The 119175-nt window shown below is 37.8% G+C and overlaps 6 protein-coding genes and 2 pseudogenes across 6 annotated transcripts; 2 read left to right on the plus strand and 6 right to left on the minus strand.

Annotated features, from left to right (window-relative positions):
• The first annotated feature begins 27420 nt into the window (after positions 1 to 27420).
• Positions 27421 to 29597, plus strand: LOC121795457 (CASP-like protein 5A2). Its single transcript, XM_042193996.1, has 3 exons — positions 27421 to 27858; positions 28430 to 28562; positions 29090 to 29597. Exons 1-3 carry the CDS (start codon positions 27656 to 27658, stop codon positions 29279 to 29281), a joined length of 528 nt encoding a protein of 175 aa, XP_042049930.1. The 5' UTR covers positions 27421 to 27655; the 3' UTR covers positions 29282 to 29597.
• Positions 29598 to 29606: 9 nt separating this feature from the next.
• On the minus strand, positions 29607 to 30974 carry LOC121795459. The gene is made up of 4 exons (XM_042193998.1): positions 30556 to 30974; positions 30326 to 30437; positions 29913 to 29975; positions 29607 to 29836 (listed from the first exon to the last, which is right to left on the minus strand). Exons 1-4 carry the CDS (start codon positions 30681 to 30683, stop codon positions 29750 to 29752), a joined length of 390 nt encoding a protein of 129 aa, XP_042049932.1. The 5' UTR covers positions 30684 to 30974; the 3' UTR covers positions 29607 to 29749.
• Positions 30975 to 49764: 18790 nt separating this feature from the next.
• LOC121795461 lies at positions 49765 to 55757 on the minus strand (annotated as a pseudogene).
• LOC121795460 lies at positions 55326 to 59243 on the minus strand (annotated as a pseudogene).
• A 14292-nt stretch (positions 59244 to 73535) lies between these two features.
• LOC121797249 (RNA polymerase sigma factor sigF, chloroplastic-like) lies at positions 73536 to 76862 on the minus strand. The gene is made up of 9 exons (XM_042196004.1): positions 76620 to 76862; positions 75980 to 76098; positions 75624 to 75748; positions 75302 to 75505; positions 74945 to 75197; positions 74612 to 74842; positions 74339 to 74479; positions 74049 to 74249; positions 73536 to 73947 (listed from the first exon to the last, which is right to left on the minus strand). The coding sequence occupies exons 1-9, from the start codon at positions 76702 to 76704 to the stop codon at positions 73660 to 73662; spliced, it is 1647 nt and encodes a 548-aa protein (XP_042051938.1). The 5' UTR covers positions 76705 to 76862; the 3' UTR covers positions 73536 to 73659.
• A 7765-nt stretch (positions 76863 to 84627) lies between these two features.
• LOC121796735 lies at positions 84628 to 89564 on the plus strand. Its single transcript, XM_042195524.1, has 4 exons — positions 84628 to 84743; positions 87260 to 87518; positions 87600 to 88013; positions 89499 to 89564. Exons 1-4 carry the CDS (start codon positions 84628 to 84630, stop codon positions 89562 to 89564), a joined length of 855 nt encoding a protein of 284 aa, XP_042051458.1.
• Positions 89565 to 105095: 15531 nt separating this feature from the next.
• LOC121797250 (OVARIAN TUMOR DOMAIN-containing deubiquitinating enzyme 12-like) lies at positions 105096 to 109139 on the minus strand. Its single transcript, XM_042196005.1, has 11 exons — positions 108931 to 109139; positions 107795 to 108106; positions 107543 to 107718; positions 107052 to 107125; positions 106431 to 106485; positions 106077 to 106151; positions 105917 to 105990; positions 105792 to 105840; positions 105607 to 105691; positions 105471 to 105527; positions 105096 to 105345 (listed from the first exon to the last, which is right to left on the minus strand). Exons 2-11 carry the CDS (start codon positions 108096 to 108098, stop codon positions 105284 to 105286), a joined length of 1011 nt encoding a protein of 336 aa, XP_042051939.1. The 5' UTR covers positions 108099 to 108106; positions 108931 to 109139; the 3' UTR covers positions 105096 to 105283.
• A 3008-nt stretch (positions 109140 to 112147) lies between these two features.
• LOC121795462 (serine/threonine-protein kinase PCRK1-like) lies at positions 112148 to 116044 on the minus strand. Its single transcript, XM_042193999.1, has 5 exons — positions 115805 to 116044; positions 114558 to 114956; positions 113663 to 113923; positions 113331 to 113453; positions 112148 to 113130 (listed from the first exon to the last, which is right to left on the minus strand). Exons 2-5 carry the CDS (start codon positions 114933 to 114935, stop codon positions 112615 to 112617), a joined length of 1278 nt encoding a protein of 425 aa, XP_042049933.1. The 5' UTR covers positions 114936 to 114956; positions 115805 to 116044; the 3' UTR covers positions 112148 to 112614.
• Positions 116045 to 119175: the final 3131 nt, after the last annotated feature.

Genomic DNA, 119175 nt, shown 5'->3' on the forward strand with positions numbered 1-119175 from the left:
TAGAGAGATATATGATCTAACGGAGACAGACGATGAGGAAGTAACTGCGTCTGATAACTGGAAAAGCAGAATGGAGAAAATGGTGGATATGTTGGTAATAGAGAATGTAGAGCAAAAAGCTATGCTGAAGGCTCAAAAGGAGCAATTGACCAAGCTGGTCGACATTGTTGACAGGATGATCTCCTGTATGGAAGGGAAAACCCAAGCCTCTCATCAACCCTTGCCGGCAAGGTCAGTTGCAAGTCAGAATAAACCTCAGCAGGATATCCCAGACACCAATCTTGCAGGAACATCGAGGAAAAGGAATCCAGCCACCACTACCAGCCAACCACCCTGTGCTGATCCTGCCCCACCTGCGGCAAAGAGGACCAAGCACTCTGGCTTCCACGAGGGCCAGAAAAGGAACTAAGCTAACCGAACCAAGTAAACTTTGTTTTTGGTTCAAATTTGACCTCTCTCAGTTTAAACATGTTGTTTCCTACCTGTGCATATATGATGGTTGTTGGATCTTGTGATAAATGGTAGCCTATGCTTCATAAGATAATTTCTGCTCATACTCCTACCAAACTGTTCGCATGCCTCTGATTGTTAATAGGTGTACTTCCCCCACTTAGCCCAGTGTCTGGTCTAAGTGTGAGAAGTTATCTAATTTCCTTGTTATCATGTTCGCTACTGTTGATTATATGTGTACTTCTCCCACTTAGAATATGTTTATGCATGTTTTGTGTTCTTCTCCTACTTAGCCCACTTTCTGGTCTAAGTGTGAGAAGTTTCTCTGTTGTTTTTGTTTTAGTTGTTCATGTTTAGAGTTTGATATGTCTTATCACCTCACACATAGCCCACTACTTGGTCTAAGTGTGAGAAGTTTGTTTCTTTGTTCTTTGACACCAACCACCCTGTTTTCCACTTCATCAAGCCACTTGAGGACAAGCTGTAATGAAGTGGGAGAGGGGAAACAGTTGGTGTAGTTAGTGTCAAAGTTGTGTTTTATTTATCCAGGAGTCTTTTCTTAGTTGTTTTTGCTTTATGTGTTTTCAAATAAGAACTGGTTTAAGAAAATAAAGGCAAGATTCTCTTAGTAAGAGTGATTGAAGAGATGATACATGTTGATTTGTGAGTTTCCCTTCTTTAATAAACCAAAATCTGCTTGGAAGATGTAAGGACAATGGAAGTAGCTTTAATCTAACCCTCTGTGAAGCCCTCTAAAATGTGAGTTATAAGCCGGAGTAGAACACTTTCTACCAAAAGAAAAAAAATCAGAGAGGCTGCCATTAATGCTTAGAAGGAAATGACATAGGCTAGCAAGGACTAAACGCAATAGGAATAACCAGTTGAGCCAAATTCTTTCGAACCAGGTGAACCTGCCTCATTGTAAAGGCACCCCCTAGTTACACCTTTTGAGCTTCAGCTATGATCATCCCTTCTTTGGAATCCCTTAGCATTCATGCCATATGAATAAGGGGATAGGCTAGGGTAACTCACCGTTTGGGGATAGGAAATAGATTGTAAAACAGGGGAGTATAAAACAGAAAGATAGAAAGAAAACGGACAGGAAACATTGTGACCTGACCTAGAAAAAAAAGAGTGAAAAAACAGAAAAGAGAAAAAAAAAATTAGAAAAAGGCAGGAAACATTGTAACATGACCCACAAAAAAAAGAAAGAGAAAATAGAAAACAAGAGGGCAGGAAATGATGTAATCTGACCCTATGAAAGAGTTAGAAAAATAAGGCCAAAATGGCCAGGGGTAGTTCCAAAGTTATAGATTGTACATAGGGAGGTTGTTCTAGTTGTGTCCCTAAGTTCGCATGTCCTTCACACTTTTACATACATTATGAACTTAGAACCCTTAGGACCTCACCTTTATACACTATAACCCCTGCCCCATTACAACCTGAATAAAGACCTTAAGGAGTTAGCTTCTGTCAATAGAACTCTAGCATCTTGGGGTCCCGATCTTCAGAGGAGCGAGGATGGCAGATCATCTTTTGCCCCTTAGGCAGAAGCTCATGTATAGAATCCACAGTTGGTCCCATCGGCATCTTGCTTTTGGGGGTCGGCTTGCTTTGATTAAGAGCACCCTCGCCGCCATCCCGCTTCACATCTTACAGGTCATGAACCCTCTACTTGGCTTTCTGGACGAGTTGAAGTAGATTCTGGCTAGATATTTTTGGGGTACAGTTGGAGAGAAGAGGAAGCTACACTGGATTTCTTGGAATTGCTTGCCTTTTGATGAGGGTGGCTTGGTGAGAAGTTGTAGAGAAGGGGAATTGAGTTAGCGTCTAGGTGTCAGTGTTGTCGGTCTCCTTCACTCGAGTCTCTTAGTCATGTCTTTTTTTCGAGTCAGACGGCGATTTCTGCATGGGAGTATTTCGATGCCTGGTTCCCTTCCTCGCACACACCGATTCACACGTGCACCGATATTGCTCTTAGACTAGGTCACTAGCGGAGGTCCTCTTTCAAGAGGGCTCCCGCTTTACATATTAGTTTTCTTATTCCCTGTTTGATTGCTTGGTTTCTTTGGACGGAGAGGAACGACTGCAAGCATGGTTGTCGTCCTTTTCGTCACTCTCATGTTATTTGGCAGGTCACTCACCACTTGCACGTGCTTATTTTGGCCGGTAAGATCACCCCGACCCATTGGAGGGGATGTTCGCCGTCGGTTGATTTCATGCCTTTCTCCCCCATATAGCGTGTTCTGCGGTCACTCATGGTCCTATGGCATCCCCCTGATGCCCCTTGGGTGAAGCTGAACACTGACGGTGCCTTCTCTACATCGACACTGAAGGTGGGGGAGGGAGGATTCTGATGGAGGACTTCTGCGTGCCTTCTGTGCTCCGATAGCCGCATCATCGAGCTTTGAGGTGGAGCTGTTGGCTCTGATTCAGGGTTTCGAGATGGCTATGGAGCTTTCAACACACATTTGGATAGAGCTCGACTCAGCGGCTCTGGTTACCTTGTTGTCATCTGGACAGCTTGGCGCTGCGGATTTTAGACATCACATGGCTTTGATCCGGAGTATGACTTCTCAGCAGCATGTTCGGTTCTCACACATCTATAGAGAAAGAAACCGGGCTGCCGATTTTCTTGCAGGTAGGGGGCTCAGACCACTGCACTTATTTACTATGATCCAATCTCTGCGCCTCGGTATCTGAAGGCGCTGGTTAGGATGGACCAGCTGGGATATCCTAACTTCCGTTTCCGACGTAGAGATGTGGTTTGACCCAGTTTCTTTGGTGGTTGGTTTTGATAGCTTTTCTTTTCTTCATCTTATATATTTAGTCAGTTTTTTCCACTTGATAGCACGGAGGATCTCGACTTGTGGGACCTCTATTTTGCATCTTCATGTTCTTGTTTAGATCTTAGTCACTTTTAGGTTAAGATCATGTTTTTGGAACATTACATTTTGATCTTATTTATGGGTTGGAGGTCTGCCTAAACCTCTCGCCCACAAAGGGCGTTTTAAAAAAAATTGAATGAGAGAATGGTCCTAACAATTCTGGTGAGGATTGAGTTATCGAGTGAATCCAACAGTTGGAAAGATAGAAGCTATCTTGATAAACGGACAAGCATGAATAGGTAGAAAAGGGGAGGGAAATGAATCTGAGACTGTAGACGATTGGATTGACCTTAAGCTTGTGGGGACAATTACCAAACAACATAAACCAGTTCTTTCTTTTCTGTCTTTTCTCTTTACTTGTCAATGTGTTTAGTTTACTTCTGTGTTTTCCTTATCTAGGTCTTTAAAGAGCATCTCCAATGGCGGCTAGCGGACCGGCTAGCCGATTCCCGGTGCTAGCCGGTTCGCTCGTCGAACCATTGGAGTCGGCTAGCGCCAAATCGGTGAAAAAATCAGCGAGTGTGCGCCGATTCTCGGGCCCTGGTCGATCGGCTGGCCGCCATTGTAGGCGGGCGATCGGCGAGCGATTGGCCAGCACTTTTTTTTTTAATTTTCGAAACACTATATATACGCGATTTGCACATCATTTTCATTCGCATCGCTTGTTTTAACAATTTTTCTCTCTCACTTAATTTCTGTACAAGAGCAATAAAGCAAAATGGAGAACAACAACGAGGGGTTTCCAGTGACGAGCGGGCAGAGGGTACTGGGGATGCAACCCGGGATGCAGATGATGCCGGGGTGGCAGCCCGGGATGCATGGGACGCCGGGGGGACAATATCTATCGCCCTAGTTTTGATTTTTTGACTGCTTCTTCTTACACATCGACCCCATCGGAGACGCAGTTCACTGGGTGTGAGACTTTCTCCTTAGAGGAGTTGGGGATAGATCTCGAGGATGCGGACACTCCCGTTCAAACGGGAGGAGTAGGGCGGGGTCGGGGCGCACCAAAGAAGAAGAAGGGCAAGGGGAAGGGAAAAAGGGTGGTCGGCGAGTCGTCGCAGCCGGCTGATGACGACAGTCGGGCACGGAGAAAGTGGACGGATGCGGAGAACGTCGCGTTGTCCAAGGCTTGGGTGAATGTTTGCGATGATCCCCTCCATTTGAACAATTAGAGGATCGTCAACTTGTGAGCTAAAATATCAGCAGCCTACAAGCATTTTGCCCGGAGGGGAGGCCACACAGCGGGGAGGAGTGCCGGAAGGGGTGGGACCAAATCAGAGCTGCGGTCTCCCGATTTTCTGGCTTGTACACCAACGCCCTCCGCATGCAGACCAGTGGCCAAACTGGCGAGGACTGCAGGAGGATAGCGGAGAAAGCCTTCCCCGTGCCCGAGCTTTATAAGAAGTTCACCTACTGGAATCGCTATGAGGTCCTGATGGACTCGAGAAGTTTCGGGCAGGTGTCGATGTTGGCCGACCGAAGAAGCAGCGACTGAACTATGCCGGTGATTACAGCGGCAGCAGCGGCGGTTCCCACGACCTCCCCGAGGATGTTCAGAAGTTCTCGTCCCTTCCATCGTTTACTCACCCGGTTGGGCAAAGGTGGGCGCAACGGGTAGCGAGGGGGGTGCCCAGGGGTCCCAGGAGGTCCAGTCGGCATCCCCCTGTTGGCTCGTCGCCAATCGAGCTCGCCTTCTTCGCGCGTCAACAAACGCGGGATCAGATGCACAAGATCTTAGCTGAATGGAGGGCGGAAACTGACCCCGTGGAGAAGAGGTTTCTTCACTCAATGCTCGAGAGTATGCGGGTCGATTTGGATGCCGCCGCGGCACGGTTGGGGGGCTCAGATGCCGCAGGTGTGGGGGTCCCGGATAGCGGCGACAACGGCGGCGACGAAGGCGACAGCCACGAGGAGTGAGGCGCAGGCAGGGCTCGTGTGTGGAAGAGGGGTTTTTTTTAAATGAATGTAATTTTTTAATTTTACTATTATTATTGAATTTTCCCGTATCTTTGGCCAAGAGCGGTTGCCTATTGCTAGCCTATTGCTTGTCCAGTTGCTTGTCCTGATGATGTGGCAGGAGGAGTTTTTAGTGCTGATGATGTGGCAGGAGGAGTTGTGGCTAGCCTATGGCTAGCCTAAAACCATTGTCGATGAAGTGTTACTTTTGTTTTATGTTGCATTTAAATAAGAACCATGCATTGAAACTTGCCTCTTTTCTTTTTCTTTTCTTTCATACTCGAGGACAAGTATGGGTTAAGTGTGAGCAATTTGATGAGGCTCATTTCATGCATGTGTTCTATAGTAAAATTGCATAAAATTCTGTAAACTAACAGCCATTTTTTAGCATGGTGTATGTGAAATCCGCCATTTTCAGAATAAGGAATAAATCAATTAGGCGGAAGCACAAATCAAGAAAATGAGGAAAAAACTGCGGCATTGAGCGGATCAAGTCAACAATTAAACGGAGCCAGCAGGAGTTCTGCATTGGAAGATAGAGCGAGAGACCCCACCACAAAATCTGAAGGGCAGCAATGACATTTCAGAGAGGATGGTACCCTAGGGATGAGAGCCCTACGCCTCTCTATATAAAGGAAGCCCGACATAAGAAAAATGAGTCCCAGCCAGTAGTGTACGAAGTGGGTCTCACAAGCTTTCCTAGTTATGATATCTTTAGGAATTCAGCTCTCTTCTAGGGCTGAAAACGGAGCTCATTTCACTTCATCTTCTTTATTCCTTTGCACTCACACCCTTGGTCCTAGCTTAGTTTAGTTTAGTTGAAGTTTGGTGGTAGTCTCTGCATTTTCAAGCTTTCGGTTCTTTAATCCACTCCTCGAAGGGGTGATGAAACAATTTACTATTTTCCTTGTTTGTTTTCTGTTTACTTTTGATGTTATTGACGCTTTGATGTTTTTGATTAAATAAAGCTGAAGTTATGTTTCCATTTCCATCTTTTGCGTTCTGTTTCATGCATGATATTTCGGATCTGTTTTCGGCTTCCCTTTTATGTCGCGTATCTTAGCTCCAAAAGGTTTTGTTATGTTTCGATTTGGTCACATCTGATGTTATATGTTTAAAAGTGTTTAGGATGTTTAGATCTAGTAGTTTCTATTTCGTTGCTGCATGAGCATGGGTTAGTTTTGTGTTTTACGTAGTCGCAGCTTAAATCTTAGGAGTGGATTTAGTTTTATGAGTTGTTCTGGTGTTTCATCTTTCTTAGCTTTTCAGATCTGTTACTACTCTGTTTTCCATGTTGATTTTTTAAAGAAAATGAAGTTGTTAGAAAGTTTTTCTTTACAGTGCTTTTTGCAGGGGACTGGCAGTCCCCGTTTATTCTGTTTGTCAATTTATGGAAAGTTCAGTTAAGTTGATCAAGTAGACTTAGTTTTGTCCTGCAAGTTGATCAGTTTAGTTAATTTCTTATTTTCCAAAGTCTAATAGTTTAACTTAATACACCCCTAGAAGCGTGGCAGCAGCCATCTCCAATCTGTATCTCGCAAACAAATCTCAAAATGCCTCATCACTGTGGGATCGATCCTTACTTCCTTATACTAGTTAAATAATATTTGTGGGTTAAGGTTTTGAAAACAAACATCTTCTTAGTTCTTCCTTTCTTCTCACTCGAGTCGGAGTAAGTCGAGTTAATTAGCCTGAGCTTTTACTGGATACACTCATCTGCAGTTTATAGGTAGCAGGCATATATAGGCTGGCCGGATCAGTTTGACCATTTAACTTGAGCAAGCCACAACGATATACCAAAAGAATGAGAAGAACAGAGACTGAGAAGTCGCCTAAGCTTTCAGTACTATAGACAAGTACAAAGCCCGCTTAGTAGTCAAAGGCTTTAAACAGAAAGAAGGGCATGACTTCTTTGATACTTACTCACCTGTTACGAGAATAGCTTCCATTCAGGTGCTTCTTGCGATTGCTTTGTTGCACAGTCTTGAGATTCACCAATTGGATATGAAAACTGCGTTTCTGAATGGTAATTTGGAAGAAGAGATATACATGGAGTAACCTGAAGGGTTGATACGCTCGGATTTTGCACTATTTTAAGGCCATTTTTTGTTCCGTTTTGAGTGACAAAGTTGAATTACATGTCCATTATTTGCATATTTTATCTCTTTTGGTATTTTGAAGTATTTTGTGAGAAATGAGCAAAATAGAGGTGAAAAAGGGCATAAAAACGTCAAATCTGGAAGCTGGAACTGAAGCGCAACCCAGCGGCCCGCTTGACCCATGCCAGCGGTCGCTGCAACGAGTCCAAAGAGTTCTGGAGCTGTCCAGCGGCCTACTGTGCCCGGTCGCGCACGACAGCCTGTGTTCAGACTCAATTTTCCGGCGATCCTGAAGTCTGATAAGGGTGTTCTATATGTCATTCTCTTTGTCTTCGAAAGAGCTTCGCATCTCAATCAGAGTTCTGTGGAGAAAGTTATGGTTGTTCTACCAAAGTCGCGCAAAGCTGTCAAGTGCAGAATATTCGGCGGAAATTCAAAGAAGGAAAAAAGACATTACCTTGTGAAGCCAAATATTTTCCTTAACCTATGGGGCACGAAAATTCCTTATTTACTATTTCTTGGAGGAAACTTTGGGTTTCAACCTTTGGGTTTTATTTGCTTTAGCACTTATGTTCTTTTTGTTTTCCCTACACTCTATATTTTTAGCTTATTCTTGTTAGAAAATACAATGCGGAAAATAAAAGACTATTGCAAAAAGTAAAAGAAGGGGAGAACTTCAAAGACTACATTGTGAATGACTTGAATTGATTATCTCAATGGCTACACAACCTTTTATAGGCCCTAATTCTAGCTATACATGGAAAATATATTCTAATTATACTAATATCCTTTGTATTTGAATTTCCATAATCTTTAATTGTTTTCCTTTTTTATTCTTGCCATAGCTTCATCCATTGCCTTCTTGTTCTCCAATTAATTGATTTCCTTATTCCAACACTCCCCCTCAAGTTAAGTATCGAGTTTTTCGACACTTAACTTGCACGATCTTTAGTTTGATAAATAGTTTATACTCGTATTTAAGAGTTCTTCAATTTCCATTGACAGTTTATGCTCGTATCATAGAGCTTCTTCAATTCATCATTGATAATTTATACTCGTATCAAAGAGTTATTGAAAGTTTAGACTCGTTTCAAGGAGTTCTTCAATTTTCTGTTGACGGTTTTATCTCGTGTCAAGGAGCTCATTCGGATAGTTTTGACTCTTGTCAAGGAGCTAATTCGGACAGTTTTGACTCGTGTCGAGGGGCTAATTCGTACAGTTTTGACTCGTGTCGAGGAGCTAATTCGGACAGTTTTGACTCTTGTCGAGGAGCTAATTCAGACAGTTTTGACTCTTGTCGAGGAGTTAATCTAGACAGTTTTTGCTCATATCTAAGAGCCATCAGACAGTTTTGACTCATGTCAAGGAGCTAATCTAGACAGTTTTTGCTCGTATCTAGGAGCCAAATTTAGACCATTCTCGGCCCATTCCAGCTCAAACTATGTGTGACACCTCAACCCCTCTGATGTATGCACTTACTATAAATAAATTTCTTATCATAAAAGCAATCGATACACGTGTCTAATTCATAGAACACACATATTATATAACTCTAAAATTCAACATTCATCCAGCACATATTTCAAAACATCCTGTAAAGTAGTGGAACCCTCTCACAACTCTATATACTATACATTTATCTACATGCGAAACTGATGAGGAGGAGAAAGTTGTCAATATGCGTCAGCCGCCAAACCTGATAACACTTTAATCTCACATGATACAATATCAAGCATACTCTTTTATCAAAACATATAATCAGAAACAATACATATCATACTTTAAAAACAAACCATTTCATATTCATATGCATATGCCTCTCTGATCAATTTATTATTCTGTGACAGTCAAGCCTGGTATCTGCCCGGGATTTCCAATATAATTGACCCGTAGGTCCCATTATGATTTGACCCGAAGGTCCCACTGTAATATGACCCGAAGGTCCCAATATGTTTGACCCGAAGGTCCCAATATGATTGACCCGAAGGTCCCAATATGTTTGACCCGAAGGTCCCAATATGATTGACCCGAAGGTCCCACTACGATTTGACCCGAAGGTCCCAATATGTTGACCCGAAGGTCCCAATATATCCACTGTAATTTCAGATCCAGGGCAAAACCGTCACAGATCCTTTTCAATCCAATGATTCACATCATAAGTATCATAAACATATCATTTGCACCAATAACATATTCATACCATATTCCATCAAATTATCCAATATATCTAAACAAACATGTCCATTTCAGCAATCAAATATTCATATCATATTCGACCATCAATATCAAATAATTCATAATCATTTCAACTTCACACCATATAATCACATAATTCACTCAAATTCAACATATAACAATCAACCACATAACACATGTAAAACTAAAAGTGTGATTTATACACAACTGATTAGGATAGATAACCTGGTCGAACACTAGCTCTTGATTCCCGATCTACGTTCCTTGATCCTCTCAAAAATTCACAAGTGTAGAATTTCTCTCTCTTTTTCCCCCTTCTTCCCTTTTTTTAACCTCTTTCAACTCCTTTATATATATGACGAAGCTTACTTCAGAAGCTAAACCGAAGCTTACCTTAGAAGCTAAATACGAAGCTTACCTCAGAAGCTAAATACGAAGCTTACCTCAGAAGCTAAACTAATACAAAGAGTTACTTTCTTTTCTTTCCATATTCTCACTACATATTACTATAAATCCCATGCACACATTTTCCATGCACAAGACACTTAGTATTAAGCACACATACACATTTGCATAACTAATATATAATAAAAATATGTAATTATGCCATATGATGAATGATTTGGGTCACGAATGTCACACTATGAGCCCATTCATTTCTTTTCTTTCTTGAGCCTAATAACTACTAGGCCCAAATTTACTTTTCCAATTTGGAAACATAACAATGAAGCAGACATATCACAACGTCTCCTTCCTCTTCTTATCTCGGAGAACAACTTGTTCTCCGGCGGCAATGCACTTGCCAACATCTTCTCAGGATTCTGTCAACCATTTTTGTTGGTTCCTCCATCAATGTCTCCATTCTCAGTGGTGATAATTCTATGGTCGAGTAGCCCGAGCTCTTTTCCTCCGGTCACTGCTTTCTTCTCAGGCCATAGACAATCCCCACCGTTGTTGGTCCCCTTCTCAGTGACCGCTTCCACAACCTTAGCTTTCCAGAGACAACCTATGACGACTTCCACTTTAGAAGCTGACACGAGTTGTCTCTGGGAGACTTCTCTGGTCATTTTGTCGGTTGTGCTTTCTTTCATGGCAAGCTTTACTACAGCTAGCTTATTATAGTAGCATGTTGCTTTCTCTGAGGTGCTTTCATCATGGCTTTCTCTGAGCTTCTCCTCATTGTTTAGGAGAAAGCTGTCTCTGGGAGAATGCTGCAGAGTGCTGTTACTGATGTGGAGAGATGTTTAATAATGGACCTTTCATCTTGTATTATTGAAGATTGTGACACAGATCTAGTTAATATACTATTTTCTCTTATTAAGCTTTCTCTTGGGGCAATTCTTCCATTGATCCTTTTGTGTCACATTCTTGACGCTCCATCGGCGTGTGGGCTGTACTTTAGCAGCATTCTCGCCCTCTTACCGGCGGTCATCTTTGGTCTTCATTTAGCAGCATTCTTGGTCATTCCTCCTCGGTGACTGCTTCCTTGGCTGCATCTGGGAGAATCGCCGGCCCTTAGCTCTCCTGCTTTCTCGAATGCATATACTCGGTCACCGCCTCGCCCTTCTCTGCAGCCCATATTCTACTGGCTGCTTTTGCTCCTTTCTTCTCAGCATTCTTCCCAGCGCCTTTACGCCTACCCCTCGCCTTCTCTGGAGGTAGGTGGAATCATCCGACAAGGGTAGTGCTCTACCTCTCTTTCGGATGATTCATTGAATATAAAGACTTTATTTTGGATCTAACGACCTCCAAATATAAGGTTTGGCTTGGCTTCTCCTTCTCCGGTCCTTCTTAGATGGCTGCTTTCTCGACTCCCTTTCTGGCAGCCTTGGCTTCTTCTTCTTTGGTCTAGCTCAGAATGCATCTCTGAGATTCATTCCAGGCATTGGGGTGTGGCTTCGTCATCTGCAGCTTTCTCACCCTCTCATCGGGGGTGTCTTTGGCCTTCTCTACCAACATAGATTCAAGAGGAATTGTTTGGTCAGATATTTCCTATCCCCCTCGGCCAAACAAACCTTGGACTCCTTTTTTCTCTTGACTGTGGTTGTTCTTCCATAGATGGTTATTTCCTCAGTTCGAAGAGGAATCCTTCGGCTGTGTGCTTTATCTCCCATCGGCTGGACAATTGACTAACTCCATCTTTGAAGCCATCATCTCTTGCTTGTTGCCTCCTCCAGATTGACGCTCCCCACCGGCGGCCAATCGATCCTTGCTTGCTAGTTCTCTGGGCTCCATTGCTGCTCGAACAGAACAGGTGGTCATATCGCTGTTTGTCAGGGTCTCCGTTGCTTGCGGTCTGCACCGTCGTCCGTACCTGCTGCTTGGTGTCCGGCGCTGCTGTCTGAGGAAACAAAGCTAAGCCCTCTCTCCTTGATGAAAGTTTGATTGAGGCTTCTTAACTAGATTTTTTGCAAAGTAGCTCCTTTCATTCTCTCCTTACTCTCTTGCTATCGGCTTTGAATGTGAAAAAGGGAGTATGTGGTAGTGTAAAATTGATTTCTTCACCAGCAGAATAGCATGATGATAATTGGTGCAACCTTTTTGGAGATTTTGGGGTTCAAGGATGAATACCAATGATAACTTCTTCTTTTTTTGTTTTTTTTGGTTTTGAACAAACTAGCGAAGGATTGTTAGCTGCTCTGATACCATGTTAGAAAATACAATGCGGAAAATAAAAGACTATTGCAAAAAGTAAAAGAAGGGGAGAACTTCAAAGACTACATTGTGAATGACTTGAATTGATTATCTCAATGGTTACACAACCTTTTATAGGCTCTAATTCTAGCTATACATGGAAAATATATTCTAATTATACTAATATCCTTTGTATTTGATTTTCCATAATCTTTAATTGTTTTCCTTCTTTATTCTTGCCATAGCTTCATCCATTGCCTTCTTGTTTTCCAATTAATTGATTTCCTTATTCCAACCATTCTATCATGTGTAACTAAACTCATAGGATTCTAGGGATGTGTTAGTAACGACTTTGGTTATACAATTCCGTTTTCTATTTAATATCCATTTTATTTTTACTTCGTTTCTTCCCTAAGTTGTTCTATAATACTTCACGTTTGAGTGACACATTCGGTGATGATCTAATATAACTTGCTACATAATCGTGAGGGGAGGTTGGCGAGTTAGATCAATTAGTAGACACTACAATTAGCTTCCCTTAAAACGACACTGTTAATTCAGAGTGAGGACGGATCTAGGATTGAGAACCCTAGTGTTAGTAATCTACACTTGTGCCGCATGGAAAAAACTTATGTGACTCGTTCTATCGAAGTAATAACTGTTCTAGGGTATTGTAGTAAAAATTTATATAACAATAACTGTGAACGCACATCCTTGGAATTCCCTTATCTCTCATACTTTATCTTTGTGATATAATTGCAATTAGTTGTTTACTTGTTTTATTTATTTATTTTATTTATTGTAAACCCAAAACTCTTGTTTCTCTAGATAGTATATGACGCTTAGTACATGATAGCCAGTTGCAATTATATTCCCCGTGTTCGATATCCCGGTACTGACCTTTAGCTATACTAGATCTACTATGTATACTTGCAGGTATTTATAGTGCTAATAAAAATTGCATCAAGTGTTTGTTGTACCCGGACAAGAGCGCAAGGTATGCAAATTGGTAAAGCCTCTTTATGGATTGAAGCAAATGTCGTTGCTATGGCACTTGAAGTTTGACAATGTGATGTTGACAAATGGATTCACTATCAATGAGTGTGATAAGTGTGTTTTCATTAAGAACACAGATAACGAGTTTGTTATTGTGTCTGTATGTTGATGATATGTTGATAATGGGCAGCAATAGTGCCATTATTAACGAGACAAAAAACATGTTGAATAGAAATTTTGATATGAAAGATATGGGTCTAGCTGATGTGATTCTCGGAATCAAAATATTGAGGACTAATGAGAGAATTGCCTTAACGCAATCTCAATATGTTGAGAAAAAGCTTAAGAAATTCAACTCGTTTGATTGTAAGCCAGCAAAGACTCCTTTGGAACTTTATGTCCATCTAAGCAAGAATATGGGTGAGCCTGCTGCTCAAGAAGAGTATGCAAAGGTTATAGAAAGTTTGATGTTTATCATGAACTGTACTCGACCAGATCTTGCTTGTACGGTGAACAAGTTGAGCCGATTTACGAGGAATGCAAGCAAGGAACATTGGAAAGCTTTGTGTATGGTTTTGAGATACTTAAAGTATACTATTGACTTTGGACTACACCCACAAGATTTCCCCAAGTACTTGAAGGGTATTGTGATGCAAATTAGATCTTTGAATCAAAAGACTCATTTTCGACGAGTGGGTATGTGTTCACTGTAGGGGGTGGTGCTGTTTCGTGGAAGTCAACGAAACAGACGTGTATTGCTTACTCCGCCATGGAATCCGAGTTTATCGCATTGGATAAAGCAGGGGAAGAAGCCGAGTGGCTTAGAAATTTCCTAGAATACATTCCATGTTGGAAGAAGCTAGTGCCCACAACAGTGATACACTGTGATAGCAAAGCAGCTATAGGTAGAGCACACAGTGGCTTCTATAATGGAAAGTCTCGACATATTCGTCGAAGATATAATACTGTAAGGCAGTTGATCACAAGTGGTATTATCGCAGTTGACTATGTTAAGTCAGTGGATAACCTAGCGGATCCGTTAACAAAAGGTTTAAACAATGATCAAATGCATAAATTTCTAAAAGGAATGGGACTGAAAACCACATCTTAAAAGATGAGTATAGTGGTAACCCAACCATACGATTGGAGATCCCAGGGGATTGGTTCAATGGAAAAACAAAGCTATACAAATCTAGCTGTAACACTCAGAAGATTTTAATCTTTGCGCATTCTTTAGAAAGCATTGAGTGTTGTAACCTGCACGTGGTAAGAGGTTAAGTCTTTTGACTTTTAATGATTCTTGAAATCTCAAGGAGATGCAGTATGGCAGGATACTCATGAAAGAATCACCTATACAAGTGAGAAGTGGGGCCGCTTCGTGAGTGTGAGTCACTTATGAATTCCAAAGAGGTGTTCCACAGTTGAAACGGACACAAACGTGACAACTGATGGAGTTGAGACAATATTGTGTTGACGCTATTGACTAGGAATACACCAAGGAAAAGTAGTTCAAGGCATCGCGTCCACTAGCCCGCCGGTATGTCTTATAGTGTTGACTATGGAAGGTTCAAAATCACAAGTTACATCACCAAATACTGTATCGTTTCTCGAGAACTGAGCAAATAGTCTATATTCTAAGGTAACCTCCAAACTAGTTATGAGGTGCCTTAATGCCAAGACCGCTCATGTGGCCACTCCTATCCTATAAATAGATGTGGATTTGAGAGATGGAAACACACCAATAATCCATTCTCTCTTCTCGCTAGCTCTCGAGCATTCTAGTTCGCACTTAGGAGCTTTTCCATGCTCGGTTCTCGCCTCCAATTCAAGTTTGCCGATGCCTACGAGTTAGAGGTGCTTCAACTCGGTAGGAGGAAAGTCGTTTCATCTTTGGGGACGTTGCGTCAATCCGTGAGCACTAGCCGAGGCGTATCTCGTCTTGCGGAGAGAGGGATACCTCGACTCGACTTGAAGAAAACTATAGTTGTCCTCTTGTTCCTTTTATTGTATTTACTTTGTTTTGTTTACCTTTTAGTTTTTTGTTCTTTTGTAATAGCAAGAGTTTGCTCGTGTAAAGACTACATTATTTCTAACAGGGAAGACCATCAACAACCATTAACACATCATTCTTGCTCAAATAAGGAATACCCTTCCACAAATCGACAAACTCTTGTCCAACACATAGCGTAGGCTCATGACAATTCATATCAAGCTTGCAAGAAGATATATCAATCAACAAACCAATTTTATCAAAAAGGATTTCACTCAATTGCCTAAACAATCTCAAAGCATGAGCACAAATATGAGAATGATACATTGTTATGCCTTTAATCACAACACAATCCACATAAGACACGTGAGTGGAAAAATCCTTCACAAAACGGCCATAGAACATTCCAATCCCGTTGAAGGGTTTAACCATTTTGCAAAGAAAACAAAGCAAACACCAAGTTCTAAATTCATCAACATTTTCACTCTTGTGGTTCTAATATTCTCATCCACATACTCATGAAGCACAAAATTACCAACAAACGAAAGCTTAGTCATCTTAGTATTGATACGCTCGGGTTTTACATTGTTTTAAGGTCTTTATTTGGTCCATTTTTAATGTCAAAATCATAATTCATGTCCATATTTTGAATGTTTTATCTATTTTGGTATTTTGATGTGTTTTGTGATAAATGTGCATATTTGAGCCTGAAAAGACAACAAAAAGTCGAAGTTGGAAATTTGGAGCTTTCGTGAAGCCCAGCGGTCCGCTGCAACACAGCCAGCGACCGCTGGGGCCCAACGACCGTTGGGTAGTGCGCAGCGATCGCTCCAAATGATCCAGAAGCTACGGGACAATTTCCAGCGATTGCTGGGATGAAGTGTAGCGACCGCTATCCGAGAGGCAGAGGCTACGGATCACCGTGCAGAGACCACTGGCCAAGGTACAGCGGCCCGCTGGGAAAACACGGCGCACAGAATTGACCTACTTTCTCACCTAGATTTACCAAACTTAGCCAATTTTTACCTTATTTGCTGATGCATGATTTTTCCCCTATAAAAACCCCCTCAAACCTCTTCATTAAGGATCATCTTTTTGCGATCTAATTCTAGAGCAGAAATTTGAGAGTTCTTCATTATGCAAGGGGTTGGAGAAGGAAGCAAGAGATCATCAAAGAGCTTCAAGGATTCAACCTTTGGGTTTTATTTGCTTTAGCACTTATGTTCTTTTTGTTTTCCCTACAATCTATGTTTTTAGCTTATTCAATCATGTGTAACTAAACTCATAGGATTCTAGGGATGTGTTGGTAACGACTTTGGTTATACAATTCCATTTTCTATTTAATATTCATTTTGTTTTTACTTCGTTTCTTCCCTAAGTTGTTGGATAATGCTTCACGTTTAAGTGACACATTCTGTGCTGATTTAATATAACTTGCTACATAATTGTGAGATGAGGTTGGCGAGTTAAGTCCACTTAGTAGACACTACAATTAGTTTCCCATAAAATTACACTGTTAATTGAGAGTGAGGACTTTATAAGGGTCTTAGGAGCTTTTGGGAGTTACAGATCTATGATTGACAACCCTAGTGTTAGTAATCTACGCTTGTGCCGCATGGGCAAAACTTATGTGACTCGTTCAATCGAAGTATAAATTGTGTTAGGGTATTGTAGTTGGAATTTGTATAAATATAACTGTGAACGCACATCCCTGGAATTGCCTTATCTTTCATATTTTATCTCTTTAATTACTTGCAATTAGTTATTTATTTGCTTTCAAACTGTTTTTATTTTAAAAAATTCCAAAACTTTTCGGTTTTCCAAATAGTGAAATAAGCTTAGTAGAGGATAGCCAATTTGTGATTGTTTTCCCCATGTTCGATATCTCGGTACTGACCTTTAGCTATACTAGATCTACCCTGTATACTTGCAGGTATTTTTAGAGCTAATAAAAAGTGCCTCAAGTTTTTGGCGCCGTTGCCGGGGAATACATTCACTACGTGATTGATATCTTCAAACGGATGAATTGGCGTTGTTTTTAAATATTTTTTAGTTTGTTTTTGTTTGTGTCTCTTTCAGGTTGTGTATGCGAACGTTTTCTGGGAAGAACATCTTGGAGTCGCTCGATCTCGAACTTGAAAGGACACGTAAGAAAATAAGAAGTGATCGAAACACAATGGAGGACGAGACTAGAGTTGAGTTAGACAAGCTGCAGATCTTAGTGAAGCAGTTGATAGATGAAAAGACTACCCGTGAGGAGCAAGAAAAGAAAAATAGAGAGATTTTACCTATTATGCATATGTTCAATCACAGGAATATGATTACAATTCCCGAAGGCCCTCGTGTCGATGTAATAATTTTGAACTGCGAATGCCCCTTATGCAAAGGGTTGAGCAACATCCTTTTGCGGGTAGGGCCACAGAAGATGCAAACCGCCACCTCTCGAAGTTCGTGGAGATTGCGATCACCTTGAAATTGCATGATTTCGACGACGACGCCATTAAGGTAAGACTCTTTCCTTTTTCGTTAATTAATTGTGCTAAAGAGTGGTTTGAGTGTCTACCCACAGAGCAAGTCTCCACGTGGAAGGATATAGTGGCAGCCTTCCACAACAAATATTACCCGCTAGGAACCATCTTGAAGTTGAAGAGTGAAATCTTCCAATTCATGCAAGGCCACGACGAGCCCCTCTACGAGGCTGTTGCACGCTTCAAAGGCCTCCTCCGCATATGCCCCAACCATGGTTTCACCGTGGACCACCAGGTAGCATTTGTGCTATGTTGGATTCATGGCCAACAGAGGATTCTTGCGGAAGAGTGGAGCGGATGCCATGGCGTTGATAGAGGAGTTTGCCACTAATAGCAGAGGGTGGTCAAAGGAAAGGCATAACTCACGAAGGGTAGCATCCATCAACGAGGCCGAAGAGAGCTCCTTTGCGAAGGAATTGAGGTGAAAGTGTGAAATTGAGGTGACTGAAGATGATGGTGCCGGGCCCCTTTTTGTGTGCACTTTCTCCACTATTTATAGAATGGCATTGGGCCCAAATCCCTAGGGTAAGCTCATCATGTCTTGACATTAATGCCCTTGAGATGGCATCTTTTCTTCTCTCTCCTATGACTTATCATCTCTTGTGGTGAACTCCACTTGATCAACTTGCTGGCTAGGCAGGCTCCATGCTTGTCCGCAACTGATCGACTTGTCTTCGGTTCTGACCATTTTTCGCTTGTTTTCTGAGTTGATCAAGTTGTTATTGCATTCTGCCGCTTCAGCACTTTTAAGCCCCTGTTCACTCAAATTCACAACTTTTTCACACATTATCAACCTTGTTAGTGTAATAAACCCCTATACAGCCATGCTTGTAACGAGCCCTATCAGATGTTATCCTTATTTTATAGATTTATATATATTTAATTATATCTATACAAATCCTAGATAAATTTGGATAATAATTAATTTAATTCTATGTGAATAAGTCCTAGATTGACTAATATAAAATTTAATTAAGTTTATCTGTATCTTGTAGATATTGATATATTTATATCTATCTAGAATATATATCTTAGTAGATTTGGATAATTCAAATCCATGTAATTGGAGTTGTGTACTGAGGTAATATTAATAATTTTGATCATTAATCACATAAAACTACGCAAACACAATCTTATATCAACTAGTATTATAACCGTGCGATGCACGGTACATTGTATTTTTTTTAAATGTGTATATAATATATTAAATTATCGTGAACAAAAAATAGAAACCGTGCGTGAAACACAATCATCAAAAAATAAAAATAATAATAAATAAAACTACGTACTCCCTCCGTCTCACTCAAGATGGCCACATTCTTGAGTGGCGCGGGATTTTAGGAATTGTTGTTAGGTGGAATAAAATAGAGAAGAAAAATATAGTTGAATATTTTAATGAGAAGAGAGGAGATTGTTTCCAAAATTGGAAAGTGGTCATCTTTATTGGGACAAACAAAAAAGGAAAGGTGTCATCTTCAATGGGACGGAGAGAGTATATTTATATTAATAGACAAAAAAAATCTTCACCTACAACAAATACATTAACTTGATAATCTAATGAATGGAGTGAATAGTGATGGAAATTTTGAGTTGAAAGAGTGTATTTATGGTTGCAAAACAATATTGATATTAATAGACCAAACAAAAAATCTTTAACCACAAAACCAAGTTTTTGTTAAAACAATTTTTTTGAAGAGACAGAAAAACACATAAAATTGAGACATAATTTTGTTGTAAACTGAATGAAACATTATATGTGAGTGAGTGGATTTATAGCATTTAAATGCAATAAATTTAAAGTCCAGACAAAGCTTCATGACCATCTTCACTTTTCACATCTCACAATTTTAAAATCTTTTCACTTCCCCTAATTACGACAAGAAATAAAAAAATCCACTTTACTTCTATTTAGTACCCTCTATCGACTTAACATGTCCATATTCTTGAGTGACACGAGATTCTAAGAGAAGTTGTTATCGACTTAACATGTCCACATTCTTGAGTGGCACGAGATTCTAAGAGAAGTTGTTATCGACTTAACATGTCCACATTCTTGAGTGGCACGAGATTCTAAGAGAAGTTGTTAGGTGGAGTAAATAAATTAAAAAGGTAATTGAATATTTTAATAAGGAGGGAGGAGAAATGAATTTATTTCTAAATGTCGAAAGTGGACGTTTTGAGTGGGACAAACTAAAAAGGAAGGATGAACATGTTGAGTGGGACGGGGGGAGTACTAAATCTTCACTGAAATAATAGTACGGAGTAATATATATGAAGATATATTTAATATCTTTTAAATATACTATATGTAGAATAACTACTATTATAATACTTGAATTTTAAATGATTTAACATTTATTTTGGAGTAATTCATTTTTCTATTAACTATAAAAGGGAATGTTATTTTTATAGTTATTTACATTATGCAAAGGGTGAAAGGGTTATTGGCATGTAAATATACAAACATTCAACATTTTAAAAGTTTTTTTTTCCAGAATTTTTATTTTTGAATGTAAATGCATGAAGTTTAAAAATTTTTGTGTTTTCCTCGACTTTCAATCTGGTTAAATTAAAGCAGATGTAGAGTACACTTGCAATATTAGCCTTCAAATACACGAACTTTCGACATTTTCTGATATTTCTCTTAAACATTCATTTTTCTTAATATAAATACATGAACTATGGGATTTTCTAATTTTCCCCCAATAATTTCAATCGAAATAAAATAATTTTGTGAATTGCTCTAATTTCACCCTTATCTAAAGTGTAATTTTTTAGACAATAACTTTTTTTTTTGAATTATATGGAATTATGTTTAATGTCTTGAAAAATTAATACGGAATAAATTTTAAAGATGTTATAAATTTTGATATTGTAATTTTTATGTTTGAAATAGCATTTGGTTAAAATAATAGTTTTTTTTATATGCTAATACTTTATTTTTGTGATTTACATTGTTTATATAAAAATTTGCATTTTTAATTTAATTAAAGAATTTTCTTTATTTAAATGATGTATGGTATAAAAAGTTAATGAATTAATATTAAAAAAGTGCTTCCTTCATAAATTTAAATAAATATAAATTAATGTAGTACATAAAAATTATTGGGCATTAAATTAAATAAATATTAGGTGAAAAGTTAAAAAATCCAAAAGTTTGGGGGAAATGATAAAAAACCTCAAAAGTTTGTGTATTTCAGAAAATAATGTCATTATCATCTATTCAAAACGACGTCATTTTAATACTTGTCATTTTTTTCCACATTGGAATTTCCGACAAATACATCAACTTCAATTTAAAGAAAAAGTGATTATTGAGGAAAAAATCAGATAAGCTCAAAGTTCATGTATTTAGATTCAAAAATTAAAATTAAGGTGAAAACCAATAAATGTTGAAAGTTCATACATTTACAAGCCAATAATATTTACAAGTAGATCTCACCCACCGGGTCAGTCCTACTCGAATTTTGGGCTTATAAGATGTTTTAAAAAATTACATACCCCCTATGTCTGTCATTAAATGTTTCATTTTTCATTTTCTGTTTGTTCACCAATAAATCTCTTATATTATTTTGGTGTGCGGACCTCAAATTTCACTAACTCATTTCATTCATATTTTATTTTATGATCAGTACTGAGTTATCTCCCCATTAAATGTCTCATATTCATTTATTTGGATGAATCCCAATAAATGTCTCATTTTACTTTTACTATTTTTACTAATTTGACTCCACTTACCACTAATTTAATCTACTCACAATTATTATAAAATTAACACTATATAAAATTATGGCCCACACTCCACTAAATTTTTCTATCTATTTCATTCACAGAGATAAACAATTTGTTAAAACTTGCGCTAGTCAAATATGGGACATTAATGAGGTCTAGAGGGAGTATATAAATATAGGACCTACACTATCATTTTCTGTTTACTTTCTTTCACATTATCAAACAATTTTATAAAACCCGAGCCAGTCCACTGTAAGATACTCCTTCTGTTCTAGGTTAATTGAGCCATTTTTCTATTTTGAGAAGTTCCAAGTTAATTGAGTCATTTATATTTTTGGCAAAAAGTGACCATCTCTCTTACTTTATTCTTTTTCACCTCTTTTATTTTATTCTCTCTTACTCTATTCATCATTCACTTAACACACTGTTCTTAATCTCTATAAAAAAAAGTGTCTCAATTAACAAGGAAAAGAAAGAGTATTTGTTTGTGGAAAAAAAGAACACTACAGAATATTGCGTTAATATATCTGTAAAATAATCCCCTCATCTCACTCTAAGTAGAGTATTTCTAATCTGACACAAGTTTTTATGCAGTTTTATTTTGTGAGTTGGGTTAAAAGAGAATACCATAAAAGAGAATAAAATAAAGATAACATGTACACCCCCCCTCCCCTATTAATTGTCCATTTGTGCTATTTTCGTCTGTCCTCCATTAATTGTCAACTTTCACTTTTTATCGTAAATGGTAGGTCTCACATTCCACTAACTCATTCTACTCACATTATATTACTCTCTTCGTCCCTAAAAAGTATGAATTATTTCCTTTTTAGTCCGTCCCAGAAAAATATGAATTTTTTAATTTTGGAAACTAATTTTCTTTAATGAGGTGAGGCTCATTCTCCATTAACAATATTTTAAAACCTTTTTTTCTTTCTATCTCTCTCTTACTTTTCCAATTAAGTATTAAAATCCATGTCGAACCAAATGTTCATACTCTTTGAGGTTGGAAGAGTATAAAACTAATATACAAAAGTGAGACTCATATTCCACTAACTTTTTCTGTTAACTTTGAGTGTGAATCTAGATGTGCGTGTGTTTGAGTGTGTGTTTTATCGAGAGATTGTAGAGAGAATTGAGAAGGAGAAGTTGTTATTAAACGTGAAATCAGCTAACATCTCAACAAACACAACAACTATTTAAAGCTAAAACAAAGAACTAACGGTCGAATCTAATCGACGGCCGAGATTCAAACTTATCTAACGAACGCGATCCAACGGCTGCTGAAGCGTTTCAGCTCGCTCGAAGCATTAACAACTCGATGCAGCTGATTCATCAATTACTTCCACAAACTCCACCTTGATGACTCAACTGCCAATCAACTAATTCTTTTAGGATTCACTAGATTCATGCACAACTCCAGCTTTGCCTTCGGTATAGGTTTAGTTAGCATATCCGCCGGATTCTCAGTTGTGTCAACCTTGAAGATCTTTATTTCTCCATCATCTATCCTTTCCCGGATGAAGTGCAACCGCACATCAATGTGCTTACTTCGTACATGGTATACTTGATGTTTTGCCAAACACAAGGCACTATTATTGTCACATCCTATGCTCACAGATTCTTGGAGCACACCAAAGTCTTTCAACATGCCTCTGAGCCACGAGCTCTCTTTTACTACTGAGGTTAATGCCATGAACTCAGCTTCAGTAGTAGACAATGCAACCACTGATTGAAGACTGCTCTTCCAGCTTATAACCGAACCATAAAGAGTGAATAGGTAGCCTGATTGAGACCTTCTTGTGTCTAAGTTTCCAGCAAAATCTGAATCACTCCATCCCACTAGGGCATCCCCCACATATTCACTACCACCATCAAACATAATCCCAAAATCAGTAGCTCCTTTTAGGTATCTCATTAGCCACTTTAATGCAGACCAATGTTCCCTTCCATAGCTAGTCATGTATCTGCTAGTTACTGATATGGCATGTGCTATATCTGGCCGCGTGCAGATCATGGCATACATCAGGTTACCAATAATATTCGCATAAGGTATACTCTGCATTTCCCTCATTTCAGTTTCACTCTTTGGCTTCTGCTCTGCTGTCAGTTTGTAGTGCTGAGCCATTGGTACATCCACTTTCTTAATGTCTTCCATCTTGAATTTCTTCAACAGCCTGGACACATAATCAGCTTGAGTGAGACATATTTGTTTGCTCTCCCTTCTTCTTACTATAGACATTCCCAGAATTCTTCTAGCTGGCCACAAATCCTTCATTTCAAAAGCATCACTGAGATCTCTTTTCACTTTCTGAACTTCATTTGAGTCAGCTCCAGTCAATAACATGTCATCTACATAAAATAGTAGATAAGGAACAACAGCTCCACCTACATTCTTAATGTAGACACATTCATCATAAGATGATCTCAGAAATCCACTTTTGATCATGTGTACATTGAACTTCATGTGCCACTGACGGCTAGCTTGCTTCAATCCATAGATGTTTTTCTTCAATAAGCAAACCTTGCCTTCATCCCCAGGTTTCACAAAGCCCTTTGGCTGAGCCATGTAGATAGTTTCTTTTAGCTCACCATGCAAGAATGTTGTCTTGACATCTAATTGCTCAAGTTCCCAGTTCTTTCTTGCTACTATGGCCAGTAGAATTCTTATTGAAGTATGCTTGACCACAGGGGAGAACACCTCATCATAATCAATCCCATGTTCGTGTCTGAAACCCCTAGCCACTAACCTGGCTTTGTACCTCAGTTTCTCACCATCAGCACCTTATATCTTTCTTTTTAATATCCATTTGCAGCTTATTATCCTTCTTCCATCTGGCCTCTCCACCAGCACCCATGTTCCGTTCTTTAGCAATGAATCAATCTCATCAATCATAGCTTGAATCCATTTCTCCCAGTCCTTACTGTCAGCTGCTTCCTCATAGGTGCTAGGCTCAGAATACTCCATTTCTTCTGCAGCTATCAGACAGAAAAATAGATATTCTACATCAGAATACTTGCTTTATGGTGTTACATTTCTTCTCACCTTATCCCGGGCTAACCTCCAACTCCCTTGATCATCAGGACTTGGTTGTTGGACCTGCTGAGGTGACTGTGGGCCATTGGCTATATCAGTCTCAACATCTTCCATATTCTCTTGACCCCCCAGGTGCTCCACCTCAATCTCAGTGATTTCAGGAGTCTTATCAGAGATGGCTGTATCTGATTTTCCTTTAAAAGGCATATCTTTTTCCCAGAAAACCACATCTCTTGAAATAACTATTTTTCCATTCCCACGTTCAATGCACTAGAGCCTGTAGCCTTTTACACCTGGTTAATAGCCCATCATTATGCATTTGATGGCCCTTGCTTTAAGCTTTCCCTGTCTAATATGTGCAAAAGCTTTGCAGCCAAATGTTCTTAAATTTTCATAGCTGCATTTCCTACCGAACCATCTGTTGTCTGGTATATCCCCATTTAGGCTTGATGTGGGACATTTATTTATCAACACAACTGCTGTGGAGGCTGCTTCTGCCCAGAAATGTTTCCCCAAACCAACAGCAATCAGCATGCACCTTGTTCTTTCCAAAATAGTGCGGTTTGCTCTTTCTGCCACACCATTTTGTTGTGGATTTAAAGGGACTGTCCTATGTCTTTTAATTCCCTTTGTCTTGCAAAACTCATCGAATTCCTTTGATAGGTACTCAAGACCATTGTCTATTCTTAAGCAACCCAGACTTGTGCTCTTCTCTGTCTCCACCTCAATACACCATTCTCTGAACCTTGTGAAAGCCTCTGACTTCTCCTTCAATATATATATATATACATATCTTCCTGGAGAAATCATCAATAATGCTCATGTAATATCTCCCACATCCAATGGACTTTACTTGAGCAGGCCCCCACAAATCACTGTGGGCATAATCAAGTGGGCTTGTAGATGTATGAATGGCCATTGGGTAGCTAATCTTCTTAGCCTTTCCCAGAACGCATTCTTCACATTGCACTGAGTCAACATCATTATCATCACAATGCACAAGTCCTTTCTTGACCAATTCTTTCACAGTTCCCATGGTTGGGTGACCAAGCCTAGAATGCCATGTTCTCAGATTTTCAGTGACAAGAACACAAGCTTCCTCGGTGCCTGCTTTCTGGACATTTGCTGCCATATAATACAAGCTTCTTCTTCTTTCTGCCTTCATCAACAATCTTCCTAACTTGCTGATGGTCATCACACCAGCCTCAGACACAAATTTGCAGCCTCTTCTCTCAAGGGAACCTAATGAAATCAAGTTTCTTTTTATCTCAGGAATGTACCTGACTGAGCTGAGCAAAATGTTTCAACCATTCTCAACCTCCAGTCTAATGGTGCCAATTCCTTTGATTAAGCAAATCTGATTGTTTCCCAGAATGACATATCCTGAGGTCTCCTTCAAATCATCAAACCAAGACAAGTTATGGCTCATATGGAAGCTACAACCCGAGTCCATTATCCAAGATCCCCTCTCCTTCTTGTCTGTAACATTTAAGGCCACTGGAAGCTCACATTCTTCAACTTCCTCGATTGAGTTCACAACCTTTCCCCCACCTTCTTGCTGCTTCTTCTTCCAAGCATAGCAATCCTTCTTTAGGTGGCCTGGTTTCTTGCACCAATGGCAAGAGCGCGTTTCCTTCTGCTCATTTGGAGTAAACTTGGGAGCATCATTGTATTTCTTGTATGGTTTCTTACCCTTGAACTTCTTCACATTCAAGCTTTCAGAGACTGGATTTCCTAACTTCATTTCAACATTCTGCAGCTCCTTTGATCTCAAGGCAGACTGCACCTCAAGATATGTTACAGTCCTCTTGCGCCCATACAATATAACATCACGAAGTTGATCATAATTTGATGGGAGCGCATTCAATAACAGAATCGCCTTATCCTCATCACCAATCGACACATCTATATTCTCCAGATCATCAACGGTCTTATTAAAATCTTCCAGCTGTTCTAACACTCCATTTCTCTCCAAGAACTTATATATGAGTATAATCGCTGCTTCATAATCAATCTATTCGCAAGCGATTTAGTAAGATACAAATCTTCCAGTTTAGCCATTATACCTGCAGCCGTCTTCTCTCTCGCGATCTCTCGAAGGACTTTATCTCCAAGGAAAAGAACGATCGTGCTATACGCCTTTGCTTCAATCTCCGCACGCTGTTGAACCACCTTCTCATCAAGATCCCCACCCTCTGCCTCATTTTCTTTGGCCGTTAGAGCAAATGCAAGACCTTGTTGAGTAAGCATTGCTCGCATCTTTATTTTCCAGAGTGCGAAATGATTCTTGCCCGTAAATTTCTCCACCTCAAACCTTGATGCCATTTTTTTCGCAGATTCGATTCCTCCTCGCAATGTTCACCTCGAGAAAGATTGGATTTCCCACCGGACGGCGCCAGTTGTTAACTTTGAGTGTGAATCTAGATGTGCGTGTGTTTGAGTGTGTGTTTGATCGAGAGATTTGTAGAGAGAATTAAGAAGGAGAAGTTGTTATTCAACGTTAAATCAGCTAACTACATCTCAACAAACACAACGACTATTTAAAGCTAAAACAAAGAACTAACGGTCGAATCTAATCGACGGCCGAGATTCAAACTTATCTAACGAACGCGATCCAACGGCTGCTGAAGCGTTTCAGCTCGCTCGAAGTATTAGCAACTCAGTGCAGCTGATTCATCAATTACTTCCACATTTTCAACCTATTTTACTTTATATTTATTAAAACTCGTGCGGGAGAGTGAATAATTAATGAGGGGCTGATAGAGTAAATTTTAGGAAATGTATTAGTCACACTTGAGAAATAACTACTCCTTAAAATTTGACGGAGGGATATGTTATTTTAGATATATATGCCTTTTATTTTAAAAATAAGAGCGTTAAAGTTGCTAACAACAAAACACGCTTCAAGCTAAACCACTTGAAGCAGCAGTAGTGGTGATTGCAAGATTACGTAGTTTGTCAGACACCTGAGCTTACTCACCCACTCCCCATCGTCACCACTCTGCGCGTCCGCCACAATCATTCTCATTTCTTTACCACTATAACAAAACCACAATCAATCCCATTTTGTTTTCTTCTCTTCCCATTTTATCGTCACGCTTTTTATTCCTAGTGTTGAATCGATGGGCGAATACTGAAGGAATAACCAAATGAGCGGCCCGGCGGTGCACCCGGTGGATGCTCCTCCGCCGACCACGGAGGCCGCGCCTCCCAGAATTAGGATGAAAGATGTTCAGGGAATGTCCGGGACCACCGGCGCTCTCTTCCTCCGCCTCTGCCAATTCGCCTTCGCTGCCATTTCTCTGTGCGTTATGGCCACCACCTCCGATTTCCCATCCGTCACCGCCTTCCGGTGAACATTTAACCCCCCTCATCTCTCGATAATTTGATATTTTGTCTGTAATTAGGGTTTAGGGTTTGGTAAAGTTTTTATAAGTATTGAATTGAATTTCAATTGGTGGCTGTGTGTTCTTAAAATCTCTGCCTTTTTATAGCTTGTGGTTATACATGGTGGAGATAACGATAACTATCTCAGGATTATGCAGTAGATGACTAAATGGGAGAGTCATTGTAGTATTTTTAAGTGTTGCAAGTTTAGAATATGCCCTTAATCACCGTGAGGAGACCTGAATTATGCTTCTTTTGTGAATATTTATGTTAAAGGAAAACTTATATTTAACTGTAGCTTCATCGAAGCTCAAATGAAGTTGATATATTAGACCTTTTATACTTTGGATGTATTGTTGGTTGGGGGCAAGACGGAATTAGCTCATATACTTGGCTGGGATGGTGCATTTAATGAAGTTGCGGTTTATCTCTTCTAACCTTTTTATCCTTCCATTTGTAGACCATGTTTCATCTTGGTGAGATGTGGTATTTTTGGAATAGATTATTAATAAAAAGAACTTTTTTTTGTGTGTTAGCTACCTTGTTGGTGCTGTTGGTTTGCAAAGTATATGGAGCCTGTCTCTGGCCCTCACTGATGTATATGCTCTCATGGTGAGGCGAAGTTTCAGAAATTCGGGAGTTGTCAGTTTATTTGCTATTGGTGATGGGGTAAGAAACTGGCTTGATTGGTAAAATAAATAGTCAGCGCCTACAAGTTTTTAAGTGAAGTGCCTTTTTTTATAAATGTTTCTTTGGTAGTTATGTGTTTGGCCTCAATCATTTTAACCTTGGCATGTCTAGACTCTCTTCTTGTAGTTGTAAAAAGCCACGCATGGTGCACTTATTATCAATTTTAGGTGTTGAGATAGTATGATACATTAGTATAGTTTTAGTGATACTCGTTGCTTTATTCCTTAGCATGTCTGTAATGTTTGCCAATCTAAAAATGGCTAAATTTCATTATTTAGCCATTTGAGTTATTTTCAACAAACTCTTATATGTTGTCAGATTCACTTACATTCTTCTATCTGTTATTTTCGTTCTTATCTAAACACCCTTGCAAAATTTTCAGTCAATTTTAAAGCTTATTTTTAATGCTTATGTTAGCTGAAGATTTTTGCTCTTTACCATTGTATTTCAGTCCAGTTTGATGCACATTTTCCTATTCTTCTAAATGCATATACTGTCTACTACAGATCACTTCCACTCTGACGTTCGCTGCAGCCTGTGCTTCAGCTGGTATCACCGTCCTCATCGGAAATGATCTTGATAAATGTAATCTCAACCACTGCACAAGATTCATGTCGGCTACAGCCATAGCTTTTCTGTGCTGGTTTGCTGTGTCTCCTTCATTTCTGCTGAATTTTTGGTCTCTGGCTTCTCGATAGCATGTTATACAAGCATTGCAAAATAAGGAGTATTGCGAGACTTGATGATTGATTGCATTTTGCTTTCTGCGCCCTTTTCTGACTCTGTTGGTCAAGCAAATAGATAGATCCCTATCACTGATTCGGTGGTTTTATAGAATTCGTGGAAAAGTTACTGTTTCCCTATCGAATGGTGATTGTCGAAAATAGGTGTGTTTAGATCTTGGTTCCAGTTTTGTTTTAAAATCTGGTCACAGTGTGAAACAGTGTTGTTTTGAACATACATTTAGTTTTTATTTGGAACGGAAGTTTGGATGAGAAATCATCTGCAGTAGAACCATATTCGTTTATACCGCTGGGCAAACATATTGTATTCATAAATATGTTCATAAATATGTTTAAATGCAAATATAAATTGGCATTGGCAACACAAAATAATGAGCAATTGGAGGATCCAAAATGTTTGAAAACGCCAAGCAAAATCGGACATCACATGTTACGCAGGCTGCATTTTAGTTTCTCCGATTCAAGCTCTTGCTTCAATGACTCTACTCGCTCGAGCAAATCCACATTTTCCTGGCAATGAGCATTTTCAGATGAAGTAGTAAGTATCTCATAAACCAAAATGAAGTTGAAAAGATGAGGGAGGCACCTTTTGCAACATTTCCATTTTCTTGTTGAGGACCTTTGTTTTTTCTCCAGTTGCCTTCTTAATCTATGCAAACGAGGAGGAGCTACATTTAGAGATGATGCTTTTCCCAAATGTAAAATACTACAAAAATACTGCATCCGTCTCACGAGAACATGCACTTTCTAATTTTGGAAAGTCTTTTCTCCCTAACAATGTGGACCACTAACAATATAATTCTTTTTTCTCTCTACCTCTCTCTTATGTTACTAATTTTACATTAAAACCCTTGCTCATCCAAAGGGCATATTCTTTGGGGACTGAGGGGAGTAACAAAACTAAACAAGTTTTCCAAATGTGCGTAGAAAATTGATTAATTTAGCAATTTCAATGAAACATATACTAATAAAATTCTGGGAAAAAGGAAGCACATATACTTGGTCGAGCTCCGTAGAGCACTTGGCAGCCTTGTCAAACTCCAAATCAAACCTTCTTCTCCATTCTGCAGATTCATCCATGGCTTCTCTGTTAGCAAGATCAAATTGTCGCCTACAACCAAGTAAGCGAACATACTAGTCAAATGTTTGATTTCACCCAACATCAATTCACCAACAAATTCTGATTAAAACACACAATCGAGTCAATTGAGCAGCAAAAATGAAGAAACCTCAAAAGCTGGGAATCGTTGGAAGAGATTCTCCGATGGATAGCCCAAAGGCGGAAGTGAATGGCGATTCCCAAAAGCAAAAGGAACCCTAGAGCTATGAATATATGCCGCCGTTGAGCCCTCCCCATTTTCTTCAACTTTTCAAACTATGCAATTGTGCCCTCCTATACATATGTATCCCTACATTTCACGCTCTCATTTCTTCTCCCACACAATTCATCAATCAACTCTTTTCAACCCAATCCTTCGAAAACAGACCTTATAGTTATAGCTTAAAACTGGTGTATAATTAATCTCTGAAAATCAATTTCTGTCAAACCTTAACTTTAACTAAAATCAGAGTGGCTCCAAACTCTAGATAACCAAAATAATATCGCCTTAATTTGAAGACGGTGGGTGGGGACTTCTCTAATTATACATTTTTCACACTTTAGATATGTTCTATTTATTTATATAGGCCATATACGCTAGGATTAATTAAATGGGCAATGGTTTAGATTTTGAGTTTAATAAGGATTATCCATGTTTAGATATATAATATACTCCTAAATAATAAAAGAATTTTAATAAATATTTATATCAAACTAGGGTTTCTCTTAAATCCTAGTTCTTGCCCTTCCGTCACAACCAATGACTATTGTGATCGATCCTTTCGGTGATCAATTCTCGCTTTACCATCTCTCGACTCTCTTGGCCAAGGGAGTCTTGACCGATATGAGTTTCTCTCGTATCAATGAGAGAATTAGAGAGCAAAAGCGGCTGGTGATATTTATTCATTTAGTTGTATGTGGTAGAGGTAGGCGTGCACAAACCGAACCCCGGCGATTAACCGCCGGTTCATAAACCGAAACCGGCAGTTTGAACCGGCCGGCGGGTTGCCGGTTCCAACGGGCCGATTCAGGGTCGAAGGATGCGTGAACCGTGAACCGGCGGTTTACCGGTTTGAACCGGCGGTTCAACGGTTCAAACCGCCGGTTTAGGGTCGGTGAAATCATGAACCGTGAACCGGCGGTTCGGCGGTTTGAACCGCCGGTTAAACCGAATTTTAAAAAAAATATATTTATAAAAATTGATTTTTATATTTAAAATCAATTTTTACAAACAAATGAATACAAGAAATTCGTAATAGCCCATATATTTGATGGACTTGCGAATTTATGAAACCATTCTTGGTTGTTTCTCTTTTATAGAGACATCCTTGAATGTTTTATGTTCCACTTTCGATGTGAGACAAACTCATTCTTGGTTGTTTCTCTTTTATAGAGACATCCTTGGTTGTTTCTCTTTTATAGAGACATCCTTGGGACAAAATATGTTGAAGTACTTTCTTTTATAACTACATGTTTAGAGCATTCATTCATCTTTTTCCAATGTGGGATACAAAACTTTCTTTTGTCTTCTACTTTTCTTCATGTTTTGTATGATATATATAAACAAAATTATTATTCAAATATATTCTTGATTTATAAAAATAAAGAATTATTGAGAAATATGATTTGTATATAGAAAATATTTATTTGTATAATAATTATTGTTAGGTTTATACAATTTGTATAAGAATTATTCTTTCAATGTGTATAATATTATTTATTAGTTAACATATACATAAATCTATAAACATAAGCAAATCATTAATGATAAATAAAATATTAAGTAGTGTTTATTAATTTTTGTAAATAAAATATATTCATTATAAGTTGAAATACACTCTCTATAATTCAATACACTATAATTCAATTAGTGTTTTCCCTATAATTGAATACACTCTCTTCCAATTTAAATGCTCAAGTCCAATATTAAGTATTGATATTTTAAAAATCAAAAGGTTTAACTTTAAGTAGTGTTTATTAATTTTTGTAAATAAAATATATTCATTATAAGTTGTAATTTTTAGTCTTATTCAAATTTATTATCAATAAAATTGTAATTTTCACCTTATTGTTTGAAATTTGTTTAAGCACATTTTATACATAATAAAGATTAAAAAGACAAAAAAAAAACTCCATACTTAAAGTTGGATTTGATTTTTAAAATGCCAATACTTGGATGAGAGTATATTGGATTTTAGTTAATTTAGAAGATAGTATATTGAATTATTCTCTTTTATAGTTACACATTTTGGATGTGTTACTCTTTATTTCAATGTGGGATAAAAGTCTTTATTTATAAGTATATATTATAGATCGTCCATCATTCTTCGTCTATATTAATACTCGATCTTCTATTATTATAATTTAACAACAAATATTATTACATAAACTATTATTCATTAGTTCTTTATCATTAATGATTTGCTTAGGTTTATAAATTTATGTATATGTTAACTAATAAATAATATTATACACATTGAAAGGATAATTCTTATACAAATTGTATAAACCTAACAATAATTAATATACAAATAAATATTTTCTATATACAAATCATATTTCACAATAATTCTTTATATTTATCAATCAAAAATATATTTGAATAATAATTTTGTTTATATATATTATACAAAACATGAAAAAAAAAGTAGAAGATAAAAGAAAGTTTTGTATCCCACATTGGAAAAAGATGAATGATGCTCTAAACATTTGTTATAAAAGAAAATACTTCAACATATTTTGTCCCACATCGAAAGTGAAACATAAAACATTCAAGGATGTCTCTATAAAAGAGAAACAACCAAGAATGATTTTGTCTCACATTGAAAGTGAAACATAAAACATTTTCTCTTTTATAGAGACATCCTTGAAACAACCAAGAATGGTTTCATAAATTCACAAGCTCATCAAATATCTATGGGCTATTATGAATTTCTTGTATTCATTTATTTGTAAAAATTGTTTTTAAGTATAAAAATCAATTTTTATAAATAAAAAGTATTTTTTTAAAAAAAATTTCGGTTGAACCGCCGGTTCATGCCAAAAACCGGCGGTTTTGAACCGCCTCGTGAACCGACGGTTTTTTTAACCGGAACCAGAACCGCCGGGACCCTTGGCGGGCCGGTTCCGGTTCATGCAAATGATGAACCGTGAACTGCCGGTTCATGAACCGGAACTGGCGGTTTGAAACCGTTGTGCATGCCTAGGTAGAGGCATCATGAATCATTAAAGTTTTTATTTTTCATTTGTTTCAAAGTAGATATCACACTTTTCTTTTTAGTTTATTCTATAAAAAAAATTATTTTTAAAAAAAATCACTCATATTAATATATAAAAATATTTTTTATCTCTACGCTTCACAAATAAAATAACATCTCCTAAAATCTCATATCATCGTGTGATATCTATTATAAAACGAAGGAAGCAATAATTTGTTGGGAATCTGTACTAGACCAACGTAATATATTAGTATCTATTTTATTCATATAAAAGAAAATTATACGGCGCCTTTACGTTTGAAACCCCTTCCGCCCGCCAAACTCCCCACAAAAGTTAAAAATTTTTCTTATTTTTTAGAAGATTTATAATTCTTGAATATGTTTCATTACTTACAAAGGCAGCCTATGTATGAAGTATCATCGAGCGTTTAAATATCAACCTAATAATTTGATATAAGAATAGAAAATCTTAATTGCAAGTTGCAGATTAATTGGCTGTTAGGAAAGACGCCCCTAGTTTTGTTTGGTACTAGGTTGTCTGCCATGACGAGGGAATGGCATAATTTTCGCGAGATGATGGATTAAAGCATCCGCAACGGTGGCAGCCGTCGCCACCGCCGTCCGCACCGCGGAACGGATGTGTCTCGTTGCCGCCGAGCCAGCGAGCAGCTGACGTGTCGCGCGGCGATTGGGCAACGACATAGTCGTTGCCTTTAAATGTTTTTTTTAATTTAAAATCAGTTTTTAATTAAAAAACCGATAAAAAATAAAAAAAATTTCACTTCCCAAAAAAATTATAACCGTTTATTACTGTTTTTTACACTTTTTTATTTTTTTTATTTTTTTTCCCCCAAAAATACACACTTTCATCTATAAATACCCTCACTTTCACACCAAAAAATTCACATCAAACTACATAATTCTCATCTTCATTCTCCAATATCCATTCTCATCTTCATTTTCTCATATCCATTTTCATCTTCATTCTCTCATACCCTAACAATGTCCGGCCAAGGCGATGACCCGCCCTCTCACGGTTGGAACCCCGAATGGTTTGATGCACAACCGTGTCCTAGTCCAGAAACGGAATATTCGGCCCCTCCTCTCACCCAAGATTCGGCCGTTCCGGGTGGCTACCGGCCATACCCAATAGACGACCAAGGTGCCTCCAAAGGGCGATACGGGTGGACACCGGAGCCTAGGCCGACCGCCCCCTCCCAAACTCTGTAGGCTCCTACTCGTAGCGGTGTCCGAACACCGTACACTCCGGCGGAGATGGATAAATTGTTCAAGGCGTACTTCGAAATCTCCGAAGATGCGGCGGTTGGCACGAACCAATCCGACGATCACTTTTGGTGGCGCGTCTCTCGCCGGTACAATGCAAACCGGCCGCCGGGAACGATCGAGCGCAACGAGAGTATGGTTCGCAACTGCATCGGCCGAGCCAACGAAGAAATTGGCAAGTTCAATGGCTATTTCCTCCAGGAGTCGCGAAATGCCGGGAGCGGCCGGAGCAAGGTCGACATCATCACTGCCGCGCTGAGCACCTACCAATCCTTGAACGGTAAGTCGTTCAAGTACCTCAACGTTTGGCAGGAAACGCGGTTCCACCCGAGGTATATGGGAGGCATAACATCCTCCTCGAGCGGCTCCTCCAAACGGTCAAGGTCGGTATCCATATCCAACTCCGGCTCCGAAGAAGTGGCTAGTCAACTCGCCGGAGCTAACTTGGGTAGCCCCGACGCCAGACCAAGCAGTTCCCAACGCCGACCGCAAGGAAGGAAGAAGACGGCGGCCGATCGCCGGTGCTCCGCGACTCCATCGGCCCCCGCCCCCGAACCCGCACCCTATGTTCCACCTCCACCCCCGAACAACTCGTTGTGGGCCCTTTTGGCTCAACTCAATATGGTCGATAGGTCAACTATGACCCCCCACGCAACTTCAAACGCACGAGGACATGATATTGGGTCTCAAAAAATAATTGGGGTTGGTGCCGCCGGATGCGTGGTCTTCCTCAGGTAATATTAGCCAATAATCATGTAATTTTTAATTTTTAGGAGTTTAATTATGTAATTTTTAATTTTTAGTATTTTAATTATGTAATTTTTAATTTTTAGGATTTTAATTATGTAATTTTTAATTTTTAGGATTTTAATTATGTCTTTTTTATTTTATTTGTAATTTGTAATATTTATTGTGGTTTTTTAATGAATTTTAGTATTATGGAAATGTTTTTGTGTAATTGAATTTTAAATTAATTGTGCTCGTCCTTGCGGAAGAGCACAGCTGTGGATGTTGTGCTCTTGGCAGAGAGCAGACAGAAAAAGTAGGGTCGGGCCCACAACCGTGCCGCTGGCAAGAGCACGGTTGTGGATGCTCTTAGATGCTTAAACTTGCAATTATTACAATTATTATATTATAAAGAGGGATAATCAACTAGTATTATTACTTTTGTCCATAGTAGACTCAATTTAATCTTATCAGCAGCATTTCAATTACGACTACATAGCTCATAGCATAGCTAACGAGTGTTAAAATAAAGATCAATTTGATCTCCTCTAATTTTCTATACTTAATATTTCGATCTTATATTTCATTGTATTATCTTTGGCTGAATTTCGAAGGAGGAACCGGAACCCTAAATATGCTAAGGAATATCAGTATTCCATCTGTCTCATTAGAAATGAAACGTTTTCCTTTTCGGTTTGTCCCATTAAAAATGAAACATTTCTAAAAATAGAAACAATATTCTCTCTACTTTTTCTTTTCCCTTACTTTACTCTCTCTTCATTAACTTACAAAACAACACTACATAAAATCTTGTGCCGAAAAGTAAATGTTGCATATTTAATGGGATGGAGGGAGTACTAATTAATACTCTCTCCGTCCTACAAGAATATGCACTATTTCCTTTTTAGTCCGTCCCACAAGAATATGCACTTTCTAATTTTAGAGAGTCATTTCTCTCTAATGAGGTGGGACTCATTCTCCACTAACAATACTTTAATTACTTTTTTCTCTCTACCTTTTCTCTTACTTTACCAATTTTACATTAAAACTCTTGTCAACCTCAAAGTGCATATTCTTTGGGGACGGAGTGAGTATTCTCAAGCAAGCCCCTATATTCTTTGTTTTTTTTTTGCTCACAACTTATTCTACTCACTACAAAAAACTTGTTTTTTAAGGACACAAAAATTGAAACGCAATTACTTGCATTGAAAAATATTACCCTCTCCGTCCCATTTTAGCAGTTCCAGTTACTTTTATGCACTCGTTTTGTAAAAATGATAATAAATAGTTAAAGTGGAGAAATATTAAAGTAAGAGGGAGAATAATATAAAGAAGACTTCTCTACAAAATTTAGGATGCAACCTTTAATTTTGTTGAGACACCAACAATAATGACGTTTTTTTGAAGCATTGGTGATATATTTAGAAACGTCCATCAGCATTCTTAATTACATTAAAAATGTTATTAACAGTTTTTTTAGTGACTCACTATAAATAATGTTGACAATACAATCAATACTACTACTATTATTGTTTATATGAAACATGACATTAAGTTAAAGGCATGATTGAGACGGGTGGTTGAAATATAATTGGCAAGTGGATTCAGTTATTAACAAAGAATTGCAATTATGAACAATTGATATTAGTATATAACCTATGAAATAATTATTCAATATACAACATATTTTAAAAGTTATTTTAATGTTATCTTAGAGGATATATTATATATACTCGACAGACTAGTTAAGAGGTAATAGCAATATTCTTAGATATTTTGTACTTATTTCATTTAAGATGAGTGCAATGTTTTCTACAAGTCGCTACATCATGTATGGGGAAAAGGTTTAAATACGAAACTAGTAGATTTAGGTAATTCGGAAAATTTATTTGGAAGAAATATAGAACTCAAGTCACTCAACCGTATTTATCATGGCCCCTCAAAGTTCAGTAGTTGGTGTCCATTTAGTACTTCTGTAATAATTTTACTTCATTTTTTTGTGAAATTATTTCGAAAAAATGCCCCCACATAGAGAAATACTAATAATGATGCTTACGCATTCCATCAATATAGTGACGAGAACCAATTACAAATTACAATGGAATCTGCATTTACTTGCTCTTTACTATTCCACATAATATTTCATCTCACTAACAATTGGACAAAAATTAAAACAGAATCGATTTTTCTCGAAACTAAAATAAAAATTACTAAAATAGAATCGAATTTTGATTTTTCTACTAATCTAAAATTTAGTGATAAAAATCATGAATTTTATTGTAATTATAATTTCTTACTTCTAGCGATTTTTACTGAAATTAATCCTAATGTGACTTGTCGGATAATCAAAAGGTGGCGTAAAATGACTTTGTTTTGGCAAGTTGGAATGCCTACTCTTAAAGATGGTAATCGAGAGAGGTAGAAAAAGATTGGATAGACATTTGAAAGGATAAAGTGTATAGAGAAATATTCCAATGTTTATTTTTTGTTGTTTTCTCCAAAGGTTCATTACCCTAGTATTTATAGGGTGAATGAGAAAGTTCTAGTACATCAATAAAAGGGATTGGAACTCTACAATACTTAGGAATTCTACACTGCTTAGGAACTCTCCATAATGAATGTGGGCGGCATATTAATGTGGTCTTCTTTTCCAACACTCCCCCTCAAGTTGAGTAACGGTATCTCCGATACTCAACTTGCCAAGGAATTCTTTGAATTTTGTAGGACTCAACGCCTTGGTGAGAATGTCTGCCAGTTGTTCCTCGGATCGGACAAATGGGAACTCGATAATCCCGCTTTCAAGTTTTTCTTTGATAAAGTGACGATCGACTTCAACATGTTTGGTCCTATCATGCTGTACCGGATTTTCTGAAATGCTAATTGCAGCTTTATTGTCACAGAAAAGCCGACTTCTCCTTGTCGGTGGAAATCCAATTTCTGTTAATAATCTTCGAAGCCAGAGTATCTCCATAAGACCGCTTCTGATCCCTCGGAATTCAGCTTCCGCACTTGACAAGGCAACCACTTTCTGCTTCTTGCTCCTCCAAGTGACTAAATTACCCCCAACAAAGGTAAAATATCCTCCAGTTGATTTTCTATCAACTGGATTGCTTGCCCAATCTGCATCGGTGTACCCATCAATTTCCAAATCTTCTCTTTTCTCTAGGAATATCCCATAACTGGAGGTTCCTTTTAAATATCTTACAATTCTCATGACAGCATCCATGTGATCTTCTTGAGGCTGATGCATGAATTGACTAACCACTCCAACGGCATATGCGATGTCGGGCCTCAAATGAGAAAGGTAGATAAGCTTTCCTACTAGTCGTTGGTATCTTTCACGATCAGTAGGTTTAGCTCCATCCACAATTTTCAACCCATGGTTGGGTATCATTGGAGTTTCAGCCGGCTTGCAGTCAAGCATGCCCGTCTCGGCGAGCATATCAAGTATATACTTCTTCTGCCTTAAAAAGATTCCGTGCTTGGATCTCAACACTTCAATCCCTAGGAAGTACTTCAAAGCTCCTAAGTCCTTCATTTCAAATTCTTTGAAAAGATTCTTCTTCAGATTTTGGATTTCTTCAACATCATCTCCTGTTATGATCATGTCATCAACATAAATAATCAAGCATGTCATTTTTCCATTCCTTTCTTTCAGAAATAGTGTGTGATCTGAATGGCTCTGTTTGAAGCCATGCTTGAACATTGTCTGACAGAATCTTCCAAACCATACTCTTGGTGATTGCTTTAACCCATAGAGGGTCTTCCTCAATCTGCATACTTGCCCTTTTCCAAATTCTTCGTCTAGGCCTGGTGGGACCTCCATATAGACTTCCTTGTTTTTCTCAAGTTCACCCTGAAGAAAGGCATTTGTAACATCCAACTGGTATAATGGCCACTCTTTACACGCAGCTACAGACAGAAGGGTTCTTACTGTATTTAGTTTGGCCACCGGGGAGAAAGTTTCCTCATAGTCAAGTCCATACACTTGAGTGTATCCCTTAGCAACCAATCTTGCCTTATATCTCTCGATTGAACCATCTGCTCGTCGTTTTATGGTGAAGATCCAACGACACGCTACTGGTTTCTTTCCCGGAGGTAGAGTACACTTCTCCCATGTTTCATTTTTTCTCAGGGCATCAATCTCCTTCTTCATGGCTTCCCTCCAGTGCTTGTGTTTTATTGCCATCTCGAATGATTGCGGAATCTCTTCTTCTTCATAAAGAGCAGCTTCGAATGCTCTAGCCATTTCAGTAAGGTGTCCCTGTGTGAAGTTTGCAACTGAGTACCTTGATTTCCGTCCTTTCCAGTCTGGAGAATATCGTCGAGGAGGAACACCCCTCGTACTCCTGTGGGGTAATTTGCCATGCCCAGTCTCTTGTTCTGTAGGTGGCTCTTCTGTATCACTTATATTTTCCCTGTCACTGTCAGCAGTTTCGGGTAGGATAGGAATATTGGAATCAAAAGTTTTTACCTCAGGAGTCAAAGACTGGTCAGATAGCTCGGCAGTGTCCTGAGGCGACATGTTCTGTTCCTGGGGAATTGGCGCTGTTTGACTCACACTTGTGATAGGATTTTGGTCGGTTTCCCTCAAATTTCTCTCCCCCTGAATGGTTTCCCTTAGATTTTGGTCGGTTTCCCTCAGATTTCTCTCCCCCTGAATGGTTTCTCCCCATAGAGGTAGCCAATTAAGTGCGTCACTATTCGCATTACCCGTCTCACTCTCCCTCTGACCACTAGATTGGCTATAGAAATATTCACTTTCAACAAAGTTACAGTTCATAGTGACATACATGCGATCTGTTGACGGGTCATAACATCTATACCCTTTCTGACCTTTCCCGTACCCCAAGAAAACACATTTGACTGCACATGGTGAGAATTTATCGCGATCATGTTTGGGTATGTGAGCAAAGACAGTGCAGCCAAAAACTTTGGGTTCAAGACTGAGAGAAGAGGGAATTGAGTGTTTTGAAGAGAATATTTCTAAAGGGGTTTTGAAGTTTAGGATTCCTGTGGGAAGACGATTTAGAAGGTAAACAGATGTGGCTATGGCTTCAGGCCAGAAAGATTTAGGGATGTGGGATTCTATTAGAAGTGCACGGGTGATCTCAAGGATATACCGGTTTTTTCGCTCAGCCACCCCGTTTTGTTCAGGTGTGTATGCACATGTCGTTTGGTGAAGGAGACCTTTTTCGGTGAAGAAGGTTTTCATTCTAGAGTTCACATATTCTCTCCCATTATCAGATCTAAGGACTTGGATTTTGGTGTTGTACTGGGTTTGGACAAGGCTATAGAACTCGGTGAATTTTTCAAAGACTTCTGATTTTGATTTTAAAAAATAAATCCAAGTCATACGAGAAAAATCATCAACAAATAGCAAAAAATACCGAAATCCTTGACCCCCGATAACCGGAGCAGGGCCCCAAACATCAGAGTGAACTAAAAGCAAACGGAGATTTTTCTCTAGTTTTGTTCAACTTGAAGGAATGTCTATGACTTTTAGCCAAAACACACGTTTCACAATTCAAAACAAGTGAAGAAGAAACTAATTTAGGAAAGAGTAGACGGAGATAACCTATAGATGGGTGCCCTAACCGACGGTGTAAGAGCCATATCTGTCTTTCATTCAGTCCATGAGTTAGCAGCGCATTACTGTGTTGGGCAATCTCATCTACGTAGTACAGACCATGTCGCTCAGTGCCACGCCCAACTATCGTTCCCGTCTTGATATCCTGCAACATGCAAAAACGAGGCTGCATTAGGAGTTTGCAATTAAGTTCTTTCGTGACGTGACTCACTGACAACAATTTGTGGGACAAAGAGGGAACATAAAGACAATTTGAGAGGCGAAGGGTTGGTGATATAGCTATAGTTCCCGCCCCTTCAACATGAGCTAATTCCCCACTGGCCGTTTGGACAAATGTTTTTGTGGATTGAGAAATATCGAGGAAGTCCGATGCATCAAAGGACATGGTATCGGTTGCCCCACAGTCAAAAATCCAATGATAGTCTTTAGGTCCTATGTTTGAGGAAGATGAGTATGCTAAAGCTTGGAATTTGTTTGTACACATAATGGAAGGCTGAAATTCAAAATGTCGGGGTGTATTTTCGAAAATTCGGACAAAAGGGGGTTTTTTCTGCAATTGTTTGGTCAACTGGGGGGGATTTGTTAATATCAGAATTGACTTGGGGGGATTTTGGTAGGGATTTTTATGGTGGGGTTTATTTTGGGATTTTCTCAAATTTGAGGGGCTTAATTGCAAAATGGTGGTGGAGACTTTAGAACACCCTATTTTCGGCCCCTCCTTCTCAGCCATTTCCCCTTTTCCAATTTCAGAATCTTCTCCTGCCGTCTCATCAGAGGCGGTTGTTCGGTCCTCACCGCCTGCCAAAATCCGGCACATCCCCTGTTTCTTTCTTCTTCTCCGCTGCAAAGCTTCCGCCGCTGATGCTGCTCCTTCAGCAGCCTCCCCCACCGATGCAGCTCCTTCAGCAGCCTCCGCCGCCGCTGCAGCTCCTTCAGCAGCCGTCGCTCCTTCAGCCGCCGCCGCCGCAGCTCCTTCAGCAGCCTCCGCTGCCGACGCAGCTCCTTCAGCAGCCGTCGCTCCTTCAGCCGCCGCCGCCGCTTCTGAATTTGACGGATGCAATTGTCGACCGGTGTTGCTGCTTCCGCCGTCAACAAGGGCATTGGCGTACGTCTTCTTCGGTTTAGGAAGTTTGTCCTTGTGGGCAGATTCGATATGGTTTCCGTTAGGAGGCAGGGATATGTTTCTACTTCGGTTGTTTGCCTGAGTCGATGTGGCTGCTGTGCGCTTGGACCCTACGCCGAGATTCTTCAACGGGTATGAATTTTGGCTTTGGTTTGTGTTGGATTTGTACAAATCAATTAGATTTGCGATTGTCTCGATCAATAATTTGAGAGTGTGTATTTGGCTGACCTCCATTGGAGGTTGTTTTTTAGTTTCCTGCTCTGATACCATCTTAAAGATGGTAATCGAGAGAGGTAGAAAAAGATTGGATAGACATTTGAAAGGATAAAGTGTATAGAGAAATATTCCAATGTTTATTTTTTGTTGTTTTCTCCAAAGGTTCATTACCCTAGTATTTATAGGGTGAATGAGAAAGTTCTAGTACATCAATAAAAGGGATTGGAACTCTACAATACTTAGGAATTCTACACTGCTTAGGAACTCTCCATTATTAATGTGGGCGGCATATTAATGTGGTCTTCTTTTACCAAAACGATGTCATTTTGATCCACCTCATCAATTTAATGAGTAATAATTTTTTGTTATTTTTTTTATGGTTAATACCCTCCTACTCTCATTCCCTAAACTCCCTCTCCATCTGTATCCATCTCACCCACCAACTTCCACCACCACCGGCTCCATCTCTCGGAGCACCCACAACCCACAACTGTGCTCTTGCCAGCGAGCACAGTTGTGGGCCCAACCCCACTTTTTCTGTCTGCTCTCTGGCAAGAGCACAACACCCATAGTTGTGCTCTTCCGCTGGGACGAGCACAATTCATTTTAAAATTCAATTAAACAAAAACATTTCCATAAAATTAAAATTCATTAAAAACCACAATAAATATTACAAATTACAAATAAAATAAAAAAAAGACATAATTAAAATCCTAAAAATTAAAAATTACATAATTAAAATACTAAAAATACCTAAAAATAAAAAATTACATAATTAGAGAGTGTAGATGAGAATTGTGTAGTGTGGGGTGAATTTTTGGGTGTGAAAGTGTGGTATTTATAGATGAAAATGTGTATTTTTGGGGAAAAAACTATAATTTTTTTTTAAAAAATGATGGAAAACGGTAAAAACGGATATATTTTTTTTGGAAAGTGGAAATTTTTTTTAATCGGTTTTTTTAAATTAAAAACCGATTTTTAATTAAAAATAATAATAATTCAAAGGCAACGGCTATGCCGTTGCCCAATCGCGTGCTGCCACGTCAGCTGCTCGCTGGCACGGACGTGCTCAATGCATCGAGCAGCGCCGTGCCAGCGGCACGAGTGCAGCGGCGGTGGAGCTCGTCCTTGCCAGCGGCACGGACGGACGGACGCCGTCCGTCCACCGTTGCAGATGCTCTCAGTCGCCAACACACACTACAAGTATTTTTGTTGAATATGGAGTTCGAAAGAAAGTAAATTGGTATATAATTTTTTTATTTTTGTGTATTTTAGGGCTAATATGTTTCCTAGCTATCCTAAATATGATTTGTTTCATTAGTAGTAATATTTTTATTTGATATGTTTCCTAATGTGATCGGAATTAAAGTTGTCTATATTGCCTATATATAGAGTTGTTCTTGCATTATAATTTGCATCTGAAAATTATATAGTGAAACTAGTGACTTGATATTGCCTCCTTAACATAGATAAACATCATATCGAATTGTGTAACAATTCATGTCTTCATTTCTTTTATATTTGTAATTACAAATCTTAAATAATTAGATATTCAGTCCATGCATGATCCATCATAACCTATTCTTATACATATTAATTCATTCAATAACTTAAGATTGATCTAACGTCATTCTTATCATAAGTCATACTGTATACACTATTAGTATTTAATTATGGTTGAGCTTAGCAAATATCCCAAAATTATCATAATTAAATATTCTATATCATATAAATATGACTAATTTTAATCATTATGCATTGGATTGAACCTGTGTTCATTATATTGCTAGTAGTGCGATTCGCCTGTTGGGCTCGCCCGAAATCCGAATATTTGGGGTTATGGTTGAAACTTATAACACGACAAAATTACAGCCTGAATAGGATTGACCTAAAACCTGTTGTCCCTAGTACTGAATATAAATAGATAGTAATATATGGAGTAGGGTTTTGATCTACCTAAAACCAGATCTTAATACAAAAAACGCAAAACAAAATAATACGGAAGGTATGTTTAGGTCATTATTAGTTTATTTTTAGGTCATTTTAATAAAAAATGACCTAAATGATCTAACAATGACATCACACTCATTTTAATTATTGACCATCAGATGATATAATCTTAAGGCCATGATTTGGCATGTATTTCTGTATAAAAAAGAGCAATTACCTGAATTGATAAATTTGAGAGGAATTAAAACGGAATACCAAACTTAGTGGAGTAGTATAAATAAAGCAAGATAGACCCGAACCAAAAACATCTGGTTGTCGAAATATGGTGGTTTGCTCCAATACAAATCCAACCTCTCTCTATAAATATCAAGTCCTGTCCTCCCTCCCTTCATGCTTCTTAATATCCTGCTATTATTGACTTGTCTGAATTAAACCCTCTCTTCTCTTTTTCAATCAGATCGATGATGATATACTAATTAGGCATTTTGTTCTGTGAATTTATATTTGCTTTGTGTTTGAAGTAGATCATGATTTAGCCCCAAATTCGTAGCTAGCTAGGGTTTCTGTGATTATTAATTAGATCTCTTTTATTTGTCTCTCTGGTTTCATAATCCGAGTCCGTCCGTGGATGTCAAGAAGAGATAAACAGTCGTCGTTTGCAAATGCAGCGTTATCAAGATTCACATTAATTCCGCTTTAAGCAATGAGAATCTTGATGATGCTGCATTAGCTATCACCGACTCGTATCATTCTATGCAGATTTGCAAGGACAAGGTATGCAGGCTTTTATGTCTTAATGAATAATCCACTTTGTAAGTTTTACTTTCTAATCAAATCTAAGCTGTTTGTGAAATTTGTATGCATATGCTATCCTAAAATTCAACACATTTATCATCCATCTGAAGTAGAAATTGACATTTTCTTGTCGATTTAGAACATCTGATCTGACAACATGAACAAAATTAAATAGTCAATCATTCATCATCATATTCTGTGACTTCTCATGAATTAAACTGAACTTTGATGATTGATATAGTATATCCATGTGCACAGCTAATTGCATTGTCATTAATTTATGAGAAGAAAATGGAATTATGGATGATCAACTAAGTTTCTCATTTGTCTGATACTAATGTACTTATTCAATTCTTGGCATAGAGTTTTGTGTGTGAGAAAGTTAATGCACCACATGCTACCTGGACTAACAAGTTGTAATTTATTTGACTTCCTTGTAAAACTGTGTGCTAATGTCAGCTGGTTTGTGTTTATTTTAATCATCTTCATTTCGGATTGTAGTTTGTAATTTTGTCTTGGTCGGTTTATTTACCTTAATTTATTAAGAACTAAAACCGCCAGTTTCAGAATTTCTTATTGTATAGTATTCCTGTGGCTGGGTATGTTATTTATATGTGGTACGGAATGGAATATACAAAAACATTAGCTCCAGACTGCTGATAGGTGCATGCGTTGTGGTGTTACCAAAGCTGATTGCACTTTTATTTTATTGAGTCAACTACATAAATTTAAATAGTCTCTAAATTATAAGTTTCTTTTTCAAGGGATATTTGCGTATTTCACTTTTTTTTATGAATGAACAAAATTGCCCTCTAGCTATAAAATTGCTTTGGAGGGTGTTTTTGCCCAAAAATCACCATGAATAATGAAAAAATATCTCCGACTTGATTATAGCAAAATTCAGGGATCATGGATGATAATTTTAAAATCTATAGACTGCTGATGAAATAACTCATAGTTCAAAAACCATTTGTTTAGTTCACTCTATTTTATTTTAATTCACATTGATATGAATCGTGAACTAGAAGTGAAAAATCGTTACAGGATTAGGTGGATGAAATAGACTAGCTAGTTGATGAAGTTTATTTGAGTTGGGAAATTTAATTTAATTTGGAAGTTTTGGTGGGGGATCATTATCTTCTGAATCTGATTGATAGAGATCCATGTATCATGCAGTAATTTAAAATCACGTTGTATGCAGATTCCTTGTACTATTATTAACTCCAACATAATTGTGCACACACACACATGTGTGTTCTTCAATTAATTAGTTATCTGGTTATTGCACAACGGTTTTAGTCTGCCTTAACGAGATACATCTACAAGTCAATAATATCAAAGTACAAGAAACTAACTGCCCTAGCATACACTAAATAACATATCCACGAGACCACGATCACTCTCACACCCAGTCTATAGATGCCCAAGGTTTAAGATTCGGACGATTAATCATGAAACCGTAATCGGCGGTTACGTTCCGAACCGGAACCGTGAGATTTAAATGGAACCGAAACCGTCACTTTTGGAACTATGGACCGGTTCAGGTTCCAAAATTCCGGAACCGAAACCGCAAAAAACCGTAAAACCTAACCGGACACCGCCGGTTTGAACCGGAACCGGAGAATTTGGAACCAGGACCGGAACCGTAACCGGAAAACACCCTCGCGGTTCGGTTTCGATTCGGTAATTTTCAAAACCAGAACCGCCGGTTTCAGAACTGTGCGCTCATCTCTAACCCAATCCCACTAAATATATATTCCCTCCTTTAAAAAAATACTCTCTTTTGCTATTTTGGATGTCCATAAAAAATAGTCTCATTTCTAAAAATGTAAATTTACATACTTTTTCTCTATATTTGTCTTACTCTATCTACTTTTTCTCATTCTCTCTTACTTTACTAATTTCTCATTAAAACATGTGACGTCCACAAATGAAACTAGTTTTTATATGGAACATGATTAATCATCAAAAACTAGGGTAAACGTTGATTGGCATATTAATTTACGAATTTAAGACCTGGGAGATCTCTATTTTAAGGTAAAAGAAATTAAGACAATATGTTAAGTTCAAATAACTAATAGTAATGCTTTTAACTAATGTATTTTTGGTCAGACCAAAGTATCTTTATTTTATATTTTTGAGTATAGTACTATTTTGGTCCTAAACATATGGCCGATTTATGATTTTGCTCTAAAATCACTTTTTGAAAATCGAGTCCAAAACATACGAAAACGCTCTCGAATAGGTCCTTTTTTTACCGTTTCTATCAACTTTGACGGTTAACCGTCATTTAGCCCAATTTTGACCCGATTAGACTTAATCTGAGATTATTAGTAGCTTAATATTATGTTAATTGTTTTGCTAAATAATTTAATTTTTAATATTTTAAATATGAAGAGTCAATCTTTCAAAACTCACCTAAAATATTAGTAAGTGTTCACAATGAACCGTCACTCTCTCTCTTTTCTATCTTCTCTCACGTCACTCTCCTAAGAACAAGAACCCTAGTTTAGGATTCCGACCAAGAACAGCCCGATTCCGAACGATTATTGTTGGTTTTCATGAGTTGGAATTCGCCCTACCCTAACTCCCGTTCCAGCGACGGTCTCGTCGACGTGAAAAAAACATATGCGGGGAAGAGGAAGTCCAAAGATAGACATCCGCCTGACACCGAAGATGGTCAGTCGGCTGATTCGTCGAAGCAAAACAAACAAAGCAACGAACAAGGGCCGTCGGCGGCGTCTGGATTTGTGGGTTCTAACCCTAGCTCTCACAACGAAGAAGAAGCAAGGCGGATGCAGTATGGTTTTTGGGTGTTTGATGGTGTTAAGGTTGATGCAGTGCCTTATGACAATATTTTTTTGTGGATGTAATTCGACACTAGTTGTGGTTGTTTTTGAGTTTTGTTGGTGTTTAAGATAGATGCAGTACCTTATGACAATGTCTTTTTGATCGTGTAAATGTTCAGGACCAATTCGAAATAGAAAATGAATATGAAGGACCACTTTGTATTGTATTTTGCTGTCCATTTATTGGTTCAATTTGATGTCAGTTTATTGACATAGTCGACGAAGAAACAATCACATACGAAGAAGCAATCACATAATGTATGAAACCAACATCAACTCCAAAAAAATTTTGCTTGTAAGTCTGCAATGGGTGTGGTTAAATGTTCAGGACCAAATGGAAGTAATATTTTAAATGAAGGACTACTTTGTCTTGTATTTTAGGGTTCTCCAAATATTGAATCAGTTTGATTTCTGTCGATTTTTCTAAGAAGAATAAGAATGATTCACTTCAAAATTCAAATAGGAACAAAAAATTAGGGTTTTCAAACACTCCATCAAATTACTTGAACATACACAAAAGTGTTACAACAACAACAAAACAAAGACCAAAGATAAAAACATTCACTAATTTCTGAATTTTATCCTTAATTTCGGTTAAATTCAATGCCAAATCCTCAAAATCGGCACCACCGAATGAGGTTGACGAAGAACAGGCTCGTGCTTCGACATCACAATTTGGCTCGCACCACTTGAAGAAACTGCATTCATTCCCCTCACATACTAAGTAAAGCTTCCCCGCGACAGTTTGCCTTGGCCGGTGACAATACGGAGCGTCACTGTCTTCTTACAGTAGCAGAAGCGTAGGTATATCAGAGGTCTCCGAAGTCACGAACGCTGTCGTTGTCGACGGAGTCCCGACTGCACTTCGAACACCCCATGTTCGAAGGTGTTTGGTTGTTGCAGAGATGGAGAAAAAAAATTAGGGTTCTTGGGGGGGAGAAGAAGAAGGAGCGGGAGAAAGGGGGAAGAAATTTGAATGAAATGAAGAGTTGAAAAAAGCGATTATATTACCCAATTTTTAGAATTTTCATTTGACATTTAAAATGTAAAATCCGAAAATAAAAAATTTTTTAAATTAGCTACAGTAATTAAATTTAGCTAATCGGGTCAAAATTAAGCTAAATGACGATTGACCGTCAAAGTTGATGGAAACCGTTAAAAAAGGACCTATTCGAGAGCGCTTTCGTATGTTTTGGACTCGATTTTCAAAAAGTGAATGTTTTAGACTAAAATAATAAATCGGCCATATGTTTAGGACCAAAATAGTACTTTAGTCTATATTTTTATCTGCAACAACTTGGAAAGCATTTGGTGTCAAAACTCCATTAAACTATTGAAGCCGTCCCCGTCTTCACATGCAGTATATGCACTGCCACGTTGAGCCAGGAAAGAATATTCCTTGGATCATGTAGGAATAGAGAAAGGATATACTGTGGCTATAATCATATATTTTATGTGTAATATGCTATATTTATGCATCAATGAATTCAAATTGTGCTCCATCACCTTTTGAGGATAAACATAGGCGACTGGATTTGGAAATGCTTATTTCAAAATTGTGAAACACAACAACTAACGATCCGACAAATTAGCATTCTACAGGAAAAATAATTAAATTATGGGGGAAAAGTAGAGAAAAGTAAAAAGAGTGGCAGTTTTTATGTACATTCATAAGCAGGACTGCCACATTGTGAGCAAATATAATACACAGCCCTTCAAACAGAATACATATGCAAACTAGATGAGCATACCTGTATAAGCTTCAAGTCCTTGGCTGTTTAGACACTGTCTGAGCTTGTACAGTGCTCGACTTTCCAGTTGTCTAACTCTCTCCTTCGATAATCCAAATCCGGAACCAATTTCAGACAGGGTTTTCTGATTTCCATCTTTGATGCCAAATCTGGACCGGATGATCTTCCTCTCCCTGGGGTTGAGCACACTCGAGAGATTCCGAACATGTTGCCTCATCAGCTGCTTCGCTACACCCACATCCGGGACATCAATTGTAGTGTCTGCAGTGATTTCCTGTAAGAACATCATCCATCAGGGTCTCGGTCAAGGGTAAAATCGTGTACAAGATACAAAAGAAATTACATTTTTTCAATATTATATGAAAATAATGATACCTGAAATGTGGTAGTTTGGTCCCCATCCACACGGGCTGTTGCATGGAAAGAGGCACTCTAGCACTGGATAGCAATTTCTCCATTCTCTCGACCGATATTCCAGCACATGCTGCTATGTCTTCTCTAGAAGGGGTGTGGTTGCCTTGTTGGATGCATGTTTTCTTCGCTTCGTACACCTTCGAGAGAAGGCCATAAACATTCTCCTGAAATATCATACAGGTTTCAATGATTTGAGAGAGCCAGATGGAGAGAGATTAGGGAATTGCTGAAATTGTAAAATGCAGAACATTACTGGTAGGCGGATTGTCCTCGAATGCTGAAATAGCGCTTTCCTAATCGATTGCCTTATCCACCAATATGCATAAGTAGCAAATCTGCAACCCGCTTGAGGCTTGAATTTCTCTACACTCTTCATTAGACCCAAGCTTCCCTCCTACAACAAAGTCAAAATACACCATTAAAAACTTATCTTCCCCAGTTTCCTGTAATCATATTTCCAATAAGAAAATAAACAAAAAATACGATTGTAATTCTGTTCCTGTATCAAGAAAAACTTGGAAATCACCTGCATGAGATCCTGAAGGTTAAGCCAAAGCCCTTGGTACTTCTTAGCAAAGTGAACAACCATGCAGAAATTGGCATAGATCAACTTTTGTCGATTGCTGGTTCCAATGTGAATCTGCAACTTCCAAGTACCGACAACTAATCCCAGCCGCTGATACGAGCATATCTTCAATAATATCCCCATATCTTTTTAATTAGTTAGTTATTGATTTACCATATCTTCTCATATTTATTAGGATTATTTTCTTGTTCCTTAAGTTAGGGTATCCACTATTATAAATAGTGGACATTGTTATTCATTTCAATCAATCAAGAAATATCAATTATCCTTCTATTTTATTGTCAACTTTTATTTCAATTCCGTATTGTTCTTGGAGCTGATCCCGGGGAAAGCCCGTGACGTCCACCTTTATCCTTCCGTCGTCGCCGGAATCTTGTTAAGGGAGTGCACCCTTAACAATTGGTGCTTTCATTGTCGTACATACTCATGGCTCGTTACACCACCGAGGATATCGTTTCCCTATGTGACCGGATGATGGCTTTCTGCAATAGATTAAACATGAGATTGGACGCGATGGACGAACTTGAGCAGCCCGTATATCAACCCCCGCACCATCCGATCAGCGAGTTAGATCAACAGTCATCATATCCATATCCACAGAATGGGCGACTCCACCCACAACACCATCCCTACCAAGCCCGTCAGCCCACTTCCTGGGACCCGCCATGGCTGCGCCAGGAAACTGCGTATCAGCAACCATCGTCCTATGGGCCAGATTTGTACTCGTGGGGGTGGCTGTGCAGCGTCGATTTCTCCCACAAGGGCACACCGAATTGGTACGTCTGCTGACATGGCTGGACGGCGCTGTGGAAGCTGTGTGGCTGCACTAGCCAGTAGGGAAACTCCGCATCGGGCGGTGGTTGTGTACGGTGGTGGGCGGCGTAGTTGTAGGACATGAGGACAGGAACTGGGGGGTGAGATCACAATGAAAGCACCAATTGTTAAGGGTGCACTCCCTTAACAAGATTCCGGCGACGACGAGCGGTCGACGACGGAAGGATAAAGGTGTACGTCACGGGCTTTCCCCGGGATCAGCTCCAAGAACAATACGGAATTGAAATAAAAGCGTGAAAATAAAATAGAATGATAACTGATATTTCTTGATTGAATGAAATGAATAATAATGTCCACTATTTATAATAGTGGATACTAACTTAATGAGCAAGACAAAAAATATGAAAAAGATATGCACTCTCTAAATATCTAGCTAAATAATGCAACTAAATAATAATGCAAGATCTAAAAGATATATAAATAATAAACGTATCAGCTGCCCACTCCACTATTGTAGGTTCACTGGAGGACTGAGCATGAAGTCGAGTTTTCACTTCTTGCAATTTCATTAAATCCTAAACAAATGAATAGTCTACGAGGAGCTGTGACATACAATCAGGTTGATATCATCAGAGGGAAGTCCCCAACAAAACAGGCAGTCAGTGCTAAAAGAAACCTGTATCTTAGTTATTAACTCTGCCTCTTCTGTTGCAGTCAAAAGTTCTGTTGTTTCCGGTCCGTAGAAAGAGCCTAAGAGGATCATTGGGATCAAATCTGGTATCAACCTTTTTATGTGATCTGGTTTCCTGTGATGATTAGTTTCCTGAAACTCAACTTTTGGCTTAGGTACCCTCCTCTTCTTAGTTTTCCTCTCCAGTAAACGAGTAGACCTCACAGTTCTGCGCATAGGATCACTGACCAAACCTCTGGAAGCGAAAAAGGAAGAAAATATGTTAGGTATCATCTTGTCAGAGATTTTTAAGGACGCAAACAGAGGCATAAAAGATAAAGACTTGATGATGAAGCATACCTTAAACTACAAGAATAGTAAACATCAACTTCAAAATTTTTTGCTTGTTTAGCAATTGACATTGCCTTTTTGCAGGCTGAAAAGGCTTCTCTTGCAAGTGAAACAACATGATCGGCTTCTAAGTTGAATCTATGCTTTTACTTGTATTGGAATCAGATGTCAAAGGAAATGAACTGTCCTTTTTCTGTAAGGATGCCAATCTGATTACAGAAAATGAAATAAACTATGTGGAATCAGACAGAAGTATGCCGCATAGAGAAAAATTATGGAAAAAGTTTGCAAATAACACTTCAGGTATCTCTGATAGTTGATAACTCTTACAAATACCATAATTCAGGCCTGCGTAGCAACTGGAGCTCAATGTCATTTTCATGCTGATTAGGATCAACATTGTCACTCCCATCATGAGATGAAGATACATGTCCAAGTTGCTTATCAAGTGTTTTCTTAAACCAAAGAGAAGCATAAAATAAGTACTCCATTAACTATTACAGCAGTTTTCACACAACTAAGTTGGTTTTGTTGATAACATAAAAATTGATTGTAGTGTAGAAGTTGGGAAGAAAGAGACTTTTTTGCACCACAACAACATAATTGTTTATATAATAAGTTAAAATAATTAACTAACAAGCATCACAAAAATAAACACTACTAAGGAAACAGTCTTACCTGATCCAAGCCCCTTGGCCTAGCGGTAAAGGGTGCTGGATACCGCGTCCATCCTGGAGGTTTCGAGTTCGAACCCTGGGTGGCGTAATTTGACTTTCCTCCTTGTTATAGGAGTTGATTTGTAATTTCCTCCTTCATATATATGATATAAATATATGAAGTTAATTTTTTTTTTTTTTTTTTAAAAAAACAGTCTTACCTGAAATGCGTTTTCTTTAAACATAGCAACGACCTGCTATCATTACGCTGATCCTGAATAAGAACTGTAGTTGACGGAGAGGTAAGAGCTGGAGTTACTTGTTCATGCAGCAGCAAAACTGCAAATGTAGCATGGAATTGATATCTCAACAAGTTACGAAAATAAAGAAATGTCACTCAAATGACCTATCATAACATACAACAAAAGATTAAAGTTTCTAAGAGGCCGATTGAATTCATATAGTGCTCCATCTTATTAGAAGAACCTGCATCCTAATTTAGGCAAGTAGTACTACTTAATTATGAGTCTGTGGCTGGACATGAGCAAACATAAATCAAAGGACAGACTTTAATCATCATCATATATATTGGCAGAAATTAAAAGGGGAAAATGCATCCATATCTTGAGAAAAATGTAGCCAAAAAACAAAAAGCATCCCTACTTACTTCCCTGTGATGAATATGGAATAAGAGCACACAATTCAACGAGTTAACAATTATTTTGGCTTACCACAATAACAATCAAATAGAGTTACAGTATGCACTTAGAAACTGAAATTCTCTGAAATTATTTATTTAAGGTTACAACCTGAGCAAAAGGATTAGAAAAAGGGGCACCAATGTCAAAACTCAAGTTCAAATTCACAACTTTAATATTTGAACCTTTTTCCCTACAAACAGTGGAGCAATTTAAAGGCTTATTAATAGCGTGACTGCAGATACGGCAATTGAATCCCATTTGCTCTATTCAATTAAATAAATAGAAATTGAGTAACCTGAAGAGGAGGAGGATCGGTTCCTGAGATGGGTTCTGTGAGTAAATTGAAGTGGAGAAGAAACCAAGCTCCTTCCAGACTCCATATACCAACTTTAGTGATTGAAAATTGTAAGTAAACATGAATAAAGAAACCGAAAAAAGAAGGTATTTTTTCAGTTTAGTTAGCTGCAGAAATGTAGTCCATTAAGCAAATGAGGAGGAGGGTGAGAGTGAGAACAGAGATAAACCCCTTCCCTTATCAACTGACCAAACCTCTGGAAGGAAAAAGGACGAAAATATGTATCATCTTGTCAGAGATTTTCAAGGAAGCAAGCAGAGGCGAAAAAAGATAAAAGACGAGATGATGAAGCATACCTTAAACTACAAGAATCATAAACATCAACTTCCAAATGTTCTGCTTGTTTAGCAATTGACATTGCCTTTTTGCATGCTGAAAAGGCTTCTCTTGTAAGTGAAACAACATGATCGGCTTCTAAGCCAGTTGAATCTATGCTTTTACTTGTATTGGAATCAGATGTCAAAGTCAAAGTAAATGAAGTGGATCAGATGTCAAAGTTTGCAAATAACACTTCAGGTATCTCTAATAGTTGATAACGCTTACAAATACCATAATTCTGGTCGGCGTAGCAACTGGAGCTCAATGTCATTTTCATGCTGATTAGGATCAACATCGTCATTCCCATCATGAGACGAAGATACATGTCCAAGTTGCCTATCAAGTGTTTTCTTCAACCAGAGAGAAGCATAAAATAAGTATCAACTATTACAACAGTGTTTTCTTCACACAACTAAATTGGTTATACATAAAATGTAGTAGTAAGTAATATTTTGTTGATAACATATAAAATGATTGCAGGGTAGATGATGGGAAGAAAGAGACTTTTGCACCACAACAACAATTGGCTAACACGCATCACACAAATAAACACTACTAATGAAACAGTCTTACCTGAAATGCATTTTCTTTTAAACATAGCAATGACCTGCTATCATTACGCTGATCCTGAATAAGAACTGTAGTTGACTGAGAGGTAAGAGCTGGGGTTACTTGTTCATGCAGCAGCAAAACTGCAAATGTAGAATGGAATTGATATCTCATGAAGTTACAAAAATATAAAACCTATCATAACATACAACAAAAGATTAGAGTTTCTAAGAGGCCGATTGAATTCATATAGTGCTCCATCTTATCAGGAGAACCTGCATCCTTATTTAGGCATGTACCTAATAATGAGTCTGTGGCTGGACATGATCAAACATAAATCAAACGACAGGCTTTAATCATCATCATATATACACTGGCAGAAATTAAAAGGGGAAAAGACAACCATATATTGAGAAACATGTAGCCAAAAACAAAATGCATCCCTACTTACTTCCATGTGATGAATATGGAATAATTCCACGAGTTAACAATTGTTTTGGAGATTCCTTAACAACTCGTTGGGTAGGATGCTACCACCATCTATATTCTTTCTAGTAAAACTTGGTAGAAGCTGTGAAATATTATGACCTTCAGGTAAATCGCATATGCAAGTCAATATAGTAGAAGTCAGTTCATCATCAAGAGCAACACCTGCTTCCGCCATTTCCTGAATCAAATTGATTATTTCTTCTGCATTGCCCACTGCTTTCAAGCCTTTGAGCAAAGAATCATAAACAACGGAATGTGGCAGGAAGCCAGCAGCTTTCATCTTTTCAAACAATGTTTTGGCTTCTGCCATCATTCTTAATTTCGAAAAGCTATTAATCAAAACAGAAAATGTCAATGCATCAGGATGCAGACCCTTATGCTGCATATCAACCAATAGCTCATTGGCAAACTCAATATTCCCTGCTTTTATGGCGGACTCGATCATTATGTTGAATGAGACAACATCTGGTTCACAACTACCACCAACCATATCTCTAAACAAAGCTCCAGCTTGGTCCAAACTACCCTCCCTACATAAGGCGGCCATCAACAAGTTGTAATCAAACGAGGTAGGACTGGGACCCGCGGTTCTCATTTTGTTAAAAATACCTTTTGCAGTGTTCATTCGGCTACATTTGCATAAACCATTTATAAGAGCACTATAAGACCTTGAATCAGGAATGGACCCCGACTGCAAAATAGCCTTCCAGGTGATTAGCGCTTTCTGAACCTTTCCTTCCTTCAGATAAGCTCCAATTAGCACAGTATGGTGCAACATCAGTTGGCTTATTCTGCTTAACCATGCCACGAATAATTTGATCTGCCATTCTAAGATGGCCTTCCGTGCACAGCCCTTTGACTAGGGTACAAATAGTCCAAGAATCAGGCTCAACATGATTTGTGTTTGATACCATAGATTTATAAAGTTTGACGGCAGCATCAACCTTCCCAACTTCACATAGGCCTCTTAATACTGTATTGTAAGTTACAATATCAGGATTCTTTTGCTTCTCCACCATCACTTCCAGAATCTTAAAAGCATCACTGAAATGTCCTGTCTTGCATAATCCATCAGTTAGAATGTTATATATTGTATTAGTTGGCTCTTCTCCCTTGTCCAACATAAAGTTAAACATCTCCACTGCTTTCTCCACATTCCCAACTTGGCAAAGACCGCCAATTATACTTCCAAACGTAACAGGGGCGGACGTCATTTTTTAACATTTCATCGAACAAGCGCTTCACTTCCTTTAGATTCCCCTTCTGGCAGAAACCACGCATCAAGCAAGTGTAAGAAACTCTATCCGGAGAAAGTCCTTTATCTGACATAAGATTCAAAATCTCACTCGCTCTACCAACATCAACTTTACGGCAAAAACCATTGATAAGTGTGTCATATAAGAAAACATCAGGTTCCCACCCTTTCATCCTCATCTCTTCCAACAACATCATTGCTCCATCCACACAATCCTCCACAAAATGAGCATCCATCAGAATGTTATATGTGATCAAGTTGGGAGCAATATTTGCAGACTCCATTCTTCTTTTCATACTCATAGCTTCATCTAATCTCTTCTCCCGGTGCAACCCTTTTATCAAAGTATTAAAGCTAACGATATCAAGAGACACATGATTCCTATCCATCTCACCTAAAAACTCCTCAGCATCAACCACAAATCATTACAACAAAGACCATTCAACACGACATTGGCGATATATAGATTAATGGTGTAGCCTTGCTTTAACATCAACCCAATTGCACCCAGAGCCAACTGGGGCACGGAGAGATGTACCAAGCACTCAACCAAAGCCGATAAAGACAAATATCTTGGTAAAGCCCCAGAACACACCATCTTCTTATAAATACTAAGAGCCAAATTGTGCTTCCTGTGATTTGGGTTTCCACCTGGTCTACCTCTTGGAGTTTAGTGCAATTTGGATTTAAGAGTAGGTTTGTGGTGAAAAACTTGTTTTGTATGGGACTTTTTCACTTCAGAAATAGCGACAGGTTCTTTCGCATCAATGGCAACACCATACCTAATTCCTGACACGACTCACTATCTCCCAGATAGAGAAGAAGAAACTTTAACGATAATGGAGGGGGCAAGCCCGAAAAGGCACCTCTATTAAAATCCCAACCGCCAAGAACTCAGTACATGTGCGGACACCATTCGAGGTACTCTAGCAACCTCAACGATCTTCAAGGCATATTCTGCATTAAGCAATGAGAACTCATAAACAATAATTTGAATAAATCCACCTATAATTTATCAAACATCCAATAACTTTCTTTTGAATTTAGTCGAACACGTCATAGGCAAACCAATAAGATGAGAAAACCACAAAATATGATTATAACTACCCTAAGACAATTCACATCAAAAACAATTTTCCAGATTGTTTATTCGACAGATATGAAAAAGGTCTTGATGAAATTTAGCCTCGAATGAAAAACATTTAAGAGTCAATATATATCTATATTGATCCATATTTTAAAGCAAGATAGTTTATCAACCTACTAACCCTTTCAAACTTTACCTTAATTCCACAATTCCAATTCAAATCATGCCTAATCATACTCACAACCATTAACTAATAATTAAGTCAGCTCAATTCAACCCATAATTCCAAGCATCAAAGGCTTAATTTCAGGCCAACACACTACAAACATCCCATTCGAATCCTATCACCACATCAACATAAAAAATGACTCCCTAACAGATTCTAACTCAAACTTCAGATTATATAAATATTTAAAATCAGTTCGAAGATCATAAACTTTCCAAATTTTTGTTAATTTAATAGTAAAAACATAAGAGGTTTGTTTAATACACTACACCTACTAAGATTATAGTTCATGTACCATCTTCAATTAACACCGAACGAAGTTAGATGAATACAAATCTATACATATCTAATGGGGCAGTTGTGAAATTATCCCAGAAATTACTATGATGCCCTTTATGGAAGGAAAATATATTGTAAAATATTGAAAACATTTTATAGTGGAACTGTTGAGGACTGCATTGTGTGCAGAGCTAAAATGATCTTCTCAAAGAATGTGACTTAGAGGAGAAGCTTTGTAGAATTATCTATAAAAATGCACCATTACTATAGAAAAGCTTCTGTTGTGGGGTCGAGATGGAATGGAATCCTCTTCTGTTGTTCAAGCAAGGGCAAGGATAGCAGATGGTGATGTGGTGTAAAAGCTAACACGGAGGAAGGAGCGGTGGAATGGCGGGGCGAGCGTTGCCGTGGGGCCGCCGATTTGAGAGAGAAGAAGAGAGAGCAGTGGACGGTGGAAGGAGCGGTGGAGCGGCGGGGCGGGCGTAGTGGTGGCGCCGCCGATTTGAGAGAGAAGAAGAGAGAGCAGTGGGCGCGGCGGGCGTGAAGCTCGCCGAAGAAATAGCGAGGCTCGGCGGTGGTTGTGTCAGGCCGATTAGGGAGATAAACAGAGAGATGGGGGTGTTTGAGAATATATACAAATTAGGGCTTTATTTAGGCCATCCACAATAGGCGCCCAGCGACCGCCCAGCCGAGCGCCGGCGCTGGGCGGTTCGCTGGGCGATCTATTACAGCCGCCCAGCGGGCGATTGGAGAGAGAAACCGCGCAGCGCTGGGCGGTCGCGTGGCGCTGGGCGGTGCGCTGGGCGGTCCGTTCGGCGCTATTGCAGCGCCCGGATCGCCCAGTGCACCGCCTAGCGCGAAAAAATAAATTTTTTTTTTCGAAACACTATATATACGCACTTTGTTCGTCATTTTCCCGTATGTGTCTCGTAAATTAAATTTCGCATATTGTGTGATTGTTAATTATTTCATTTTGTATATATTTGTTAATAGTGATGTGGATAGTATTATTAATGTTTCTCGTATATGTCTCGTAAATTAAATTCCGTATATTGTGTGATTGTTAATTATTTCATTTTTATATAATTGTTATTAGTGATGTGGCTATTGATGTGGCTGGGCTATTTATGATGTGGCTAGGCTATGGATGGGCTATTTATGATGTGGTAGGAGGATTTTTAGTGCTGATGATGTGGCAGTGGCTAGGCTATGGCTGGCTATTGCTGGGCTATTCCTATTGTGGATGGCCTTAGGGCATTAAGAGCATCTGCAACGGTGAGCAGGTCGGCGTCCGTCCGTCCGTACCAGCGGCACGGAGACATCGTCCGCCGCTGTGCTCGCACTGCTGGTACGGCGCTGCTCGATGCATCAAGCAGGTGATATGGCCGACGCTGATTGGGCAACGGAATAGCCGTTGCATTTGAATTTTTTTAAAATCAGTTTTTAATTAAAAAAATTGATTAAAAATAATAAAAAAAATATTTTCCCATTTCTCAAAAAAATATATCCGTTTTCTACTCATTTTTAATTTTTTTTAAATTTTTTTCCCCAAAAATACACATTTTCATCTATAAATACCCTCACTTTCACACCAAAAAATTCACACCACACTACACAATTCCCATCTACATTCTCTCATTTCCATTCTCATCTACATTCTCTCATTTTCATTCTCATCTACATTCTCTCATCTCCATTCTCAATCTTTCTTCCACTCCTACAACATAACAATGTCCGGCGACGGCGATCACCCCCCGGGCTCCCACGGTTGGAACCCCGAGTGATTCGGTTCACAACCGTTTTCTAGTCCGGAAACGGAATTTTCGGCTCCTCCTCAAACCCAAAGTTCGGGAGTTCCGGGTGGCTACTGGCCTTACCCTATCGACGACCAAGATACCCCCGAAGGGCTATACGGGTAGACACCCGAGCCTAGGGCGAGGTCGACCGTCCCCTCCCAAACTCCGACTCCTCCTACTCGCGGTGTCCGCACAACGTACACTGCGGCGGAGATGGAGCAATTGCTCAAGGCGTTCTTGTCAATCTCCGAAGATCCGGAGGTTGGCACGAACCAATCCGGCACTATTGATAGCGCATCTGTCGCCGGTACAATGAAAATCGGCCGGTGGGAACAATCGAGCGCAACGAGAGTATGATGCGCAACGCCATCTACCGTGCCAATGAACAAATCCAAAAGTTCCAGGGGTATTACCTCCAGGAAGAGCGGTCGGCGGGGAGCGGCCGGAGCGAGGTCGACGTCGTTACTACCGCGATGAACATCTACCAATCCATGAACTACAAGCCGTTCAAGTATCTCAACATTTGGCAGGAGACGCGGTCGCATCCGAAGTATAGGGGAGGCGTAACATCCTCCTCTAGCGGCTCCTCCAAACGATCAAGGTCGGTATCCCTATCCGACGCCGGCTCCGAAGACGTGGTTAGCCAACTCGCCGGAGCTAACTTGGGTAGCCCCGACGGCCGGCACGAGCAGTTCCCAACGCCGACCGCAGGGAAGGAAGATGGCAGTGGCCAACCGCCGTCGCACCGCGACTCCATCCGGTGATGCTCCCGAACCCACTCCCGTTCTCGTGCCCTATGCGCCACCTCCACCCCCACCAACTCGTTGTGGGGGATTTTGGCCCAACTCAATATGGCCGATAGGTCAACTATGACCCCCGCGCAACTTCGATCGCACGAGGCCATGATATTGGGCATCCAAAAACAATTGGGGGTAGTGTCACCGGATGAATAGTCTTCCACGGGGATATTTTTAGCTTTAATTATGTAATTTTTAATTTTTAGTATTTTAATTATGTAATTTTTTAGGATTTTAATTATGTCTTTTTTATTTTATTTGTAATTTGTAATATTATTTCGGTTTTTTTAATGAATTTTAATATTATGAAAATGTTTTTATTTAAATTGAATAATAGAATAGTGGGACCATTGTGCTCGTCCTTACGGAAGAGTACAACTGTGGGTATTGTGCTCTTGCCTAAGAGCAGACAGAAAAAGTGGGGTCGGACCCACAACCGTGCTCGTTGGCAAGAGCACGGTTGTGAGTGCTCTAAGGAATTATTTCTTTATGGGAGTACTATAGAATATTTGGGCTTTATTGAGCTTTAAATATACTCTATTTTTTATATTTTAAAATTTAATGGTAAATAGAGTTTAAGTTGGGTGTTTTGCTTTGTTATTATGTCTTAATTTATAGGTTCAATTTCAACATCTAATTTATTAGACTTTGCATATGTATTTTAAAATGAAATTCTTTCAAATAAATAACATGATATTGTTTGGGAGATGGTACTCATCGAATAATATAGTAACAAAATAATTTGTGTTGTAATTGTACTCTTTGTGTAAAATAACAAATAAAATTAAATAGATTTGACATGGTTAACAAAAATATAATGCTTTAAACATATATATTATATCACACATTAAGGTATTAAAAATACTACTCTTAATGTTATGTATAAGCAAGTTTTTAAAAATTTATAAACTCCATTTCTTTTATACTAGTTGAGTTTTTACTCTTAATAACATGTGATGTTTGTCGCCGATCTATGATATTTGTGGGCGATCGTGTGTGGGCAATTGAAGAATTTCGGTCAAATTCTTAATTCGTCGAGTGTGCGTAGGAGGTTGTGATTGTTAGAGAGTAATAAAAATGGAAACTATTTCATTTTATTAAAACTAACCTTGAACTAATGTAATTTAACTTAAGAGAGAGAAAGTTAAACAAAAAAAATTATTGATGTTCGTGTAAAAGCTTATTAAACTAAAGACATGGCATTAAATGAAAGATTATTGTCTATTAACATAAATCTAAAATTAAAAATGAAGCAAAACATGCTTCTTTTAAAGACATAATAAAACACATTACAATCATACAAATTTATAATTACAAATAATTTATCACAAAGATAGTATTTATATTGATCTGTTAAAAGTATTTTGCATATTTCAAATATCAAATATGCATTTGTCCTTTAGCCAGGCATTTTTATTTATAAATATGCATTTATGTATCCAGATTCCTAATATGACATCTCCATCTGGAAGTCATACATAAGTTGATGTTTTTTAAAGACTCGAAAAGTACTCACTATTTGAAAAATATACGGTTATATAATTCGATTTGGATTTTTCCTTTTTGATATTTAGTCGCACTTTTTCCTGAATTTGTATTATGTCTTATTCTAACTAACTCATTCTCTTTTATTCTTATTCACATATCTCCCTTTTGTCATTTGTTTTATTTTACTCCATCCGTCCCACTTTAGGAGTCTCAGTTGAGTTCAGCACGGGTTTTAAGAAATGTAAAGAAAATTTGTTGAAAAAAGATAGTGGAATATGGATCCTACTTTTTTATATTAGTTTTATAATAAAATGTAAGTGGAAAAATGTTAGTGGAATGAGGGGCCTAATACTATTTATGGAATATTCCAACCGGGACTCCTAAAGTGGGACACTCAAAAATAATAAATCGGGACTCCTAAAGTGGGACGGAGGGAGTATTTTACTCCACTCATATTATAAATTAAAATTGTATAAAATCGTTTGTCGAACGTGAAATGTTTCATTTAGAATGGGTTGAGAGGATTATATTTCTCTTTTTGTTACTTCTATTATTTATAATGTTTTTAGGTGTTTATAATATTGTGAATACTTATTGTAATTAACTCATATTCTTTGTCACACCTCAACCCCTCTGACGTATACTCTTTTAATAAATAACTCCCTTATCAAAAAACGCAATCAATACACGTGTCTAATTCATAGAACACCCATATTATATAAGTTCAAACCAACACTTATCTGATACATATTTCAAAACATTCTACACAGTAGTGGAACCCTCTCATCACTCTATATACTATACATTTATCTACATGCAAAATGATGAGGAGGAGAAGGTTGCCAATATGCGTCAGCCGCCGAACCTGATAACACGTGGAGTGACTATGACCCATGTCAGTCAAAACTTACTGCTATCTTATTCCTGAAAAATTTAGTGGTTTAAATGAGCCACAACTCAGTGTATATAAATTTCCACCTTTAATCTCACATGATACAAACATCAAACATATTCTTTTATCAATACATATAATCAGAAACAATATATATAACATAATTTAAAAACAAACCATTTCATATTCATATGCATATGCCACTCTATTCAGTTTATTATTCTGTAACAGTCAAGCCCGGTATCTGCCCGCGATTCCTCTATGACCCGAAGGTCCCTCTGTAATTGGACTCATAGGTCCCTCTATATTTGACCCGTAGGTCCCATTATGATTTGACCCGAAGGTCCCATTGTGTTTGACCCGAAGGTCCCAATATATCCACTGTAATTTCAGATCCAGGGCAAAACTGTCACAGATCCTCTTTAATCCAATGATTCACATAATCGGTATCATAAACATATCCTTTGCACCAATAACATATCCATATCATATTCCATCAAACTATCCAATATATCTAAACAAACATGTCCATTTAAGCAATCAAATATTCATATCATATTGGACCATTAAAATCAAACAATTCATAATCATATCAATTTCACACCATATAATCCAATAATTCACTCTCATTCAACATATAACAATCAATCACATAACACATGTAAAACTAAAAGTGTGATTTATACACACCTGATTATGACATCATAGTCTAACCGAGCCTCATATTCTGTCTCCTAATTCACAACCCTCGGTCCTAATAACTACATGAGCTCCCACTATGTATTTTTTTCTAGATCATATACTCTCCCGACTCATTCTCCTTCCTTATTTTTTTTTCCTATTTCTTCAACTATACTCTCTAGTATAGGAGGTGTCCTCAAAAAGCTTAGTCACTAGGTTTATATTAGTCCAGCTAATAAAAAAAATAATGCATGCATAGTTCTCCAACTCCCACGTATTATCCCATTTTATACACATATATTTATTAATATACTATGGCGGCCAATGTTTTATCACTAACAATTTTCTTAAATTGGCGTACCTCATATGCACGTAAAATATATATAGTAAAAAAAGAAATTATCTATATAATATTAAAGAAGATCACTAAGGTTGCACTAACACATACACACGCATACTTATATATGTGCATGCACACTTATATTACTTTTACATAATTTACTAAATGCAATATTATATAGCAACCTACTCAATCTCTATAATTATAATAAAAATATATGTCATGTAATTATAATAAAATATAAAATTATGCAATATGATGTATGATTTGGGTCACGGGTGTCACAATTCTTCCCCTCTTTAAGAATTTTGTCCGCAAAATTCATTTCTTTCTAACATTTGTATAATTCTCTCTGACTTACCATCTTTCTGTTGGTGAAAAATATTACTAAAATATAATCATGTCTCCATAGATAGTAAATTGCAGACCTCTGCTAGACATAAAAGATAGAATACCATATAATCGTGTTGCATCTTTCGCGTACTTTTCAGCTAAGTTATATAACAAAGAACGCCATCTTATAGGTAAGAAATGTGCTATCGGTGACTGTAGGCACACACTGTTCTGCTTTAACCTGTTGACATGTCAAACACCTTGAAACAAACTCTACGACTTTCTTCTTCATCTTCGACCACCAATAATACTTTAATAATGATGTTATTTGTATATGTGTAATCACTATGCTTGACTTGTAACTCAAAGTATCTGTAACAACATTCACCTTCTTAAAATGATATTCGACGGTGCAATCATATTCTGTAAGAAACCCCATCCAATGTCTTAGTCTCATATTCAACTCCTTCATACTCTTCAAATATTTCAAACTCTCGTGATCAACCAGAATTCGACGAAGTCCTCCATACAAATAATGATGCCAAATCTTCGAAGGAAAACCACACTATTAAATCCAGATCAGAAATAGAATAAGAAGCTTCATGTACTCGTGATTGTCCTTGACGCATACGCAATAAACTTTCCATTTTTTTTAATAGAAATCCAGATAAGAAATAGAAAACCAATCCATGTTGCAGTGCATTACTGTAAATAACATAATATCATATATATGTGGAAATAACCAATATAGACGACATAAGTCAATCAATGCTTCAATTCATCAAAACTGTTTTGACATGCTTCACTCCATATAAGATGAGAGCTCTTCCGTAATAACTTCTTCATCAATTCAACCATAATCGAGAAGAATTTTCAGTTGACAAATACTTCCGTATTCTGTATATCCATTTCTATTCTTCAACCTGATACCATGTGTCGCAATAATACCATATGATCTAACTAGACTCACACTTACCCAACCTTGCAATAAGCTGTTTATCTCGCAAAACTTGTAATACTGACTGCAAGTGATTAACATGCTCATCTGTACTTCGAGAAATATACTAGTAAATCAATAAAAATAATTACTAAGTGATATAGGAATGGTTGAGAGACTTCGTTCATCAATGCCATAAATAATTGTAGGTGCAATAGTTAATTTGAAAGGCATAACCAAAACTCATAATGGTCGTATTGAGTTTAAAATGGTGTCTCTGCAATATTCTCTTTAGCTATCTTCAACTGATGGTATCTTGATCGAAAACCCGTACTCGAAAACAGATACATACCTTGAAATTGATAAATAAATCTTCTATTCTCGGTAATAGATATTTATTCTTCACAGTCACTTGATTCGACTTCCAATAGTGTATATAATGTCGCAGTGTGTCGTCTTTCTTCTTCAAAAATAATATTGTTGCTCTCCAAAGTAAAATATTGAGTCATGCATATCTCTTGTCTGACAACTCTTGTAACTATTTATTTAACTCTTGAAACTCTAATCAAGACATTTGATAAGGATGAATAGAAATAAGTGCAGTACCTGATAGTAACTCAATAGTGAATTTTGTCTCTTGATCAGGTGCTAATCCAGGTAAATCTCCACTTTGAATAAATCGAAAAGCCGATGTAGCTAATATAAGACAAGTTGCAATTTATCGATACCATTAAATATCACTCGACCTCGTCTCGATGATTATATTACCATTTCTTTAACATGACAAGCTGCCTTAGTTTGATGAAGTGACAACCAGCTTATACCCGTGATAATATCAAATTTGTGTATGAACAAGAGAATCAATATTCGCTGGCAGCTCAACTGAATTAACTTGTACCACGTAGTCTAGATAAACCGTGTATACTGAAACAATGCCAGCTCATAATCAACTACAAACATAGTTCTTGTTTAAAGATAGAATCTCTCTTTACTTCATCATCACAATACACTTCTTGCATATATTTATTATTAAATTCTCTAGGAAAATCATCTGAACTGAGTACCAGAGGTTGTATCATAGATTGTGGGACTGTTTCTGCCCAATAGTAAATATTGCTTCAAAGAAGAGACACTGTATAATCAAAACGTTCTTCAGACATACAACTCATCCGATTGAACACATGTTCTATCCTTTTCAACCATATCTTGGCCTCGGTCGGATCAGTAGTCTCATAAAGTCAACAATTTCATTTTTCGGTGCTATTTAATGTTTCTACCTCTTTGACTCATCATTGGTCCATGTATTTACTGGAAATCACCATATGATGCAATATGTATATGAGATGTTTCTATAATTAATTGATGATGCAGGGCGGCTGACCCTTCTCTCCTTAGTGAGATATGTTCATGACAATATAAATGCAAATGAAACTTTTAACATAAATGTATCATATGACATACATGAATACTATGTCCCAGCGGGATTCTATCCCCGCTCTGATACCACCTTAAACTGTCACACCTCAACCCCTCTGACGTATACTCTTTTAATAAATAACTCCCTTATCAAAAAACGCAATCAATACACGTGTCTAATTCATAGAACACCCATATTATATAAGTTCAAACCAACACTTATCTGATACATATTTCAAAACATTCTACACAGTAGTGGAACCCTCTCATCACTCTATATACTATACATTTATCTACATGCAAAATGATGAGGAGGAGAAGGTTGCCAATATGCGTCAGCCGCCGAACCTGATAACACGTGGAGTGACTATGACCCATGTCAGTCAAAACTTACTGCTATCTTATTCCTGAAAAATTTAGTGGTTTAAATGAGCCACAACTCAGTGTATATAAATTTCCACCTTTAATCTCACATGATACAAACATCAAACATATTCTTTTATCAATACATATAATCAGAAACAATATATATAACATAATTTAAAAACAAACCATTTCATATTCATATGCATATGCCACTCTATTCAGTTTATTATTCTGTAACAGTCAAGCCCGGTATCTGCCCGCGATTCCTCTATGACCCGAAGGTCCCTCTGTAATTGGACTCATAGGTCCCTCTATATTTGACCCGTAGGTCCCATTATGATTTGACCCGAAGGTCCCATTGTGTTTGACCCGAAGGTCCCAATATATCCACTGTAATTTCAGATCCAGGGCAAAACTGTCACAGATCCTCTTTAATCCAATGATTCACATAATCGGTATCATAAACATATCCTTTGCACCAATAACATATCCATATCATATTCCATCAAACTATCCAATATATCTAAACAAACATGTCCATTTAAGCAATCAAATATTCATATCATATTGGACCATTAAAATCAAACAATTCATAATCATATCAATTTCACACCATATAATCCAATAATTCACTCTCATTCAACATATAACAATCAATCACATAACACATGTAAAACTAAAAGTGTGATTTATACACACCTGATTATGACATCATAGTCTAACCGAGCCTCATATTCTGTCTCCTAATTCACAACCCTCGGTCCTAATAACTACATGAGCTCCCACTATGTATTTTTTTCTAGATCATATACTCTCCCGACTCATTCTCCTTCCTTATTTTTTTTTCCTATTTCTTCAACTATACTCTCTAGTATAGGAGGTGTCCTCAAAAAGCTTAGTCACTAGGTTTATATTAGTCCAGCTAATAAAAAAAATAATGCATGCATAGTTCTCCAACTCCCACGTATTATCCCATTTTATACACATATATTTATTAATATACTATGGCGGCCAATGTTTTATCACTAACAATTTTCTTAAATTGGCGTACCTCATATGCACGTAAAATATATATAGTAAAAAAAGAAATTATCTATATAATATTAAAGAAGATCACTAAGGTTGCACTAACACATACACACGCATACTTATATATGTGCATGCACACTTATATTACTTTTACATAATTTACTAAATGCAATATTATATAGCAACCTACTCAATCTCTATAATTATAATAAAAATATATGTCATGTAATTATAATAAAATATAAAATTATGCAATATGATGTATGATTTGGGTCACGGGTGTCACATTCTTAACTATATACATCATTTTCTTTTTAGAGTGAACTACACTAATAGTCCTAATCTTGTTGAAAAATGCACCAATGGCCCCTAAAAACTTTTAGAGCCTATTCGTTCCCTTAAAAATTACATTTTTGGTACCTGACGGTCTTTTATACCCTTCTGCATTTGAAAAATCTCCTAAATGCCATGGAGGGCATTTTCAGTATCTGGAAATTACAATTTTGGTACTTCTTCAATCATGCAATTATTTTGGACATACATAAAAGCACCTTTTACAACAAAAAATATTTTCTTTTGAATTAATTCACTTAAATTTTTTAAATAATTGATTGAATAAAGTAATTATTATATTTAAATTTTAATTATTATATTTAAAAAATATGTTTTACTATATTATATTTTAATTAACGTATTTAAAATTTTATATTTTTCACTTAAGTATAGTAACATTTTTTAAATAAAAAATTACTATAATTCACTATAATATTTTTTCTTATCAAATTTAAAAATTATAAGTACATTTTAAGTAAAAATAAATCAGAATATTCTATAATTCACTTTAATATTTATATTACAAAAATGTTAGTATTAAATATAATTTTTTCTTTGCAAACGTACAGATTAAGCTGTATAATATTACTCCCTCCGTCCGTGAATAGAAGTTCTGTTTTTCCATTTTAGTCCGTCCGTGAATAGGAGTCCCGGTTCACTTTTACCATAAATGGTAATAGGGTCCCAACTTCCACTAACTCATTTCACTTACATTTCATTTCAAACTAATATATATAAGTGGGACCCTTATTCCACAAACTTTTTTCTATCCACTTTTCTTAACATTTCTTAAAACTCGTGCCGCCCATAAATGGGACTCCTAATGGCGGACGGGGGGAGTATTTAATTTTAAAAATAAATAAAGCATACTTAAAACATTTTGTTTCTTATTTAAAATTTTGAAATCATAAAGCATCAAATATTATTTAAATGAAAGTATAATTGAGTTTATAACAAAAATGGTGATGGAAGAAAAAATGAAAAAAATTAAAAGGAGAGTAGAAAGGTCCAAAACGCCTCAAACCTTTAAATATTTACACTAGTGGTGCCTAGGGTTACTTTAGTCTTATCGTACCAAAAATTAAATAAAAAATTTTTAGGGACCATTGGTGTATTTTTCGAAAAGACCAGGGACTATTAGTATAGTTCATTCTTATTATTATTATTATCCTTTTTTTAATCTACTTACTTTATAATTTATCTTTATGATTTGAAAATTTTATGTCGTGTGCGTGTTAACACCAGTGAGCATACAGATGCAATACTTCAACTTATTCTTTTTAAAACTTACAACCTTACTCGTTACACCCATAACTCCACACTTAACTCATTATTCATGCACATAACATCATAAACTAATCCTATTTGCAAATTTTTATGCTCAATTTCAACAAACCCCAAGAAATCGGAATCCTCAACGTTATGAACACTAAAATTTTCGGTTCTAACATGAACCATATCAATATTTAATTTTCAGTCCATATAACCTATCCAATTATTCAATTCCATCATCAATTGAAGAGATTTGAATGAGATGATACCTTAATATCACAAGGTTTGGATTTGGGATTCAAGCTCAAATATATTTCCATGGAGGTCGAAGGAGGATAAGAAGAACTGAGATAGTCGCGTGGGACGTGGGAGGCCCGCGCCGGCGTCGTGTGCGTATGTATATGTGTAGAGAAATTATTGGTCGGGGAAGGGGCGGCCGCGACGGCCGTTGGCGGCGGTGCAAAGGCAGGGTAAGTGAGTGCGTGACTGTGATAGTATCACTGATTTTGACTTCCAATTTGGGCCAAATGTGGGCATTTTTTGCCACATTGTCTGTTCTCCTTAGAGCATCCGCAATGGGCGGACGATGGCACGCCCGATGGCGCGCATCGTCCGCGCCATCCATCGTCCGCACCCATTGCGGGTGCGCGCTCGTCCGCGCCCTATACTTCGGTCGCGGAGGATAGCGCGGACGATGGCCATCGTCCGCGCCATCGTCCGCCCCATTGTAGAGGTCGCGGACGATCTACAATTCGGTCAAGCCGCCGACCGCGTACAAGCGCAAGCGTGAGCAACTCCGCAAGCACTGGGATCAAGTCAAGAAGCAAGTGAACTTGTACGCGGCGGAGTTCGAGAAGTTCACGCGGTCATAGGTGAGCGGTGAGAGCGCGAGCGACGTGCGCACTAAAGCGATGTTGTCGTACCGGTCGATGTTCGGCGATTTCAAGCACGAGGCCATCTGGGCGCTCTTGAGGGAGAAGCAGAAGTTCCAAGGTGGAATTCTGCACACTGGTGCGCCGAAGAGGACGAAGGTCACCGAAGTTGGTGACTACACGAGCAGCGGCAGCGGCAGTCACCCGGTTGACCTCAACCGGACGTACGTGGATGAAGGGAGTTCCGGCACACCGGTGTCCTTTCGGCGTCCTCCCGGCGTCAAGGCTGTGAAGGCCAAGGGGAAGGCGACCGCGACCTCATCGTCGACCGCTGCAACCCAAGCTCCGGTCCCGGTAGAGCTCCCGACCCAGACGGCCACCGCGTTTGAGTCGTTAGCAACAGCGTCGATGGCAAGGACGATGTTGTAGACGCACAGGGCCCTCAAGAAGTGTACCGACCCCGACGAAGCCGAATATCTCCGGGCGTTACTCGATGAGCTGCGTCGGAAGTTGGGAATTGGTCCGACTTATTTTTTTTTATTAGTTCAATGATGTAACTTTTTTTATTAAAACTTCGTCGTTTGTTATTTAGACCGTTTTTTATTTACTCGTTACTTGTTATTTGAAAACAGTTAAATTAATTAAACAAAACAATAAAATGATGATGTGGCGCGCCTTAGGGCGCCCCACTGCAGGTGGGGAGGTAGGAGGATAAAACTGCTGACGTGGTGCGTCATAGGGCGCGCCTTAGGGTGCCCCATTGCTAATGCTCTTAATAAAACACAAGCCAATCATTATAATCGCCGCTTAAACCATTTATTATCCAATCTTAGAAGTTAATCGGATTTAATTATCTCTGTCTAATTCTATGTTTGATTATACAATAAATACAAGGGCAGTGTTATATTGCTAACTCAATACTTAGTTGCTAACTACAATTAAATAATAGTAATTAGATATTCAAATCAAGCACTTAGATCATCAGCCCCGAAATGTCAATACGATCAACAGAAAAAGTTAATAAGCGTATTAAGGTCAATTTACAACAAATTAGTTGTAACTAACTTTTGAAAAATATCTCATAACTTTAAAACGCATATAACTTTTCACGATTTAAATTATTTTTTCACACACTATATATCAAATTAAAGATAATTTCATAAGGATTCTAACGAGATCTCACTTACATATGTTCCGATGTCAAATTTTGAAAAATAATTCAAAAAATTTCATAAATTTCGTTAACAGCTTTATATCAATACACGACACATAATATGTCAATATAATGTTTGTACAATGTCAATATGAAATTGTATTGACATTGTCATGTCTTTGTGTTGATGTATTACATACACTGTACTGACATTGTGTTTCTAAATGCTAAATTTGATAGTTGTTATTATCTTTTTAATATTAAAAAATGAAAAACGAAATTACACATGACAAATTGTAGACCACAAGATTTCTAAAATCCTATGGTCTTAAATTAGTTATAGTTAGCAATTAAATGATTAGTTAGCAATTGATCACTCCCCATAAATATAATCCCTATTGTCTAATTCTTCAAATTACAAGAAACTAACTGCCCTAGCATACACTAAATAAGAAATCCACGAGACCACGACCACTCTCACAACCAATCCCACTAAATATATATTCTTTCCTTCCATAAAAAATAGTCTCATTTTGTTATTTTGGTATATCTACAAAAAATTATTTTCATTTTTTTAAAATGTAAAGTTTCTCTCTTATACTTTACCCATTTTTTCTCTATATCTTTCTCATACTTTACTTATTTTGTCTCTATATCTCTCTTACTTTACTTACTTTTTATCATTCTCTCTTACTTTATCAATTTCTCATGAAAATCCGTTTCATCCGTAAATAAGACTATTTTTTATGGACGAAAGGAATATATGGTACATGATCAATCATCACAAACTTAGGGTCTACGTTGATTGGCATAATAATTTACGAATTTAAGACCTGGGAGATTTCTAATTTAAAAGAAATTAAGACAATGTGTTTAGTTCAAATATCTTATAATGCTTTTCACTAATGCATTTTTTGTCAGACCAAAGTATCTTTATTTTATATTTTATCAGCAACAACTTGGAAAGCATTTGGTGTCAAACTCCATAAAGCTATCTTCACATGCAGTGTGTGCACTGCCACGGTGATATTGTGATGGCTATAATCACATCTTTTATGTGTAATATGCTACATTTATGCATCAATGATTTCAAATTGTGCTCCATCACCTTTTGAGGATAAACATAGGAGACTGGATTTGGAAATGCCTATTTCAAAACTGTGAAGCATAACTAAAGATCCCACAAATCAGCATTTTGAGGGGGAAAAAGTAATGAAGATTAAAAAAAGTGGCAATTTTTATGTACATTCATAAGCAGGACTGCCACATTGTGAGCAAATATAATACACAGCCCTTCAAACAGAATATATATGCAGACTAGATGAGCATATCTGTATAAGCTTCAAGCCCGTGGCTGTTTAGACACTGTCTGAGCTTGTACAGTGCTCGACTCTCCAGTTGTCTAACTCTCTCCTTCGATAATCCAAATCCGGCTCCAATTTCAGACAGGGTTTTCTGATTTCCATCTTTGATGCCAAATCTGGACCGGATGATCTTCCTCTCCCTAGGGTTGAGCACACTCAAGAGATTCCGAACATGTTGCCTCATCAGCTGCTTCGATACGCCCACATCCGGGACATCAATAGTAGTGTCTGCAGTGATTTCCTGTAAGAACATCATCCATCAGGGTCTCGGTCAAGGGTAAAATCGTGTACAAGATACAAAAGAAATGACATTTATTCAAAATTATATGAAAATAACGATACCTGAAATGTGGTAGTTTGGTCCATCCACACGGGCTGTTGCATGGAAAGAGGCACTCTAGCACTGGATAGCAATTTCTCCATTCTCTCGACCGATATTCCAGCACATGCTGCTATGTCTTCTCTAGAAGGGGTGTGGTTGCCTTGTTGGATGCATGTTTTCTTCGCTTCGTACACCTTCGAGAGAAGGCCATAAACATTCTCCTGAAATATCATACAGGTTTCAATGATTTGAGAGAGCCAGATGGAGAGAGATTAGGGAATTGCTGAAATTGTAAAATGCAGAACATTACTGGTAGGCGGATTGTCCTCGAATGCTGAAATAGCGCTTTCCTAATCGATTGCCTTATCCACCAATATGCATAAGTAGCAAATCTGCAACCCGCTTGAGGCTTGAATTTCTCTACACTCTTCATTAGACCCAAGCTTCCCTCCTACAACAAAGTCAAAATACACCATTAAAAACTTATCTTTCCCAGTTTCCTGTAATCATATTTCCAATAAGAAAATAAACAAAAAATACGATTGTAATTCTGTTCCTGTATCAAGAAAAACTTGGAAATCACCTGCATGAGATCCTGAAGGTTAAGCCCACGCCCTTGGTACTTCTTAGCAATGTGAACAACCATGCGGAAATTGGCATAGATTAACTTTTGTCGACTGCTGGTTCCAATGTGAATCTGCAACTTCAAGTACCGACAACTAATCCCAGCAGCTGCTGCCCACTCCACTATTGTAGGTTCACTGGAGGACTGAGCATGAAGTCGAGTTTTCACTTCTTGCAATTTCATTAAATCCTAAACAAATGAATAGTTTACGAGGAGCTGTGACCATACAATCAGGTTGATATCATCAGAGGGAAGTCCCCAACAAAACAGGCAATCAGTGCTAAAAGAAACCTGTATCTTAGTTATTAACTCTGCCTCTTCTGTTGCAGTCAAAAGTTCTGTTGTTTCCGGTCCCCCTAGAAAGAGCCTAAGAGGATCGTTGGGATCAAATCTAGTATCAACCTTTTTATGTGATCCTGGTTTCCTGTGATGATTAGTCTCCTGAAACTCAACTTTTGGCTTAGGTACCCTCCTCTTCTTTGTTTTCCTCTCCAGCAAACGAGTAGACCTCACAGTTCTGCGCATAGGATCACCGACCAAACCTCTGGAAGCGAAAAAGGAAGAAAATATGTTAGGTATCACCTTGTCAGAGATTTTTAAGGATGCGAACAGAGGCAAAAAAGATAAAGACGTGATGATGAAGCATACCTTAAACTACAAGAATCGTAAACATCAACTTCAAAAAATTTTGCTTGTTTAGCAATTGACATTGCCTTTTTGCATGCTGAAAAGGCTTCTCTTGCAAGTGAAACAACATGATCGGCTTCTAAGACAGTTGAATCTATGCTTTTACTTGTATTGGAATCAGATGTCAAAGGAAATGAAGTGTCCCTTTTCTGTAAGGATGCCAATCTGATTACAGAAAATGAAATAAACTAAGTGGATCAGACAGAAGTATGCCGCAGAGAAAAATTATGGAAAAACTTTGCAAATAACACTTCAGGTATCTCTGATAGTTGATAACTCTTACAAATACCATAATTCTGGCCTGCGTAGCAACTGGATCTCAATGTCATTTTCATGCTGATTAGGATCAACATCGTCACTTCCATCATGAGATGAAGATACATGTCCAAGTTGCCTATCAAGTGTTTTCTTCAACCAAAGAGAAGAATAAAATAAGTACTAGTTTTCACACAACAAAGCTGGTTATACATACAAAGTATAGTAAGTAACATTTTGTTGATAACATAAAAAATGATTGCAGTGTAGAAGATGGGAAGAAAGAGACTTTTGCATCAGAACAGCATATTGTTTATATAATAAGTTAAAATAATTGGCTAACAAGAATCACACAAATAAACACTAATAAGGAAACAGTCTTACCTGAAATGCGTTTTCTTTTAAACATAGCAATGACCTGCTATCATTGCGCTGATTCTGAATAAGAACTGTAGTTGACGGAGAGGTAAGAGCTGGGGTTACTTGTTCATGCAGCAGCAAAACTGCAAATGTAGCATGGAATTGATAACATACAACAAAAGATTAGAGTTTCGCCAATTGAATTCATATAGTGTCCCATCTTATTAGGAGAACCTGCATCCTAATTTAGGTATGTAGTACTACATAATTATGAATCTGTGGCTGGACATGAGCAAACATAAATCAAAGGACAGGCTTTAATCATCAAAATATATACTGGCAGAAATTAAAAGGGGAAAAGACAACCATATATTGAGAAACATGTAGCCAAAAACAAAACGCATCCCTACTTACTTCCACGTGATGAATAAGGAATAAGAGCAATATTATCCTTCAAGGTCACCAATTCCACGAGTTAACAATTTGGCTTACCACAATGACAATCAAATAGATTTACACTTAGTTCAAATTCACAAATTTAATATTTGAACTTTTTTCCCTACAAACAGTGGAGCAATTTAAAGGTTTATTAATAGCGTGACTGCAGATACGGAAATTCAATCGCATTTGCTCTATTCAATAAAAAAAATAGAAATTGAGTAACCTGAAGAGGAGGGGGAACGGTTCCTGAGATGGGTTCTGTGAGTAAATTGAAGTGGAGAAGAAACCAAGCTCCTTCCTGCCTCCATATACCAACTTTAGTGATTGAAAATTGTAAGTAAACATGAATAAAGAAACCGAAAAAGAAGGTATTTTTTCAGTTTAGTTAGCTGCAGAAATATTGTCCATGAATGAAGCAAATGAGGAGGAGGGTGAGAGTGATAACAGAGATAAACCCCTTCCCTTATCAACTGGATGAGATTTTTCGAGATTTTTAAGATAGACAGACAATACTACCCTTCTACGACCCCAATTTTGCTTGCGCTCATAAACCGATTTAACCTCTAACCCTTCTACGGCACATGAAACCTTGTTACGTGCAACGGTTGAATGGTGCCAATCGATCGACCCTCATTACAAGCGGTCGCTTAAACCCCTCATAAACAGTATGCGGCACGATTTGAGGTTCGGAGACATGTCGGACGGTGACGGGGAGGGGGTGGCGGGGGCGGGGAATCCGAGGAGTGAGAAGCCGGTTTTTATTTTAATAATGTAATTTTTTTAGTAATTATGTATTTTTTTTAATAATGAAGTATGTTTTTTTTTAAATAAAGTGGTTGCATTTTCTCCGTATTCATGTCGACTATTTAATTCCGTAAATTTCTTACTTCCGGAAATTGTTTAATTTGTGAATCTGTGAATTTTTTAATTGTTGGAAGTCCTTCGGGATGTCCTTGGGGATGTCCGCCACTGTGCAATGGGAATTCCTTATGACGTGGCAGGAGGTATTTTTGGGAATTCTGCGCCACTGCTGATGCTATTAGGCCATCCCTCAGTCTCGTAAAAATAGATATACCGCACGAATTTTAATTCATAATTGATAAAATAAGTGAGAGTGTAAAACAATTAGTTAAAAATTTAAAATAGTGTTGTCAGTGAGACACACATCTATCTATACATATATAAAAGGTGAGCTTTGGACGCTTTTGAATAATTATTTTATGTCAGTGATGTAAATATAATTATATTTATAACTCTTAGAATTGTATTAATAATATTTAATGATGCCCGCAGGGCGTAGCGCAGTTGGCAACGGAGGGACAGATCTTGCTGCAATAATATTTAATGTATTATACTCCCTCCGTCCCAAAATAGATGTCATACTTTCCTTTTACATAAGATTAAATAAAATGTAAGAGTATATACTAAGATTATATAAATCTAATAAAATATTTAATATACAAATAAAATATTTCTGGGATAATAGTATCGTCTAAAAAATAAAATGATGGAACTACAAAACAAATAAAAAGCACACACATATAAATATTAATAAAACTTTAACATTTGTTAATAAAACTATAATTCGTAAGTTATGAAAAAAATTACTCATATTTGTAAACAACCTTAAAAATACAATAATAAGAATAGCAAAATAAAGAAAATAAAATAACAAAACAAAAGCCCAAAAAAACACACATAAATTACTTCTCTCTCCGCTTATTTCTATCGGAAACTACCGTTGACTCTTTACCTCAGTCTTATTTATCTCGTTAATCTCCAAATTGATGATTTATGTACTCGCGTAAAAAAATGTGGTATTTTATGTTCTTCGTCTTCTTTGCTCCATTTAGCCATTTCATTTACTTTGGGAGTTTCCTTTGCATGAAAACTATGACAATAAATAGTCAGCTTCTTTGATTTCTTTATTTGAGAAAAAATAACTATTATGGCTAAGATGGAAAATGTTCAAACAAAATTAACAAAAAATAAAACAAACTAACATTAAGAAAAAACTTAAATATGAACTAAAACAATAGAATAATCCTCAAAATAAGATTTAAAATTACTATTCTCTTTTCACCTTCTCTTACACAATCCTCTCTCCATAGCTTCTTACTCACTTCTTCTGCTCTTCGCCTTATACAGGACTATATCTCCACCTCTACCGTCTCCAATAACCGTTGCAGGGAGTTGAATCCTTTGAGGAAGCAATTTTAAAATTTATCTAATAGTTGCACTGAAAAGATAATTCCACAATAAAGGAATATGTATTTATAGACAAAAACTAAAGGCTACCAATAATTTCTAAAATCTTTTAAATTCCACTATACATTATAGAAACAAAAATATGTTTTCTAGCTAATCAATAATAATTTAAATGAATATTAATTTGTGATTTAATCAATTGGATACATTAATTCCAAAATTTGTGATTGGAAGCTACAATTGATAATTTAGTCATAAATTTGAAAAGTCAAGAAACGCATAAATTGAAAACTCCTCATAAATCATTAAATTGAATGATTTAACAATACCATAATCACACTATAATCGGCAGTTACATATGGGTTACATTGTACTATTAATGGTATTCACATTGATTTCTAAAGTCATCAAATTTAATCTTTTCACCACACCATCGGTAGTTATATGCCTACATTATTTTTTTAATGGCATTTACTTTAGGGAGTCATTATGTGATTTCATTATTGTGGTCAATTTGCATTATTGAGCAATTACAAAAGTAACTTTTAATCTTGTGTAATAATCTTAATACTCTTTTTAACTATAAATACTACTTTCGAATTGGAATTGTACATCTCAAGTTGATCATCCAATTTTTTTAGAATAAACACTATCAAGACAATATCCCACTTGCCTAAAAGAATATTTTATAGTTCAGTTGTTTAACATTTGATTTATCTTCTCACTATTATTATTGTAGATCAATGACGGACCAAGATGGAGTGGAAAAGCTTCATAATCTGCAGTCAACGGACGATTGGATGTCTCCAGTCCTATTTTCTAGAATAAACACTATCAAGGGAATATTCCACTTGCCTGGAAGAATATTTTATATTCCAGTTGTTTAACCTTTGATATTTTTCTTCTCTCTATTCTTATTGCAGATCAATGACGGACCATGGTTGTGTAATATTATGTTCATGTTGTTATTGTGTCATGTCAAACTAAATTGAGTCATAAGGTACTTATGGTAAATGTATGGCTGGAAAATTTTGACATGACACAAACATCCACAAAGGTAATGTGTTAGCTTTTGGGTTGGGTTATGGTTTGAGTTTAGTTTTTTTCCTATGGCTTAGAGTTTCGATTATACTAGCATTTTTGCACTTTTTAAATTTTTATTGGACTGAAATGCTCCCAAAATATGAGGTTTGCATTTTTACTTTTTAACTTTTTAACTTTTCAATTAATTGTGGCAAATTAACGTTTAATTTGAAACGGTTCATTTTTACATATATAAAAGAAGAGTTTTGGACGCTTTTGAATAATTATTTTATGCAAGGGATGTAAGTAACTCATAGAATTGTATTAATAATATTTAATGCATTATACTAATTATCATATAATAAACATTATATATCCAACAACAAATTTAGAGGAAATACTATGCGTTAGTTGACATAGCATAATTAGCACTATTTAATTCTAATTAACAAATTTAGAGGAAATACTATGCCTTAGTTGACATAGCATAATTAGCACTATTTAATTCTAATTAACCATACTCATTAATTCTTAGGCTACGTTGAAATAAATACTGCATTAGAGATGAAAATAATTAGGCTGTGGAAAATGAAAAGATCTAGGCAAAAGAATGTGAAAAGATTATGAATAATCTTAATACTTTTTTTTAACTATAAATACTACTTTTGAATTGGAATTGTACATCTCAAGTTGATCATCCAATTTTCTAGAATAAACACTATCAAGGCAATAGTCCACTTGCCTGGAAGAATATTTTATATTTAGTTGTTTAACCTTTGATATTTTTCTTCTCTCTATTCTTATTGCAGATCAATGACGGACCAAGGTTGTGTAATATTAGGTTTTAATTGTGTAATATTATGTTCATGTCGTTATTGTGTCATATCAAACTAAATTGAGTCATAAGGTACTTATGGTAAATGTAGGGCTGAAAATTTTTGACATGACATGAACACCCACAAAGCTAATGTGTTAGCTTTCGGGTTGGGTTATGGTTTGAGTTTAGTTTTTTTTTCCCATGGTTTAGAGTTTAGAGTTTAGAGTTATGGTAAAGGATTTAGGGAGATATAATATAATTTTATTTTTATTTTTTAATTTAAATTGTGATAAAGCTTTAATATAATTTTTTTCCTATATTTATGAACATTTATCAATAATATCATTCATTATATGAGTATATTATTCTTATAGTATCAATTTTTTACCCAACTTATATTAAACTCATAATTTTGTATACTATATAACAACTTTGTTTTAATAAAATTAAAATTAAAAGTAACACATTTTTATCAAATGTGATATTGTATATATTTATTATTAAGAGTGAACTACAAAAATGGTCCCTGGACTATGGGTTTATCTCGTTCATAGTCTCTGGACTTTAAAAATATCGTCAGACATCACTGGACTAAGAGTTTATCTCAAATTTGGTCATTTTACCATTTTTTGATACGAAAATACCCTTTTGAGCATTTGGACAATTTAGTTTTTTTGCACTTTTAACATTTTAAATCTGATATTATTTCAAAATTATCATTCTTATTCTCTTTTGTCATCCTTCACTTTGTTTCATTATTTAAATATTAGATTTAATTTTATAAATTAAATTTTAAATTTTTATTTTTAAATATCAATAAATTTTTATTAATTATTAAATAACAAAAACTAATAGTTTTAATCAATATTTGACAGTGTCTAATATTTAATCAATATTTGACAGTGTCTAATATTTAATCAATAAGGTATGTCGACGCCAACTTAGTTTTAATAAATATTTAACAGTTTTAATCATAAATAGATCATATAACACGATTTATTCTGAAATAAATATGCATCTAATGTAACACTAATATAATTTTCATTTATTTATTTGAAAACAATCAAAACTAACTAGAAAATTTCAACAAAAATACTTCTACATAAAATTTTTAGTAGTATCAAATTTTTAGTCAACTTCATAATATTTAATCACAATCAATTATAACAACCGAACGGAGGCTAAATAGAATAGCTCTGATTTTTCCATCATGATTAATATTATTTTTCCATCATGATTAATATTATTTTTCTGTACTTCTTCAGTTCAGCTGAATATTATATTAAATAATAAAAATTAATAGTTTTAATAAATATTTATAGTGTCCATGAATTAATAGTTTTAATTAAAAAATTTATTGATATTTAAAAGTCTAAATTTAAAATTTAATTTTATAAAATTAAATCTAATATTAAAATAAAGAAACAAAGTGAAGGGTGGCAAAATGGAAGAAGAATGATAATTTTGAAATAATATCAGATTTAGTACATCACTGAAATAATATCAGATTTAAAATGTTAAAAGTGTAAAAAGACCAAATTGCCCAAATGCTCAAAAGGGTATTTTCTAGGGGTGTGCATCGGGGTTTCAGTTCGGTTTTTTGCCCAAACTGAACCGAAACCGAAAAACCGAATTTAGGTTAAAATCAAAACCGAATTGAAAAAATCGAACTAAATCGAAAAATCGAAATTATATGAGATTTTAAACCTAAAAATTAAAACTGAAAAATAACACAAGAAATCATAAAACCATAACATAATTAACATCAATCAACTAACAAAAATAAATATTTAGGCCAAAACACAAAAAAATAGAGTTTCATAATATCTAATTAATTTACAACAAAGTATAACAGTGTAAATCCATTCCAAGTCTCCAATACTTCCAAGGGAAGAGCTTTGCCCATAATTGTTCTCATAAGCTTTGAATGGACTTTGTAAAATCTGAAATACAAAATAATCCCATAAGTTAATAATAATGAAGCAGAGAAATTATGAACTTACAAGAAAATGCTAAGGCCACCCGCAACGCGTCACGCGGGTGGCCCGTATTTTGTCACGAAGGAACGAGACGGTGGCGTGACGGGTTGCGGCTCCCCGTCTCATCCCCAGCCCGTTCCGTGTTCCATCACGGCGTGAAGAATGGCGAGACGTCTCGCCACGCGCCGAGGCGACGTGGCGCGCCCCGGCGCCATGCGTGACGCTCACTCGCCGGCCCGCGAGTGGGCATCGTCACGCTGACGCAATAATTCATTTTTTTTTAAAAATTTGAATTAAATAAAAAAAAATTTAAAATTAAAAACGGTAATATTACCATTTATAGCCGTTTTCCATTTTTTTTTTATTTTTTTTACTTTATAGATACTCCTAATTCATCCTCATTTCACACACAACTACACATCTATTCTTCCCAAATCATCTCCATTTCCTCTCCAATTTTCATCTAACATCTCATCACAAAATGTCCGACGACGGAAACTCCGGCGGTGGCGTCTCCGGCGGGTGGGATCTCTACGCGTTTGGCGACTAGGGAGCATGTACAACACATTGGGTGGTTCCGGTTCGTCGACGCCGGGCAACCAGGGTTCGTCGACGCCGGGGGGTACCAACCACCCAATTTTGACGTGGATGCATACGCCTGTCCCTCCGCCCCGCGGTATTCGCAGGGATTATTCCAGATTCGGGAGGATTATTCCGTTGAACCCACTCCGGAAGAAGGCCGAGGCCGAGAAGGAGGCCGAGGCGGTGGAAGCTCCAGGGCGGAGGCGGAGGCGAACGAGGAGGAGGATCTAGGCCGTCATCCGTACGGCCACAAAGAAACGCTGGCGGTGTACAACACCTGGATCAGCGTCTCGTACGATCCCATCGTCGGGAATCAACAACCCCGGAAGTGTTTCTGGGAAAAGGTCACTGAGGCCTACCACCAGATTAAGCCGAAGGGGTCCCGCCGCCGCACATATGAGATGCTCCGCGCTCACTTTGACCGAGTCGACAGAGAGGTCAAACGATTCTGAGCCATCCACAAGAATGAAGCGGCTCATTACCAAAGCGGAGCTACGGGAGCCGACATTCTGAGGTTGGCTTTGCGGGTCTACTTCGACGACACCGACAAACAATTCAAATATGTCGATGTTTGGGAGGTCGTCAAGGACGAGGAAAGGTGGGCCGACGGTGTGCGGTCCAGCACGGGCTCGACCTTCAAGCGCACGAAGCACACGACGAGTGGCCAATACTCGTCTGGTGAGGGCGGTTCGGGCAGCGGGCCACAAGAGTTTGCCTCGCAGGAGGTTGAGACCCCGGCAGACGATGCAGGGGGGTCCTCCCGTGGGCGCCGTCGGCCGCAAGGGAGAAATGCGGCGAAAGCGGCAGACGATGCTCGGGGGGACCCCCCAACTCCCTTATGGCCATGTACATGACCGCCACAATGGCGGACACTTCCCGCATGATGCCCGCCTAATACCAAGCCTGGCTTAACGGAATTACGTTTATGGCAGCACAACTTGGCATTCCGCCTCCTCACGGCTTCAGTTCACCTCCACCGCCTTAGAGGGATGATTCGCCGGCGGAGTAGTTTTTTTATTTTCTATAAAATTATATTTTAAATTATGTCATTTTTATTTTTTTAGGATTTTAATTATGTCTTTTTTTATTTTTTTAAATTTTAAGTTGTATTTTTATTTTATGTTGTAATTTTATTTTATTTTTAATGAAGTGTGTTTTTTTTAATTGAATTTGGTTGGAAATAAAAATAAAAAATGAAATTGAATGAATAGTAATTTAAGGGACGGAGGGTTGCAGGTTCCGTCCCTTAGTTAAGGGATGGAGTAAAAAAGTACAGTTGGGCCCGCGAATAGTAATTTAAGGGACGGTTTAGTGACAACGTTGTGGATGGCCTAATGAACAATAGATAGGTTGAGAAAATTAGAATAACAAAACCTTTTGAATCTGGGGCGGCAGATCTAGATTGATATGGGAATCCAATTCTTAAATATCATAACACTTAATTTAAGAATATGAATGATTGAATTCAGCTTCAATACTTCTTAATACTTGCAATACTCATTTTTAAATATCAAAATACGAACAGATCCAAATACTAATCACCTGTAGAACAATAATTTTGAACACTAATTTGAGAGATATGAAGAAAATAGTTGAGTTTGAGTTTTTACCTTCTTCTGAAGATGGCGTGGATGGCCGGAGCACGACTGAAGGCGGCGAGGATTACTGGAGCACGGCTGCACTGCAAGAGGGCGGAGGCGGCATGGATGGCTAGAGCACGGCTGGAGGCGATGGACTGGTAAAGAGATAGGCAACGGGTTGGAGGCTTAGAGTTTGTGCGATTCAGCCTTTATAATTAGAGACTTACAGCGAAGAGATTGAGAATTGGAATGGAGGCGGAGAGATTGAGATTTGAGAGTGAGAATGAGGCGGACAGATTGAGAATTGGAATGGAGGCGGAGAGATTGAGATTTGAGAGTGAGAATGAGGCGGAAATTTTTAGGGTTAGAGTTTTAGTGTACATATACATATATATAGCATTTTAATATTTATATTAAATTTAATTCGGTTTTTCGATTTTTTTTTCGTCCGAACCGAACCAAAAAACTGAACCAAATTTCAAAATTTTGGTTTGATTCGGTTCAGATGTTCGGTTTTCGGTTTTTTTTGCTCACCCCTAGTATTTTCGTATCAAAAAATGGCAAAAGGGCCAAATTTGAGATAAACCCTTAGTCAAGGGATGTCTGGCGATATTTTTCAACTCCAGGGACTATGGGCGAGATAAACCCATAGTCCAGGGACAAATTTTGTAGTTCATTCTATTATTAAATACATTTACACTTTCAGACTTATATAATATAGTTTTTATTTCAAATAAGTATTTCATAATTTGATATAAATAAATTTGGTTGTTCATAATTTGATATAAATAAATTTGGTCGTGCATAGCACGGGTGTGATACTAGTTATTAATAAATATGAACTATTTCTATAAGATAGATGAAAAATTAAATAAGTTATATTTATAGTTCTATGGCACATGGGAGTACAATGTCTATACAATTCTCACATAAGGCTAGATGATAACTATTTTTTAAGAATAGTCTCTCTCTTTTTAAATTTTCTCGCTTAATATTTAATACAATTAAGATACTCCCTCCGTCCCTAAAAATTTATCACTTATTTTCATTTTAGGCTGTCTCTAAAAATTTGTCATCTTTCACTTTTATCATTTTTTATAGTAGACCTCACATTCCACTAACTCATTTCCACTCACATTTTATTCTAAAACTTATATATAAAAATATGACCCACATTCCACTAACTTTTTCGACTCACTTTCTATTACATTTCTTAAAACTCGTGCCGGGTCAAATGGTGACAAATTATGAGGGATGGAGGGAGTATTATTTATCCGTTCTTCTTCCATTCTATTTTGCATATTTGTCATAAATAATTATTTTGAAGAAAAAACTCTCTCAAAAGAGATTGTAACAACCAAAGGGTCAGTGTTAACTCAATCAAACATTAAGGGAATAACTTTATCTCTTGTGGTGACAACCAAAATCTTTGCTAAAATTTTTCAAATCTTCAATATCCGAGAACTCAACTTTATCAACTATATCACTAATATAAGTCTTAAGTCGATAGGGAAGAGTCATAGATTCAGCGTACGAGAACTCATTCGGATAAAGTTCTGTAGGACAAACCAATTCGTCGATATTGAAGCCAGCAAATGAGTTTTTGGACTAAGGCAATTCATGCTAGTAAGCAATTCTATATTCGCTTTTGGGAAACGGTTCTCCATCTCTTGAATAAGTAAATTGATAACCTAAGTATAATAAAATGTGAATTTTGTATTTAATATAAAGGTAATTATAATTTAATTATAATTGAGAAATAAAATGTAAATTTTTCATGACAGTAAATCTTTACCTTGTAATGATGATAATGTAACACCCGTACCTTAAGTAAGAAATTAATGTTATGTAACGAAATAATTGATAAAATTATTCCGAGATGCTATGCTTCTCGATAAATGTGATATGGGAAAAAGTTATGGTTTATGTGTTAAATGTGAAAAGGAACGTGCTTAATTGTTTAATTTGTGAACGTTGGGAGACATGTTGGAGGTCTCGTTGAAAGAATGACGGTGAAATTCCGTTCTTCTACTTGCAATTTTTCATGGATATAGAACGGTGTTCTACCTATAGCTGGGGTGGTGCAACGCTTGCTTGCTTGTACCACAATTTGTGTGAAGCTGCCGTTGCTAAGAGGACGGATGTCGGGGGAGCCTTAACTCTATTACAGTTGTGGGCTTGGGAGAGAATCCCAAATATTAGACTGAGGATGCTAGATCCCGTGCATACAGACTATCTACCATGTGCAAGCGCGTAAGTTGTTCACTAATTCATTTTTTAAGCTTTATGTTCATCAATCTTCGTGTTATTCGCTCATAATTTACATTTTGTGGATGGAATGGTCCGGCCTCATATGTAAAAGCACCCGGACATTGTATTGAAAATTTCCGAGATCAGTTCTCCATGATGCATGCCAACCAGGTACTTCATATACTTATAAATTGTTTTTTGTTTGTTGTTTTTTATTGAAATTAATTTGAATAAATTTGTGTTACATGTAGTTTATTTGGATGCCTTATCTCCAACGGCAGTTGCCGGAAAGTTGTGATGCCGGTCGTCCTGTATGGATGTCGATAACAATGCTTATTTGCTGGAATCTGGCTGAGCCACACCTGCCACACCGAGTGTTGCGCCAATTTGGGATTGTCCAACTGTATATCCCGCAACTCCCCAGGTTCCACGGTACTGATTTTGCGAAACAGGATCGCCGTGGAAAAGCTGGTCGAAATTGGGTTGATTGGCACGCCAATTATATACAGGAGTGGGACAACAGGCACTTTTTGGTGTGGACTGATCTGGAGTACAGTGATGAGCCTGTTGCAACCGAAGAATATATGGATTGGTTTCGGCAGATAATTGTGGTGTATTTAACCAAACCCGGCGTGCATGCTGAACAGGGCTTCCACGAAACGGCATCTTCTCATAGATTCGCGGTAAATTATTCATACTTAACCAAACCCTAGTTAATTATTTAAATTCATATTATGATATGTATTTAACTTTGATAATTGTAGGTGGAGACACTTCACAACGTGCACCACTTTCTAAGTGGCCAAGATACGACAGAACATCCGGCTTTAGGAACCATTTCGAGGATGATTGAAGAAGGACTGCGGATATCCGGGGAGGCTGAGCGGATGGACTACCGTCCTTCGCAGCGCTCTGCAATGGACGTGGACGTACCCGTAAGGCAAAAGGCAAAACGACGAACCAAAAAGAAAACCGCCTGCGGAGAGTCGTCATCTCAGCCCGTACACCGCTCCGATGACGATTTTGTGGAACCACCTCCACCTAGATCTGCAGTTCGAGGCCGTCATTCTGTCAGCCACACCGTTGGTACCGGCGACGACATTGGCCTCAGTGATGTCCCCACTTCTCCAACACGGTCGTCTGTGCAAGATGACTTTTTTGGGGTGGATCTAGAGAACGTTGTTGTTCAAGATACTCCTCCCTCAAGGATCCCTAGATCTACATCCAAAATTGGGAAGGGGATACGGAGTTTGTTTATGCGGAAACGGCGAGATGATTAAACTAATTTGATACTTTCTATTGATATTGGTGGTTTTTCATTGATTTGAACTCGTTATATTAGTAATTTGATAAATCCTCTTTTTACACGTATTCATATTGATATTTTGAACTCTTTATATTACTTATTGGTCGACGATAGGAACAAACACGCCATTCCCAGTTGGCCTTTTTATGTCACTAAGATTTTGTATAAAACGCCACTCCAATTGGCGTTTTTAACTTGGGAAAAATTTTGCCAAATTTTCCTACGTTGGAGCGGACATTCTGCATAAACACGCCACTGTCGTTGGCGTGTTTTAAAAGACGCCAACATTATTGGTGTTTTTTGTGGAAAACGCCAACGGAGATGGCGTTTTTACCTTGAGAAAAATTTTGCCAAATTTTCCTACGTTGTAGCGGACATTCTGCATAAACACGCCACTGTCGTTGGCGTGTTTTAAAAGACGCTAACATTATTGGCGTTTTTCGTGGAAAACGCCAACGGAGATGGCGTTTTTACCTTGGGGAAAATTTTGCCAAATTTTCCTACGTTGTAGCGGACATTCTGCATAAACACGCCACTGTCGTTGGCGTGTTTTAAAAGACGCCAACATTATTGGCGTTTTTCGTGGAAAACGCCAACGGAGATGGCGTTTTTACCTTGGGAAAAATTTTGCCAAATTTTCCTACGTTGTAGCGGACATTCTGCATAAACACGCCACTGTCGTTGGCGTTTTTACTGGAAAACGCCAACAGAGATGGCGTTTTTACCTTGGGAAAAATTTGGCCTGGGAAAATTTTGGCGAGTAAAACGTTACAATGTTCAATTCAATAAATAGCTACGATTATAAACAGAACAATGTTCAATTCAACTAAATAGTTGTTACACATTCAATTGTCTCGCCTTCTCCGGGTAAAGAAGCTACGGATACCCTTCCCGATTCTGGCGGTGGAGAGTCTAGACGGAGGAGTATCTTGCACAACGACATTCTCTAAATCAACCCCGAAAAAATCGTCTCGCACAGAAGACCTAGGTGGAGAATGTGGGATATCACTGAGCCCAATGTCGTCGCCTGTACCACCAGTGTGGCTGACAGAATGCCGACCTCGAACTGCAGATCTTGGTGGAGGTGGAGGCATAAAATCGTGATCGGCATCATCAGTGTGGCTGATAGAATGACGACCTCGAACTGCAGATCTTGATGGAGGTGGAGGCATAAAATCGTCAGCGGCATCATCTACCAACTGAGTATCCATCCTTGAAGAAGCATTCGGGCAGTTGCGTCTGTCGTGCCCTGGTTGACGGCAATGTTTACATCGGCGTCGGGCGCGTGGCTGGTCAGCTTCACGGACATCCATCTGATTAGGAATCCTAGTAGTACGATATCGACCTCGACTTTTAGGCATTAACTGGGCTCGTGAACATTGCAAAGTTCATTCAGGCACAGCCCAATAATCTTGGTGTCTGATTGGATTGAACACCGTAGAATATTGGTGTACCCAAACACTTGTGCGGTATACGTTATCAACAAGCGACAACATGGGCTCGTTTCTAAACCGCGCAACTGCCGCTGCATGTGAACATGGAAGTCTCCACATCTGCCACTTTTGACATTTGCAGTTCGACTCCAAGTACTTTACCTTCCACTTATTACCGCCCTTTCCACCAATTCGACGCTTTGTTCGAACCACGTAAAGCCCTGCAATTGTGTTTGGGACTCTCACATTATGTAATTGATCTTTTACATCATTTTTGCACACCTTTTCATGGGCCCACGGGGTAAGTGGTGTGGCACACTGTGTTGATGCAATTGACCGCTCATTAAACCATTCTATTGTCCTCCAAAATGTCAGATCAATGCAAGCTTTAATTGGGAGTTTTCTTGCGCCTCTCAACACATTGTTGTAAGATTCCACCATATTAGTGGTCATCTCACCCCATCTTTTGTGTTTGTCATACGCCAAACTCCATTTTTCTAACTCCACGACATCAAGGTATTGCACAACCTCGTTGTTGATGGTTCGAAGTAAACGACGTTTGATCTTAAACTTGCGTTTCTTTGTAGCAATACCAATTTTCCAAACAAGTTTTTTTACCATGATGCCTTTGTGATTCTGCAAAACATTTTTTCTAACATGTACCAAGCAAAATCTGTGATGCCCCACATTGGGTTCTTCTTTCCATATGGGAGAATTCATTGCATCTATGATTCCCACATGCCTATCAGATATTACACATATTTCATGCTTGGCTACGTGAATTCTAATACGTTCCATAAACCAATTCCAACTTTGTATGGTTTCCTCATCAACAATGGCATATGCAATAGGCAAACATTTCTTATTAGCATCAAATCCAACGGCAATAAGAATTTTACCTCGATATCGTCCACGTAGATGAGTTCCATCAACGGTTAAAACTGGTTTGCATAGTTGAAAAGCCTCCACAGCTGGACCAAAAGCCCAAAATACGTACTTGAAAACCTTGTTCATACCGTTGCTTAATCTTTCATCATGTAACCATTCGACAATTGTGCCAGGATTTTGTCTTTGCAACTCATTCAAATAACCTGGTAAAACTTTGAAATTCCACGCCCACGAACCATACACAAGCTCAATAGCTGTCCTCCGAGCATACCATGCTTTCTTGTAACTAACTTTCACATGAAATCTATTTTCAATATCCGCCACAATTGCTTTTACCTTGTAGCAAGGATCGTTTTCTATCTGATGTCGAACACTCAACGCTATCATACCCGACGAAAGATTAGCGTGCCCATTATAATTACGATCCCCCATGCAAGTATGAGCAGTGCTAAACACTCTAATTTGCCAGTGTTCATGCTTCCTCAATGTTGCTCGGCACTCCCACAAACATGGCGGTAAGGACTTATCTTTCGGATTTCCTTGTGGCCACTTACAAACTGCATGCCATCTCTTTCCTTTACTTTCAACAACTGTATATTGTCGGATTTTTTCCAAATGCCAAAAAGTCACAGCTGACTTCAATTCCAATTTGGTTTTAAATTTAGTATGCAAACCGACATTGCTCGGATCTTTTTCACTCCAATAATGCACATTGAGATCATCAGACTCAAAGTTTTTTGGATCAAAACTATCATATGGACCTGGTAAGGTGCGAAAATAGTTCATACCAGGCTGTGGGAACTGTGGAACTACTCTTTCTCGTACTGCTCTTCCTCCAATTGATGTTTTGTCCAACCACTGTTTCTCCAACCGGAATGGATGTTCTTAGAGCAACAAATTGGTCCTCATCCGACGAAGCACCATCTGAATCTGTACTATCCGGATCTACATCTTCAGAATCATAAGGTGATTGTGGATCAAGAAAGTCGGCTTTATCAGGACCAATTATGTCCTGAACCACATCACAGTTGTCACTGTCCCCTAAATGCACGCCTCCAAGATCAAAATCTTGTGTTGTATCGAAGCATGGTTCTTGGCCTCTCGTTGACGTACCAACATCAAAATCTTGTGTTGCAGTGACATATGGTTCTCGGCCTCTCGTAGACGTACCAACATCATTACTCATGAGATGATGACTATGTTGTTGAGTAATTGACGAATACTCAACATACAATTCAATTTGACCTCCTGTAGTCATACTCTCACTAAACATTAGTGGCATGTATACTTCTTCTAGTAAAATACCTATATACGTGATTGAAGATCCATAGAATATATGACGTTTCCATACTATTTGAAGTTTGTTTTCAAATATGTTTATCCCCATTCTTTCACAAATTGTTTCCACAAGCTTTTCGTAGGAAATACTTTCATCCAACATAATCAATCCTTTTGCAAAAGGAGGATCATAAGAAATGACTGTTCCGGGAATTATATTTCCACCCCAATATAAATGGACACACCACGTCATACTATCTGCATTAATGTCAAACACAAATATTGGTCAAAAATATTTCTTTACAGTACACTACAATATATACTATCATAACAACCTATCAAATATGGGTAAAAAATTAGATATACTACAACATATAATACCATAACAATTGGTCAAAATATTTCTATTAATTACAATACAATTTATAATACTATAACAATCCATCAAATAATTATATAAATTACACTACAATATATACTATCATAATAATCCATCAAATATTGGTAGACTAATGTTTGGAAGAATGAGTTAAAAATTAGCTATACTAACCGATTGCGAGTACTAATATTTGGAAGAAATGAGCCAAAATAGAAATCTACACGCTTCAATCCACCACCGGTTGACCCGACCAAGGCAAGCGTTTTCGCGTTTTTCAGCTTTGGGAAGGTTTTTCGCGTTTTGGGGAGGGAGGGAATGTGACTAGGGTCTGCGATTTTGGGGGAGATCTGAGAAATATGGTTCAACCAAAAAACGCCGATCAGGTTGGCGTTTTTTTTTAAACACGCCAATGACCTTGGCGTTTTATATCTTAAAGACGCCATCCAGATTGGCGTGTTCAAATTTAAGTATTTTGGTTAAAAATACGAGCAAGATACGGTGCCATTGTAAAACGCCAACTATGTTGGCGTTTTTGCGTAAAGACACGCCAATACTATTGGCGTTTTTACTTATAAACACGCCAACTTCATCGGCGTTTTTCCCATAAATGGAATTGATAATAAAATGGGTACATTTACGTTATTTTAAAGGCCAAGTAGCCTATATACGCGATTTTCTCCACTTTTTAAGGAAATGAACTTTAGTGTTTCTCGGCCTTTGAAAGAAAAACCCGGGATTCACTCGATGATGGCTTGACATATCTTAACGATGAATGTTTTCGGGCATGAGTTCACTGGGTGCATCAAGTACTCAGCCCCTGCATATGTTTTCTCTATGTGCAGGTTGAGCGAGGTCGGGAGGCGGAGGATGTTGAGTGATGATTCAAGAACTGGTCCGGTTACTATTATGTCTTCATACATAGTAGTAGCTAAACTCTCAAATTGCTTCCGCTATTCGATGTCTTAAGAAACTCTGTATTTTCTTATTTGCTAAACTCTGTTATCTCATTATGCAAACTTCGGTTTGGAAACGCTGGTTAATTTAAATGGAATTTCATCTTTGATTGTTAAGTTGTATTGCCTTGAATTGTTTTTCCCCCTTCTTCCCCGCTTCTTATTTCCCCCACGGGTCACGATTTCCCGTGCTTCCTATCCTTAGGAAGTGCGGTCGTGACAGAATGGTATCAGAGCAATCTTTTTTTCCGCTCTGGACCGAGAGTCATTTATTCAATCTAGTCTAGACTCGTTTCGCTAGACTAAAAGAGTATTCGCTTAACACTCAACACTCCGTCTCACCGCGCTCAACGCGAAAGAAGGCAAAAGTTTGAAACGAAGTATATTAGAAGTGATAGAACGAATGAGGTACAGAAGGGCGCGATTTCCAAAGAATGATGAGGTGACGAGGCAAGGATAACCTTGTGAAACGCGATTGTGATAGATTGAAGGATAGACGAAGTTGCAAAAGTTGCAAAAGTACCACGTTTATAAAATACGAAACATCTATCCTTAGATGATAATAATAAAAAAAAGAATTGTTACGACTTTTCCTTATGGAAATCGACAGGTATATGCACGGTAATACGTATGACGTTCTTTACGCGTTTATCTTTCTCTACCTTGCTTTACTCTTTTCTACGACTGGTTGCTAAGGGGACTCACTTTTATGTAGATGGCGATCATGATCCACGCACCGTTAAGGGGAAGATACGTCAAGAAAGGATTGCGGGCGATGGAAATATATCGCGGGTTCGAGAGGGACGAGAGGGCCCCTTTGATATCTTATGTCGCCTATTACTTGACATTATGGCGGGATGCTCATGGCTGTGGAGTGAGGCACTATGAGGAAATCAAGAGATTGATTGATGGACTACCGGCACCTTGGAATAGGTGGGCCGACGAGGCTTCACGGTCATACGTCTGGCATAAGCTTCCCGACTACAGCATGCAGGGAGACATGCATGGTTTTGTGAAGGTCATCTTAGAAGCCCTGGTCGATGCTCGTGACGGACAGCCACCCTATGCCCCACCTAGAAAGGCGGCATCCTCATCGAGTCGCAGCCCCTACAGCGGAGGTCGGTACGAGGGTGAGACGCCGCAACCAAACTTCCCCAAGAGGAGGAGGCTTGGGATGCCCACCTCCGCACCTCCCGCGACGGAAGTTCTTGTAATCGATAAGCATATCGACGTCGCTACTTATGGGAGGGAGAACGATGAGAAAGAGGAGGAGGATCCCATGGAGGATGAGGAAGACCCCGAAGAAGAGCCCCTTGCGAGAGAGGTTGAGGTTGAAAGCGAGGAAGGGGCGAATTACGAGAGAGCTCCCGAGGAGTAGTGTTTCTTTACCGTTTGTTAGCTTTTGAACGTTTTGTTTTGACGAACTATGTAATAGTTTCTTTTGACGTTGTTTTCTTTCCTTGTTTCAAAGACCTTGTGGAAACATGCACTTGTTGGTTTAAAGTTAATAAAGTTTCCCGTTGTTTTATCATTGTGTTCGTTTTACTTTGTTGTGTTCGTTTGGGAAAGTTGGTGTTATAGCCTTTGGAAAAGTTGTGTGGTGTGGTGTGGTGATGGTAAAATTTGGACTTTCGTACTAACGCATATGTTGAACAGAATGCCTCCCCGACGTGCAGCCGTTCACCACGAGAATGAGGCAAGCAACGAGACCCAAAGCAGTGTGGGTCCTGAAGGACAACCACCACCACCACCACCTCCACCACCGCCACAGCCGGAACGGAACATCGAGAAGGAGTTCCAAAAGGAACGTCCTCCCGTGTTTGACGGAATGGGAGATCCAACCAAGGCCGAGACCTGGATTCGGGCCATAGAACGCATCTTTAAGTTCTTAAGGTGTACCGACCAGGAGCGCCTGTCGTGCGTGACCTACCAGCTTACCGGGTCCGCCAAATTTTGGTGGGAGACCAAGCAGCGGACAATGACGCAAGAGCAATTAGACACCCTGACGTGGGAAGACTTTAAGGAGGAACTGTATGACAAGTACATTCCAAGGAGCTATCGCAAGGCAAAGGAGGCCGAGTTCTATAACTTGAAACAGGGGCGGATGACTGTGACAGAATATGACCGTGCCCTATGTGATATGTCTCGGTATGCACCGGAGCAGGTAAACACAGATGAGAAGATGGCGAAAAAGTTTTGTGCCGGTCTGAGGCACGAAATCAGGATGGCTTTGGCATGCCGTGGAAGACTCTCGTATGCCGAGTCATTGTCCCGTGCACTGGATGAGGAGGAAGCGATGCCTCGTGAAAAGACAGTTACACCCACTACTCCGACACCGCCGACCCCACAGTAGAATTTTCGGGACAAGAGGAAATGGGACGGGAACCGCACACCCTTTGACAACAAGAGGTTCCAGAGTACCCCAAACTCTTCCCAGGGAAAAGGAAAGTAAGCTGCTCCATTCCAAGGTGGAGATTTCCGCCAGAGAGCACCTCTTTGTGCCAAATGTCAGAGGAACCACATGGGAGAATGCAGAGTTGGGACCAACGTGTGCTACAAGTGTGGTGGGGTTGGACACATCGCCAAAGAGTGCCCGGGCAACAACAATACTGGAGGTGGGGGAACGCCGAACGGACCTCGAGGGAATCCTACACCACCCCAGCAGCAGCAGCGTCGCCAACCATACCCGACTCAAGCTAGGGCATATGCCTTGGGGCGCAATCAAGCAAAAGCCCCACAGGGAGAGCCAAGACAAGATAATCTGGCAGGTATGGGAACATTACTTGACGTGCCTGTTGTTGTTCTGTTTGATACGGGTGCGTCGCACTTCTTTATATCGCACTCCTGCGTGAATGCTTTAAGACTGCCTGTTTATGAACTTGAACATAAGATGAACGTGAACTCACCGGTAGGAGGCCTTGTAGAAATTTCACAATCTTGCTCGAACATAGAACTCACGGTGGGAGAACTTAGCTTAGTGGCTCACAACTTGCACGTTATGCCGATGGATAACGTGGACATTATTCTGGGGATGGACTGGCTAGCTGAAAATTATGCCACTATCCGATGCCAAGAGAGGCAAATTTCATTACAAACCCAGGGGAAGGAGCCCTCTACCTTCCACGGAATTTCGATGAATCAGCGAACTTGTGTGATATCAGCACTTCAAGCAACTACGATGATTAGAAAGGGGCGTCCGGCCTATCTTGTGTATCTACAGGGACATGACAAGAAAGAGAGGAAAGTTGAAGATGTGGCAGTGGTACGTGAGTTTCCCGATGTATTTCCCGATGCTTTGCCAGCCCCTCCGCCTGACCGACAGTTGGAGTTTACTATCGATCTGGAACCAGGAGCCGCACCAGTGTCAAAAGCACCCTATAAGATGGCGCCGAAGGAGTTGGAAGAACTCAAAATCCAGCTACAAGAACTACTGGACTTGGGTTTTATCCGACCGAGTGTGTCGCCGTGGGGAGCACCGGTGCTGTTTGTGAAGAAGAAAGACGGGACACTGAGGATGTGCATAGACTACCGGAAATTGAACAAGTTAACTCTCAAGAACAAGTATCCTCTGCGGAGAATAGACGACCTATTCGATCAACTCAGGGGAGCAGGAGTATTCTCGAAAATGGATTTAAGGTCGGGATATCACCAGTTGAGGGTACGAAGGGAGGACATACCCAAGACGGCATTCCGAACGAGGTATGGGCATTATGAGTTTGTAGTAATGCCGTTTGGACTGACAAATGCACCGGCGGTATTTATGGACTTAATGAATCGAGTATTTCATCCATACTTGGACAAGTTCGTTCTGGTATTCATAGATGATGTACTGGTTTACTCGAAGAATGAAAAGAACATGAGGAGCACCTAAGGATCACGTTGGAAACACTCAGAACGGAAAAGTTGTACGCCAAGTTCAGTAAGTGTGAATTCTGGCTAAAGGAAGTGAATTTTCTGGGGCATATTGTGACGGCCGAAGGGATTCGAGTTGACCCCGCGAAAGTGGAGGCCGTACAATAGTGGAAGGCGCCAAAGACCCCAAACGAGATCCGAAGTTTCCTTGGACTGGCAGGATACTACCGAAGATTTATTGAAGAATTTTCGAAAATCGCCAGGCCAATGACTCAACAACTGAAGAAGGGGACCAAGGTTAATTGGACACCGGAGTGTGAAACTAGTTTCCAATTGTTGAAGGAGAAGTTGACCACCGCACCTATTCTAGCCGTGCCAGAACCGGGAGTAGACTATGTGGTTTACACCGATGCGTCGAAGGTTGGACTGGGGTGTGTTTTGATGCAGAATGGTAAGGTGATTGCCTATGCTTCGCGGCAGTTGAGGCCACACGAGTTGAACTACCCTACTCATGACTTAGAACTAGCGGCTGTTGTGCACGCATTGAAGATTTGGAGGCACCATCTCTATGGAGTTCGGTGTGAGATTTTTACCGACCACAAGAGTCTGAAATACTTCTTTGAACAGAAAGACTTGAATATGAGGCAACGCAGATGGCTCGAACTAGTCAAGGATTATGACTGTGGCATTAACTATCATCCGGGCAAAGCAAATGTAGTGGCAGATGCTTTGAGCCGGAAAGCCCAATCGCAGTTGGCTACTTTTCTCACTCAGGAAGCGGAATTGATTCGCGATTTCAGCAAGATGCGATTGGAGGTGGTGAGAGCTCCGGAGACCGTGAAGGGAAAGATTTCCACCTTGGTAATTGCATCCGATCTACGGACAAGGATAATAGAAGGGCAACGTAATGATGAAAATTTGGAGAAAGTTCGACTGAAGGTGAGAAAGGGCGAACAAGAGAAGTTTCGAGAGAGGCTGATAATGCTCTCACCTACGAGGGGAGACTATGTGTGCCAGGCGACGAAGGACTTTGAAATGAAATTCTGACCGAGGCACACGAGACTCCATACACCGCTCATCCTGGAAGTACGAAGATGTACCAGGACTTGAAGGGATCATTCTAGTGGGATGGAATGAAGAGGGACATAGCTTCGTTTGTGGAAAGATGTTTGGCGTGTCAACAAGTAAAAGCCTTACATCACGACCCTATGGGAAGCTGCAACCGTTGGAAATCCCGAAGTGGAAATGGGAACATATCGCTATGGATTTTGTGACGGGTTTGCCAAAGACCCGGCAAAGGAATACGACCATTTGGGTAATCATAGACCGCCTCACCAAGAGTGCGCATTTTATACCCATCCCCATAACGCATGGATCCGACAAGCTAGCTCGGATTTATGTGAAAGAAATCATTCGGCTACATGAAGTGCCAGCGACAATCACGTCGGACCGAGACATCAGGTTCACTTCAAGATTTTGGATAAGTTTGCAACGAGAGCTTGGTACGCGACTGAATTTTAGTACTGCTTTCCATCCACAAACCGATGGACAGTCCGAGAGAACGATTCAAACTCTCGAGGACATGTTGAGGGCCGTGGTTCTTGACAGAGAAGAAAATTGGGAAGTTGTACTACCTTTGATCGAGTTTGCCTATAACAACAGTTTCCAGGCGACAATAAATATGGCCCCATATGAAGCATTGTATGGGAGGAAGTGTAGATCACCACTCTACTGGGAAGAGGTTGGTGAAAAAAGAATACTCGGGCCAGATTCGGTCGAAGAAATGATAGAGATTGTGCGACAAATTCGACAAAGGATAAAAGAAGCACAAGACCGACAGAAGTCGTATGCTGATGTCCGGCGTACAGATTTACAGTTCAACACGGGAGATAAGGTGTTTTTGAAAGTATCTCCGTCGAAGGGAATAACGAGGTTTGGTGTAAAGGGGAAGTTGAAGCCACGATACGTAGGGCCTTATGAAATCCTTGAGAAGGTGGGACCCGTAGCGTATAGGTTGGCACTACCATCAAGTTTTGGGACTGTGCATAACGATTTCCATGTGTCACAATTACGAAAGTATATGTTCGATCCCAAACACGTGGTGCATCAAGAGGAAATGATTTTGAATTCCGACTTGAGTTATGAGGAAAAGCCCGAAGCTATTCTGGACAGGAAAGTGCAGGAGTTGAGGAATAAGTCAATCGTTTCCGTGAAAGTGCTTTGGAAACACCATGGCCACGAGGAGGCTACTTGGGAACTCAAGGATAAAATGAAAGAGAAATACCCGGAGCTTTTCGTTGGAAATGAGTAAATTTTGGGATGAAATTTCTGTTAAGGTGGGTAGAATGTAACACCCGTACCTTAAGTAAGAAATTAATGTTATGTAACGAAATAATTGATAAAATTATTCCGAGATGCTGTGTTTCTCGATAAATGTGATATGGGAAAAAGTTATGGTTTATGTGTTAAATGTGAAAAGGAACGTGTTTAATTGTTTAATTTGTGAACGTTGGGAGACATGTTGGAGGTCTCGTTGAAAGAATGACGATGAAATTGCTATTCTTAGCAAGACAAATGAATTTATGTGGAAAGGAATATATGTTGTTGGATAACGATGCGCGTAAATTGAGGTTTGGTCGAAGGAAGAGTACGAAAAATAAAGTATGGTTCTTTCTTAGGCTTTTCATATTTAATTAGAGTCCAATTATTTTGGATTTCTAATTATTCTCTAAACTCATCAAATAGTAGTAGTTTTTTTTTAACTTGGGCTTCCAATTAGATTGAGCCCAAACCAAATTAAATTAGTTTGAGCCCACAATATAGAGTTTAATTATTTCAAGCCTAAAAGCCTTTCTCTTCTTTTTTTTTTCCATGGCCGACGGCCTCCCTTCATCTTGGAGGAGACTCTCCATCTCCAACACCCTTCATCTGCTACCATTACTCCCACAAATCCAAGAGTCACCACTACTCCTTCATTACCCTCCCCACTAACTCCTCTCATCATCCACACTTCAAGAAAAAAGAGAGAGAGAGAGAGAGAGAGAGAACCGGCGAGAGGAATAGCCGAGAAGAAGGAGGAACTGGTTTCACCATTTTTGTTCAACCATCATCAAAATTCAAGCTCTTGAGGTATACTATCTTTTCCACCCTCAAAGCATTGTGTTGTTTTAGCTTTGCATGCCTATAGTCCTTGACTTTTCTTCCATAACCAAACTAAGTAGAAACCGACTTAAAACCTTCAAACGATCGCCGTACGTAACCGAAACTAGGAAAGAACGTAACTTTTTAAGTATAACGCGTGTTGCGGGACTTTTCGGAGTGGTTTCGGAGGAGGAGAAGCCACCGCCGGTGACGGGCAGCGGCGGACAGCCGCTCGACGTCTCCCCGACGGCAGGCATCTCCATTTGCGACGGTGGACAGTGGCGCGACGGCGAGACAGCCGCTCTCGGCGTGGCGAGGCAGCAGCTCCAACCGCACGGCAGCGGTGCCGTGCACCCTCCTCGGCGGCAGCAGCTTCCCGGCGGCGGGCAGCGGCGGCAGCTGCGGGTAGGGACGGCGACGGCGGGCGACTCCAGAGCGACGGCGACGGGATGGGGCGGCTGTTCGTGGTGGCAGCCGGTTGGCCGAGAGAGGGAGAGTCGGCGAGGGAGAAGGAGTCAGGGAGAGAGAAAGAAGAGAGGAGAGAGAGAGGGAAGAAAGAGAGAAAGAAGATAGAGGGAATTGGGCCATGTACTTTTTTTGTTGGGCCTTGGGTTTTTTTTAGTTGTTGGGCCTTTTTATTAATTAGTTGGAACTCTAATTTAATTTTGGGCTATTCTTTTAATTGATGAGGCTCACTATGTAATTTTGGAGGAATAAGAGGGCTAAGAAATTTAATCCCGGGCCGGTAATTAAGAGTTTAATCGGGGGAAAATATTTAAGTTTTTCCGTAAGTTCTTGTTTTAAGAGTGAATAATTTACCTAGGTATGAAATAATACTTTTTCAACGGTAAATAATTATGAAAATTAAAGTATGCGCGTAAATAGTTTTTAGAAATTATTTACGACGTTATGGAAAATACGAGGGGCAACGAAGAAAAGAATGAGCATAAGCGGCCAACCGGCGTCGCACGCGACGCCTTGGGCGGCCGCCGAATAACCAAAAATGCACGGAAACCGAGAAAGAAGATTTAAGGAATTTAATTAGAGTGCATGCATTCTAATTTTCGTCGTTTCCGCGTTTTGATATGAATGTTATGTGTTTTCCGAAAAGGTGGTTCGCACGCGCGTTAACAGTCGGAACGAAGAAGTTTTTACGGAAATCCGAAGGGTTTGAGGTGGGCTTTATTACTTAAATTCTGTTATTTTTTAAATGATATGTTTATGGTGAAATAAGGGTGGTTTAAAATAGTATGTCATGTCGTTTTTATGTTTTGAATTGCCCATCTGATTGTCTACTGGGATAATATCCTACTAGACTTTGATAGTTAACGAATTCGGGTCTGACTAGGGAGTGAGTCCCTACTCGGACTAGTGCACTGATAGGGATCGTGAGCCGTCCCCTAGGTCGGCCGGTCCAGTGATCGAGATTGTGGCCACAGTCTCGTTTCACATGATGGTTCAGATATAGTATATGATGGAGGATGATGTTAGTCCGCGCGGACACTTTTTAAGGAAATGAACTTTAGTGTTTCTCGGCCTTTGAAAGAAAAACCCGGGATTCACTCGATGATGGCTTGACATATCTTAACGATGAATGTTTTCGGGCATGAGTTCACTGGATGCATCAAGTACCTAGCCCCTGCATATGTTTTCTCTATGTGCAGGTTGAGCGAGGTCGGGAGGTGGAGGATGTTGAGTGATGATTCAAGAACTGGTCCGGTTACTATTATGTCTTCATACATAGTAGTAGCTAAACTCTCAAATTGCTTCCGCTATTCGATGTCTTAAGAAACTCTGTATTTTCTTATTTGCTAAACTCTGTTATCTCATTATGCAAACTTCGGTTTGGAAACATTGGTTAATTTAAATGGAATTTCATCTTTGATTTTTAAGTTGTATTGCCTTGAATTGTTTTTCCCCCTTCTTCCCCGCTTTTTATTTCCCCCACGGGTCACGATTTCCCGTGCTTCCTATCCTTAGGAAGTGCGGTCGTGACAGATAATTAGTAACACGTCTGTCCCACTTCATACACACACGAGACTTGATGATATCATACTTATACCATCTTGTTATGTAAATGGAATCAGTCACACAGAACTCTTCAACTTATCCTAAAAATTTGTTCCACCCATTCTCCCCGAAATATTTCAAAGTCCTTTTGGTTGTACTCTCTCCGCCCCATAAAAATAGAGACTTTGGGGATGACACGGTTTTAATGTAAAATTAGTAAAGTAAGAGGAAGATAGAAATAAAAAGTAATTAAAGTATTGTTAGTAGAGAATAAGACTCACCTCATAAGAGAGAAAAACTTGTAGAAAATGAAAGATGATTATTTTTGTGGACAACCCAAAATGGAAAAATAAGACTATTTTTATGGGACAGAAGGAGGGAGGGTTATCAATTAAAAATATAGCTTGAACGATATTTTGATCCCATGTTTTAAAATTGTTAATAAAACATTTGTTGACTCAAGTAACTCTATCATCAAGAGTATAATAAAACAAAGTCATAGCTATCATTGCTATCATTCCTTGTAATCAATATTTTTGATATATCTCTATTATCTAGATTGAAACCATACTTTCATTCAATATAAATGTTTTTAAACCATTGTACTCACCCCTCACCCCACATATTTGATGCACTTCATAACTTTGACCTCTTAATCGTGTTAAAGATAAACAAGCTTAGCAAGCACTGAGTAAATCATTTTTTAAAGTTTTGTCGTAGTATCAGTGACATTTACCGAGCTTAAGCATATTTCTACAATCTCTTCATTGTTGTTAACCTATCCTATATACACAATTAATAAAAGTTCAATGACTTCTCTTTCTTCAACTTTACATCTTCTTCATCACTTCATATAAATGTTACCCAGATTTGCAGCGGCAGGCAACACACAAGTGACTAACTCATCTTTTTTATCAAATGATCCATTAATATATTGAGGTAATGCGTTGTAAGATAAGCCTATAAAAAGTACGAATGTTTTTATAGATGTATAGAACAATGACTCAAACACAATTTGAGTTATAAATTTTTTTAAGAAATGTTTCATTTTCTATTGGTCCATTAAAACTTCAGTGCAAGAAGAATATATTTTTTAAATAATAAATAAGAAAATTTACTTAGATATTATAATGAGACCACATTTTTAATGTATAACAAAAATTGGAGTATCTTATTAAATGGATGAAAATATGAAAATTGAGATTCAAGAAAAATGAGTGTCATTATATTTTCCAATGTTTTAAAAACCGGACCGGCAAGCGAACCGGCATCATTACTGGTTCACTGGTTCAACCGGTTCACTGGTCGAACCATTGGTTGAACCGGAATAATGTTTATATATATATATTTATTTATTTATTTAGTAGTAAATAATAAAATTTAATCAAATATTTTATCAATAAATATTATAGTATTATACATTTAATAGTATTATTATAGAAAACAAGTCTTGTACTGGTATATTAGAATATTTAATGACGTTAAGTTTAAATACAATAATAAATTATAATACACAATATTAAAAACTAGTATTAAACTCTATGTATAATTATAAACTCCTATATTATAAAACATTAGTGATTGTAAAAGTATAATTAAAATATAAGAAATATATTAAAGTTAACAATTTCTTAAAAGAATATATAAAATTAAAATGAATTATCTTAAAAGAATATAAAATTAAAAAGAATATATTTTTAGTGAATGATAGAATTTTAATAATTTTTTATTAACAAATATAATTAAATATATAAATTATACTAGTAGTAAGTTATTGTAAATAAAAAATTTAATATTTATGTATAAAAATAAATAAGTTCATAGTATTATTTTCAAAAAGTAATGCGGCAAAATAATATTATATACAAAGATATATGAATAAACATAAATTAAAAACATATATTTAGTAAATACTCCTAGTATATAATCAAATAGTAGTAAACTTTTAATATAATTAATCACATATTCTTAATATACATATACACGTATTAAACACGAATTATTAGGTTATATAGATAAAATATTTCGTGTTTAACATATGAAAATAATTTATATTCATATTACTACCAAGAAGTCTTTGTGGTGTAATGGTAGAATTATTGGTAAGTTCACCGGGAGGTCTTGAGTTTGACTCCTATCAAAGCCAAAATTTTAGAATAAAATTTTGAAAAGCATTTGAACCGGTTTCCGGTTCCCGGTTAGACCGGTCCGACCGGTCGGTTTCAGCGGTTCATGGAGGTTGAACATGTCACTGGTTTTATAGTGCTAACCGGACCGGACCACCTACCGGTTCGCGGTTGAACCGGTCGAACCGGCCAGTCCGGTCCGGTTTTTAAAACATTGATATTTTCATTGGAACTCATCGCATATGTAAAATTTTCTGATATCATATTAACTTGTGATAATTAACTGTTGTTAACCTTTGACATTTTCAAGATTACAAATTTTAAAATACATTTAATCACAATAGTTAAATTAATTTTTAACATATACATAAAATTTTCTTATCTTATGTGAGCATCACCCTTATTCGACGCACGTTTAGCATTGTTTGTTTTGTTTTATAGTATATTTAGTTTGAACTAATACATTACAAAAATGTTGTTGAAATTTTTAATTTTACAAAATAAATAAAAATCAACTAACTCGATTTGGTCATTATCTCTATAGTTTTTAATAAAATGAATAAAAAGAAAAATCAAGCATATATTTTATCATTACAAAAAGTCGAGCATATATTTCATCATACAACATTGAATTTAGTTAATGATAGCATTGGATTATGTTATCATAACATTGATTGTACTTCATTTTAATGACAGAAATATTTGTGTAAATTTTTCATCAAAATTTCTTCCTTTGAACAAATGCAATTAAAATTTCATTAGAATTCTTATAAAATTCCTTTTAATTTGATACTCCCATTTCAAAATTTTCAAAAGTTTCTAAATTTTAAGGACGGAGGTAGTAGATTATTTGCTATGGAGCCAACACACCCCATCTAACATCAGAATTTCAAGTAGATAAAAAGAAAGATGATAAATTATGAATTTAGGATATGCGGACATGTAGTACTTAATTATTTACGGGAACATATAATAGTATAACGCAATAATAATGAAGATCAACTTATCGACGATGTCATCTCATCTTGTACGCAACTGTAAGACAAGGAGCGATGCAGAACTCAATCAATACCTCAACATTTCTACTGCTTGTTTCGGAAGTTCCACCACTTTTTCTTCCTCTTAAAATCACTCGGAGGCAGATCTGATCGACCAAAGATTTTATTTTATTCTACTATATTAGAGTGTAATTAGTTGAAGATATAATAAGCTAGGATTGTCAGCATAAAAGAATGAAAGATGATGGATGAGACAAATGACAGTTTTTACCTCCCTGGGGATAAATGGAGTTGTAATGTACCTCAGCCCAGAAACTCAAATGCACAACTGCACAACAAATCACAAACATAATGCTCCCTAACGATCCAAGCATCGCAAACAAGCATTATTCGTAGACTGAACTGACCTCTTTTTGACTTTTGTTCTTTCGGGAGTATCTCGATGTAGCATGTATCTTTGAATGAAGTTAGTACAAGAATCTTGACACCATACTGTCACACCAAAATAGTAACATCTGAGTTCAATTAGCAATATACTACTATTTGCCACACGGCATAAATAAGAGGCGGTTTGAGGCAAGGCAAATAATACCGAATCTGCAGCAGCTTGCAGAGTGACATGATCACCCCACTCCCCCCTCCTGATTACTAATCGTGTTAAGTGTTCGTTGTGGTAAAAACTGAAGGTTAAAGAATATTGAGATAAAAGAAGTATACTTGGATATCCTATTCAAGTAGTCAGCAAATTCCATGGGGACATACCCCTCGTACATTTCTGGATGTGCTTTCAGCTTGCAAACATGGTACATGTATACCATGTCAGTTACAAAATAACCTCTCAGACCATAAAACCATATCCTTTTAAAAATACACCAACCTGACGGAAAACTTGCTTTCTGACAAATTTATGGTGTTCAGGGGTCCGATAGAACTGATCAGATAAAGCACGAAACTGCAGAAAACCATAATGAAAAACTGGAACTCATTTTGTAAATTGCGAAAGTACAATACAACAATGTAAGAACACTCAATAGCTTATAACACGATGTGAAAGTTCAATTTAGGGGAAAATGTCGAGCAGTATGCTTAGCGTCTCATCAATTACTAGCAATCCATAATGAAGAAAATTGAGCTTTTAGAATATGTACTAAGAGATAATGCATTCAACTCTGTTCTGAAAATTTTATGTCAACTGATACTATAACATTTTGGTAAAGACTCACATACTTACCTGACAATTTCCATCTCCTTGAACTTTGTGCTCAATCAAGCCATACATCTTTAACCTGAAATGAAAAGATCAACTATCAAAAATGTGTTCAACCAATGCAATATAAAAAAGTATGGGGAAGAATATCAAGTGCAAGCAAAACCCATAGCAGAATATAAAGCGCCAGATTTATGAAGCTAACAGACTTGAGCATTATCAATGGTAACCTTTATTGCTAGAGGCTCATTTGAACTTCAAAGCAATCTTAATAGACATTACGAAATATGGGATTCTTTGCCAGCTAACCACTTAACTATTTATCACTTAGCTTTACCACCAAAGCTTATCAAGAGGTAATGCATAAAAAATAGTTTGAAGGAGTCGGAGAACAATTGGTTTCTACTGTTGAGTAAAATAAGTTCCAGCTCAAAAATCGTTAAATATTTTATCCAAGTGTAAAATTAACATCAGGTAAAGAGGGAAGGTGGTGATATTGACAAAAACAAATTTAAAGCGCGGATGCAACAAGGAAATCAACACACAGCATCTGGAAAGAAACAAATTCGAAAAACAGTTATACATCTAAATCTACTGATTCAAATTTTACACTATATGCCAACAACATAATAAGGAAAAAAGTACCTATCCAGCAGCCTTTGATGGTCAGTAGTTGCTTCGTCTACTGAAGGTATGTCCCCATTAATCCTTGGAATATGCTGTCAGTGGTACCAACAGAACACTTAAATATACTTCAAAGGATTATTCCAAAGTAAATTTCTATCATGCCAAGCACACAAAATCAAGTCCTATTAATAAGTTGTTCAACTGCTTCAAAGTTACAATTTCATCAATTTGTTAGCATTTTGGTTAATCATATGTAGATTTGCCTATAAATAGATTAACGGATGTCTTATATATAAAATGATAAGATGACAAAGGCATGTTTGAAAACTAAATTTATCAAGAGAGAAACATTAAGGAAATAAGTTAAAATGAAGAAAGAAAAATCTTGATGATGGGTATGAAGAGAAAAATCTTGATGATGGGTATGAAAATATCAATTAGCAAACTATGTACAGTCTAATGACTTCGAAGTGAGTCAAATGCTTAAACATCATGGAACTGATGCTTACAGGAACAGGAACCATTTCATACAACCTCTTCTCAACTTCTCCATCAAGTTCAGACTCATCCATTATGTCCAGATTACAGGAGTAATCATCTCCATCACATGATCTATCTCCAGGGCTTGAGCATGGGCTCCCTGCATCATCACTCTCATATGCGCTACCGTCTCGGCCTACATCTTCTGTAGATTTCTCGGAAAAATTAATGAAGTAGGTTCTAGTGAATATAAACATGCAAGAAGGAAAAGAAGCATGTACCTGTATAATAGTTACTTGAGGAATCATGCCAATCTGGGGCGACAGTGGAATCTTGCAAGTATACCTCCCCAGAATGTGATAATACTGGGTGTTCTTCAATTGACAACTGCGACAATTCTTCATGTAGAAGAGAATGTGCAACAATCTCATCATTTTCAGTGTTGACACATTGATCATCTCTAATGTATTGTTCGTGGCAAATCTTCACATCATGTTGGGTGCTGTCTCCATAGTAACTGTTACTGAAAATACTGTCGATGTTGAGAAAACTCCATGGAGCAGCATCAGGTTCTGGTTCATGCATTTCTTCGTCTGGTGAATGCTCACAGAATCAAACAAGCATTCATCCAATAACAGCTGAAATAATTCCTAGCTAGCCAGATTGTGTATTATCCCAGCTACACACTCTTTCCACAGTATACCCAATAAGATACTTTGATGAAAAGTCCTATCACCACATTCAGATAAACAGTATGACCCAAGATTAACTAATTTATCAATCTAACGTTTTTAATCATCTGATACACTAACATTTTTCCCACATTCTTGAGAAGTCGACACCATGGCTCTATCAAATCTAAAATGTTAAAGCTCCAACAAACAGAGAAATCTAAGTAACACCTAACAAATTAATGAAGAGAACAACTATTCTAATCATTAGTTTATTGATCAATATCCATATGCAATACAAAAAATGGATCTCCCATCATGACCAAAGCTTGGCTTTCCATTTGGCTTTCCTTCTCCAAACAACAGTTTACTCTATATCCAAAAAATCTATAGGACCCCCTTGTTAAGTCTTTAAACATGAAATTCGTATTCTGATAATCACAAAATGTGATAAAGAAATGTTTGTTGTTGGTTTCAAATTTTCAATGTCAACTACAGAACTTGACACTCTAATATTACAATGAAAAATCAGATAACACTTACTTCCAAGCAAAATCCTCCGATTAGTAACAAAAATTAAGCCTATATTCACAAATTCTGTTATCCTAAGCAGAAATTAAGGAGAAATATATGCATCACAACATAGAAGAATACAATACTTGGACTCAAAGTAATTCAAAATCGCAATTACAATCCAATAGAAACCGAAGCGAAAGCCACTCGATATGTAACCAATTAAAACTCACCTTCGGTTGTAAATGTATACGGCGTATTGCGGCAATGAATAGAGAGAGACGATAATGATAGTGGAAAGGGAGGAGAAATGTGAGGTTGGTTTAGAACTTTATCATACAGTTTGAGGGAAATGGTGGCTTTTGCGTAGATCGAAAGATGCCGTTGATTTAATCGCCCTTTTCCTTCAACACTAGGCAATAGGCATCCCTTATTTTAGTTTATTTGGGATTCCAATCTTTTCTTTCCATTTTAAGTTAATTGCGTTTATTTGATGCTTTTTCGGGTTTTGCTCGAATCTAATCAACAAACAAGTATGTGAAATTGAAAATTTTCGTTTTTAGCTTTCCACCAATATCAACATAAAAGTCCATTCTTTGTTCCAATTATAACATCGTTTTATTATTCTCATCTAAAATGGAGTATTATGTTTGGTAGTTTTGGTTTTTTGATATACTAGTACATATAACTAATAGGTTGATTATTGTAGCTTAAAAAATTGCTTATACTGTTAAATTTTAACTATCAACTCAATTTTGACATACAAGTCAATTAAATTGTTCTTAACATCATAATTTATAGTAGTATTAAACTGATCCTCAACATTATAGTTTTTATTTTTGTTTTTGCAACATATTTGATTAATTTAACCAACAAATTTAATTAGTTTTTTAAAATAAATAAATACATTTTAAAATAAATTATACTAATACAAAAAAAATTGAAAGAATTAGGGGAATATCATCTAAATTAGGTTGCATTCATCAGGTTATTCGTACGCACAATAAAAACATACAACTTCAACATCCTCAACATCGACTGAAAGTTCCTGCCGATCCACAACATATAGTCAACCTTGCATACATCTACGAGGAATGGCACGATGTCGTCATTCTATTTTTTGACGTTCATAGTTAAATATGAACTATTTATAAATTAATTACATTTATTTTTAAAGTTAATCAAAGAGGTTATAAAAATGAAAAATCATAATAACAACAAAATTATAATGTGATGCAATTTAAAAACATTGCAAATCAATTTAATTGATTAATTGTCAAAACTGAGTTATACTACAGTTAACAGTTCCATCATTTCATTTTATGAACTAAAAATGATCCTTTCATATTGTTTGCTTAAAGAGTTAAGACTAAAAGCTAGTAGTACCAAACATAATTTTAGACCAAAACCATAAAACAATTTTATGACCAAAACCACAAAACAATTTTAGGACCAAAATTTGTCAATATAATAATTGTTAGAGTTTGTATACTAGAAATCACCTTTCGAGTGATTGAATACTGTAAAACTCTACATTTTATTTTCCAATGGATGCAACAGATTATTTTTGGCATAATGTTGTTATGTTTTACATTTAATGGATGTTTATTGCATATTTAAATGTATGAGCAACGTAACAAAGTCTAAGTCTGTGTTTTAGTAGACCGGTTATGAGCGTCGTTCACTTTAAGGTAACACGGTCAGTTCTGAACAAAGAAAAATAAGAATTTCACAACCTAGATAGGCATAGACTACCTATCGTGAAATGTTGCAATGTCAGTCCGCATATTTCTAAGCCTTACTGAAATAAGATGACGTTGGTGTGATATAACACTGAATTTGATCTAACAGCAAGACGAGTCTTTATGTTATCTACTAAAAGACGAGGTCTTGATAATTAATTTATTAATCAATGTACGTTAGCATTGAGCATACGGTATTGATTATGCACTACTTTGACTTACCAAATGGTGTGGGTTTTTCGCAACCCAAGAATCCTGGTATATTGGGTAGTGGTGATTAATATATAGCGGTGCTAGGATTGCTATTATATTGAATCGTGCGCGAGCTGAGTCTCGTGTGATAACGTCCACAAGAGGAGCTCGAAACAAGGTTTTATTATTCGGAACCTATCTAGTTGGAGTTTGATTACTCTATGAATAATAAATAAGCGTTTCTTGCTAAGTCCACTCTTGGAGTTAATAATATGTTAATTAATTAAGTCCATAGCAGACATTAATTAATTAATGGACGTTTCTATTTTAAGCACGGGAAATGAACGACAAACAAATGGAAACCCAGAATACTTGTAATTTCGGATTTGGATGGGCAGTGCAATATTACTTCTGTAGTGGCTGCTCGTAATATTCCAATATAAGCTTATATTAAATTGTGGGTTCAATTTAATTAGTAAGAAGCTAATTGGGGGAGGCCATATCCAAATTCTTCCATACATCCCTGACTGCGCCCAATATGTGACTTAATATAAATATGAGAATAAAGGAGACAGAAAATACACTTATTATTTTCATAGAATTTTCGTCCCCCTCCCTGTCTGGAAGAGGGACGATTTTCAGCTCCCCTCAGTGAGGGAATTCCGTCTTCTTTATTTGAGTCCTAGTATTCTGGTGAGATCTGCCCACATTGATATCAGTTTACAGTCCGGGAACCAGTCAGAAGATCCGTGGTTTAGTACTCAAGATCTTCACTTGGAAAAGGCGCTAGCCAACTTCGATTCTTTGGAGAATCAACGAGATAAATTGGCTAACTCAGCAGTAAGCATGTTTTAGGTGTTAATTGCGCTAAAGCATGTTTGAATTCAAGTTATGAGCATGATACATGTGAGAATTATACTAATATATTTTGTCTAAATAATCTGCTAAATAGATCAGAATTATGTGATCCATTCCATGCACGCTTCCGCTGCCAGCTCCTTCAATAATATGCCAGCTTTTCATAATAGTAATAGGTACACACATGCAGCATATCCGAAGATAAGAGTTGATACAATTTTTGAGCAATATTGATATTTAGAAATGGACTCTGCTTTCTAGCAATAATGTTGAAAGATAGTCTGGCCTAACTCAATATACTCGAATAATTAAGGAGCTTGATGATGAATTAATATTTACGTCACATTGTTTTCATTTGATTTTATAGTATTGCTCCGCCAAACTTTTCGAAATTCACCACCATATTTATATATGAAGTTTCCTAGGCAAAATATTAGTGAAGTTTCCTCGATTCATTTGAGAGAATTCCTTTGTTTGGCTTGAAATTTTATTGGCTAATTTCCTTATTTTTCGCATTGGCTTGGCACGATGTCAACCTAAAAGGTAAGTAAAATAATCACTAGTAGTATAAGATTTAATCCCACAAATGATCACTGGCAGACAGAACATAGTGGCATCTAAATAAGATACAACTATACAACATGGCTAGGGCTAGAGCTAGGCCAGCAAAGAATGAACATTGATAATAAACAAACATTTTACAACACCAACCCATAGTGTTTCCTCCAAAAATATACATGCTTCCATCATATATGTATTACTTCAAGTTACAACAATCCAAGGAATGACTAAACCCATTGTGATTCAGACCTCCTCACCTCACATCATATGTATTACTACAAGTTTACAACAATTAAAGGTTGCACAAACAAATTCCATACCTTTTATTCTATTGCAATGTCGAATCTATCGACACCGGTCACATTCTAGAGCCTGCCCTTGTTGAGGCACCTAGAAGAGGTTTTTCGCGGAACGACTATCAGCAAATCCGAGGCCGGTCACATTCCAAAAGCACGTTCAACCAGATTTACGCTAGCGAGTCAGAATCAATTTGCAGTTTGCTACTGGTATCTTGATAGTGTACTAAATTGTCATCCTTATGTACCCTAGTAAACTGATTTGCAATCAGCAAGTTCTCACGAGCTTTGATGACCAGACTCGAAGCAGCCAGGCACTGTCCACGATTTTGATATCACTTAGCCTCCTTTTACCTTTAGATTGGGAATCCTCGGAAGCTTTGTTGTCGTCTTTGCTCTTCAAAGATGGTTGAGGGCTTCCGCAGCCTGTATATGCCTCAACGACTTGGTTGATCATTTCCTGGACTTCACTCATCTTTGGCCGTGTCTTTGAAAGTCTGGACAGGCAGCGGTTAGCTACGAGTGAGAGCTTGTGAGCTGATTTAAGGACTTGCCTGCCCTCAAGCCTTGGGTCCAGTATATGTTGAAACTTCTTGGCGTCCGAAAGGTATGGCTTTACCCATTCTAAGAGCTTCTGCTCGCCTTTAGGGCGTTGTCGATCCAACGGGCGTCTACCAGTGATGAGTTCGTAAAGGAACACCCCATAGCTCCAAACATCACTTTTTGATGTGAGACGTCCTGTTTGAATGTATTCGGGAGCTGCATAACCCATTGTCCCAACAACCTGAAAAGAGTATATAATCATCAAATAACAGAAAATGTAGTCAAAACAGTCATTGCTAGTAAGTAAGGTAGTTTGAACCAAGATACTTCAGAGAATCACAGTCAGTTTTAAACACGACTTCATACTCAATGGCAAAGGCTAAAATGCTTTAGAGCTATACATAAAGATTTATATAACAAACCATATTGCATTGAGCATACCGCAGTTGATACGTGTGTTAGTCCTTCTGAAGGACCCAATCGAGCCAATCCAAAATCTGATAGTTTAGCATTCCATTGTTCATCTAAGAGAATATTTGAACATTTGAAATCTCTGAAGATGATCTGGACATGGGATATGACATACGTTAGTCTTAAGAAAGTGAAGCGGAGCATATCCAAGCTCCATCTAGTGCCAGATGGACGAAAAAAAGAAGAGGCTTCATTCCCAACTATAACAAATGAATTAATTTAAGGCACTGAAAGACAAATAGATTGAACATTCTTAATATGGTACCAGGTCGCACGAAAACAGTCAACACAAAATAGACAACCTGAAAATCCATTTCCTCGTGCAGGTATGCCAAGCCACGTGCAGCATCTAGGGCAACCCTCAGCCTCATATCCCAAGAAAGGGGAGTGAGGGACCTAATTGATAAATGATCTTCCACACTTCCATTGGGCATGTATTCATATACTAGAAGTCGTTGAATACCTCTTTCATCATCTTCAGCACAGTAACCAATAAGTTTCACGAGATTTGGATGCTCGACAACGCCAAGAACGTTAACTTCTGTCACCCATTCTTTGTGACCCTGACATGTGAAAATGAAAGTATTAGTCAGTTGCAGCACTTTCTTAATCAAACATGTGAAGATTTCTTTTTTCCACAGAGAACATTAGGGAACTTTAATAAGTGCACAAGGAAAACACTAAAATTCTCATCTTAAACAAACTTTCAAAAACTTCAATAAAGAAATCTTCCAGATAATTGAGTACGGCTCTGGCTGGAAAACAAAAACGAGTTACAAATAGCAACTTTGTCATTTACAATGCAGCTCAATTGATAGACTATAGCTAAGCCGCTCATTGGACATAGTGCATCATTAAAGGCATATCTGATGCCATCTTTATCAGCTTTCTACAATAATATCAATGTTAGATTCATATTTAATAATTACACTAATCAAAATGGAGATGCTTATAGTAGCCATAACATTGCTTCTGTGAGTTACGTTATAGCGGCATTATTAGTCTTAAATGCACTATCAGCAGTTAGGAACGATGAGGATGGCGCAGTTCTAAGACCTTAGAACTAGCTACTGACTACTTATACCAATTTCTTCTTCCAACACGTCAAATAAATACATAGAACCACATATATGATGTGTCTTGGGAAATCATAGGGAAATTGAAACTGAAGAACAAGCAAACTTGAAGAAAATGCACCTGGAGTCCTCTTCTACCCAGTTGTTTTACAGCCACATCAATTCTCTCGGCTGGATCATTAGAACTCTTAATGACGCCCTTAAAAACACATCCAAAACCTCCTTCTCCAAGTTTTGTAGTGCGGCCAAAATTTTTTGTTGTTTGTTTCAGTTCTGAAAAGGAAAAGACCTTGAGATTACTGGCCCTCTCAGACAAATTTGGGAACTGGTTGCGACCTCTGGACTCAGAGCTCGTATTTGATACATCCTGAGAATTTAATTCTGATCCAGATTGCTTCATTTCATGATCAGTAAATGAAGACTGAAGTGAATTTGCTGTTGGTGTCTTTGGTTCATCCTTTCTGTCTCCACTATAGAATTGAAAGCACTTCATGACCATAAAATGGTGCGTAGTACCACGCTGAATAGTTCAAAGAAATTATTGACTCAGATTCCATTAAAATGCACAAAGAGGTAAATAAAATAGATCCACAGACAAAAGTTGGATGCATAGAAAGAGGGAACTTATGCAAACTTCTACAAATAGATCCAACTTAAGTGAATGACTTGTCAAGTATCATTCATAATTTAACCAAACCACTACAACACATCTACTAAACAACCAATGTTTGTAATAGGAAATTAACATCATAAAACTCAATGACCTCCCCTCAGCATTATGCAGTGTGGTTGGCTTTACACTAATGGAAATCAAACTGGAATCCTCCTGCATTGGTGGAAATCCATAGTTAACACAACACCTTCGATTTTATTTTCCTCCAAGAGTACCATCTACATGGATTTGAGTAGTAACTACTAACTATGAATTTCTCCCTCCCTCTCTCACTCTCACACACACACACACACGCACATATTGATCTTGTAGTAAACCCCTCATTTTTCAGATGACACGGATCATAATTCCTACTAAAGCTTCACTAAACCTCATGTTTCAAGATTGGGGCTGATCATACTATACTACTAAAGCCCAATTTACATCAGGGGAGATGGAAAACTCAATGTTTATTTCATATCTAAAAATCAATACTTTAGTCAAATATCCAAATCAAAGTAAATCAAACATAGCAAATGAAAATAAAGATGCACATGCGTTTGACTTCTCAACATGATTCTAATCATGCTAATTTGGATTTTCTGAGTCCAAAGGAAAATTCTTAACTCCATTCTAAAAGGTAAGAGAGCCCAGACCAAATCCACAACAACCCAGAAAATTGATCTTCGAGCTAATTTAACTTTTATTTGTCTGACCTGTAGATTGCCTTGGCGGATTTCAGAAGAACCCAAAATCGATCTTGACCTGATTTCAGGATGAAACGCGGGACTAAAAAGAAGAAGTCATACACGGCAAAGCAGCCTCATTCGTTGAAACAACAAGACACCGCGAGGATTGATATTTAATAATTGCAGATTAACCACAATAAGGATAAATAGAACTGTACGAAATGTGCAAATACAGAATTTCGAAAACACAGCATAAAACAAGAAATCAGTTTGAAGAGCAAAGGGAAGAAAATGTTTACAAAAGCAGGCGGAGGGCGATTTGGTCAGAGTATTATTATTATTATTATTATTATTATTATTATTATTATTATTATTATTATTATTATTATTATTATTATTATTATTATTATTATTATTATTATTATTATTATTATTATTATTATTATTATTATTATTATTATTATTATTATTATTATTATTATTATTATTATTATTATTATTATTATTATTATTATTATTATTATTATTATTATTATTATTATTATTATTATTATTATTATTATTATTATTATTATTATTATTATTATTATTATTATTATTATTATGTTCTCCAACATACTAGTACTACTATATGAAAACATCAGCACATAGCAATTTATGAACTGCGTCATTAGTTTCGAATAATAACACGGTTCGATAATGGTTCCGAGCGTATCAGTTAAATTGATAACGGGCCACTATAATTGAGAAATTCAGTTTAATAATTTTATTTATTCTATTAATCTAAATTATTAATTAAATGATAGAGGAATGATATGTTTAATAATATACGACCTTGTTTGTTTGATAGCAAAGTATAGTTATTGAGGAAATGATTCATAGGATTATGATCTCTGGAATTCTAATTTCCAAAATTTATGATTCTTGATAATTTTTTATTATTAGTTATATGGGGAGTGTTATATTAACTCAATACTTAATTGCTAACTATAATTAAATAATAGCCATTAGATATTTAAATTAATGGTCTTGATCATCAGCTTCGTAATGTCAATACGATCAACAAAAAACGTTAAGGGCATCCACAATGGGGCGCCCTAAGGCGCGCCACGTCAGCAGTTTTATCCTCCTACCCCCACCTGCATTGGGGCGTCCTAAGGCGCGCCCTATGCATTTTATTTTATTTGAATATTTAAATAACAAAAAATTGGGAAAAAACTTCATTTCTTATAGAAAAATTAATACATTACAATACGAATTAAAAAAAATACGCAAACTCAACGACGGCGGTTACGGGCCCACACTTCTTCAATCATGTAGTTCATGAGTTGCACATGGTCTTGTTGGTTGCGCATTGAGGCCTGTCTAACTAATGGTGTCATCGTCGTGGTTCATTTTTGTATGTGAGATAGGTAGAAATGTGAGAGAGGAGCGAAACGAGAGAGGCGAGACGTTCGTATGAACAAGTGAATGAGAAACGAGGTTTAAATAGAAAAAAGAATAAAAAACGCGTGGCATCATCCGCCGATCCCGCAATGAGGCGCCCGATGGCGCGGGCGATGGCCTATCGTCCGCCGAGCCCACAATGGCGCGGACGATGGCTCGGACGATAGGCCATCGTCCGCTCTTCAACCGCGGACGATGCATCGGGCGTGGGAGTAGGGCGCGGACGATGACACGCATCGGGCGTGCCATCGGGCGTCCCATTGTGGATGCCCTAAGGTCAATTTACAACAAATTAGTTATAATTAACTTTTGAAAAATACCCCATAACTTTAAAACGCATATAACTTTCTCGATTTAAATTATTTTTAGCACAACATGTGTCAAATTAAAGATAATTTCATATGGATTTCTAACGAGATCTCACTTTCATATGTTCCGATGTCAAAATTTGAAAAAAATTTAAAAAATTTTCAGTTTTTTCGTACAACAACAAATGTCAATATTGTGTATAAAATATGTCAATATAATACATGTAGAATATCATTCTTAAAGCAATGTGTTGACATTCTCAAAGCATTGTGTTGATATTTTCAAAACACTATATTGACATTTTCATTCAAAACCCTAATTTGGTAGTTTTTTTATCTTTTTCGATTTAATTAATAAAAACGAAAATTACACATGCCAAATTTTAGACCATTAGATTTCTAAAACCCTATGGTTTAAATTAATTGTAGTTAGCAATTAAGGAGTGAGTTAGCAATTGATCACTCCCTTAATTATATGATTCCTAGTAATATAAATATCCATGTTTGGAAATATATTAGGATTCTTAAATTACAATTTTTACTTATTTACAATATTTTAATAAATAAAAAGATACATAAATAATAAAACATTATTAAAAATGACGATGAATAAGCATTTTAGCAGCATTCATACTTTTTAAAAAACTGGTCACTGTTTTAGAAACCATAATAAACTCCATTAAAATCATCGAACTCGAATCCATTCAACTAATTCATTAAATTCCAAGAGAAATCAAATATGAAAAAAATTATCATAGACAACAAAACATCACACACCCCAAAGTGGAAATTAACAATGTCAATTTCATATTTATGTCTACGATTCCACATAATCATTATTTTAGTAATCATTACTTACTTTTAAGGGTGTCAGCCAGTTTTGTCTATAGCCCCAATTTTTTTTCCATAGCCCCAAAATTTTGTTTCCGCCACTATAGTGGACACTTCCGATAGCCCCCAAATTTTATAATCAATTTTCATTTTAAAATGTTTTTAGTTTCAATAAAGTATAATTAAAATAATTGCAATGTAAATAATTAGAAAACGAGGTAAACGGGGGAGATTGACTCCAAATCCACGGTTGGGACGGAGACCCGCCATATCCCGACGGCTGAGAAGGATAGTCGCCATATCCCGATGGCTGTGAAGGACAGCCGGCCGACGGCTGTGAAGGATTGCCGCCATAGCCCGATTCCTACGAGCCGGAAGATGTGTCGTCTCCACCGTGCATTTTTAGAGAGTGAAAGTGTAGATAGTGAATGGAGGGATTGTGTGAAAATGGTGAAAAAATAGGTGGTGGAGAGTGGTATTTATAGAGGTAATTAAAAAAAATTTAAAAATTCGACCGAGGACCGCCGGCGCGCCTATAGGCGCTGCGAAAGGACGCCCGGCGCGTCCTCGCCCTCGTTTCTCCTATCCGTCGTCCGCCGCCTACCGCCCCCCATTTCCTCGTCCGCCCCGGGGGCGAACATCTCCTTCACTATAAACTGCCCCAGGACCGCCCCCGCCGGGGCTATAGGCACGGCGGTCCCATAGTGGATGCTCTAAAATCGTTTTTAGCCACGTCGGATGCCAAGTAACATATTCAACTACAACTATGAAATCCTTTTCGATTCCACTGAATAAATGCTACATTCTCACATT

Source organism: Salvia splendens, chromosome 3 (genome assembly GCF_004379255.2).
Source record: "Salvia splendens isolate huo1 chromosome 3, SspV2, whole genome shotgun sequence".
Classification (NCBI taxonomy): Eukaryota; Viridiplantae; Streptophyta; class Magnoliopsida; order Lamiales; family Lamiaceae; genus Salvia; species Salvia splendens.

Coding starts and splice junctions, on each gene's coding strand:
- LOC121795457 (XM_042193996.1), top strand. CDS start 27,656: ATGAGCGGCCCGGCGGTGCACCCGGTGGATGCTCCTCCGCCGACCACG. Junction 27,859..28,429: donor CCATCCGTCACCGCCTTCCG/GTGAACATTTAA, acceptor TTTGTGTGTTAG/CTACCTTGTTGGTGCTGTTG. Junction 28,563..29,089: donor TATTTGCTATTGGTGATGGG/GTAAGAAACTGG, acceptor TGTCTACTACAG/ATCACTTCCACTCTGACGTT.
- LOC121795459 (XM_042193998.1), bottom strand. CDS start 30,683: ATGGGGAGGGCTCAACGGCGGCATATATTCATAGCTCTAGGGTTCCTT. Junction 30,438..30,555: donor AACGATTCCCAGCTTTTGAG/GTTTCTTCATTT, acceptor ACTTGGTTGTAG/GCGACAATTTGATCTTGCTA. Junction 29,976..30,325: donor GCTCTACGGAGCTCGACCAA/GTATATGTGCTT, acceptor TCGTTTGCATAG/ATTAAGAAGGCAACTGGAGA.
- LOC121797249 (XM_042196004.1), bottom strand. CDS start 76,704: ATGGAGGCAGGAAGGAGCTTGGTTTCTTCTCCACTTCAATTTACTCAC. Junction 75,749..75,979: donor TAAAAGAAAACGCATTTCAG/GTAAGACTGTTT, acceptor CTTTGGTTGAAG/AAAACACTTGATAGGCAACT. Junction 75,198..75,301: donor TACGATTCTTGTAGTTTAAG/GTATGCTTCATC, acceptor TTTCGCTTCCAG/AGGTTTGGTCGGTGATCCTA.
- LOC121796735 (XM_042195524.1), top strand. CDS start 84,628: ATGGCGTGGATGGCCGGAGCACGACTGAAGGCGGCGAGGATTACTGGA. Junction 84,744..87,259: donor CGGCTGGAGGCGATGGACTG/GTAAAGAGATAG, acceptor GCAACTCCCCAG/GTTCCACGGTACTGATTTTG. Junction 88,014..89,498: donor TTGGGGTGGATCTAGAGAAC/GTTGTTGTTCAA, acceptor CTCGACTTTTAG/GCATTAACTGGGCTCGTGAA.
- LOC121797250 (XM_042196005.1), bottom strand. CDS start 108,098: ATGCATGAACCAGAACCTGATGCTGCTCCATGGAGTTTTCTCAACATC. Junction 106,152..106,430: donor AAGGAGATGGAAATTGTCAG/GTAAGTATGTGA, acceptor GGTTTTCTGCAG/TTTCGTGCTTTATCTGATCA. Junction 105,991..106,076: donor GAAAGCAAGTTTTCCGTCAG/GTTGGTGTATTT, acceptor CATGTTTGCAAG/CTGAAAGCACATCCAGAAAT.
- LOC121795462 (XM_042193999.1), bottom strand. CDS start 114,935: ATGGTCATGAAGTGCTTTCAATTCTATAGTGGAGACAGAAAGGATGAA. Junction 113,924..114,557: donor TGGGTAGAAGAGGACTCCAG/GTGCATTTTCTT, acceptor TTCACATGTCAG/GGTCACAAAGAATGGGTGAC. Junction 113,131..113,330: donor TAACACACGTATCAACTGCG/GTATGCTCAATG, acceptor TACTCTTTTCAG/GTTGTTGGGACAATGGGTTA.